The sequence below is a fragment of the Quercus robur genome, chromosome 4 (assembly GCF_932294415.1).
Source record: "Quercus robur chromosome 4, dhQueRobu3.1, whole genome shotgun sequence".
NCBI lineage: Eukaryota > Viridiplantae > Streptophyta > Magnoliopsida > Fagales > Fagaceae > Quercus > Quercus robur.
Genome location: NC_065537.1, coordinates 40,149,047 through 40,293,225, shown reverse-complemented (window position 1 = coordinate 40,293,225; position 144,179 = coordinate 40,149,047). Strand labels below are relative to the sequence as shown.

Sequence of the window (144,179 nt, the reverse complement as noted above, 5' to 3'; positions counted from 1 at the left end):
ATTTTAATTAATTTAAAAAAAAAAACTTTTGATTACCAAAAATTAATTTTTGGTAATCAAAATTTTTTTTGTTGGTGGTCTTGGGCTATAGTGGCGTTTTTTATAGGGTATGGACCTATAGTGGCATTTTAAAACACTGCTATAACCTAATTAAATAAATTTGGCTTATAGCAACATTCTATGAACACCACTACCTATAGTGGCATTTATAAAAACGCTACTATAGCCTTTTTTAATTAAAAAAATGGGGCCTATAGTAGCGTTTCATAAATGCCACCATAGATCTATAGTCACGGTACAATAGTGGCATTTGTAAACACCACTATAGAAAACACTGCTACAGCCCGAATGGGCCTATAGTAGTGTTTTTAGGACCTATAGGTCCAATTTTTTGTAGTGCCTCTTGGTGAGGATAGAATTTGTTGGGCATCTTCAGCTTCATTGAAATAAAGTGATTTTTAAAAATTCTTCTGTTAATTAGGATCGTTTAAGAGAAGTGAACCACCTTGCTAGTGAAGATTTCTATTGTGCTTCTCAATCTTTCATGATCAAGAGCAAGCACTATGTTAGATTGAGATGGAATAAACCTGTGGATGGTTGGCACAAAATTAATACGAATAGTTATTCCTTAGGCAATTAGGCAATCCTAGGCCAGCTAGTGGTGGAACAGTAATCTAGGACAATAGAGGTCAATGGATTATGGGTTTTGCCCGATTTATAGGTGTAGCTATTAGTGTTGATGTGTATATATCTAAATTTATTGGCAATATAAATTGAGATTAATGCAAAGGTAGTCTTTGAATGGGTAACTAACTCTTATAGCAACAATTTACATCATGCAATTCTTATCACGGATTGCAGGAACCTCTTTAGTTAGATGCCGAAGGTGAAGATGAAGCACTACTTCCTTGAGGTTAATCAATGTGCAGATGCTCTAACTAGAAAAGGAACTGAATTATATTGGGATTATGTTCTATTTGATAGTCCTTTGTGGACATTTGTATTTTAATTTATTATGACAACTTGGGCATATATTATGAGATGTTTTGTCCCAACTCTATATTAGCTGTTTAATTTATGATTATACTTTGTTTACCCAAAAAAGAAATCTCTTGTTTTATGACTAGGATTAGTATATTTGATAAAAAGTTTTGAGATTATAAGAAGTCGACCATTTCCAAATATTTTATGTATTTTTCTTTAGTGAAGGGGTTGCCTCATGTCAAAACCAGTCGATCATCTCTCTCTCTGGACCTACCAGCATGTGCATCATGCACGAAGTTGTGGCCCTTGTGGGCTCCAATCTTAAGCCACTCTACTCCTAGGAACATGCGAAATGAAGAGGATTTTTTTTTTTTTTAAGGGAAATGCAAAACAAAAAGGTTTAGCACAATTTATGGATAAACTTAAAACAAAACAAAACCAAAAAAAAAAAAAAAAAAGGTTGAAACATATTAAAATTTAAAAATTGAAATACATAAATAAAAAAATAAAAAGGCTAAATAACAAAACCATGGGAGACGTGGTTGATGACTTAGAGGGTAGGGCATTGTAATATATGTTATATTATGTTGTGAGTTTTAATTAGTTCAATTAGTAAAGTATTTTATCGTCAAATAAAAAATAAAAAATTTAATTCCTACATATACACAAAATCAATTAATGTCTTGCCTTAATAATATATTTGATTCTAAAAAGAAATGGTATGTTATGTAAAAAGTCGTTTGCTAATATTATAGTATAGGTGTTGGGAAATTTAGACCCTGGTTGATAGAATTAACAAATTTTAAACTCAAGTTATTAATTAGATTTATTATGAATAAAGCTTGTTAAAACAAACAAACATCAATATCCTGTCAAAATCATGCACAGCGGAATAGTAAATAAGACAAGATATGATGACTCAGGAAAACCAATGAAAAAAACTAGTTCATAGTAAAAAAAAAAAAAAAAAACTGGGGTGGGGGGGGGGGGGGGGGGGAACCTTCCCGAAAAGCAATTCAATATAGTAAAGATAAATTTCATATCTGGTACAAAACCTTTGTCCCTAGATTTTACAATCCCCATAGATGAACTTATAGCGGAAACCTTCTACCGCTTCAGAATCTCTGAACTCTTCAATATATGAATGCCACCCTTTTGCACGGATCCCAGTACGTGACTAACTCCAGCAACTTAAAGATATTGCTAGCTGCAAAGTTCTTCACTTCATCAACAATGAAGATCAAGAAGTACTTGGTTACAAAACCTTAAGACGCAAAAGATGCAGTAACTTCTTATAAAGAAAATAAGACACTAGGTCACTTTTTGCATGTGTTTTTCATAATAACGGCCTTTAAAATAAGCTTTATATATGTCTAGAGTTGTGATAAAAGAAACCCTACACATACATGTCAGTTAGGGCCAAAAATCAAATTTGAAAATTCTGATTTCGTAGATCTCGACAGATTCAGTTTCTGTCGAGTTTCATTCTTAAATCTCAATAGATGCTATTTTTGTCGAGGTATCTGTCGAGTTTTAATAAACAGCTTTTCTTCACTTATTTCTTGGTCCAAGCTTCATGGCTTTAATACTTGACTTAAACTCTTGTTTCTCAAAGTACTAAACTCATCCTAGATTTAACCAATTACAAGTAAAGTACATTTTGTCAAAGGATTAGCCAATTACATAAAATATGTCCTTAACTATAGGTAATCAACCATACTTTATATTCAATAAAATAATTATAGCAAAATAATATTTCAATGAGGCTTAGACCAAATCAATTAGTCACACAAGGACAACATATGCCTCTTTAGAGTTAACCTACAACTTAAAAACTTGAAAAATATTGGCTAGATTAATTATCTATACTACTATTTAAGGGGCTTTCCCTGTTTGGACTGGATTTTTTTGTTCCAAAATACCCCTACAGCTAGACTAAATTGGAGGACAATCAAGTAAAATTATATTTCTAACTTTTAAACAACCCACTAAAAATTAACTTCACATCTACTAAACCACTACTAAAATTCAAATTTGCTACAAACACTCCTATTAAAATACGGCAACCAACCCTCCTCTTCTTCTTCTCTTTTTCTTCTTAAAAAAAAAAGTAATAATAATAATCTCGTTTGCAAGATCTCCTCTTTTTTTCCCCTCTCCTTCACTTTAAGTTGGTTTTTTAAAAAAACCTTACTTCTTTTTTATGGGGAAAAAACCCTTATTCTTATCTTCTTTTTTAAGTATTATCCTTATCCCATCATTAAAAAAAAAAAAAAATTCTTTTTTGCAAGATCTTTTTTTTTCCCCCTCTCCTTCATGTTAAGTTGGTTAAAAAATTAAAAAAAAAAAAAAAAAAAAAAAAAAAAAAAAAAAAAAACTCCATCAGGAAAACTGATCTCCATGTGCAAAACCAAAACCACCCTCCCTACTTACACAATCAATTGCAATTTCCTTAAAATAACTTCCTACTAAATATTACTAACAGCCCAGTAACTGGACACTGGTTACTAACCACAACAAACTTCTCCTAAACTTAAGCACCAAATATTGCTATCGAAATTTTAATAAAAATATATATTTAGCATGGTAATTTTTTTTTTTTCAAATGAATTCCAACTTCTCATCATCTATACTATTATTTAAGGGGCTTCCTCTATTTGGATTCCTCAATTTTGATACCCAAAATACCCTCAAATTTACCAGTTTATAAAACTTAAATAGTAGGGTTAGACATGTAAAATTACCAATTTAAAAGTCCTAAATTTTAGATAAATTTGAAAAAACATTGCCTATAAAATAGGAACACTTTACACTCCTGCTAACCTATTAATTCTAACACACTTTTCTAATATTTTATTCTTAAAAAAAAAAAAAAAAAAAAAACACAACTAATGAAATACCCTTAATTTAATGTAAACTTATCTTTATCTCTAAATCAAAAGAAATGGTTTAAAATCTTAAATTGATAAAAATTAAAAACAAAAAAGCCTAATGAAAAAAGCCACATTGTATCAAAAAAATTATCTACCATGTTCCTATTTTGGGGAAAAAAAAAATCCTACGTTTTATTAAAAAAATAATAAAATAAAAAAACTACCCCAAACACCCCCTTTTTTTTCTTTTTCTTTTTTCAAATTCAAAGTTTAAAAACAGTACAAGTTTTAGATAACTTCACATTTAAAAACTCAAGTAAAATATGCTAAAATTTCGGATAAAACTACCACTCTCCCATAATCACAAGTTAACAAAAAAATTTAATTGTAGTATAGATTAAAAAAAATTTAATTTTTCAAAATTCTTTCTTATTCCTTAACTAACCACCGATATTGCCAGCAAAAAAAAAGTTAACAATTGGATAAGATAAACTACAATGAACTTTCGCTTTAAAAAAAATCCACCTACAAATTCTCATGAAAACAACTTCAAACTTCCACCCATTATCATTAAGTAGTTATAATGTTCTCCCTCCATCCCTATCCTCCATAGCAACAACTATTTTTGTACGTAGCCTCCATAATGAACGTTGTTTTATGTTTTTAGGATAAAAGTTTGCGATCAACGGGTAGGGGACATGAAGTCCGTGCTACAAATGATATGCCACCATTTTGAAGTCCCTTCATTTTGACAACCCAGCTGCTAAAGTTCATTATGGAGTCTACATTCCTAACAGAGCAACATCATCTCTAGAGGTAATTATTTCATGTTGTCTGGATCTAAATATATGTTAGAATGTATTGTGGGAGTTGGATTTGGGAAGTGTCTTCCTAAGTTTAGTAAGCTCAGAGTCACATATTTAATTTTTTAGTGCATTTTGTGTAAGAGATCAAAAAATTATTAAAATTTACCCAAAAAATAGAAGAGTCTCTGAGCACACGCTCACGCGTGTGCTCAAATGCTAGTTTCTTTTAAATATGTATAGTTTAATTTGGACCTAACATCCCACCTACTCTTTCGGTATTTTATATGGTTACATGGTTTCTTAATCAACATTCAACCCCTTGGGACTTGATTATCTGCTTCACTGAGTTGTACATTATTGCCAACTATCCACTTGCTAACATTATCCAACACTAAATTGTCATGAAATCTTCCAACATTTAATTTGTGATATTATGCTTCCTAGTATGTGTATAGTGGATTGAGATAAGTAAATAGAATAAGATATTTACAAATTACAACCATAATATGGTGGCAATTTGTGTTTGTAGGTCATATTTATGTAGTGTTGAGTTAGAGATATTTGACTATATTGGTCAACTCTAACATCACTCATTTAATAATCATGTCAAAACACCTCAATTGTACCACAATTCTCATTAAAAAATTAAATTAACACAATTTGTTCATTAGGTAGGTTGGCACAATACAACCCACGTAACACACTTAATAAACATTTTATACTGGGTTAACACACACAATCCATTTCAATATATTTAATAAACATATTGTATTGGGTTGACAATTGACATGAACTAAGCCTCTTTCAACTCTGTTTAGAAAAATATGTCCAAAAACGATGAACATTTTTTAATATTTTGTTAACACATAATAGTATGTATAACATAACTAAAAGTTCTTATCTTAACATAATGAAATTTCACCCAATTTTAGAAATATACAATCTAAGAAAAATACATTAAAACGTAAAATTTTCTTTGTTTTAGGGTAAAAGGGTTAGGAACTTTCAAGTTCCAATGAAAAATTTATCATTAAAACCATTATAAACTCTTTCGTTTTTGTTTTTGTTTGTTTTTTTTTTTTTTTTTTTTTTTTTTTTTTTGATTGAATTATAAACTATTTTTATTACTCAATTTCTATATGAGAAATTCAATTTTATACTGGATAAAATTGACATTTACGTGTATGGGTTAAACAGGTTCATGTTAGAATGGGTCAACACACTTTGACATGAATCTATTTACACTAAAACACTAATCCATAAAAAATCATGTTATGTTTGCGGGCCGTGGCAAATTGTGATCCTCAAATATTTATGATCTGTGTCTATATCTAAATATTACGAGTTACAGTTCAACTTGTTTTGTGCAAAGTGCAAACAGATATTAAAGATTATACTAAGAATTTTATAAGTTTGAAATTTTAAGTGTCTAGAATTCTTCTATTGTTTGATAAAACGTGGGGAAAAAAAAAAGTTGATGTTCAATCAGTCATGAAGATGATCAAGTTTAAACTTTAAAGCCAAGTCTCCGATTGAGTCCTATAAGGCTGTCAAGCAATTGTGCCTTAACAGAATGCTATGTAACATGTGAAGAGTGTCAAATAATGTTTTTGTTTCTTAAAACGGCTATTCCTTCTAGGTAAATATCTAGTTTGGCTTGGACTTTGGATTGTCTTAATTGCTAATCTTGATTTGTAGATTTTTGGTGTTAATTACTTGGTTTTTTAGGTATGTCCAATGGCTGTCTTTGTGATACTGTTGGTTTGCTATTAGTTGCCGTTGTTCGGCTAACCGAGCCCTTGGGGCATATGTTAATAGACTATTTTAAGAAAGTTTGTATACCACTTTCATAGGAAATATAAAAAATTGTCAAAAAAATCAATTCTTTTTTTTTCTCTTCTTATAAAAAGTTTCTAAAAATATTTCCTAGATCAATACCCTTAGGACATCTATTAAATTTTTCCTTAATTAAAATTGCTCAATCTTTAAAATAAAAATCATTTTGACTAATTTTAGAATTGGATTTAAGGAACCATCATTCTTTTTTTTTCTTTTCTTTTTTTTGAGAAACAAACATACACACACACAAAAGAGAGAGGGAAAGGGGTTCTAACACAAAAGCACACCACAACTTCACTCAAAAGTTATGGTAATTTTTAAGGGAGGGTAGGGCCAGTTATACTACACACAACGCACTCTCTTTTACAATGTGGGACAATTACCCATTCTTTTTTTTTTTTTAGAAACAAAGACACACACACACAAAAGGGAGAGGGAAAAAGATTCCAACACAAAGTCACACCACAACTCCACTCAAAGTCATGGTAACTTTTAAGGGAGGGTGGGGCAAGTTATACTACACACCACAACACACTCTCTTAAACAATGTGAGACAATTACTCATTCTTCTTTTATTTTAAGAAACAAACATACACACATACACAAGGAAGAGGAAAAGGGGTTCTAACACAAAAGGCACACCACAACTCCGCTTATCATCGTATTTTGTTTAACCAGCTTATTTGTTGGTAATTTATTTTTTTTGGGTGAGAATTTTTTTTTTTTTTTTTTTTTGGAGAAATGTGAGACAAAAATTGACTTCAAACAAATAAACTGATATCTTTTGAAAAAAAAAAATTATTTACTTAAAATTACTTTTTATATAACCTTTAAACAAATAAGTTAACAATAAATAAGTGCTGCTAAATACTATAGCTAGCCGACCAATGTCCCCCTTTTTTTTCAACATTGAGCTTGTCTTCTTGTTTCTCAACAACCAAAAAAAAAATTTTATATATATATATAGAGAGAGAGAGAGAGACAGAGAGAGAAAGCTTGTCTTCTTTAACCCTATGTCGCACGATCACAGTGATTTTGGCCAAATACCCGTGTCTGACACAGGTACTAGTAAGACACCCCTAAAATCCGTATCGACGAGTGTCCTTTTTTTTTTTTTGAAAAAAATCTAGGTACATCACAAACACAGTTGTGACAAGCGGAATCTCCCAAACACGAAAAAACTTAAAAAATAAAAATAAAAGAAAGAAAGAAAGAAAGATAGGATTTGGACCAACACCTCTCTCTTTCTCTCAGTTTTCTGATCTAATCTGTGTGGCTGTGTGGTGTGTCTTCTTGGAGTACATCAGCAACAATCGAACCCCCTCCGACATCCAACGACCCCAAAACTCCTTCTCTCTCTCTCCGCCGTTTTTCTCTCTGCAGGTTTTGGGTTCTTTGTCTTTTGGGCTTTCAACTCTCTCTCTCTCTCTCTCTCTCTCTCTCTCTCTCTCTCTCTCTCTCTCTCTCTCTCTCTCTCTCTCTATATATATATATATATATATATTTTTTTTTTTTAAGTTTGGCAGTTATACGCGTGTTGTACTAGGTTTACTTATTTACTTGTGTTTTATACTTATTTAATAGGTTTTTTTTTTTTTTTTTTGGGTTTTATTTGTCGTATGGGTTTAGTAATGGAACAAAAATTGTATTTTGGACAACATTTTTCTAGTGTTATTGTACTTATTTGCTGTTATTACTTAATTTAAATCCTAAAATAAACATATTTTGTCTAAAAATATTTTATATTAATTAATTAATTTACATACTCTTGACATGTTGTACCCTTGCTTTTCAAGAATTGCCGTACCTCTGTACCCATACCCGTATCGTACCCATACCAACGTCAATGTCCGCGCAACCTAGCTTAAACCCATGTTAAAGTGTTAAATCTTTCTTTTATGAAACCATATGGCTTTTAAAATTTTCTTTTCTTTCTCTACTACAGCTAACTTTTGGAGTCATTTTTTGTCATTTACTAATATCTTTCATCCCTCCGTGAACTTTTATTCCAAAAAATTCCCACCTTCAACATTATCGAAAATATGGAAGAGAAACTCATTTGAGAATATTTTCTATGAAAAAAAAAAGAAAAAGAAAGAATTTTGGCTCAGCTGCAAGGAGTCCAAGTGGAAATTTGCAATTGATCCTCTGCTTTTCTTTTAGATCTAGAACAATAGCTTAATCTATCAATACCATGATATTCTTCCATCAACATCAGTTTTGAGTATTTTGACAACAAAAGTCTTATGTCATTTGGTTAGCAAAGTTTTTATCAACCAAATCGTAAAGGATGCTCGAACTCTTTTTTAAGGGTAATTTCTTTGATTTTTAACTAATCCTTTTTATTATCACTAATTGAATTATAAGACAAAAATTGGGTGAATTGCACCTAACCTAAGGTATTGTACCCAAGTTTTTGCACTAGTTATTCTATATGTAAATCTTTTATGCAACTTGTTTTCTAAGAATATTAGAGTACCTATTGATCATTGCTTTTTCAATGCCCTCATGTGTAAACACAAATTACAAGCTAATGTTCATTACAATTTACGGTATGGATAGGAAAGGCCTTACTTCTCAACAATATATACTGCATTTGCTCAGCCAGAAGAAAAAGGTACAGTTCTCAACACTTGCTTTAACAAATCTATTAAGCAAACTTGGACAAACACTATATGCTAGATAATACCTCTTTCTAAGTAGGTACTACTTTCATGCAGACAGCTAATTAAAGGAGCACAACAAGAGTTGAGACTTTCTAAGAAATAGTATTTGACTATTGCACTCAAGCCTTCTTAAGTTTTAGGTGAAAAAGAAAACTCTATATTCAGTGTAGACTTAGGTGAAAAGAAGACAACTCTATATTTAGTGTAGACTCATTAAAGTTAGGATAAAATTTAACTGTAACTCCACTCAATATCCTTTTTAAGCTTTAGGTGGAAAGAAGACAACTCTATATTTAGTGTAGACTCATTAAAGTTAGGATAAAATTTAACTGTAACTCCACTCAATATCCTTTTTAAGCTTTAGGTGGAAAGAAGACAACTCTATATTTAGTGTAGACTCATTAAAGTTAGGATAAAATTTAACTATCCACTCAATATCCTTTTTAAGCTTTAGGTGGAAAGAAGACAACTCTATATTTAGTGTAGACTCATTAAAGTCAGGATAAAATTTAATTATAATTCCACTCAATATCTTTTTAATAGATGTAAATTTTGAAAAATCTCTAATTCAATTACATTTTCTTCTTATATTCTTCATTTTTACAAAATTTCCAGAAAGATTAAAAACCCATAGATATATTATCAATCAAGTATTTAAATTTTAAATTTTTGTATTATAAAATTATGCATTAAAAGTAAGTTTATGAATCAAACAATAAATAACATATAACTGACACAAAATTTGACATACGTGTTAAGAATATAAAGGACATTCAATTTAACAATTTGATTTTCAAAATATATAGCTATTAAAAAAATATTAGATGGAGTTATAACCATTAGCTACAACCAAGTTTGTAGCCAACTTTGCTCCAAGTTATACTACCTATATTTTTCTCTTGAGAAAATTACAGGTGAGCAACTAAGGCCGGCTGCAATTGAGGCCTTGCCCAAGTAGCAGAAAAGCCAATAACCAAATTGAACTTTCTTTTTTCATGAGACACATTTACATATCTTAATTGGAAAAAAAAAAAAAAAAAAAAAAAAAAAAAAAAAAAAGAGAAATCGCAATCACATAAACAATAGCTGTGACATTTTCACAAGAGAAACAGATTTAAAATATATATATATATATATATATAAAAAATAATAAAAAAAAAAATCATTCAGAACCCATTTAAGGTAATGCTAGAAAGACAAATAGACAATGCTGCAATCTTTCCCCTGTTCAATAATGAAAGTTAAAACCTTGAGCTCAAACCATTACATATGCCTTTAGCCCATATCACTTCCATCTCTTGAACTTATGCTTTCCAAACCCGCCATGCTTCCAGCGCTTGCCAAATTTCCCATGCTTAAACTTGCCATGTTTAAACTTTCCGTGACCAAAGCCATGGTGACCCCCATGTCCGAGATGATGAGCACCGTGTGAGAGCTGGTGAGCACCATAAACAGCAGCTGCAGCTGCAGCACCCCCTGCTAGCAATGTTCCCATGCCAGGTCCATGCCCTGTGAGAATTATCTATCAGCAATAATCACCATGAACAAAGTGAAATGGTAGTTACAACTCTACTACCAAACTTATCTCTTCTGAGGTTTATAAAGCATTTATAAGATATCGTTCCATTTGGCTAATATATTACATATACAAGCCGGTAGAGCAGGAGACTGAAAGCACTCCATTAAATGCTTGTGGCCTATTCAAAAGTCAATTAATTTTTCTTTCAGTGCTAATGTGGGAAAATTGAATGGTAACATACCCAACATCAGGAATCATACTACAATGATGAATTTTTCATCAGATATAATATATTCATAAGATTCTTAAATTACCAATAAGGACACCAACTAAATAAAATCTTTGGGCTTTCATCAGAGGAAGAGAGCACCCTCTGGCCCTTTTCTGCTACATTTGTAACAACAGAAAGAAAGGATGGACCATTAAGGTCCTCTAAGACTGAAATGAGGATTGAGATTCGCATATAAGAAAAATAAGTGAGACAAAATGCATTAACTTTTTCAACAAAATAAATGGCATATTACGGAAGTTATTAAAATGTTTTCATTGACCTTTCTAAGGGGGCAATGTTTGGGAACATCCCAAAATATAATAGCGGACAAAGAAAATGAGATGGATGGAACATTATACAAAGATTTTTTTAGATACAATAGAATTTTAACCTATGGCGTCTATTTCATGATAATCGCTCTTTATCATTAGGCCAAAACAGTAATTGATTTTTGGTGTAGGTAGGATTCGAATCCCAGATATCTTATTTGATGACAAAAGACTTTACCAATTAACTAGACCCATAACATTATTCAAGATTTAGTTAGAAAGATATATGACATATATTGAAAGACCTAAAATAAAATGACGAAACAGATTTAGAAGACATAAACAACAAAAGAACAAATAATCCATGGCCCGTATTTGATATTCAGATATATTTTTGACTTATTAAGGTTTCTAACTTTCTAAAACACTAGATGTTGTTCTTTTAAATATAACCTCCCTTTTTTTAATAAGAAAAATAAGGTTTTATCCCAAACATATCCAATTCTGTATCTCATCCATATACTATCATATCCCACCATATACGTGAGAACAACATTAATTTTCTTATTTAAGGATAAATATTCAATACATATCCCATCATATCCTGATGCATGCATATAAAATATACATATCATATGCATTCATGCTTTGTAGGTGAGAGGAGATTAAATATACCTGAATGATATGGAGGAGCTGATGGAGTAGGATAGCTATATGGTGGAGGGTAACCACCTGGGGGAGGATAGGCTGGTGGAGGGTAACCACCAGGGGGAGGATATCCAGCGGGGGCGTATCCACCTGGGGGAGGATATCCAGCTGGTGGGTAGGCCTGTGGGGGATATCCTTGAGGAGGATATCCTTGTGGAGGATACCCTTGTTGAGGATATCCATGTGAAGAGTGTCCTTGTGGAGGATATCCATGTGAAGAGTGGCCTTGTGGAGGGTAGTATCCTCCAGCATATCCAGCAAGATGTGAAAACATCCCTCTGTCATCAGAGTCATGACCATGCTTATCCTTGCCACCTCCCATTTTTTATTCAACTCAGAATTTATTCTACAAAATTGCAAAAAATAGGCTGTTAAAGCCAATGTGAAATTGAGATATTATCCACACACACAAACGAAAACAAGTACTTCAACTAAAGCAATCAAATGGGAGGAAGTCCATAAATGTTTTAAGAGATCAAGACTATTTTGTTTAGTGAAAGTATAAGAGAAAAGAAAATAGCAAAACGAAGACTTAGGGTATGTTTGGATACCGTTTATTTTGCTGAAAACTAAAAACACGGTAGCAAAATAATTTTTAAATGTGTGAATAGTACCGTGAGACCTATTTTTAATGAGAGTTGTAACGAAAAAAGAGATTTGTGGGTCCCATGCCCGGAAGTGCATTGGCTTTGCTGAAACGCGTTTCTCCCCATAAAAAAAATGCAGACACAGGATAGTGCTTTTCAGCACTATCCAAACACACAATTAGTTGAGCAATTCTGAACATTCTCTCTTCTTCTTGAAGAAATCAAGCAAAGCATAAAAAGGAAAGATAAAATACCGGTGACATCCCAGTCATGCACTTCTTTACTTAAAACATACAAAAAAGGTCATACCCAGCGCATAAAGCTCCCACTTTTGCGAGGCATAGGAGAGGCGATTAATAGGCCACCCTTTTTTTTCTTGGATAGAAACAACCCAAGAAGTTGAATATTACCTCTTTCCTCTTTCTTACTGCAAATAGTATTGATTTATAATTGAAAATTTTTGGGTTCAGACTCTTCCCAAAATTTTGATTTGGGGGGAGCACACGGGCATACTTTCATCAAAAAAAAAATCCAAAAACAGCCGAAGATCACACAAAATAACAACAACTAATGAACAAAATTCACCCATTTACAAAATATACTCATGTCACACAAACAAGAACACACGATCAGGCAAATGGGCTCATCAGTTATTACTATTATTATTATTATTTTATGAAAAATACCAAAAGATTTGACATTTTATGGGGTTTACTCCATAAAGATTGCTATTTGCCGTCAAATTAGTTTCTTTTTTGTGTAAGTGCCTTATTCAACAGATGGGGAAACTGGAACCCATTATATTATGGGAAAAGTCTATCAAAATCACAAAATCCAAATTATGTGGCATCAACTAATGTGTTTATAATGATACGATTCCTTACATAGAAACATACCCAGATCCCCTTTAAAGATAGATAATTCTTGAATTTTTTTTACAGGAATTCTTGAATGTATTTGATCATAGTACAAAAGAAGAAAACATACAATAATAATAATAACATCAACCACAACAAAGGAATGGAAATTTGTGAAACATAAAAAAGAAGGGAGAGAGAAAGGGCTGACCCAGTTGCCTTGGTTGAATGAATAGTGCTTTGATTGCAATTTACAAATCCGAGAGTGATCTCAGATTTTTCATTTTCCAGAGGTTGTTTCAACTGCACCACAAACACCTTCTTTTCCTTACCTTGTACTTTTTCTTTTCTTTTCTTTTCTTTTTTTTGTTTTGTTAAGCTTATCATTCAATTTATATGTACCCGTACGCGTCTTACCAACAAAAATTTATTAGTACGCGTGGGACGCGTTTACTTATTCCTCGCGAATAAAGCTATAGGATCGTGTGTGTCATTTTCAAACATATTATATTTACTGGTCTTATCATGCGCTTATGCTGATACTTTTTTGTTTGTAGTGGTCGTATTTTGTCAAACAAAAATTGTGTTTTTTTTTTTAATTTTATATATATATATATATATATATATAATTTTTCTTTTAAAAATCTAATTTATAAGTAAATAAATCAATTTGAAAAATAACAGGAAAGTTGTCTTATTTTTTAGGAAATGTTTTAGTAGGAGTTAGAGTTGCATTTTTACCGAATTATCATTTAATTTTGTCTCTACTTAAAAATAGGAGTATAGGAGTATTTTTGAACTAAAAAATGAGAAATTCAAACAGAAGAAGTCCCTTAAATAATAGTATAGATGTTTTGTTAAGCATATCATTATCATTCAATTTATTAGTACCTCTACGCATCTTACCATCAAAAATTTATTGGTATGTGTGGGGTTGACGCATCTACTTATTCCTCTCGAATAAAGCTATAGGATCATGTGTGCCATTTTCAAATACATCATATTTACTAGCCTCATTATACGCGCTTGCAATGAGACTTTTCTTTTTAGTGGTCCTATTTTGTAAAACAAAATTTGTGTTTTTTTATTTTTTATATATATAATTTTTCTTTTAAAAATCTAATTTATAAGTGGATAAAACAGTTTAAAAATCAACAGGAGAGTGACCCTATTTTTTAGACAATGTTTTAGTAGGAGTTAAAATTGTATTTTTACCAGATTGTCCTTTAATTTTGTCTCTACTTAAACATAGAGGTGTAGGGGTATTTTTTAACCCAAAAAAATGAGGAATCCAAACAGGGAAAGCCTCTTAAATAATAGTATAGACTAGCCTCATCACACGCGCTGATGAGGCTTTTTTTTTTTAGTGGTCCTATTTTGTAAAATAAAATTGTGTTTTTTTTTATTATATATATAATTTATATTTTAAAAATCTAATTCATAAGTGAATAAATCAATTTGAAAAATAATAAAATAGTGGTCCTATTTTTTAGGCAATGTTTTAGTGGGAGTTAGAGTTGCATTTTTACTGAATTGTACTTTAGTTTTGTCTCTACTTAAACATAGGGGTGCAGGGGCATTTTTGAACTAAAAAATGAGGAATCCAAATAGGGGAAGCCCCTTAAATAATAGTATAGACGTATAGATACAGATAATGATCTCTTTGTATGAAGAAGATTCAAAAAATTAGTTATGATTTCAGAAAATATTAAAAATACTCCTAATTTAATTAGATAATTTTTATTCCTAAAAAAAAAAATAAGGTTAAGAGTGTAATTCAAAAATATTCAAAAACAAAAAAACTACTCGAGAAACTTCCTAAAAATTAGCACACACTCTTTATTTATTTAAATATATCTCACATACGTTTGATACATTTTTTTTTCTAAAAACTAGCTAGCACACGCTAAATCGAGTAATTTACTCATTTTCAAAATTCTAAATTTTAGATTTTTAAAAATTCCTTCTTGTATAACCTCACTAATAATAGATAAATTCAAATTGAAAAATTACATTAAACTCAAAACAAATAATTAAAAGAGCTTCATCACACATGCGGAGTGTGTATGATGAAGCTAGTTTTATTTAAGAGTATTCGCATCAATTTATTTTTTATATAAAAATAAACACGACTGTTATCTGGGTCCTTTTTGGACGGTTCCCAGGCCTAACTAGAAACAAGGACCCTGGACCTTTTACTTGTTGTTTTAAGGGAATGGACTTGGTTCACCACAGCTAAATGGGCTGATTACAAACCAGATGGTGCACAGAACACAAATCTTACAACACATACATGCTAGCAAACAAGAAAAATATGCATTGAACAGCAAGAAACAATAAAGGGGTAATGTGGTAAAGAAAAACACAAAATAAACGTTAGGGGCCCTTAAGACAATGTGAAATATTCCATTACTTTCTTAATTGTGTAATACATTATGCTCACTAGGACGTGTTACAAGGTCCAAATAAGTTCAAAAATCACAGAATTAGATGGATCTTCAAGCCTCTAAGCTTGCAAAATTTGAATCCCTTTGAATCCGAATGTGTTCTCTAGTAGCTATTTGAGGATACCGGGTGATATTTCCCTCTCTTTTTTTTCCTTTTTTGAATTCTAACAGAGTTTTCTCAATAATTCTATTCTAATTTATTGTTGCTAAATGCCCTTCACTGTTGGCTGCTTCCCCTATTTATAGTGTGTAACGGGTCCTTTTTTGGACAGTACCCAAGCCTAAGTAGAAACAAGGATCCTACGCCCTTTACTTGTTGTTTTGGTGGACTGGCCTTGGTTCACCGCAGCTAAATGAGGCTGATTACAAATCAAGTTGTGCGCGAGTCACATAAAACTCCTTAAGGCAAAAATGCGATTCCTCCTAAGCAATAAAATATCATTATTAAGTGTTTTAGTGTCATAAAATGACCCTTTACTCTTACGAAACAAGTAAAATAATTATTCATAATATTCACAATGAGAAAGAGATTGAAATAGAATATTTAAGGCTTATCTTTTATTGTGTAAACATTTAAAAGAGTTTATTCACTTGGTATCCTGAGCGTACTGTCATGGTACCCCGGACGTACTAGGCCTGTAATCTCAGAATGCTAATTCTCTGAACTATATGATCTTTCTCCATGCTTATTATACGATAAAGTTTTGTCCTTTCCCTTTACCTCTATAGGTCCTACATAAAAACACACTATACAATAAATATATCTTCAAATAATTGTTAGTTTCTTAGATTATGATATACATTTTAATACATATACATATATGTAGATGAATTTCATAAGAATGAGTCAGCCACAAGGATCCTGACCCCCATTCTCACAGACTTAGTGCTTTTGCACAAGACTTGTGGGATTTGGAACTCAAGTCTAAGTAGTTTTGCTTGGGTATTGCCTTCCAAGATAGTTAGGTGAGGAGGATTTTGTGGGAGAGTGATATCTGATGTGTGCATGTTTTGCCATATGTTTCTTTGGAGGCTAAGTGATATTTTGAATGATCTCAAGGAAATGGAACAAATTCCTTCACCTTGGCTCTCTTATTTTGTTTCTTTCTTTTTCTTTCTTGCTGGGCTATTAAAGCTCTAAGAATATATCTTTTGAACCTCTGAACTATCCCTCTAAATCCCCATTTTTCTTCCCCTCCTTGCTACTATGTCTTAGTATTCCTTTTATAGTAGACATGGTCTAGTACCCTGGGCGAGGACGTCCCAAATCTGCTAGGTAAAACCATGTCCTCTGGAACCTAAAAATGTGCATTGGGTAGAGATTTAACTTATTTAGGCAATTATAACTCAAAAGGGGCATTTGGTTTTAGTTATAAATGAAAGATTCTTTCTTGGAAAGTTAAAACAGTAGGTGGGCTACTCAATGTACTTGATGACAATTTTAGTTGAAATTGGCAATTGAGAGGAAATTGTGGGGAGATGTCATGCACATGGGGGAACTGAGTTTTCCATTGATTCATGCATTCCAAGCAAATATATGAACCAAGGGAAACCCTCGGGATCCTCCTTTCACCAGAAATCACTCTCCTACTGACCAAACCATTTCCCCTTTACTATCTATTTGGGATCCCACGGGCTTGGACCATGGGTTACAAAGATAATACCTGGTTTTTGCTAGATTTTTAATGGCTTTTTGCATACATCTTGGTTTTTCCATGTGTTAGCCAAGGTCCTCTTCTCAAGGCTTCAAAAGGACACACCAAGGTCCTAAGGCCTTAATGCTCTTCTTGCTGCATATCCTTTGATCGGGATCCTTGCTACATGTCCTCTGACCTGACCGAGATCCTCTTCTTTTTTCTTTATTATTATTATCATTTCTTTCTTTTTTCTTCTTTTTTGGGACTTTGGGCCTTCATGGTTCTTCTTAACTTCATGAATTGTGCATTCTTTTGTTAAGACCCATGGTCTTTCCTTACTTTTCATGGAATGGGCTCTCTTGTGAAATTTTGGCCCTCAACATAGTGTCATCCTAGGGTTCCCAGGGTACCACTGATTCCTTCCATTTACTCCCCTAGGTACCAAAACTAATGTTATGTCAGCAACATTGGTGGCTGGCCCCTTCCTCATTCCTTATTATTTTCTTCTTTTGGAGTTTCTTCCTCAAAAGCCTTCTACTACCTTATTCTGGTATGTCTTAAAGAGCTAACCTTAGGTCTTTCTCCTTTCAAGGTTTCTAGTTCCCACCTTTTCAAACTCAACTTTTGACTGCCTTTTCCTTTGTCATTTTTCCCAAGTGAGCTAATTTCTTCCTGCCAGGTTGAAAGTTTCTCAGCCATTTCCCTTCATGATTCTTCTTTCTGGGTTCCTCGAAGTACCAACCCCTTGTTCATGAATTGTTGGTTCCTAAGCCTTTTAATTCCTTTCTACATCATTGGGTGGCTGATAAGGGCATATCTATTATTGTTTCTTGTGTTTCTTGACACCCCCTTTGAACTATCTTAATCCAACCCTGGCTTTCCTGCACGTCCCGAGAATCCCAAGCTCCTGGCATTCCCCAAGTATTCCAGCCTAGTTCTTACCACTGGACTCTCTAGCGATTTTCTGACCTTGGCGTGCTGGGCTTTTCTTCTTCCCTTCATTCAATGAGTTCTAAGGCTTACCCATTCGTGAGTTTGGGTTCCTCCTCAAAACCCTTAATGGATTTGGGTCTACCATCTTTTTCTTTATTACAGGCTCAAGTATTTTATTTTTATGGAATTCAATTCTCTATGCCACTTTGGGTCTTGGTGCAATATTGTGACTTTTTAGACCTCAACAACTGTAAATACAAAATCTTTCAATTGTAGCAAATCAAACAAATTGAAAAGGGCGTTCCACAAATATAATTTTGTATTAATCAAGTAGTGAATACAATCTCTGTTTTGACTCTTTTACAAAAAGTGCTCCTCTGATTCTATCTTCTTTGTGGTCTTGACTCGAACATGAAATTTTCTTCAATTTGGTTGGAAGATGGATCAAGTGGTCTTCACAACAAATCTTTGGCTTTGAGCTTGTTAGAGATTTGTTGTCTTTCAAGTTCTTCAAGTCCTTCAAATGTTCTTCAAAGATTCTTGAGATAGAATTTCTCCAAAACCTGAGCTTCTTGAAAACTTCATGTCAAAAATGAAAGGGAATGTCATGTATTTATAGTGGTTTCAAAGGATAAGCTCCACTTTGAGTTGATATGCTTGAAAATACATAGATAATTATCTCTATTTATCTATTTTGATAAAGATCATATTTTGATAAAGATAATAATCAACAAAGATAAATAATTATCTCTATCTTATTTATTTATTTTTAATAAAGATAATTATCCATCAATTTTGAGTAGGAAATTTATCTTTTATTTATTTATTTATTTCAATAAAGATAATTATCCATTAATTTTGAATAGGAAATTTATCTTTATCTTGTGAGTTAAATGACACATGTCAAATTTTAATATGCCAATATAATGTCAATTTGGATGACACATGTCACCATTTGATTTAATTAATTTAACGATATATTAATTTAGAATTTATCACTAAATTTTTGATGTGGCATTTTGTAATTGGCTTGACAAATTTTTGCCTCCTACAATGGCATGGAGAGAGGAAAAAAAAAAGTTCTAACATAAAGATTATAATTTTTTTTCTAAGAGATTTCAGGCTGCGTGAAAATTTCAATTTATTTTAGCATAAGAATTTTTTTTTTTTTAATTTTTTCTTTCTCTTCACGTATTACAACACCATTCATCCTCTTTCTTCATTTTTAGAAACACAAAGAATGATTAAAAAAATGCAAAAATACACAATTATAATAGTCGTGTAAATTCGTAATTTTTTAATTGTTTCTTTCTCTTTACACATCACAACACCATTTACTCTCTTTCTTTATCATCGAGAAAAGGTATAGAATGAATAGAAAATGTAAAAACATAATTACAATAGTCATATAAATTTACATAGTTAATGTAGCTAAAATGGAAATTGTAGCATAGATGAATAATTTTACACATACTAATGTGGGTATTTTTAAGGTTGATTGGCCAAAAATTTTTCATTTTAGCCATTTTGCATGGACTTATGCAAGTACTCTTATATTATACTCATAGACAGGAACAAGAGTAATTCTACGTTCAAAATATTTTCACAATAATTTTACAACAAATCCTAAATAATAAATTATTATTGGTTTAAAACTAAGTCCACCATTTATTTCAAAAAAAAAAAAAAAAAACTCACTATTAACATATTTTTTTATTCATTAATAACAAATTTTCACTTAGCCACTTAAGATTTATTGTGAAAATATTACATATTGTCAGCCACAAAGATGAATGCAGCTAATGATAATTGGTTAGATAAATTGTACATGATCCTAAAATGTTGTCAAAATTTACTGCTCAAATACGTGTGATAAATTTGATTTGATTTTTTTTTTTTTTTTTTTGGAGACCTAATTGATTTGATGTTGTGTCAATAATAAAATGTTATCAAAATTTAAAAGCGAGAGTTGGACATAATTGCCATAATAAACACAACTTCAAGAATCATGGTGATGGTAGTAGCTCTCAATATTCTGATTCTCCACTTCCAATGGTCTAAACTCTAAAATGGTATGGACGTTGTTCCTTCTTCCACAAATCTAATTCGGTCATCCACCCATAAGTCCTTTTATTATTATTTTTTTCAACAACCAAAAAAAAAAAAAAAAAAAAACAAGGATAGTTACCATCCGTTTGGTTGAAGGAGTAAAAAAGTGAAATGATTAAAAATAAAAAAAAGATAGAAAAGATTCAATTTCTCCTCATACGTGTTTGGTTGGAATGATGGAAATGTGAAGAAATGAAAAAATATAGAAAATAAAGTTAATATTAATTCACAATTATATTCCTATTAAATAAAGCAAAAGGCAACGCAATTTTTTATACACATTTTTTTTATTAAAAAATTATGTATGGACACTTTCTTCTTCTTTTTTTAATATTTTAAAAGAACAAGCCAAAAGGATCCAAAACAAAAAACAAAAAAACAAAAAAAAAAAAAAAAAAAAAAAAAAAAAAACAACAACAACAACAAACAAGAATGAAGAAAACCAATAAAAACAAAAAGAAAGAAACAGACAAAATGTGAGCTGAGCACCCCAAACAAAAATGAACAGTGGAATAAGTTTAGCAAAAAAATACGAACAGTGGAATAAAAGGAGGAATGGAAAAATAAAAGAAGGAAAAGACAAAAATTTACTTATTGCACACGTCTTCCTCTTTCCATTTTCTTTCTAATTTGGGGGGGGTCAAGTTTTGATGGGTCTGAAAGAAAAAAAGCCATCCCTCACCATTTTTCTCTTTCTCATCTTCTCTCAACCAAACACTCAATATTTTGATTCTCCACTTTCATTTTTTCTCTTATTTTCCTTTCTTTTCTTTCTTTTTATATTTTTTTTCCATCCTCCTCAAAATCATCCCCACCATTTTAAACTTAGATTATTTTTTTTTTTTTGACAAATACCTAAAAATATCAATTGAATTACAAAGTTCTCTATATGACTATATCAGCCCTTAAGCACTAGCTACTAGATACTATTAATTAATTACTTTGCATTAAAAAAAACAGTGCTAATTTATTAATTTAATTATTTTGTATTTGAGATATGTTTTGTAATGTTGTCATAGTTAAAAAGAATACATTCAGGATACTTTAATTTTAATTCTACACAATTCTATTACAACTTATAGAGGTGACCGATTGATATTGAGTTTTAGATTGATCAATCAATGACACCACTTTTTGTATACTATTCACAATTTAACAAATTAAAAAAATATATATCTTCTCAAAAGAAATTTGTATACAAATTATTGAAGCTTATTGGGAGAATTGTATCCAATGTAACCTTTTTTTTTTTTAATAACAAATTTAATTAAGAATTCGGTAGCATAGGAACAATCCTCTATATTTTAATTATTGTTATAGGAAAAATTACAATTTATCTTCATGTGACATGGTTAAATGATATTATTATAATTTAGTCTACAAATTTTTTTAATTGACTAAAATGAAATCGTTTTTGGGACTAAATTTTAAGTGAGTCAAATTAATATCAAAATTTTTGTAACTCAATTTATACTTTTTGGTTTTTTTAATGGGGACACTAAGCATTCAAATCTCCCCTTTTTAACTATCAAATTATCAATAACAAAAAAGGTCAAATCATTATAGTATTTTATTAATCTAAAACAATACAAAATTAGTTAATTTGGATGAAACTCTAACATTTTGATTTTAATCCAAATTTTACAAGTCAAATGTAACAATCAATTGAAAATTAGTGTACTGAATTATGACGGAGTAAAAAAAAAAAAAGATAGGGTAAATTGTTGTGCTACTTATTTATTAAGATAAGAAGGCCCTTTGAAGTTTGAACTTTCGTAATTCATACGTTATTGATGTAGTAGTTCAATGCTTCCACTTTTTGGTTTGATCAGGGAAGTTGATCCATTTGACTTTGCCATACTATTGGTTTTTGGCTGAAACTACCTTGCAAAGTCGTTGACTTTTAATATTTTACTTAATACCCGTTTGGATACAACTGCTAGTTTGGCGTTTTGGCAATTTCCTTTCTTCCTTTTTTTTTTTTTTTTTTTGGAGAAGAGTCTTTCACGTGATTATGCACTGTTCAATGGATCTTGTGCACTGTTCACGAGACCCACAAGTATTTTACTCAAAAAAAACTTTAAAACTGGATCCCACATTACTATTCACATATTTAAAAATTATTTTGCTACAATATTTTCAGTTTTCAGCAAAATAAGCAGTACTCAAACAAATCCTTATTCGACCAATATGTTACTGTGCTATAAATCTTCATAAATATTTAATCAAATCTCATGCCATTTCCTTAACGCGAAGAAACGCATTGGATCAGGCATTTGCTACAAAGTACTAAGTACAAACTATGAGGAAAGTTCCTCTAGTTGTTGTTGAAATTAAAGGAAAAATAATGTAGAGGCGTGGAACATGGGAAAAGAAAGGAAGAATACAAGATGGTTACGTGATTTTGCTTAACTGCCTATGTTCACATTTCACGATATAAAGTCTTGGCAATTACGTCTTTCTCATATGATGAAGTGTAAATTACAATGACTAGAAGCTATAGGGTCTAAGGTCAGATGTTGATGAGTTTTAAACAACAAGTGGCCTCTTGCACCATTACATAAAATAATACAAACTCAAATATGCCTTTAAGAATAAAGTTTCTCTCCAAATTAGAGAATAAAGTTTCTCTCCAAACTAGTTTGGAGAGAAACCCTTCAGACTTATCGTATATTTTTATATTGAGTGTGAAATTTGAAAATTTAACCGTTGAATTGCATGTTCTTATTATATCCTTCATGCTTGTAAAATTTCAAAAAGATCAAAGATCAATTGCTATGTTATCAAATAAATGTTAAAATTTCAAGTTTTTGTAATCTAAAATTGTGTATAAAAAATAAGTGCATTGATCACATAGTAAATAAAATCCAATTTGAACGAAATTTGATAGGCATGTTAAGAATATAAGGAACATGAAATTCAACGGTTAAATTTTCAAAATTCACTCTCGAAAAAAAAGATATATGATAAGTTTGAAGGATTTCTCTCCAAACTAGTTTGGAGAGAAACTTTGTTCTATCTTTAATAGTTTTTTTTCCCCAAATAGAAGATAACTATTTGAAAATTAGGAATCCAACAACTCTATCTGGTACATATTTATATGATAAAAAAATTTGCTGACTTGTCGGATGAAGAAAAGATTAGTATCATCCTCAGTACAATCAAAATAAAAACTACTTTATTCTAAATAAATAAATAAAAACTACTTATTTAAATCATGCGTACAAGAGAAATAAAGAAGAACCATATTAGTCCTATGGATTAGGTAAAGTCTTCAATAAAGATGATATATAAATCCTACTTATTAGAATACAAGTGAGAAGTAAGTCCTAATTCATTTCATAGAAAACTCATGGAAGCTGCCGTTTTGTTTGTTTGGACAATGTGTTCTCAAGAATTAAGAAGATGACCCCGCACATTCACCTTGTCCAATTGGGAACAAAACCCTTTCCATAAACAATACCCCTTTTTTTTAATGTGTTTTTCCATGCTAAAGAAAATTTTCTCTAAAATTTAAGAAAAGGACAAAAGGAAACAAAAATTATCAAAAAATAGATTTTAGTGGATTTTATGTTAAATGTGTGACAAAAAGTCAAAAACTAGCTTATTTTCAAAAAGTCAAGTTTGATTATTTGTAAAAGAGCAAAGACAAAAGGCAAAAAGTTTTTAGCAAATAAGTAAAGAGAAATGATATGTCCACAATATTTTCACAATATTTTTACAACAAATCCTAAGTGGCTGGTTATTACTGGTTATTATTGTTGGGGCAAAAAAATAATCTTAGTGTTAAGTTCAAACTTGAACCAATAACAACTAACCACTTATAATTTGTTGTAAAAATGTTGTGGACGTAAAATCTCTCTTTTTTTGCTTCATTTTTTAATTTCCCCCTTTCCACTTTTTTTTCTGGGGGCGGGGCAGGGCAAGAGGAGTGAAATAGTTAACTTTTACAACACAAAATTGCCTTAGATGAGAACATCTTTCTTGTAATAGTTATACCGAGTCACCCATGTAACAAACCAATGAGCAAATCTTAAGTGGCTGGTTATTACTGGTTGTTATTGTTGGGGTAAAAAAATAATCTTAGTGTTAAGTTCAAACTTGAATCAATAACAACTAACCACTTATAATTTGTTGTAAAAATGTTGTGGACATAACATCTCTCTTTTTTTTGCTTCATTTTTTAATTTCCCCCTTTCCACTTTTTTTTCTGGGGGCGGGGCAGGGCAATAGGAGTGAAATAGTTAACTTTTACAACACAGAATTGCCTTAAATGAGAACATCTTTCTTGTAACAGTTATACCGAGTCACCCATGTAACAAACCAATGAGCAAATGCCCTATGATTCAATTTTATAGTACTCCTTTGTCAAAGTTGGTCTCACTAACCTCTCATATGACATTCACTTATTAGATTGTTACATGCTTGACTTGGTATAACTATTTGTTAGTGTGGATAAGTGTGTTTCAAACACTTTTGTTTTGTGTCCCACATTGGTTAGGAGTGGACACCTTTAGTATTTGTAAGCCATGAGTTATCTTAAAGAATATCTAAAAATAGTGGGCTAGGTGTTAGACTTGGAATCTTATTCGCGTGATTCTCTAGTTTGTGAAATCTTTCTAAACTCTAGCTATATTTTCCAATACCATAGATGCTTTTTCGTTTGTGTGTGTGGCAAGAAGTTTCGAGCATTACAAAATACAGCTTACCATAACCCGCTGGATCCTTGTATGCATGTGATGGTATTTCTCTTCTTTCTCTAACTAGCTCTAGCATGAAAGAACTTTGTATTTCTGTCCCTTCTTACAACCAAGTAACCATTGACCTCTGCTTCCATTAAACTTCATCACATTCCATGAGGTTACTCAACTCATGTTTCACTGTATTAGTTGTTTCAGTAACTTATTCATCTGGAGCCATTTGTGCTGCAATTGTTGATGTTTCTGTTTGATGCCAGAATGGTTGTCAGTTGTCACCAACATGCTGCTTGCCCCTTTCCCAATGTAGGGACTGAATGTTTTAACTTAGCACACAGAGAGAACATTCTTGAACCTATAATTGATGCTCGGATTGGTTCACCTATAAACAATTTGAGGCATTAAATGATGTTCTACAATTTAGAGAGCATGTTATAAAGTTGGCACTTGGCACAACAATCCAATGGAATGCATTTGATTATTTTGCACATTTTGAAAGATCAAAAAGAGATTTTTTTTTTTTTTTTCCACTCTTCTCGTATTTTCTCTATTAATATTGTTTTCATTATAATGAAATTATATATTAATATTCAGGTACAAATTTCAAACATTTTGGAAGAACCCTGAATAATATGATTTTCATTTGCTATGGGGCAAAAATAAAATGCTTATGTATATAAGCATGAAAACATGTGTACTTAATTAGTATAAATTTACAATTCAAAGTAACTCTTACATTAAAAAAAATTATTAAAAAAAAAAAAAAAAAAAAAGAGCCCTAGATTTTACCACTGTTCTATTTTATTATGATACATATCCTCAGTACTCGCTGATTCAGACTAAACTAGGAAAAATCCTCTTATAAAAAATAAAAATAAAACCAGGAAAATTCCTATTCAAATTTCTTAACAAAGTAAATCACTTAAATGCTTACTACAAGCATGCCCACAACAAATTACAACACCAAAATTAGTGACTAGTAAAAGAGGAACAATATATGTATTTAGATATGTATGCATACATGTGCCACATTAAACAGCAATATCACAACTGCAGATGAACTTCAAAAATTAAAGACAAAGCATTGGGTTATTTGAAAATGAATTAGTACCAGAAGCCTTATATTTTCAATCTTTATAGCAATTATCAGTGATCCAACAATGTGAATCATCAACTTTTTTTCCTCACAACAATAGAATCAAGTACGCGTTCACTTTCAAGATAGTTATGGCGAGCTATCCGAATCCCAATCTTCAACAGGTAACCAACCACCTAACATGCAGAAGAGTACATAACTATATAATTGTTAGTATAAAATGAAACAGAAGGTAAATATTGAAATCTGGACAAGTGTTTAACAAAACTCAAAAAGAGATGCAGGCTAAGAATCAGTAAATAAATATGGATGTATAGATGTATATGGTTACACAAAACCTACAAATGTTAATAGGCCAAAGCCACCTGTAAACTGATGTGCTCTACAATTAATCATATTTTTTTTGGCAAACATGGAGGAATTGATCCCTTTCTAAAGTTATGTTCTCCAATACTATGTTTTTTGAAATTTATAATAACATTTCTTTCTAAAGTTAACTCTCTCATAAAGAGTAATTTCTCAGTTAGTACTTTCACATTATAGATGATACTGTTATCAATAAGTTTGAGCTTAGAACTAGGAGTTCTCACGTCATAACTATGGATAAACGCTTAGAAATCACATAATGACAACAGTGTCACTATAAGGTGAAGGCGCTAACTGAGAAATTGCTCTTTATGAGAAAGTCAAGTGTCAATAACTACAGACACCTCCACAAAGCCATTAAATCAGGAGATTGCTCCTTATAAGTGTTAAATCCAGAATCACCACTCATTTTAATGAACTCAATTGTGACACAGCAAAATGAATCAAAATAATTCATCTAATCATATCCATAGATGTGTGCGTGTGTGTACATATAGGCGTATATCAGTCCAAATGGTGACATGTTCTTTACACTGGTTTCCATTATACACATCTAACACAATGACAAAGGAAACATTGTCAACCTCTGTCAATATTCAAAAAAGCATTGAAGACTATTGCCTATTGGATAGAAGACTCATGAGAATCCACCTCTATTTTGATTTTGAATTGACTACAAAGTAACACATCCTCCACTCCCCCAAAAAAAAAGAGCAATGGTCTTTGGACCAAATGGCATCTCTCCTCCCCCAATAAATGAGGGTGGAAAGTAAGATCATAGGTTCAAACATGAAAGTTACTTCTCATCAAGAACTACATTTTTGGGAAAGGCAAGTTTGATAGATCACTTGAACTACCCCTAACTTAGGTAGAAATAAAAGACTAAAATTTACAAAGCTTTACAAGTTAAAAATCAAGCAAACAGATTATGAAGCATTTGTTTCATGGTCTAATTCATTCTCAATGTAATGCATATCTCATTCCAGTCTATTGATAAAAAAATGGAAACAAATGTAAATAAATAAAATGATAGAAGCAAATTAAATTTCCTAGATGGGATAGTAGCAAAATCTGCAATAAGATGACCCTAAAAAATTTCCACTCACCTGCATACAAAAAATAACTAATTCCAAGACATCATAACAGATTTCCCCAAAACATCAAATTCAGTGACCCCTGAGTGCCAAATTGCTCTCAATCATGATACAACATTCATATTTGCTTCTAAACCACGTCCTTGACTTTTGCACAAGACGACCCTAAGAAGTTCAGCAAGAAAACCAGCTTTGAATTATTAATAATTTCCACATTATCTTTAAGTAAATACACTATGTTCAACAATACTGCAAAAGGAAAAATTTGAATCTAGGCAGGCTCTGTGTCATATGAGCACACAATGTTCAAATATGTTGCTTTCATAAATAAATAGAATTCATCATCAAGTTTCCAACCACTAATTTCATGGTGTAACTCCAAACAGATAATATCATAAGATTTGATTTTACAATCCTATTTCAAGGTGTGATATCAAAAAATGCCAAAAAGGAAGTTTTGAACAGATGGTTCTAAAAAATTGAAACCAAAACATCATCGACACCCATTGCATTAGCAGAAACTTGAGATGGAACTTCCATAAGCAACTTATCTTTTGCTTTTTTCCAGGGGAAAAAAATTTTGGAGCAAGTTTTCAAATTATTCCATAATGAAGAATTAGTAAGTGAGCATTAATAAACATCGAGATGGGATCTCAATAACTATTAAATTAAAGAAAGTTGAAGATTATTCTGAAATAACACATTCAAAATCTAATCATTTAAAAATTTATTACATACAGTTGGGGGCCCTTTTTCGGCGCGCAGCCATGTGTTGTCCATTGGGGGTGACCTTGCTAGACCCAAATATGTTTAGGGAGTTGTGTCCGGAACTCAACATTGGGCCACGTAGTCCAATGGCTTCTGGCGTATTCACAGGCCTACAAAATGAGTAAAGCCCAAAATCTAAAAATCATGATAATGGTTGAATAAATAATGTGTTTGATATAATAGCTTTGGTTAACAGTTGTAATAGTAGTTGAAATAAAGTAATATATATTTAAAGGTGAAGTAATCATGTATTCAATAGTGTAAATTCAGAGATATAGAAACAGAGTCACTTATCTTTGTATGGTTTGTAACTCCAGCTGTATAGCATCAATGAATTGATAGTATTCTAGCAGAATGACTCTAGCAGTGGAGAGGCAGTTTGCCATGATAACTTCAAGATTGAAAGGGAAAAATGGGTGCAACTGGAGGGAGAGAGAGTATGTCCAGCTGTGTGTAGAGGCTGGTTAAGTTTGTCCCCTTTATCATGCACTTAAATGAATTTCCCCTTGATAATGCTCTTTTAGTTATTATGAAGTTATGAATAGTATTACCTTCTATGGGAAGGGCTTTTCTAAGAAGTATTTGTGCCTTCTAAGAGAAGGGTTTTAGTATTAGAAGTTGATGTCTTTCATGAAAAGAGTTTTTAGTATGAGTGTTTGATATCTCTTGATAAGTATGGAAATGGAAAAAGACATAAATGTTTTGTGGGATGTTGTATTTGTAATTTGTAAGATACATGGAAGTAAATAGAGATATGGAGGTTAAAGATAGTAAAGATATGAGATTATAGCTGCTGGAGAAGTTATAGTGATGACTTGCGTTGCTTTCCAAGAGGAAAGATTTTGTAAGAGAAGAGGTTTTGTAAGAGAAGTGAAGAGGGAGATGTGTTTAGAAGATATGGGCAGTAAGATAGATGCATTTTCAAAATATGGAGAGTGAGAGAATAAGCATAAGAAAAGTAATAGTGTTGTAGTTTGTTTAGCAATGTTGCGGAGATTTTCTGTTGGAGGATGGATAAAAGCTTATGAGTAGTGATATGAAGGGCATTTGTGAAATAAGGGCTGAAGAGCTTAGTTTCTAATTTGGAAACTAAGAACTCAAAACCTCTTTAAGAGCTTAAGAAGATAATTAGAGGGAAAGAAAATCAAGAAGTTTATGAGAGAGTTGTTCTTCTCTGTTGGTGTGTCTTGAAGTGTTAATGAAAGGCTCTATTTATAGCTGAGTTTAAGGGGGTATTTAGCAAAGAATCTTAGCAAAAATTTGTCCCAATTAGCAATAAATTTTCAGAAAATCTATCCTAGGATTTGGCCGAAAATGGTATGTTCAACTTTAAGGTGTTCTTGCTGTTTTGGGTAATAGTAGCTAAAGGAAAGACCAACAAAAAAGGAAATGATTTTAGCAAGAAAAATATAGTTTCTTTGGTTGGTTTTGGTTTTTAGCCAAATAAGGAAATTTTGTAATTTCAGGGCTGCTAGGTCAACTATCACAGTTGTTCTGAAAAAGCTGTCCCAACTGTCAGAAAAAGCTATCACAGGTTGATGTCAGGCTGCTGGAGAGAATATTCAGCATTTATTTCATAGGTTTAGCTAAAAATGGTAAGATCTCTTTTAAGAGTATCTTGCTGTTTTGAGTATAGTAACTGGTTGCTGGGATTTGAGAATTAAATGGCTGGTGATGTCACTTTCAACCAGGTGTCAAATGCTGAACACACTGCTGGTATTCTACTAGAAAGGTTTCCTCTTTTGGGTATTTATATTTTTGGTCCAAGATTCTATCACAATATATTTTTAGCTAGTAATAGAATGATTGATTGATAGTTAACAAAGTTTCTGAGATCTAGTCAAGGTTTCATTGTGTTATGACTTAATCTTGGTGAGGAAGAAGAGCATTTATTGCTCTTCTCTGGCAGCTGGCAGGGGAATATTTGGTCTAATTATGGCAAATGGCAGCTAGGTATTAAATATATTATGAATGTTTTATATTTGAAAACTGAAGATAGCCAATCAGATTTAGCCATGTGTTTGAGTTGGATTTTAGCTAAAAGTAGTAATAAGTTTATGTAGAATAATATACTTAGGTCTTCAAATTCGTATAGCAACAACTAGAGATTAAATGAATAGTTATTTTGTCAGCATTTAGATGGCAGGAGTTTTTGAATGTTTGTCATATAATGAATATTAAGTTTTAGGAAAAGAGCAATGAGGAGTTTTATCATTTTAAGTACTGTGTGATAAAAGAGGCTTACCATATGTTACCCGCTACACACTAACTCGTCAAAGTTCGCGGAGTTAGAGAAGACACGCCAAGCAACATGTTTCTTTTACCAACTTTAAATCGCTGGAGTTTTACTGAACATACCTCTTGGCCCTCCAAACCACGACTCCCAAAGTTTCCCCAAAGAGACTCATGAGCTTGGATCATGAGCCGAAGATGAGATGACATACCTTGGGCTTGTTGTCATTTTATGTAAATATGGGCTTTTGTTGGAGAAGCCACCTTCCATGAGTATGAGAGAGATAATATGGGCCATGAGCTTTGATTCATTACTTGAACTTGATCCATATATTAATGTTGATAATGCCGTGGGTTATGATCCCAATTGATGAAAAGGAAATATGGACCATGAATCCACCTCTTGAAGTAAGGATCTTGTGGGCCATGTGAGCCCAATCCATATAGTTGAATAAGATATAAGCTTATTTTGGGCTTTAAATGAGATTTACCCAAAAATCTATAATATGTTGATGTGACGCGAGTTGCCAATGAAGTGATGCCATGTGGCGTGAAAAAAGAGTCCTCAACACATACAAAATGCAATTTGGATGGTTTTTTTTTTTTTTTTTTTTTTTTTTTTTTTAAGTCTACCTTTAGATTTAATCATTTTTATTCCCTAAAGACACTAGACTCAATCTCATCATGCTTTTGACATTAAAAAGAATTCTCCAAACACATTTGAGAGAAGAAGAAATTATTCTGCCTTATTTAATTGTATAAACTAACTAAGCCAGTAGTTTCTTTCTAATTAATCTAATTACATTGTGCAAATGAAATGACTGAACAGAATACCCTAATAATAAGTGAATTCCTGCAGTGTTTGTTGATCAGGTAGATACTCCCTTCAAGTGTAAGATTTTCTCTATTTCAGAAAAGCAACCTAAATCACACCTCATCAACTCAGTTTTAGGTACAAAGATTTAAATTGTTAGAATAGAAAGCAAGTTACACTATCCTTTTCTTCTCCATATATGTGAAAAAATCATAAATGCAACAAAAGTCCTTTGAACAAACAGAAAGAATACAAAGTAGAAAGAAATTTCCCAAATACAAAATAAAAAAGAAAAGATGATTACCGCTGAGTTCACAACTTTGCTTAATTTCAAGGCCTGAATGTTTTGAACAATGTCTGAATTTTAAGCAAGATTTGTTCCTTGCCTTCATTCGTTCTGCATGAGAAATCAAACCACTGATAAGTTCTCCAAAATATCAAAACCTCAAAAAACATAATGAAGAACAAACAAGAACAATAATATTGGTGTTCCATTCTACAAAAAAAGTCAAATACCTTAGGTTTAAAGATGGCTTTAGAAGGTAGATAAAGAGGCAAGATATCAACCACTTGGCGAACAAAGTTCTTAAACTTGTTACTTGGGTGCTCCTCTGATAATTAACAATCTATCACATGAAAACAGATAAAAAGAAGATATGTTATTACTTGCCATCCATAAAAATTGTGAAGGGAAAAAAGTTTTCCTTTTTGGCAAGACAACAATGAGGAGTACAAATAATCAAAAGACTAGAATTTTTAACTTTGAAATATTTGGAAAGAAAGGTTGCTAGCAGCTGCAGGAGATAGAGAAATATCAAGAGATCAAGCACAAGGAAAATAAAAATAGTTCGTGGTTGTGTGATGCTCTCTGCATTAGAAACCCAACATATAAAAAGGGATAAAGAACAAAGAAACTGAAGGCACCAAAGGTTTTTTTTGAAATGTTTGAAAAAACTCAAACTATAATTAGAAATTTTCAGTTAGTAGGTAAAAATTGCAATTCAGATGGAGAATCTTGTGATTATTGAATGTTCTGCTTTTAACATAAACCAAAAGAAGAATCTATTTAGGTAGATTATCCCATCAAAGAACTACTTTTTTTATAGGTAAAGATGATGTAATTAAAATAAGACTACTTCACATACAATGGACACAAAGAAGCCTAAAGAATTACAACGAGAATGTATTGTGTACAGAAAGGATCATCAAAGAACAACTTAAGCCATTAGTTATTTTCTGAGTAGTTCAATGGAGAATTTGCAAATTATGTCAAAATTTTAAATATAACACCACTCTCTCCTAATGAAAAAAACAAAAAACAAAAACAAACAAACAAACAAAATACCTCCATAGTTAGCACAATTCTGCAGTGTAGTTGCCTGGTTAAGTTCTGCCCTCAAAGTGCTAAGAAATTTTCTATGATTCTGTAATTATAATAATCAACCATATATGTCAGTCCATGAACACAATCTTATTTTATAAAAGAACAAATGAAAGAATTTATGTTATACTTATTTGTTCTCCTAAAACTTAAAAAATAAATAAATAAATAAATAAAAATCGTGTCTTATTAAAAATTTTAAGGATAGGAGCAAAATACAAAAGAATTTTAAAATAAAAGAAGAAGAAAGAAAGAAAGAAAGAAAGAAAGAAAGAAAATAAGATTACCACTGAGTTCTTGACCTGTTGCACAATTGCAGTTTTTGAATAGGGTCCGAATTTTGAGCCTAGGTTTGTTCTCTGTCTTAGATGGTTCATTTGTTCCTGCATGAGAAGTCAATTAACCAAGAAGTTCTCCAAAATACAACAAGGCTCAAAATGCACCAAGAAGAAGAGCATGTTGAAGAAATATCGAAGGCTATGACAAATTGGGAATAAAAGATAGGTGCATACCTGAAGAAATTATTTCCGGCTGGTCCCAATAATCCACAATTAGGTGTGGGACATGATCAATGTTGGGCCAATCTTCACCTGTTTGTCTCAGGCATCTTTGACGTAAGAGGGGACAATCAATAATTGTCAGATTTTCTAAAGATTTGAGCTCATGAATCTCTCGAGGCAATGATGTTAAGTTGGACCAATTGCGAATGAAAAGACTTTGTAGTGATGTAAGGTTGCCTATCCACTCTGGTAAAGCCATCAAACTAGGACATTCTGAAATTATGAGTTGTTGAGGAGTCATAAAATGTTGAAGCCCATTTGGTAAAGACACTAGCTTTGTAATTCCCATAAGACGTTGAGAACGAAGGCTCTTAAGGCCATGCCATTGCATGGCATCATCTTCATTGTTTAGCAGAGCAAGCTCATTGTAGGGCCATATTTCCATAGATTGAAGCGAGGTGAGATGTTGAATACTTCTACAAGTTGAAGATCCTAGTCCATCACACAATATTATAAAGAGTTTCCAGAGAGAAACAAGGTTCTGCAGCCACTCCTCTGAAAGCAATTCTAAATCTGAAACATCCAGTAAGGACAAAGACTCCAATTCTGAGAGGGGAAAGTTGCATGAGGAGGAGGTTGATTGGTTCTGTTTTGGTACCATATTCATTGTCTGATGCAATACCTTTGAGCTAGCTTTATACAATTGCAGCTCTTCTTTGAGAAATGGAAACTTGGGCATGGAAGTCAAGTTAGGACATTGATAAATTCCTAATTTTAAAAGACGAGGAAATGATGGCAGTAACATATGCTCTGCCTCATTATCATAATCTCTCATCCACCATAATAGGGCAATTCCTTAATTCAAGAGAATATAAGGATGGGAAAAATGTTGCTTTTGAAGAAGAGGAACCAAACAAATTACTAGCAGTGTCTTTCTCCATGTATTTAAGTGCTGCCATATCCAAAAGATTGACAGTCTTGAGAAAAGGGAGTTGATTTAACGGTGGCAGGTGCTGGCATCTACGATTATCCCTTAACCACAAATCAATAAGATTAGTGAGTGAAGAGACCCAACTTGGAATATTTTCACCCATATAACCATAAAACCCCAATGCTTTAAGATTTGGATGTGGCTGGAGCCCTTCCAACGACATTTCATCATAACATTTGATTTCTTCAGTCCATTCTGGGTCCCACAAAAATTCTAGTCGTTGAAGATGCTGTTTCTCAGTCATTTTTGCACCTTTACATTCCAGCACCACCTTGTCATCTTTTCCATGTCTTAAGTTGGTAATTGTCAGGCTTCCTCCCAAATTTCTAAGACATTTCAATTCACTTAGCCCAACAATAGGCCTAGCCTTGAAACCTTCCTTGCTCACTACAAACATTGGTAGTGTCTCAAGAGAAGAAAGATGCCCAAGTCCAAAGGACATATGTGTCAATTTGCTACAATCAGTAATATCAAGATGCTTGAGACTGACCAACTTTTGAATGTCCCTGGGTAATTCTCTAAGCTCCAAACAACTATTCAGTTTTAGTGTAAGCAAATTCAACAAATTAGTAATTGAATGGGGGAGAATTTCAATACTAGAATTTTCAGAAAGATTAAGATATCTTAAATGCTTCAATTCCCCAATTGAATGGGGCACTACACGTAGCCCTACCTTGCTCAAATCCAATGTGCGCAAATACTTGAGATTTGAGACAAGTGCATCGCAAGTTAAGCTATCCAAATTCCCCCCTACACTAGATGCAAGAATTGTTCTTATCTTCCATCCATTACACTTGGGCATTGAAAGATGTATAATAAATCCATAGGACCAAATGATGCATGACAAACATTTTCAATAACATTTTCCCAACTTGAATTTAATATGGTACTTTCTGTCCCAGCCACAAGAATTGCAAGTTCATGCATGAGATCATGCATTTTGCATGATTTTATGTTGCCCAAATCATCCTTTTCTACATTCTGGAAAAACAACCTCCAAAGTAATTGCATAAAATATTCTCTACCAACATCGTCCACACGTTGTCTTTGATCTATTAACTTAATAAAACCTTGTGCAGCCCAAAGTTTAATAAGTTTATCTACATTAATTCTATGATCTTTTGGAAACAATCTACAATAGGCAAAGCATTGCTTCAAGTGCGACGGAAGATGATCATAACTCAAGTTTAGAGTCGATAAAATCTTATTTTCTTGTTGATCTAGTTTTGAGAGTTCATTTTCTAAGAAGGATTGCCATTCAATTTCGGAGGTTTTACCATACAATAAGCTTCCTATTGTTCTTATAGCAAGAGGAACCCCATTACCCTTTCCCACAATCTGTTTTCCCAATGCTACTAAAGCTTTGTTCTCTAGTGCTTTGCCATTTTTAAATGCCATTTTTACAAATAAGGGCCAAGCCTTTTCTTCCGGTAAGCCTTTAAGATCATAAAGTGAAGTTGTGCCTATTATCTCTGCTACCTTAATAGAGCGTGTAGTTACCACTATCCTACTTCCCCTTGCACCACCCATTAATAAATTCTTAAATTGATGCCATTCATCTATGTCCTCATTCCACACATCATCCAAGACAATGAAGTATTTTTTTCCATTAAGTGTTTCTCGAAGCTGATTTTGTAAAATCTCAAGGTTTTCTTCATGCCTCTCAATTTTCATAGATTCTAGAATTTGTTTTACGTCAAAATTATCCAAGACACAAATCCACAACTTTGGCTCAAAATTATTTTTGACATTTTCATCATTGTATATGAGTTGAGCTAGTGTAGTTTTTCCTAATCCTCCGATTCCAACTATTGGAATAATTGAAACATTCTCTACAACATCGGTATCAAAAAGAAGTTTTATAATTTCTTTCTTATCATCATCTCTCCCAGCCACATCTTCTTCAAGTACAAAAGAATAAGTTTCTCTATTCCTAATATTGACTTGTGGCTCAATGGGGTTTTCTATAAACCGGAACTTCATCCTATCAGCAGCAATGGCATTTAGTCTCTCCCTAATTGCCTTTATTCTATGGCCCATCTTAAGACTATAAGCAAGCTGGTTTGAACTTGAAAAGAAAATGCGTACCTCCTTTGTTATCTTACTTCCAGTCATCATTTTCTGTAGCAGAGCTTCAGTTGAGAAATCATCCAGCAGGTCATCTGCATCAAAGAAGAGATCTTTGAGCTTTCTGAGCCAGTCTTTGATCTCGTAATTATGAGAACCTTGATTTTCTGCATCTAGAACCACGGCTTGGATTGTGGAAACTGTGCTCTTTAGAATTCCAAGCTCAGCTTTGACACCACATGCTAACTTTATCTCTTGGAGAAGTAAGGAATGTAGCACTTCAAGTACTTTCCAGGAAAGGTCAAAGAAAACTCCGTCTGTCATTTTTTTTTATCCCTTTCAGGAATGCTTAATAGTTTTGTGGGATGATAAAAGTGATGAGAGGCAGGTTGTAGTGTCAAGCTTAGCATAAACACATCAATATTTATAAGCCATGAAGGTGACATTGTTGAACACTTTTCCTGTTAATTGTCTTTTAATGATGCTTGCACAAAGGATTAATTCTCTAGGTTAAAGAAAGTAATATTAGACAGCAATGATTCTCAGCAAAAGTAACACAAACAACTTTAACAATTGTTCCTTCAGTGATAGCGGATGGCATGAATGGTTCCTCTCTTTTCTTCCTTTGGTGGCTTAATTCCAATTTCAATCCACTCTCCATCTTTTGTGTTCCTTAAGATCATGAAGCATACCAAGTAATACTGATATCTCGCTACATTGGACCCTCTTATAGGTATTTTTATCACCATTTTTATCATATTGTTCTTTCTTAATAATGATATTAGGTTTAACTAATGAAAGGAAAGGATTAATTACGGTTGGAGGGGTATTTGAAAGGGGAAAAGTTTTATTGTGCAACCCAAGATTGTTGGTTGATAAAACCTATAATAATAATAATAACAATAAATAAATAAATGGTGAATGGCGGGTTCTATAAAGTTTTTCATATGGAGTGCAAGTAATTTTATATATACGTGATTAAATATGACAAGAGAATAATTTACTTATGTTTCAGGGAAAAAATAGAAAGAGAAAAGATTACTTAAGGCATTCTAGGCAAAGCAAGTGGAATTAACAAATAGTAAAGAAACAACCTTTTTTTTCTGTGTTATCCATTCATTGAAGCAATCAAGATATTAAAGTTCAATGCTTTTGCTTTATTGCCGGAAAATTTTCATTTTTTTTTTTCACATGCTTCCTTTCTAGAAATAGAATTGCCTATTAAATAATTTTATAAATTCCAATAAAAATGAAGACTTTATAGTAAATATATATTTAAATTGTTCTAACTTCTAAGTAAAAGATTATATGCTGTAGAGATTTGTTTTGGCAGCATATACAAAGTGCAAAAGAGAGGAACATATGAATAGAACAATGCCCTCTGCTTTAATGTTGATATGGCAAGTACATATCTTGAAGGAATTTAGGTATTGCGCATTTGAAGAAAAGATTCTGGAGAGTAATTGCAAAGTAGCTGACTAGCTGCCTTTCTCAAAAGAGAGCAGTATTGGACGTAAAGGTTTTGATGCACTTTATTCTTCACTGGACTCCCTTCTTTTTTTCATCTAGTTTGATGCCAATTGCAATATATGTCTCTCTCTTCTATCAAGTCAACTTTTTTCTTTTAAACTAACCGCAGACCCTTGCGATGCATGAGAATATATAAATATTATGTAATGAGATGTAATATATAAAAAGTAACAATTATTTTTTGTATGTTTGATTAATATATTTTTAAGGTGAACCATATTCTTCTAACTTATGTTGTAGTGTGTTATATTTACCTAATATACAACTAAACTTTATAAATTTCAAATTTATTATTCAAATTTATCATCTCGGAGATTATCATAATAATAAAAACTTATTACAAAATTACAATGTTATCTTAACCAAAATTAAGATAAAACCAAAGGGAAAAAAGATGGAATTTATAATAATTTATTACTCAAACAATTGATAGGTATATATTCAAATTCATACCCATGTAGATTGTATATAAACTCAAATTCCTATTTCCCAAAAAACTAAATATTAACCCAAACCAAAATTCAAGCAAAGTTATAAAATAGAGAGGGAAGACTTAGTGATGAGAAATTAAAAAAACACAATACCAAAACACATATTTATTGTTAAAAAAAATAAATAAATAAATAAAAAAAACCATCAACCTTAATTACAATTATAAGAAAGAACAAAAATCTACCAAAAGAAAGTAGAGAGAGAGAGAGTGTGTGTAAGAACAAAGATATTATATGAATTAAATTTATGCTCCACACTCAAGTATATGAACAGAGATATTATATGAATTGAATTTATTCTCCACACTCTCAACGTTGGGAGTTATTTTCATATATATAATCAGATTAGTTGCATAGGATAAGATGTTTGAATACAAAATGAAACATTTGAAATACAAATGGTAGATGAGATAGAAAAGCATATGAGATATGAAAGTGTTCGTGCTTATCTCGAACTGTTCTTATCTACTGTAATATTTGAGTTTGATCTAATCTGATTTGCTGTCGTGTTTGATTCCTTATCAAATTGGAATGCTTCAATAGAGAGAGAGAGAGAGAGAGAGAGAGAGAATACTCACAATTTTTTTGTGGGAAAAATATAGATTGAATGAGAGAATTTATGGGAAAAATATAGATTGAATGAGAGAATTGGTATCGAATTTATACAAAATAAAATAGGAAAAAGAAGGGTCAAAATATAAAAAAGAAAAAAAGATGAAAAAATTGTAACAATAAAGTAAAGAGTAGTGGGGAGATAAAGAAACAAAGAGAGAGGAGAAATGTTAAAAGAAGTGTAACAGTAAATGTAGACTAATAGGGAGAAGAAGAGTTTTTTTCTTCTTCTTCTTTTTAAAATAGGGAGAATAAGGTTATATTTGGTAATAGTTTTTATTTTCTATTTTCAAAAACTTGTTTTTGGGAATATAAAGAAAAAAAACAATTTTCTGTATTTTTGAAATCAAAAACATATTTGGTTAGTTGAAATTAAAAAACTAGTTTTTTGAAGAAAAAAAAAATAGAAAATATGTTGTTACTAGAATTGAACTTTAATGCTAACTCATTAAATGGGACAAATTCATTAAATTAAATGCATATTTTCATTTACTTTTGAAAATTAGAAACTGAAAACAGTCTTTTGCATGTTTTTAGTTTCCTTCACAAATTTAGTTTTGAAAACAGTTTTTGTTTTCTGTTAATTTTGGGTTGTCAAACAAGTTTTTTAGTTTCAAAAATAGAAAAAAAAAATTTTGAAAATAGAAAATAAGGGGAAAAAACAGTTATCAAACATACCCTAAAAAAATAAATAAATAAAAAAAGAGGTAGAAAATAAGTGAATAATGTAACCGTTGATATGGCTCAACAAGACTGTAACAACAATAAATACTACGCTTCAGCTTTTAAATATATATAAATTTACTATCTTACCGTTAGTCATTTATTGGTAATTTGGTTCTGTAGAAATGCATACTATTATGTTGTTTGTCGAGAATTTCGAGATACATTTTCCTTTTTTTTTCTTTTTTCTTTTTTTTGCTCTTTTTGAAATTTGCTCTCTTATATCATCACACACCCTTGGTGCGATGGTCACTCCATAAGTATAAATGCTTGTAGAGTGTGGGGGATAAGGGTTGGGATTCAAGTCTCTGGGAGAAAATTTCACACATATACACTAAGATTAAGCGAAAGTAGAATTTCTATCTTATATCAAAAAAAGAAATTTGCTCCCTTATCAAATTTTACTCTATCATAGCATTCATAAATGCCCATTATAGATATGCATTACAATTTTAAAGCTGTTTTTATACATATTACCAAATGGTGCAAATGCACATATGATACATGATCATGGTGTATGCATGGAAAGAAGAACGGGTGAGAATATCTGGAGTACAAAAACACAGCAGGTGTAGGAGTTATAATTAGACACTCCAACGAGGAGCTAATTGCAGCAATAAGAAAGAAGAGATGGTCAGTGGAGTGGTAGAGAATGCAGCAATTCGAGCTATATATTTTGCACAGAATATAGGAGTACACAAAGTGATCAATGAAGTAAGTTCATTACAGATGAAGAAGACTGTTATAGAAACAGAACTGGACCTGTCGAGTGTGGGACAATTGATGGTTGAAGCAAGAAATGGATTAAAGGACTTAAGAATGTTTGTTGGACTGTCTGGTGGGTAGGCAGGAAAACAGGGTTGCTAACAGATCAGCATGGCATGTTGTTTGCATTATAGATGCTGTTGCTTGACTGGAGGATGCTCCAGTTTTTTTACCAAGTTATTTACTACTACCTATGTTTTCTTTTTTTTCTTTTTCTTTTTTTGATAGGTGTACTACCTATGTAAGACAATTCAATTAATACAAATGCCTTTTTTTCATTCCCAAAATAAAAGTCCCTACAAGATACCTCACAATAAATTAACCTAGCCACCTTCTTCTTTTGGTGGGGGAAGAAGTGAGTGACCCAATGGGGCGGGGTTTCAAATTTAAATTGATAGCCTTTATTTCAAAAGGCTGCATCTTGACAAGTGAACTGCTCCTTAGGATTAATAACAAAGAGCCTATAGATTATTTACGCCATCTTCTGGTACATCCTACGGAAAATTCTTGCGCCTTCTAATTCTGCATGAATTTCTCTCTCAGTCCTTATTCCCATTGGATTGCTCAACAACCATCCCTCATTGTCACACAAGACACTCTGGCTGAGGGCATCAATGTGATGAAGTACATCCACATCAGCATCAAACTGATTTCTCATATCAAGCGCCACTTCAAGCACATCAGACTGTATGAACACCTGATCAATACATCAAAATGAAATTTAAGACATGCCTAAATCTTGCATGTATGAAGGAAGTTTTGGTAAAATAGTATGTTCAACACAGAAAACTGGGTAGAAAATGAAGATTTATCCCTACATACTTGAAGCAAATTATAGCACCATTTGTTTAGAAAGAGAATTATTTTACTCATTTGCTCCTTTTAATTTTTTTTTTTCTTTCTGATGCACCTGTCTAGAAACAGAGCATACATCATTCTATTAGGTATGAAAAACAACCCACAAAAGCATGTTAAAACATTGCATCTTACCCCAATTATCTAACTGAAAGCAGCTATATTAGCTCACAACACAACAGAATCTAAAAGGAATATTGAAGTCCAGGGTCAGAGTGATGGGGAACTTAAGCAGCAGCCCCTTTTGAATACTAGTAAGAGGAAAGGGAAGTCGATTTGAGTGCTCAAGATTTTTTTAAGAGGGATTCAACCTATGACGTCCACAATAGCTCTTTATCATCAAACTAAGACACCAATCAGTTTTTGGTGTAAGCAAAGATTGAACCCCAGATCTCTTATACAGCCATCAGAAACTTTACCAGTTGAGCTAACTGGAACCCACAACCATCAAGAGTTAATTTGAGATGTTTTGCATAATGAAAATACCTCTTGGGACCTTTCTTAGCTAGTCTGAGTTGTTTTGAATCTTTTTTTACTGCTTTTTTAGAAAAATACTGATCTAGTTTCAAATAAAGTTTCCCTAAGCTTGCGCTTTTCCTTTTGCAGACCCATTTACAACCAATAGGCTTAATACCTTCTGGTTTGTCTACTAAGGTCCAGACTTGGTTGGTATACATTAAGCCCATCTCTGATTCCATGGCCTTTTTCCAATTCTCAACGTCCTTATCATTCATTGCTTCTTAATAAGTAAAAGGATCATTATCATGCTCCTCTGACTCCATTAGATAAATCTCATTTAACAAAGTAAGTCTAACTGGAGGCCTGATAGTCCTTTTACTACACCGAATCTCTTGCATTTTGCTTGGTTCCATAGGCACTATTACTTGCTCTTCATTATTCTCATTCAACTCAGCCGTTGGTTCATCAATTTGTTCATCAAGAGAAACTTTGGCTCTTCTTTCATTTAAGCTATAATCTTCCTAAAAAAAATAGCATTTCTGCTCACAAAAACCTTTTGCTTGCTAGGATTGTAAAAATTGAAACAAGTAGACACCTTGGGATAGCCAACAAATAAGCATCTACCATTCCTTAGTCCTAGCTTATCCACATTAGACTTTCTAACATGTGCTGGACAACCCCATATCTTTAAATGATTTAGACTTGGTTTCTTACCAGTCCATAACTCATATGGGGTGTTAGGAACTGATTTGGTGGGGACCCTATTTAATAAATAAACAACAGTCTCCAAAGCATAACCCCAAAATGAGATTGGGAACTCTGACATGCTCATCATGGAACAAACCATATCTAATAAGGTTCTATTTCTTCTTTCAGCTACACCATTATGTTGAGGTGTGGCAGGGAGAGTCAGTTGAGAAATAATGCAATTTTCTTTTAGATATTCCCCTCCTCTTTCAGAGCGAAGAATTTTTATGCATTTTCCAACTTGTTTCTCAACCTCATTATGGAATTCTTTGAACTTTTCAAAGGATTCAGATTTATATTTCATTATGTACAAATAAACATACCTAAAATAATCATCAATAAAAGTAATGAAGTAAGAGAAACCACCTCTTGCCATGTGATTCATAGGACCTCATACATCAGTGTGTATTAATCCTAATATATCAGTGGCTCTAGCTCCCTTTCCTGTAAAGGGGCTTTTGGTCATTTTCCCTTGAATGGTAATTTGCCAGATTTTTTAGAATGGGTTGTACTAAGGCCCATGAGTCTTATTTGTGGAGGTGAATCAATTTCTATTTGGTTTAGATGCTCTAGTTACTTTTCTTTGTTATCAAGACTCCCTACTCTTTTCTAGGAAAAGGTTATTATAAGTCCTACTCTTTCATTCTTTCAATAGGTGGAATCCTACTCTTTCTAGGAAAGGATTTGAGGTTTTTAAATGTAGTCAATAATGGAGATAGAGAGAATTCAATTTAACAAAATTCTAACAGTTTATTTGGTCTTTGAGGGTATGATTGCCTCTACTTCCTATGTGATTGACTAGGGTTTATCTTTCTTTATTTCTTGCTCTATTCACTGTTTTGACATCAAACCATCAAACTCATTCAAAATCTTCTTTTTTATATAAGTAATTAGAATATTTTATTAGAGGGAAGGAACACTCAAATGTGAGTGCCCTTAGAAGAATTACTAACACACATTCATACCCCCCCAAAAAAAATAAAAGTATATTCAAACAAAGATCTCAAAAAACTATTCTTAATATCTAGCACAGAGTGCTCTTCATTCTCATAAAGTCCAACAATTCCTCTCTCCAAACTGCCCACATAATGCAATGTGGAGTAGCTTGCCACACAACCCTTAAACATCAAAACCTTAAAACCCTTCAAAATCTCATCAAGTACCCTAATTTAATGCTGAGTTTCTAAAGATCCTTCATCAAAATTGGTATCAAAGATCATTAAAGCTTCTGCCCCCCATCAGAAAGTTACTCCACAAAAGCATGTTAAAATTTGCATTGAAGCCAATCACAATGACTAAAAGAAGAGATTCTTAAGCTCTCAATACAAAAGAATCTAAAATTGAGCATTTCACTTGACATAATCAAGAATTTGACATGCCTTTCATGATTAACTAAACAGTTGCTTATAAAATTACAAGAATTACTTAATCACTTAATGCATGATTACATATGCTGAATTGTTGATGTACACCAAGAATTATTCCCTTTGCTCCAACAATCATTATGAATATCGCCACAATGACTATGCCCAAAAAGAAAAAACTTAAAAAAGGGTGTTAGCTATAATGAAAAATGGCTCTATCATAACAACATAATAGTATAAAAATGAAATTAATGACTTCATGGAATCCTAATACGGTTTCCATGGTCAGTTGTGGGGAAAGATTTAAATTTTCCAATGGAACCAATTTGGTTGATGGATGCAACCTTCAGATGTCTTATGGAAAACTGGAACCATTTGATTTACAACTATATTAGTAAGTTTTTAAGTTCCAAATTTACCAATTAAGAAAAGAAAGGAGGAAGGAAAAAAAACAAAGGATGATAAGGGTGGAGCTACTTGATTATGAATGCACTAGAGTTGGACAGCATGCAATGATTTACTGGGTCCATGGTTTACACGATCAAATCAAGAAACTCTCAATTCAAACCTAATCCGACCAATATGAAGCATCAAACAGACCAACTAATGGGCACAAAAGTGGAATCTCAAGCACAAGAATCATCAAAGATGAGCAACCCTAATGCCAGATACCCTCACCATCTCACAGGTCCACTTGAGATTCTCTAAGCTGAATTTCATATATCCTACAGACAACTTGAAAGAAATCTACCTTTTTCATATTTCCAGCCTGAGAAAGATTTCCTTCCATTGCCATATAGGCCCCTAAATAAAATGGAGCACAAAATTCATACCACATTGAATACAATAGTTGCTGATGCTTTCACTCCTTCCAAAATTTGCATGGCATTCAGCTTATTTACAAACCCATCACTAAAATCACCCATCTTGTTTTAACAAACCACATCAGTGACACTAAGTCCTTTTGCATCTCATGAACCATCTAAAGCGCTTTTCTTTTGCTTGGTAGAGGGGAGACCCACCCAGATGGAACTAAATTAACACCACCAAATTTGCTTAGGCTCTTACAACTTCATTTGAAGCGTAATAAACTACTACGGATTATGTAGGCTTTCATAGATGCCTCCAAACAACCCCACATAAATTCATTGATAGACACACCATTTCCATTTTCTTTTTCTTTTTTTAACACACCAAACAATGAATCACACCAGGGAAGGAAAATTCAAATTCACTATTGCATTGTACTGCTAAATATCTTTCCCAAAAGGGAAACCCAACTTAATCCAAGCAGGAGCTGGGGACAAAACTGAAATTTTACCAGTGACATGTTTGCATAAAAAGGGAAGACAGGTTTGATAATAATTTCAACAGGTTTGGACTTTCGAAGACTAAAAAGATCAGGGCAAAACAGTGATTCAAGCATTTGGGTGATCCAGTCAGAGAGTCTATAGTTTAAGCAGAAACACCAATTACTGGGTCACTTTTTTTCTTGTTTGTCCCCCCCTTCTCTCTAGAGGAAAGATAGAACCAGCAAAAACACTACAAGGCAAGAGAAAGTTTCAATCTTGGAAGGTCGAAATGCCCTTCCCAATTGTTTGGCTCAGTTGAGGTCTTTTTAGTTGATAAATTCTAAAATATGAAAATTTTCAAAATCAAATTATTTTTGTTTTATTTAGATTATGTTGGTATTGAGGAGGTTCAGATGGGTGTCTGTGCCTGTGTATTGAATTATATGTTCCATTTCTGTGTATTGAATTATATGTATGCATATGTGTGTATGTACATGAAAATGACTATGTAGTATGTACAACATCATATTTCTGTTTCATCAAGAAATTTAACATAGTATATATTATTTTGAGGATTTTCTTTTTCTTTTTCTAGTTTACTATCGATACAAGGTTGGTACATGAAAAAAAATAGCCTAGCCTTATGCCAAAGCTAAATCAAATGCATCTAGCACTATGTTCTTCAAGTAGCAAAAACTCTTCTCTTTCTTCTTCTTTTTTTTAAGTTCTGAATTAGTCACCTAACTGATCTACTGAGATGGTCCTGCTAAAGTTCCTAATCCTTAAGTTTCAGGATCAGATAGTGAAAGAGTCCCAGTAAACTTTTTAAGAGAGAGAGAGAGAGAGAGAGGGAATGATAGCTTAATATTGGGACAAGGGCTGTATATGAAATAACTTTGAATAAAGAATAGTTTGGGGACTTAGACAACAGAAAAATGAGTACTGCAAATGAATTCTGAATCTATTGTGATATAAACTAAATAGATACCTGTCCCCCACGCATTAAATTCTTTATGATAGAATCTACCAAATGCTTCTGCACAACCCTTCTTTTATGATGCCTTTTCTTGAAATGAGGGTCTGGGCACTGCATATAAATAGGAGCCAAGAATGATTTTAGTTCAAGTCAATGATCATTATATCTCACCATTTGCTAGAATAATAACTTGGAGTAAATCCCTCTAGAATTAAACATGCAAAATAATTCTTCCTGAATGTTCCAGAATAAGAGGTTCACTCACTAGGATTGAGACTAGCATCAAGGGTCCAGGATATGTTGATACTAATTGATTGAAAGAAATTGTGGCATTAGCAAACAAGAAATATCTGCAATTCAGGTCAAGCAATCCATTATTTAATCACCCATGATAAACAGTTGGTTTCTTGTTTTCACTGTGCAAAACAAAGTCTCAGGGCCATACATGTTGCTAAGAGCTAGCTCTTTTACCCAGAAGTTAGCACGCTTTACCAGCTGCACGTGGATAGAAAATGTTACAACATAAATTTAAAGCCCTCATACTCTTTGAAGATGAAAGAGTAATTATAAATTTGAATCAATCACAAAAACTCTAAAGCATATAAAGAGTAATCTAAGGAGTTGGTTCCCATACTTTCTGCCGTATTTCCAGCCCCAAATAATTTTTCTCTTCAGGATTTCTTTTCGCAAGCCATAAGAGAAATCTGCCACTACCTGGGGATATTTGTATCATTAGATCAGTACAACTGATGAGTTCTTAATTCTCCTCTCCAATGACTGAAAATAATGTAAAGCATTTAAAAAGGGTAACAGAACATTAAGTCACTAATACCATATGCATTTATCAAAAAAAAAAAAACATACAACTACCATATGTATCAAATTGCTACAATATCTTACATAGCTTAACCATGCGAGACAAATCTCTCTCTCTCTCTCTCTCCAGTCCAGAGGCATATGAAAGTCAGAAGGTACAATTGAATTATCCTTCTATAGGGAATTCAATCCACGCCCGAACAGAAGTAATAGAAACATAACGATTAAAGAGTTATTAGTTCTTGACTTTTTTGAAAGCTAGGAAGGATAAGTTCATAGTGTTTCATCTTTAGGTTTGTGTAATCTATATTCTATGACAATGACTTAAAAAGAGCACCCCCGTAACCATATGTATTTTCTCTGTTTTATCTGTTTTCTATTCATAAATTTCGAAAAAATTACAGCACTTACGTGCGTTTTTATCTTTTAGCATTTTGTCCCGTCATTGCAAAAGTAATGAAAAATGGTATGCCTTAGGACTGGCAATGACATCTATAGTAGATGCAGAAAATATGAGAAACAGAGTGGATGCCAAAGAAAATAACTTCTGATTGAACTTTTTATTTTTGAACTGTGTTCTAAAAAGGTTAAGACTGGTATCTTTTAATTGACCTTGTATTTTGAAATTTGCACTCAAAGGCTAACAATTGCACTCGTTTAAAACAAAAAACTGATTTTTGACATAAGGTTCTTAGAGATGCACTTGTGCAAGAGCAAGGCACAAGTAACATATGGCCACCTTAAATGAAATTCCATGGATAATCCATTGTAGTGTGATCAAAGCAATATTGAAGCTCGTTAAATGAACTAGGTGCACATTATTAAGAAACAATAGTATACACTTCTCTAGATGAAAAAGATAAGGCATTTACCACTTCCAACATCCACCATGAGAGGCAATGTTGGGTCCTTGAAAACTTCATCCCACTCTGGTGCATCCGCTGGCATCTACCCAGAAACAGAAGATTATTTATCTATTTCTCACTAATTAAAATTTTCTTCAACTAAAAAAAAAAAAAAAGACCCATTTTAGTAGTGAATAACTGTAATATTTGTGAAAGGAAAAGCAGGCCCAATGAACTACATACAGAGAAAGAGGCACTCAGAGGGTTCACATGTTGCCGGATTCTGACATGACCCAACTCCTGCAATCCAATAAATAACCCCACAATTCACTCAAAAATTTAAATTAAAAATAAAAAATCACCCACAAGCCCCAGACAATATAACAAGCTTTTATGGCTAATGAGAAGAAGGGGTCTCATTTCCCATCATATTATCAATATTGGTTCCAAAAATAACGATAATTTTTTAACAACAAGAAGAAGAAGAAGAAGAAGAAAGAAACCTCCGAGACTTTGTGTGTGAGATTAAGGTCAGCATATTCTAAGGCCACCAGGTCTGGGCTTCTGAGAGCAGTAGCACAAGCAGCACCCACTAAGTTACTACTGCAATAGTGTCGACCAAACAAAGATGATGTTCTTAGTAGGACTGAGCAAAGCCCTTCCTTTCTCAAATTCTTGTTCCAGCTATTAAAGTAGCGTAATACGGAGGTATTGTGCAAATCAGATTCGTTCAACCATTCAAATTAGTTAGTTAGGCACGTTTTCAAACAATTTAGAAAACTAACATCTCGAGTTTTTGAAACTCGAGATTCAACTTAAAAACCGAGTCTCATAAACTCGCTTTCCATTAGTTCTGCACTGCTGAGGTGGCAAAAATTGCCACGCGGATCTCGAGTCTTAAAGACTCGAGTTTTGCTTGGCACAAACCGAGTCTATAAGACTCGAGATTTAATTATAAGAATAATAATAATTTCAAGGGATCTCGAGTCTTATAGACTCGAGTTTCTCGTGGCGCAAACCGAGTCTATAAGACTCGAGATTTACTTATGTAAACAGTGTAGTTAACTTTGAACAGAACTCGAGTCTATAAGACTCGAGTTCTGGTGGAACTATTTTACAACTCTATTCCGTCCACAGTCAAAAACAGATAACAGTAGTTTTGAAAGGTATTTCCTGGGAATAGATTATTCAGTCCACACTCAGTATCTTCAAACTCTCACCCAAAAACAAAGCATCCTCAACTCTCACCCATACACTTAGCCTCACTAACTCTCACACCTCTCACTCTCACTCACCACATTGCCTCTCTCACTGCTCTTCCCTCTCAAGAATTTCATATTTCAGGTATGGGTTTTTTGATTTGATTGTTATTGTAGTTGGGTATTAGTTGTGTATGGGTTTTGCCACTAAGAGAACTTCCCAATGACTTTATGGGTTTTCCAATGACTCCATGTTTTTTCCTAATATAAGATGTTCTTCTTGTAGTATCTTTTTGTTGTTGATTTCAATTCCATGTTTTTATTGGCTTGCATGTCATTTGAGCTATATATTATTTGTTATATTTTCTTTGATTTATTACTAATTCACCCAACAATAACGTTTAGTACAATTCATACCACCAAATGAGCACTTGTTGTCACCACATCCACCATTACAACCATTACCACTAGAAGCTATTACAACCTCCAATGCTAGAAACTAAAGCAAAAGACTATGGTTGTCTCAATAGAACCTTGGCCTAAGCATGAGCACAATAATGAGAATTAACATTGGCAGCTGAAGTGAGGGTTTCACTAGAAAGAATCTGCTCTTTAAAACCATGTAGATCAGAATCTAAGGCAGACAGTAATGTAGTAATCATATATTCCTCTCAATATCGCTTATGTTGCTTCAAATCATAGCGTGGGTCCAAACTAAATAATTTAAACCATTTAATTTATTTAAGGTAATTGATGTAGGCATTTATTTAAGGTATTTAAGGTAATTGATGTAGTTAGCACTTTAGCCACAATCTTATAGACGCCACCAATAAGGCTGATCGGCCTATAATCTTTAGCATCTGAAGCCCCGATATTTTTTGGAATAAAAGAAACTTCAACAATCAGGCATCCCTCTTCCTCCATTCATTTAGCACCAATAAATGTTTCTTCCATACTGTCACATCTCCAAAAGTCTCCTTACTCCTATTTCTCATATTGTCTTCCAAGGAGTTGAGTTTCGAAGCCAATATATAACTAAGAGACCCATGGTAGTGATAACTCCCCCACCAATTTCTCACTTTATCCACAAAGCCCTCAGTTCTTAACCGCATATTTTCAAATGTAAATAAGCCCTTGCCCTTGTTGATATCATTACCATCAAGTAACATGGGAAAACAGTTTGAATATGATCTTTGAAGAAATCTCTGATGTTTACGCAATCATACCAAAAAACATGCAAATCGATGATGTTTACGCAATCAAAGAAATTAGAATTGGTAAGTTAGAAAAAAACATAATGAATTTTTTGGAGTTGGAATAATTTTGTAAACTTTTACAATTAAAAGAAATTGAATTCTGCTTTGTGTTGGTTATGAACTTTTAGCATGCTTATTTATCAATTGGTTGAACATATATGGACTGTGTGAGTATCATGTTTCCTGCCACTTATCAATTGGTTGAACAATGGTTCAGAATGATTCTTCCCCTTATTGAATTGTAATAACTAGATTGAAGTCCATAAATGGATATTTAGACGTCTAAAATAGTTGAATTTTGCATATCTATGGTGTTGCCACCACACAAATAAGAATCTGGTTTTTGTAGTACATTTTAGCTTTAGTTGTACGTGGCTTACTGGCTTTTGCCATTGACTGAAAGGAACTTGGTTACTTGATTCCCCCTTGATCTTATGTTCACTAAAGTAGTCAAAACAACAATGAAGGCCCTATCTAAGCCCTATTGCTGTAAAGAGACAGCTTGAGAGTTGGCCGGACTTTCTATGTAATTAGTAAATGACTTTCTTAATTCTACAGGACTCTTCCTCATAGGCGTATGATTGTACTTCTCCCATGTAATGCTTCCTCTTATTAATTAAGGATATCTACTCAGAGTTCCCAGTCTGTGTACTTTTTAAATAATAAATATTGTCATTCAGATTAAATTTGAGTTCAGAATCACTAAATAGAGTGGCTGGGTATATTATTTTGATAAATGAAGGCTCTTTACTGAACTGCATGGTCTACATTCCACTTTCTAAAATTTAATGCACACTTCTTTACTGGTTCTGCTTAACCCTACAACACTGAGAGAAGGCACCTTTGATGAAAATTTGAGTAAAGCTGCTTCGTTATATAAATTATACATCCTGTAAAGGGACTTTGTTTAGGTGTCTGTAGCATCTTATGTCAAACTGAAGCAGTCTTGATACAGAAAATTTCAAGGGGATGGGAGAAATTTTTTGTCGGTGTAATTAGTTCTGGGGGGCTCAGGTACACAAACATTGAAATGGTGCCCCCTTGTATGTCTGTCCTTGAGAGGCTTAACTTCATTTTATTATCTCTAATGTGTTATTTAAAGGAGGAGATTGCACTTATTTAGCTTGCTATGAGATTGGTAAGATTGAAGAGCATGAGAGTTTCAAGTCTTAAGTTTTAGTTATCATTGAATGATATATCAACTTATCATATTGCATAATCTTTGTCATGCAAAATAAATGACCATTGGGCATGGGGCATGGGGGATGAAAACTGCAGTGGTTTTGGCTGATATTTTATTGAATATTTGGGGTGATTTGGTGATATTATTAATTGCCCATATGCAACTTAAAAATCAAGAGGAATCTAATTTGTTATTATTATAATGTTTTCATGAGAAAATCTAATGCCTGTTTTATTTAATCTATTGGTGACAGAGTACTAATTTTATGATTTTTTTTGGGCAGAACATTTGTTAGTGAAGTAGTTACAGGATACCTTCCCAGTCTTATTCTTCAGTTGTTTCTGAAAATAGTGCCTCCTATAATGGAGTTGCTTTCATCTATTCAAGGATATGTTTCTCATAGTGATATAGAAAAGAGTGCATGTAACAAAGTCCTTTGGTTTACAATATGGAACATTTTCTTTGCAACAGTATTTTCTGGATCAGTTTTATATCAGCTTTCCCTCATCCTTGATCCCAAGAATATTCCTGCAAGGCTAGCTGTTGCGGTCCCAGCACAGGTGAGACTAATTTTCCACCTTTGAAAATTCTACCTTAGTGTTTTATATATATATATATAAAATAAAGGCTAGCACAAATAATTCCAGAAAGTGAAACTTACAGAAGAATGATATTTTCTATTTATGGATTTTTTGTTTGACAGATAGTTCTTAATATATTTCCACCCATCTGGCTATGCCTTTTTGGCTAATATATGAAGGGATAATGATAAAACTGGCTGCATGCTTTAGGCAATAATCTGTTGTGTTTTTTTCTTGGATTTTATTGCTTTTTTAAATTTTCAAATGTGATCATTTTATAGGATGTAGAAATTACATGCTATTTGCTGAATTCGTTTCTGTTCTAGACAAATTTCTTAATTTGTCAAGAAAAGAAAAGAGAGATACTTATCAAAGAAAGAGAAAAAGAAAGGATAGTGGTAACATTTTACAACTCTGGTTACTTTACGGGTAATCCGACTACCCTACCTTTTGAATCTTGCCAAGTTTTTGTCCCCTATGCCCATTTTGATAGATACTTATAGTGTGTGTGTGTGTCCAATATAGTTTTAATTCTGAAAAGAATGAAGTAGTGAGTTATAGCATTGTATTTAAAATATGTGGAGTAGGGGGCGGAATAAAGAGTTTCAGATGAAGGGTTGGAGCATAATGGACTTTAAATATTTATATAGATCAAGAAAATGTTTTCAGTGATTATGTAGGCCAGTGAAAATGTATTTCAGTTATTTCTTTTCTTTGCAGATACAATGATGTTAGAAAAATCTTGACAATCATCTCCTAGTTCAGGTGGTTAAAACTTCCTACTTATTTTAGCATTTTCCTATTGCAGGAGCATGCTGCTATGGCTCTGCAGTATTTCCTTGGAAATCAAGCTGAAACAGCTCTACATTCTCTTCTGGTACCATCTCTTTGAGTTTATTGGGCTAATTATATTGTCTACTATTATTTTTTTGTACAATCTTATCATACATATTTAAGATTTATAACTTTCTGCTTTTGTTTTTGTAGCATTGGATCTGTAGTTATCAAACTTTATTTTCAAAAGTCTGCAGGTGTGACTCTGTTTCCCACTTTTTAAGATTTCTTTGATGGTGTTTGACTTCTAAATTTTATGTTGTTGGTGGTGCAGTAAGTGTGGACAGCTAACTTCTAACTTCTAACTTCTAACTTCTAATTTCAGCTTAGTGTTACCTCTGCACAATCACCCGAATGCATCAACTTCTTAATGTTTAGTTACACATGAGGTTCCTAACCTTTGGGTGGTTAAGAATTGAAAAAGACTTTTTTATAATCCTCGTCCTCTTCTTATTTTTTTCCCTCCCTTCCCCCAGATAAGTAAATATAAATTAAAATTAAAAATGTAATTGCAGAAAACAGATTTGTGGACCAATGTTATATAAGATCCATAGGTTCCGGTTCATCCTGAGATGCAAAACACAGAATCGCTCTTGGTCCAAACACTCCAAACACAGGTATAATCCTCTTCTTCAACTAATATTTTTTTATCTTTCGTTCCTTGGCTTGATTTGAGTATTTTTAACCCAATAAAAAAAAATTCTTAGATGTATTGTTTTGTTGACTCCATTTCCTTCCATTATTTTTCAGGTGTAAGTTCTCATTTTTTTCAAATGAATATTCTCACTTATTACTTCACAACTCATACACCGTTCATAGAACCATTTCATCAAACCCATAATTTGCTTTACAAACCCACAAACGAAAATACAATCAGAAAATTAAAACAAACCCAAAACAAATCAGTGAAAATACCATGAAACAAGATACACAAACAAATCAAACAAAACCCACAAACAAATCAAACAAAACCCACAAACAAATCAAATGAAACCCCAACAAACTAGATTAAATATCAATGTAATCCAGATATTAACACTTTTTAAACTAATGAAACCCAATCAAATGCTCAATCAGTTTTGCTAACATTAATTTCCCAAACAACCAAACAGAATAATATACATGCATTCACTGAAATGACATGAACAACCAAAACCCAGAAAGATCCGAAATTGAAAAACGAAATAGGAAACATCATGAAACTCCAAAACCTAAGATTGGAGTTCGAGAAAGAGAGAGTACCTTAGGCGCACGGTGGTTCAATGGGAGCAGTACTGACTTTGAGTGCCTCACTGTCAATGGGAGCAGAACTCAGTTTCGGTGGCTGAGTCTCAATGGGAGAACCACCTTCGGCACGGCGAGTTTGACAGAGTTTGAGAGAGTTTGAGAGAGTGAGTTGATTTTGAAATTTCCACAGTGAGGGGAAGAGTTTGAGAGAGTTTGAGAGAGTTTGAGAGAGCGGTGTCTGAGATTGAGAGATTTTGAACGGGTCTCTGTAGATTGTTTTAAGTGGGAAGGGAAAAAAGCGTTAAAGCGAAAGCGAGTTTATAAAACTCGATTTCCAAAATCGAGTTTTATAAACTCGCTATCCAAGTGGAAACTTTCGCCATGTCAGCAACTGAAAAACAACAAAAACGAGTCTTAAAAGCTCGATTTTTAAATTGGATCTCGAGTTTAAGAAACTCGAGATGCTATTATTACAAATTGTTTCGTAACAGGACAACTAACGAAATACTTAGAATTTTAGGGTTATTTAGCAACGAAAATCGCGTAATACGCACAAGGAAGGAGCAGCCGCCATTTCATCCTCTCCCCTATACTATCTACTGTCCTTTCTTGGAAAACAAAATGTTGGGCTACTCTTATTTTAGTTCCCCCCGTCACAAATCCTGGTAAAAAAAAAAAAAAATTTTTTTTTTTTAAAATGAGTTTCAAGTGTCAACAGTAGGCCTGTCCACGGGTCGGTTCGGGTCGGGTTTGTGCCCAACTCGAAACCGACCCGACCAGATCAGATGGTCGGAATTTCAACCCGCTGCTGACCACGTGGTTGATTGGATCGGGCGGATCAAACGTTCAACAAAGGGCGGTCGGTTTGGTCGGAGTTGGAAATCTGAAAATCGGCCAAATTCTGGCACTTTAACGGCGAAATTTCGGTGATATTTTCGCCGGATTTTCACTGGATTTTCGCTGGATTTTCTTCGGATTTGTCGAAATCTCATCAGGTTCGGCGAAATCTTGCTAGATCTAGTGAGATCTCGCCAAATCCGGTGAAGATTCCATGGATCTAGCTGGGATCTCGTCGGAAATGGCTAAGATCTCGCCGGATCTAAAAAACTTCTTCCGGAAATGCTTAGATCTCGGTTCGGTCGGGTTTCTTCGGGTTTTGGAGAGAAAACCCGCCAACCGACCCGCCGTTTTCGGGTTCTAGAGGCCGAGATCCGCCGCCGACCGTCACCAACGTCGGGTCGGACGATTGTCGGGCCGGATCAGACGGGTTTGGGCGGGTTGGTCGGATCACGGTTTTGTTGGACACCCCTAGTCAACAGGGACGGGAATGAGGTGGGTTTTCTATTCTTCGCTCTCGCACCCATTTTCGCTTCTGAGTGGTTTTTTTTTTTTTTTTTCGTCCCATTTCGGCAAGTACCCATAAGTTGGACAAAGTTTGGTACAAAATTAATTTTAAACTATAATTTTATTTAATATTTTTTTATTAGAGTTTAATTTTGTCAAATTCACTATTAGATTATATCTTCTTTTTCTTATATCCTCTATATTTGCAAAATTTCAAAAAAAATTAAAGATTAATAGCTATATCATCAATAAATTTTTTAAATTGCATGTTTTTGTAGTTTAAAATTATGCATAAAATATTAATGTAGTTGCACGATTTTCCTGGCCCAACTTATGTTGATTAGGCCTTGGCCCAAAGCGCAACCCACAATAAATATTTGTAGAGGATGGGTCAAAGAACTTAGCCTCAGTGAACTTGTTCGGCCTAATGCATGGACAATATTGTTTGCAAAAAGAAAATAAAAACACCAGAATGGATATTTCTCAAGTATGATTTTATTTCTCTTTGTTCCTGATACAGTTCTCGCCTTTCCTTCTTTGAGGGACTCCACTACATTATATATTTCTCTTCTTTTCATCTCAACCTTACACCTGTTAATCATCCAAGCATCCACTTGAGCACCTGTCCCATCAGACGCCCTCATCAGTCCCTTTGTGAGTTGCAGAGGCCAAGGCGGTACTGTTCAGGAGTCTTTTCCTCATTAATGCGGCCAAGAGGGTGGTTGGGGCGTAATTAATGTGGTGGTAGCCTTCCATGAGATATTTTGGATTTAATTCATTTTATATGTTGGGAAGATGAGCTGAAAGGGCTGGGGAAAGTTCCTCGTCTGGGCTTCGTGATGTCCGAGGAGGAGTTACTCCTCGGATAGGTTTCCTTGGCGCTATTGGGATTGAGTAACGCTTCATATGAGGCTTCTCTTCGGACAGGACGCTCCTCGGACGGGCCTGAGTTTGGAATAGCCCATCATTTTTGGGCCGGGCCCCACAATTAACTTATAGATCATATAGTAAATAATATCTGATTGACACTAAATTTGACATTAGTATTAAAAGCGTAAAGAATATGTAATTCAACGATTAGATTTTCAAAATATGTAGTAATGTCTATTTTATTGAATAAAGTTGTAACTTAAGGTTACAACTAATTTCGTAGCTAAATTTTGTTCTTTAAAGTTTATTTTGAATGCATTAAATTAAAACTCATAAAACATTTTTTTTTTTAAAACAAGATCTAACATTACAAACATTCTCAAAGCATAACAATACAATAATTCAAGTAAAAATAAATATAAAAACAATTCAAACATAATAATAAAACAATTAAAAAATATGAACAACGTAAATATTAAAACATAAAAATATAAATTCAATAATACAAAATAATAATATTAAATCATATATTTATAAGTTTTTTTTTTTTGAAGAAATCATATATTTATAAGTTAGAATACTAAAAACACATAGGTATATCTTATGAAAAAAACTATAAAATTATTTTTTTAAATTATTTAAATATAAACAGGCCGATGCGAGAGAAAATATTAATCCTCATCCCCACCCCATTTGTTATGCGAGGCGGGTAAAACCTGTCCATTAAGAGAGAAATTATAAGATCCTCATGATATACAAGTGATGTGATCCACCATTCCAATAAAAGACTCTCATTTGTTTAAAATTGTGGAGTTTTAAATAAAAAACCAAATACTGACTCAACAATTTTAAATAGGTGGGAGTCTTTTACTAGAACGGTGGACAAATGACGTGGTCTACTATGAGGACTGTATAATTTCTCCTAATAATGACGGAATTTTTTATCATTTGACCAAGACATCAATTAGTTTTGGTGTAGGTGATGAATGAAACCTAAATCTCTTATTCAAACTTTATCGATTAAACTAACTAGAACCCACAATTACGTAAACTTTCATATCTCAACCAAAAAATCACACAAAACTTTAACATGAACATGGTATCACACCCAAAATTCGACTCTGGTTCCTAAACAAAATTTGGTTTTGTCTTTTTAATCCGTTCAAAAATACTAATAATAATAATAATACATCACCAAAACGTCGTCGTTTTTCTATTCTTCAAATGAGAAATTCACAAAGAATATCTCCTTCTCTCCTTCCTGAAATGTCAAACTCTGGCTTCAAGATGAAAATCACAAAGATGAACCGAGCTCCACTAGCTTTGTCTTTTCTTCTCACTTGTTCAAATTCAACTGTAAATTCCAGAACTATGACTCATTCCTTCTACTCCTCACTACCACAACACCCCCACCAAAACCAAAAGCAACAACAAAAACAACATTTAAACTCCAATACCCCAATTGGGTTGTCTCCATCTAGAGTCCAGAAGCTCATAGCCTCACAAACAGACCCACTCCTCGCCAAAGAAATCTTCGACTACGCATCAAACCAACCCAACTTTCGTCACTCTTACTCTTCCTACCTCACTCTAATCCTCAAACTTGGTCGCTCCAATTACTTCTCTCTCATTGACAACCTTCTCATTAGCCTCAAAATCCATCACTACTCTCTCCCCCCTTCTCTCTTCTCCCACCTCATCAAACTCTATGGCAATGCCAATTTACCAAACAAGGCCCTCAAGACTTTCTACACTATCATGGAATTCAACTGTAGGCCTTCGGTCAAACACTTGAACTGCATTCTTGAAATTCTCGTTTCTCACCGGAACTATGTCCGGCCGGCTTTTCAACTTTTCAGGAATGCCCACTGCTATGGTGTTGAACCCAACACCAAGTCTTATAACACTTTGATGCGCGCGTTTTGTTTTTGTGGGGATCTTAGTATTGCTTACCAACTGTTCAACGAAATGTTTAAGAGAGATGTTGTTCCGGATGTCGAGTCGTATCGGATTCTAATGCAGGGTTTGTGTAGGAAGAGTCAGGTTAATAAGGCGGTGGACTTGTTGGAGGACATGTTGAATAAAGGGTTTGTGCCGGATACGTTGAGTTATACTACTTTGTTGAATAGTTTGTGTAGGAAGAAGCAGCTTAGGGAGGCTTACAAGCTTCTTTGTAGGATGAAAGTTAAAGGGTGCAATCCTGATATTGTTCACTATAACACGGTTATCTTAGGATTTTGTAGAGAAGGACGATCAGTTGATGCTTGTAAGGTTCTTGAGGATATGGCATCAAATGGGTGCTTGCCTAACTTGGTCTCGTATCGAACTTTGGTTAATGGTTTGTGCGATCAGGGAATGTTTGATGAGGCAAAAAATTATACAGAGGAAATGATATCAAAAGGGTTTTCTCCGCATTTCTCAGCTGTTCATGCTTTGGTCAAGGGTTTTTGTAATGTTGGTAGGATTGAGGAAGCTTGTGGAGTACTAGGCGAAGTCTTAAAGCATGGGGAAGCTCCTCATGTAGATACCTGGATGATGATAATTCCTAGGATTTGTGAAATGGATGAGACAGTAAGAACAAAGGAAGTTTTGGAAGAGGTTTTGAAGATAGAAGTAAAGCATGACACTAGAATAGTGGAGGCGGGTGTTGGTTTGGAGGACTATTTGATTAGAAAGATACGAGCTAAACAATGGAGAGGTTAACTTTTCCATGATATACAGCTGACTGGTTTTTTACCCTTTATAATGTGAGAGATCCATGGGATTCTTGTTCCAGGTATGAACTTGTCATTCCCATTGGTTTTATTTGTTTTATAGTTGTACTTGTTGTAGCTCACCCTATGATCTAGGCAACAGAGAGCTTGATAAGAAAACAAGACCAAATACCAAAATTTCTAGAATTTTGGTCTAGTTATTAGCTTGTTGCTCTTTTCTTTGAGTTAAGCTTTTGAAAGTGGACATGTGAGTGTTATTGTAATTTTCAGTTTCCTCATTCAAGCGTGATTTGGAACTGGACGGTTATGGGAGCCAAATGGGTTTTGGACTTTGGTCTTGTGACTGATATTATGTGAGTTTGCTAGTTTAGTTTTCCTGTTAATTTAGTTTAGTGCCACTTCTTTTTCTTTTTTTTTTTCATTTCTAAGGGATATTAGAATGTGGGCTTGAGCAGGTGTAGTTTTGATATTCAGTGAATATTTCTATATTTTCGGTAATCATATAGTCTTCACCCTTTGTTTTTTGATTCAAGGCTTAGGAACAAAGTTTTAATGTTGGAGTATCTTTTTGCCAATGCTATTTCTGATTAAGTATAAGATCCTGGGGATGCTAACTTTAATTGAAATGGGTTATTGTTGTGGTTTGGCATTACTGCAGGGTAAAGATATGGCTACAGGGGGTTTTGCAAATTCACTTGGTGATGTAGATGCACAAGAACCAATGGCGAACTCAACCCAAATGGATTTTGACATTGATCTTGAGGAGCTATCCAAGAGGAAACAAGTTGATTATTCAAGTGCAATGTCAACTCAATGAATATCACACCCAAAAAAAAAGAAAAAGAGCTCTGCTGCTTTGAAGGAAGATACCATTTATAAGGATTTGTCTTTGCAAATTGGAAAAGTTGCAGTAGCATTGGAAAAAAATTTACCAAAATCAACTTAATATGATTTATGATGATAAAAGGTTTTGATGAGGCTATGCTTGATTCTACATTTGACCATCTTACACAGAATGAATAACTAGCTAATTCATTCTTGTTGGCATGACAACCTATTTTGGATTTTTCAGGAGATGTTTGTATTTTGGACTACTTAAGATACTTATGTAGATGATTATATTTTGAACTATTTTAGATTATACACACACACACACACATCTTCTTTGGATGATTTCTTTTTGTATAGGTTTTTTTTTTAATGTGTGAGAACTATTTTAGGTTGATTTTGTACTTGGTCAACATTATTCAAGTTATGAATGAAAGCTTCGGTTCATGCAACCCATTTGGAATATAGAGGAAATATTACTAATTTTCTGTGCATGCCAGAAACTGGATTAATGTTTTTTTTTTTTTTTTGGGTTGCAAATAAACACTTGAAAAGTTTTTTAAACCATAAAATATTTTCCGTAAAACAAGTCATTTTCCAAAAAAAAAAAGTTTTCCATCAAAACAAATTAAGCAACAGTGTTGAGTAGTTTCAAGTTTTCAACATTAGCAGCAAGTGATGAATAATGATGTGTTGACTGGGTTTTACATTTCTTGATGGTGAATTGTTTTCTTTTAGATAGAAAAATTGGCAGCAAATCTTGAACCAAGCTTATGCATGTTCGTTATTTTTGGTCATGTCTGCTCTTTTTGGGCGTTCGACTTGAGTTGGTGTTTTTTTATGGAGATGTAGAGGTTGCCGGCAGTGAGGTCATTTGTGTTGTCAATGATTATGATGATGGCATTGGGTATGGATCGTATGGTTGGAAAGAGATAGAGGGATAGAAAAAACCCAAAGAAAAATACTCATTTACACTTTTTAAAATGGTAATATATAATGAAAGCTAATGACATTGACCAGAAGTGAATTCACTCCAAACCATAAAAGATTTACTGTTTTATCAAAGTCTCACATTACAATTTTAGCAAAGTGAACTCGTCCCCCAAAGTGTAACATTAGCAAAGTATAAAAGTTATTATCAATTTTACTATTAAAAAAAAAAAAAAAACTTACAAATGTGAAAATGAATCATAAATGTGATTATATATATATATATATATATTAGGTTCCAGTTAGCTTAACTGGTAAAGTTTTAAAGATTGAATAAAAGATTTGGGATTCAATCTCTGTCCATACCATAAATCAATTGATGTTTTAGTCTAATGAGATTTAGGGTTAAATCAGTAAATGTGTAAAGGGTTGTCCACAAGTCAATTTAGTAAGGTTTGTACCCAACCTGATCCAATCGACCAAGACATATCAAATAAGTTCAAATCAGGCTTTACACGAGTTAAGTTGGTTTCGACCGAAATTAAGAAGGCAGAGGTGATCAGTGGATCCTGTCAGAGATCCTTCAATTTCCTCTAGGTCTTGTTTGGGATCTTTGGGCAAAATCTTGGACAACAATGCAATTTAGGTCGGATTCTTGGCAGAGATGGAGGATTCCTGCGAGATTTTGAGATATTTGGGGTGAAGGGTTGGTTGAGTATGTTTATATTGGGTTTCAAAGGGGAGACCCACTACTAGGTCTTGTTGGAGATCCTTGGGCAAAATCTTGGACAACAATGCGATTTAGGTCAGATTCTTGGCAAAGAGGGAGGATTCCTACGAGATTTCGAGATATTTAGGGTGAAGGGTTGGTCGAGTATGTTTATATAGGTTTCAAAGGGGAGACTAGGGGTGTCTAGGCAAACCGACAACCCGTCCGACCGGTCGCCACTCGATCCGACAACTCTAGTGGTCGGACGTGATTTCCGACTTTGCTAACCTGACACCCAGCGGATCGGTTATTGATTTTTTAGTTCAAAACTCATGAAACCCGACTCGAACCAAAGTCCATTCAATATCTGGCCATTTTTTCCAGATTCTGATCATTTTTCCAGATTCCAGCCACTTTTTACAAATTCCGGCCCCTTTTTTCTAGATTCCGGCCCCTTTTTCACTTAAATCTGTCTATTTTTGGCACAATAAATACCAGATCTAGTCAAACCAGTGATTTCTCATCACGATTTGGCAGAAATCTCACCGAATCCAACAGGATCTCACCGGATCTTAGATGGATCTAGCAAGATCTCGCTGGATTTGGCGAGATCTCTCCACATTTCGAAGGATTCTGGTGAGATCGGTTTCACCCGAAACCGACCACCACCCGCCGGCAACCCGAACCAACGATCTGTTACTGTTACAGGTCAGTTGCGGGTTGAAAAACCACCCACCTGAACTGTTACGGTTCGGTTGCGGGTTGGGCAAAAATCTGACCCGCCCAACCCATGGACAGCCCTAGCGGAGACCCACTACTAAACTCACTTATAACGGACTCGTTGTCAATTGCCATAGGCGTTAGTTTGTTCTACGTTGGGCTTAGGTTTGGTCAATTAGGGTGGGTGGATCGGGTTGTTGGGTCTAGTGGACAGCCCTAAATGTGTAAAAAATAAAATAATAAAATAATAATAAAATAAAATTTTAAAAAAAAAAAAAAAAAAAAAACTATAAGCATTATTTGTAGAAATAAATCTGTGGGGGGAAAAATCCTAAAAGCCCGGCCAGTTTATCTTTCGATATTTGTATGTTCTTTTTCTATCAAAGGGGTAGAAAAACAAACAATTCAACTTGCAATGCCACATGACAATTTGACATGTTTGTGGTGGTAGTTTCTTCCACACGTCCACTGACTCGCAGTTAGCAGCTAGCAGCGACACACTGACCCTCCTCCACTTCAGTTTTATTGTTTGTGTGGTGGGTAATAACTTAATAAAAGTTATGGCCTTAGCTTTGTCATCTTCATTGAAACCACTGTGCTCCTTTTCCTCCTCCGCCACCACTTCACCATCTTCAACCCAGCAAGACTCCTTCAGCTACCGTCCTGCTGTTATTCTTCCAGCTAAGTCTCCATTTCTTTCTGTCTTCTCTTTACACTCACTTCATGCAAATGCGCTGCACTCCATTGCATGCATTTTGCACCAAAACTAGTTAACTTAACTGTGTGTATGTGTAATGTGTATTATTCTCAATTCTATACAGGGCTTAGGGAACAATTCAAGTGACTACCTTAAGTTAGAGGCCACTTTGAAAGAGAACTATGGTGTCCCCACCGTTATTGCTAAGGTTTCAAGGCTTGATTGGCTTAGAAATGCTGCTGGTTTGGTGGACCCCAATTACTGGCGTGGCACTCTCCGTCCTCGCCCTGTTCTTGATTGGTTTTTCCTTTTTTACTCTATTGGGTCTCTTTTTTTTTTTCTTGATTAAGCAAAGGCTTATATGTCTATGGTAGCAGGTATTTGAAGAGGGTAGATGAGGCTGTTCAAGAGGCTAAGGAACTAGCTCAAGGTATTCTCATCTCTTTGCTTATAACTTTTTAATTGAACTTACAAAAGTTTGTTTCATTTTTTTTTTTCTTGTTTTAATTAGTGTTTAGTTGTGTAATGTCAATATGTTTCTTTTAATTGTGCATGAATTGTTCATTTCATTCTACATTATTTTTCTCTTTTATGGTAGTTTGTTGTTGAATTTTAAGACAATGAGTTGGTCCCTTGAGAGAGTCATAGTGAAGGATCAGTTGCATTTTTTTTCCCCATGTGGTTGGACTCAAATACTTGAAATGGACAACTCTTAAACTTCATGCACTAATTCTCTAGATCGAGAAAATAGTACTAAAAAAGAAGAGGTTAGGAGAATCCAAACATTTGAGGACCATGTGATTTGTTGCTTAATGGGATGACTGATTTCATCTTCTTCCTCTTTTTTTTTAAATCTTCCCAGCCATTGTGCTTGCTACTTTAATTAATCATCCTTATTTCTATTTGCCTCTTGTTCTCTCTTGGATTGAAGCTTTTCGCTTTCTTGGTCTTTCATTTGCTCTTCTTTTTTTCTTTTTTTTGTAAGTTGGTCTTTCGTTTGCTTTTAAGCTATAGATGGTTTGGTTTGTTGATTATTTACTTCTAGTTGCTGTTTCTGCCAGTGAATCAAGTTGCTGTATAAAAGAGTCCATCTTATACCTCATAGAAAAAGTGTTTGCTGGGGAGAAAGAAAAATTCCAATTACATAGACTGCTACTACCCTTTTATGTCTTTTATTTGTGTAGATAGAAGTCTGTCAGATTAGTGAGTATTTCCTATGACTATGGAGAAATAGTAATAACAATTCTAAAATAACCTATGCATTTTGAAAGAATTATAGCTAATTATCTGTTGTAAATAAATGAAGGGCAGAGAGATGTGGACCAAAAAGGCATTTCAAAGCATTATCTAGCCTTTAGAATTGTTTCATCCTTGAAATCACTGTCATAAGTTATTCCCATGCAATTAGCAATTCATGCAGCTTCCTTTCTCTGCCAGCCTGTGTCTTAGTATTTTAATTCTCCATCAAGGGCATAATTATGTGCTTACAATGGCAGTTTCTAAAGTTGTGGAAAATATCTTATTCTAGGGGGTACTTTATCCTTGATTGGACACTCAGCTGGAGGATGGCTTGCACGTGTTTACTTGGAAGAATTTGGACTGTCCCACATCTCCTTGTTATTGACTCTTGGAACCCCCCACCTGTAGGTTATCGAACCTTAATTATTATTACTTGCTAATGAGTAGTCTTGAATCCTGGCAGTTGCACTAATACATAATTTGTTTTTTTACATTGTTATAAACAGGGTTAATGGGATATACTAGTAACATTTATTGTGCTATCTGCAAGAGCTTAATTTGAATTTCATCATGAGAATTACCATCAGCTCTTTTTATTTTCTTTTCATTCTTCCAGGCCACCTCCAAAAGGTCTGTCAGGGGTTATTGATCAAACAAGGGGTCTCCTGTATTATGTTGAAAAACATTGCTCAAAAGCTGTGTATACTCCTCATCTGAAATATGTATGTATTGCTGGGAGGTAAACTCAATATCAAATTCTGTTATTGGTCTTGCTTCTAGAATCACTTTTTGTATTGCTCTCCTTATTCAATTGCAATGGCTTTTGCTACTTCGCACCAAAATTTTAGGTTCTTTGGTGCCAGTTCATTTGGCCTAAGGGAGTCTTTGGTATAGACTAGTAGTAGTTTGACTCTTATCTTGCTGCTTTTCTTTTTTTTTTGGTGATTTCCCATATTTGAAGAGCAACAAATCAGTATTATCAAGATAAATAACTAGTATGGCTGCCTTGGAATATTTATTTTGTTGTATATATAGGTATATACAAGGATAGATTGTAATAATGATGATGTTTGAGTTTAAAAATATTGTTTCATAAAGTTGTTAAAGTGAAAATTCAAGTTTTAGAATTTTCTAAGTGAAAATTCGAAGTTAAGCATTTTCGATCGGTCAAAGCTTTGGCTCGATTGATCGAAATGGTAAAGAAAAAATCTTGGAGTTTCTAGATGGTTCGATCGCTATTCGATTCTTGTTCGATCGATCGAAAAGAGCATTCGATCGATTGAAAGAACCTCTCAATCAATCGAAACTCGAAAACTGAATTTTTTGCAGAATTTTTCTGATGACTATTCGGAAAGGTTGAAGAGGTTTCAAGCCTTGTGAACGGTTTTATGAAACATTTTAACTCTCTATGCGTACCTTTTGATGAAATATAACCCTATGGGTATAAATAGAAGTCTATGTTCACTTGAAAAATAACTAACTCTACAAAATAGTAATTTAGAGAGAAACACAAGAAATCCTGTGGTTATTTTCTAGAATTGCTATCTATAGAACCCAACATCTTGGTATTATCCTGGAGACAAATTTGCGATAATCCTTTTGCAACAATAGTGTGGGAGGCAAATATTATCTAAGGAAAACGATATTGTACCTCCAAGTTATCTATTTTCTGTTTGTCTTTTGTGTTAACCTTGTTCTTCCATTATTACTTTGTATAATATCCCCAACATATTTCATACAACCAAATAGGAAAACTTCTGGAACGGTATAATTCAGCAGAATGATGTTGGAAAGCATGAGAGAATTGGGCTGTATGGCTACATGGAGTCACGCAGCCCAACATAACATGTGCATGATTGATTTTGTAGGAAGTTTGACATGCTGCAAGTTGTATTACAATTACTTGTTGCCTTAGAATTAACTTGGCTAGAGTTCATGAGCCATGAATTTGTAGATATGATGGTCTTAAAGCATTTTGGTGCTTTACTACCATATCCAAGGAACTGAATATAAGCAAAATTTCTTTTGCACTGTCGGTGAGCTGCAGTTCCAATTCACTGGAGGTTGGTGTGATGAATTAAGGAACGTGCTGGTACTGCATCTATGCATTTTAGTGACTCTGGAGTAGCATTCACTGGCAAGAATCATCAGTTAACCTGTTTGATTCCATACCCAAAAGCCATAGAAAAGAACCACACAGCAAAAATTTGGAGTGACACAATTGAATGATGGAAAGGCTTAGTGGGGAAGTGGTAGGTGAGAAGGGGGAAGCTTTTACATTTAGTAGCTTTTTCTGTTCTTTTTTTTTTTTTTTTTTTTCATTTTCCTTCCCTCACCCCTCCCTCCCCCTCTGCAAATAAGGCACTGATGAGTTATGGCAGCAAAATGGTGCATGGATGATGCTAACAGGATTAATAATCCTATTGATGTGAATCAAGTCTGAATTAGCATGATGTTTGCCAGGTCTAGTAAAATTCATTTGCATAAAATGGAACAAAGTTAAACAGGACAAGTATAGTGTATTTATGGATGAGTGAGGCACACTTTTATTTTGTAAATGGCAACAAGAACAAGAGTTTATCATGCAAAAGGCATCATAAAATTCTATAGTTGTTATCTTTATAATTATTGCTTTAGAATTTGATTTATTGCTTAAAAGCTGTGCGTAAATCTAGAATCTACCCTTAAACTGCAGGTATATCCAAGGGGCTCAGCTCTTTCGCAATTCAACTGTAAAAGTTGAGTCCACAGCTCCTGTTGGCAGTGCCCAATCAATTTCTGAGGATGCTATCATGAATGATTTGAGCACTTCAACATCAAATACAGCAACTTTACGCGCTCGCTTTGTTGGCCAAGGGTATAAGCAGGTAAAGTCAATTATTTTAGCAATTCATTTCATGCTATAAACTATATTAACGAAATATTGTCATCGAGGAGTTGAAATTCTCTCTTAATACTTCTTCAGTGAGTTATGCTATCTTCCTCTCGTGTAGCATGCAAATGATGGTTTTGGTACTGACTTGAGTATGGTATTTTGCCAGGTTTGTGGACAGGCCGATGTATGGGGTGATGGGGTTGTGCCAGAAGTATCAGCCCATCTAGAGGGTGCTCTTAACATTAGCTTGGATGGAGTTTACCACTCGCCAGTTGGTTCAGATGATGTGTTGAGACCATGGTATGGTTCTCCTGCTGTTGTAGAGAAATGGATACACCACCTCCTCAGTTAATGGATGTGGAATATCAATTCATTATGTAATACTATTAGTTAACCGAGCAAATCAAACAATATTCTTTTGACGTTCAGAGAATCTATCACGTATTCCATTCATCATAAATTCCTTGTTTGCATCTTTTTCGTATTACCAGTCATTCTGTTAGGGAAGCAGAAATGCCCTTAACATTTTGTGATCTTACTATTTATGTAATTAATGTACACTCAAACACCTTTTCCCCTTCTTTGATTAATCTCACGTTGAAAGCCAATTGGACAAACTCTTGTCCTGCATCTCACAATCAAATCCTTGCACTTACTGCTGATCTACAACCAGCTACTTTTTATTAGCACAAAAGCATCAAATCTTTTTTCAAACACCCCCCCCCCCCCACCTTTTTTTCCTCTCGTGAATGTTGTCCACAGTTGAATTTGGTACTACAAATCCTGCAAAACCAGATTTTAAATCTGATTATGAACATCAGAATCTGCATTTGAGTTCAGATTAACTTCATAAAAATAGCAACTGAATTTTAATCTAAATAAATCCATGAAATTTGCATACACCATGGATCCAACTATTTACAATGTTTATTCATATGATGCAGCTGTAGTTGTAAAGGTTTGTTTAGCTTATTTGATAAACCAATTAGAATGAACCTTATAGCAGGCCAAGCTAGAATTTCTTCCAAGAGAGTTATGGTAGAATACTGTGGTTAACTCTTCTCCCCTGATAAATGAAAAGGCATAACCACGTTTTCACTTTTGTTTCGCAGTCAGCTACTCAGCTATAATTCCATTGATTTGTCAGGTTTGGATCTAGCTGAGTCATGAGTTCAGAAATTTGAACTAGGAATGAATTTCCTAGGCCATTCTCACCCTCTTGTTAATTGTTATTGAAATTGTTAGAGCAAGCAATACTCATACTTGCCATGGTAACAGATCCAAAGACAATTAAATGATAAACTGCAATCCAGAAAATATTTACTAGCAGGAAATCACTTTGAAAGAATACAAGGCGCCAATTAAGATGTACTCCTATAGAAAGTTGGACAACACGGAACTTAAATGGATCTAAGAAAATTTGATCACCGCAATCTGGCAACCAGTTTTGTGGATTTGTGTATTGCATAACTCAAATATGTAACATCTTGGCTTCCTCCTGTCTTGTCTTGGTATGTGGGAAAAAAGAGGGGAGCAATAAAACAAAAACAAAGAGGACAGATAGCATCATCAGAATTCGGAAGTAATGCAAGTGAGGTGGTGCCCAATAGAATGAGCTCAATGAGAACCATATGAACAGGAGCATATGCAAAAAAAAAAAATGCTTATATACATCCAGATAATTCTCCATAATCCAAGCCACCAAAGGTTTGAACAACCTGCTGGTAATATAAGCTAACATTTAGCACAAATAACAGTAAACTTGATATCAGAGAGCTGCATAAATACCATCTGATAAATTTTCCTAAATGCTTTTTACAACATGTCCAGCTAAACACTTTTTTTAGTTGCAAACCCAGCCCAGAGAGTTCACTCTTAAACAGAAGTTAAAGAAACATAATAACATTCGAAAGGATTAACGAGAAACGTCACAAGAGATTGCTCTGTAAAGGGTGGGAGCATCAATCCTGAGGGAAACACCTGAGTCAGCAGTTACTCGGTCTTAATAAAGTGGCGGAACAGCAATTTTCCAATTTCCAGGAACCCAACCTTATCCTTTCCATCAAATAAGCCCTTGAGCTTCTCATCACAATAGATCTCCCTCTTATCTGCCGGATTCTGCAGTCAAAAGGCACGCACATATTTCATCAAAAACATTGTCAAAATCCAAAGCAACAAAAGATGAAGGCATCAAGGTCTACCCTGTCACATTAGAAGTAGATAAAGCAGTAACAACTACAATGTATGCAACACAAAACAGGTTCCCTATAATAAAGGCATCTACATGTTCCAGTTACAAGAGTACCAGTAATTATCAAAGACAACTTCGGGAGAAAAGAACTAGTTCATTCTAATCTGGACTGGGGAAGGTAGAGAAACAATTATATTTTATTACATATATACCAAACCCCAATCTGGCAACTTTAAAGACAAAACTAATTAATCAATGAACAGTAATAGCAGGCACTTAAGTTTTCACAGAAAACAGCAGCATATCCAGGAAGGGAGGAAGCCGTCCATTTACTGACTAAGAAGCACATTAAGTATTACCAAAGAATTTGAGTTTTATATATTTTAATTCCTTCTATTTTTTTAAGTATGCGTTTCTCAGGGTGAAGCCTATGTTACAGGGGAAAAGAGTGAAGAAAAGGTCTAACATCCTCAAGAAGTGGCAACTAGCAAACAAATATTTAACTGCAGAGAGGTCCCAATGCAGAATAAACTATAACTCTGGATTATATGGACATAAGACCACCAATTCAATTGGCCATGAATTGCATTCCCTAATCCATGACAGATCCTACATTCCTATATTCTGTTTATCATGAGACAAGAATCCTCAAATTACACCATTCACACACAATTGCAGCTTATCTAAACAAGTGACCTGCAACTGAAGCATTAATTTCAAAAACAACTCAAGTATCATATTAACAATAAAAAAATATAAATATAAAAAAACTAGAAAAACCAGTGATACATGAAATTCCTCTGGTTAAATAGTCAATATTTCACAAGGATAAGTGCCTAGGGTTGGAATATTGACTAATAAACTAGATCAATAAAATCCAATGTATATTCTCAACATATCCTATCTTTAGAATTCCATATAGACTTGTGAACTTTCAAAAATAAATATGAAAGGGAAAAAAGGTGAAACTATCAAGGCCAGAGGCCTTATTAGCATTGGCCCAAACATTACTGCTCTATGTTGACATTTGACAAAGGGAAATGAAATCAAATCAGGTCTGGCAGTTCTGGACAGCTATGATTTTGAAGAATTAGTTAGGCTTTGGTGGGGAGAAACGGCTGGAAAATAGTAAGGAATAATAGAAACCTAAGGTTTGGATCGCTGTTCCACAACTGTAAAGAGTAACCCATGAACAGTAGCTAGTTGTTTGCTGATTATTAGGGCCTATTTGACAGATGGGTGGTTTAGAGTTTTGAAGTATTGCATTTTAGGGTTTTAAAGGTGACAAATCAATGTGGCCAAGAGCTGCGTAGCTCAACTGGCATCTTTTGGAGTTTTCAACAAAGAAAACTAGGTTCAAATTCCCCCTCCCAACTTGTAATTATCAAATTTATCAAAAAGGTGACAAATCAATGTATGGTTGCAAAGTTTCAACTTTGTTGAAACCCTAAAATGAGACCAGTAACCTATTTCTAGTGGAAACTCTGACTTCTTGAAACCCTAATAAGAGTTGGACTCCTTGTCCTTGAGCTTTTACTAGTGAGTCCAAACTAAACAACAAAACTCAAATAAAACCAAAGTAAAACCTAAATGGACTACCAATCTAGCCCTCGGGTCCACTTTCATTGTCAATCCTCTATATGCTATTAGGGCATTTCAGTTTCAGTTTGGCTTCTTTTGCCTTGCATTCTTAAGAAGAGCCCTTTAGACTCGCCTCTAACCATTAAAAACCTAAAAGCAACTGACCCAAACCTAAAAGCAATTTATGCTAAGGTAGCAAGTACCAATCTTGTTCATCTTACTCCCATTCTTTCTTTCTTTTTTCTTTCTTTTTTGAGAAGAACATCCATTCATATATAATATAATATAATACAAAAAGGTCATTACTTTCAATATTCATTGTTACAATGCAACCCACTTTCACCTCTAATCCAGCGGTACTAACCCGTGATGGGCTAAACAGTTTATGCTCATGCAGCATTCTTGGAAAAAAAAAATTGCAACCCATAAAACAAGAAGAGTAAAAAACAAAAAAAAAGAAGGGGAAATGGACCTGGAGATTGTGGAGCTTGATGTAGGACCAGATTTGCTTGACGGCGTCGGAACGAGAGGCCTCAGGAGCACCCAGGAAGGTCTGGAGTTGTGGAGAGATTGGACTCACTTTCTGTATCCCAGAGGCTCTTTTGGGCACTGTTGTAGATGTAGAAGGAGTCGCCTTTGCTGTCTTTGTTGGTTTTGGCTTCGCTGTTGCCTTTGGCTTTGGCTGCTTTGAGGTGGTGGTCTTGATAACCTCAGCGGCAGAAGCAGAAGAAGCAGAGGACTTGGCTGGGGCTAAGAGTGCCCTGCAACCTCTCAATGCCCTAATTCCAGAAGACGCCATTCTCACTCACTGTCTCAGTAGAGTCTCACTGTCAGGTCCTGAAGTAGAGGAAATAGACGAGGGTTTTTCTTCTTTTTTTCTCCTCTTGTGTTTGTACTCTGTACTCTGTAACACCGCCTATTTGAGTCTAGTTTTCAACACGCCTGAGGCCGAGAAGGGGTGGATTCAAGCACTAAAACGGCAAAAACACCTTGTCGTTGAATGGTAACGGCCCTTTTTCTTTCCATTTTTTCTTTTTTGAAGGAAGGAAAAGATTATTTTTATAGGTAAAAAATTGGTTTTTTTTTTTAAATAACTATAAAAGCCAAATAATTTTGTTAGTTAGCAATGTTTTTAAACTATTTAGAAAACTAGCAACTCGAGTCTTTGAGACTCGCTTTCACTATAGCAAATCGAGTTCAAGAGACTCGATTTCTGTGTACTGGCAAAACTGAGGTGGATTAAAAGATCTACGTAAAAATCGAGTCTTTAAGACTCGATTTTCTATTCACCATCTTCTTCCTTCGTTCTTGTTCTCTCTTTTTTTGTTTTTTTTTTTTTTTTTTTTTTTTTTTCTCTATCTACCATCCCACTCCCTTCTTCCAAGCCCCTAAAATCCTAAGACAATCATAGATCACCAGCCTCTCTCCCATGGCCTGAAAGTAAACTCTGATCGGAACCAAATTTGGGTGTCGTAGCCTACCCACAGCGGCCATATGGTGGTCAAAAACTTGGCTACTCGTAATTGCAGTCTTATTCGCATCCATTCTTTTCACCATCAAAATCAATTGGTCGAGCACAGCCTTGTACGTTGTCCCAACAGTACCTCTCCCAAGCAACTCCGCCAAGGCTCTCATCAACATTTCCAAATTGTACACTTGTGCCTCTCCTCCACAGAACACCAAGTTCCCACTCTTTTGTACCCTTTGTAGCTCGTTGCTTTTGTGTAGCTGTAACACTATTTCATTTTCCTCCACTTGTTGAGCTTAGGCTATTGAATTCAGACGAGGAATGGCGTTTGAGTTTGTGGCCTCGAACGATGTCGTTGTTGAGGTTTTCAAGTTTTGATCTGGGCTATTGGTGTTGGTGTCAGAGGTAGTTCTTTTTTTGTTGAACAGGAAATCGAGTCTTAAAGACTTGAGTTCTACATGGATCTTTTAGTCCACCTCAGCTTTGCCAACACACAGAAATCAAGTCTCTTAAACTCGATTTGCTACAGTAAAATCAAGTCTATCAGACTCAAGTTGTTACTTTCCTAAATAGTTTGGAAATGTTGCTAACTGACAAAATTGTTTGGCTTTTATAGTTTTTTTTTTTTTTTTTTTTAATCAACTTTTAAGTCTTAAGAGTATGTTTGGCATTAGCTTAAAAAATCTTTTTTTTTTTTAACTATTTAGTTTATTTTTGCTATTATTCATGGGTCCAATTGCACTTTTTGATATTACTCATAAATTCCACTATACTATTTCAGCTACTTTTTAGTTTTACCTACAGTACTTTCAACAAAAAAAAAAATTCAATTTTAGCTAAATAAACTATTCCCAAACGGACTCACACGTTTGGGATGAGCTGAATTTTTCTACTTATTTCTACTTTTAACTTATTTTTGCTACTATTCATGGGTCTCATAGCACTTTTTGATACTATTCATGAGTCCCATTGTACTATACAACTTATTTTTTAAACATTTTTTCTACACTTTCAGCAAAAAAATTTCAATTTCAACTAAATAAACTGTTTCAAATAGACAATAAAGTTAGCAAAATGTTAGGTCTACACTAATTTTACAATGAATCTCAATCTTATGTGGTAGATTGTTATTGATTCTAATCTAAACCAACCATTGAAATTGTAATGTGGACATTAGGGATGCACACTTCGAATGTGTCTCAATGCTAGTCTCCAATGCAGTTAGAGGATTGAGCCGTCCACAAGTGTCCATTAGCAACATAATCTCTAGTATTTGTAATAAATTGTAGGGGCCTTTTTTGTGTATTGTGTGTTGGGCTGGGCTGCCTCCTACGGTAATGGGCCCGAATGTTTCTGAATAAGGGAGTTGGGGCCGGTCCAATTGTAACTCAACTTGGGCCGGTTTGTGCACAAACTTATGCCTTGTCTACCAGGAGTAAGCTTACGGCAAGCAGAACTGTTTCAGACGAGTTACAACAGGCAGATATACTAATAATAACTAAAACAGAGTATTCTGACTATTTAAATAAATGGCTATGTAATCCCTACTTATAAAGCATGATTACAGTCATGATAATGTCATTCACAGAGAAAGTAAAGGAGAAAGAAAATAATACGAACTAATCAAATGGGCATAAATCAAGTTTTAAGTTTAGTCTACCAAAGCAAAGCCAAAGAGGGGAGAACGCCTCTTCTCAATGCAAATAATCTCCTAGGAAAAAGATCCTGCCGTGGGGATTAATGGCTTTGAGGAAGTCGGACCTGAATGGTTATTACCCAAAAGAGGTCCTTGTTACGTTTTGGAAGAGAGCAGGATTTGAAGGGGGAAAGAAGGAGACCGATCTACTGGTGCATGCCCATTGTATTACCTCTCATTTTTCCTTAATTTTCTCTCTTTTCTTCTCTGTTTTCTTTCTTATCTTTTTTTCTCTTCTTTTTACTCTGTTTTTCTTTTTACTCCCAGAATGCTCTGTTTTTCGGTCCTCCTCTCAGGGCACGGCAAGGGCCCTTTTATAGTGCTTGTCGTGACCAATCTTTTACCATTTTTCCCCTTAACCGCCTTTGTCTGGTCTGGGCATACTTGCCGACCACCAAGTCTGTGCGACATTCACCCTTGCCAGACAAAGGCAGGTTTGTTTCGTTTCTCAGTCTACCGTAGCACTTCTTTCCTGCTACGGTATAAATGCTCTCTCTCTCTCTACTCTCAAGGCATGCACCCAACGGTTCCCCCTTAAACTTGCCTCTTTTGGGTAGTCTGTCATCCCAACAAGACGTACCTCCCAAAAGGGTTTGGGCAGGAGTCGTAAAATATATCTTTTCCTGTCTCCGCACCACCAAACCATACCCCCTTTACCTCTTACCTCTGACCCATGGCCCCACCACGTCCTATATTGGCTGGGTACAGGCTGGTGGTGCCTAGACCTTGCGCGTGCTTCCCTTTCAGATATATCCAAGAGTCTGCCTGCTGCTCACACGTTTGCCGTGATCTGGAGACTCTCCGTCTGTGTTTTCTGACCTTTCATGTGGGCTTTTCTTTGGTTTCCCGCTCCATTCAGGAGCTGGGCTTTGTCTGATGATGGACCTTACATTTCTTTGGTCCACTCTTAATTTTCTTTATTTCCTGCAACGTTGAACTGTTATTCCTGCCGTAATAACTTAATCCTGCTGGACCTCTTTTGGGCCAGCCGCTTATTCCTTTTCTCAGTGGCTTGTCACGAGCACTGTTTTGCTTTTACATATGGGCTCCTATGTCCCTTTGGGCTTTCCTTTGGGCATCCACGGTCCGATTGCTTTCTTTGGGCTTCCTCGACCCGTTTGCTAATTCCACACTCCCATAGGCTTTTTACTAACTTCATTGGGCTTCCCCGACCCAATAACCTTATTCTTATCCTTGGGGTTCATGGGCCTGCCATAAACCCCTTACTCTCTTAGTTTGCATTGCCTTGGGCCTGCGGTGGCCCTTTCTCACTTTTCTACCTCATACACTGCCCATGGGATGCTATTTCTTTCTTTCCTGACTTCTTTGAGCCCGCTTGTCTCTTCAAGACCCATTTATTTATTTGTTGGGCCTGTGATCCATTATTCCTGCCGCTTGGGCCTAATGGGTTTTTGCTATCTATTTTGTCAATTCTTTGTTGCCCTCATTATTGGGCTTTCTTTCTGTCTGCCTAGGCTTCCACAAATGGCCCTCAACATAGATTACAGGCTTTTCACTCCATGCAAGTTTCACATGCTAAGCGGGAGGTTAACAAACTTGCACATATTTTAAATTGAAATGTCAAGGGGATTGATGATTATGAAAGTTGGGTAGATGAAAACCAGGGTATCATTGAATCGGCTTTTGCTCAAAATGTTTTGAATTTATCTTTATCTTAATAATGTTACTATTCTTTTCATAAAAAATAAAAAGAAACCATGAAATTATTTTTTGGCGCACCAGTCATAGCCTATCCCATAAAATTTATTATGAAATTATTGTGTTATATAGCATTTCTCTTAAAGTAATATACTAAAACCTACAACTTCAAAAGTAATAACTTAAACTTTGAAGTTTCAAAGAGTATTAAATTAAACTCGTGGAATATAGAATGACATTAGAGCATCCACAGCAGTAGAGCTAAATATTTAGCTATTTAGCTCCACTAAAACGTACTTTATCTATTTTACCTATACATATGCATACATATGCTGCAGTAGTGGATCTATTTTAGCTTTCAACACAATAAAATAATATAAACATCACAATAAAATATTATAACCACTACAATAAAATAATATATCCCACTACCCAAAAAAACTTTCACAGCACCAACCATAACCATCTCTACCATCAGCCACAACCACCATCACCACCACCACTACCACCACCACCACCACCACCAGTCCACAGCAGGAAAAAAATAAATAAATAAATAAACCCAAATCTCCAATCTTTTTCTTCAGCCACCGCCACAACCACAACCACAACCACAACCACCACCAACACCACCACCACCACCAGGAAAAAAAAAAAAAAAAAACCCCAAATCTCCAATCTTTTTCCTCAGCCACAGCCACAACCACAACCACAACCACCACCAACAGCACCAGCACCAGCACCAGCAGTCCACAGCAAAAAAAAAAAACCCAAATCTCTGTATTAGGCGATTGCCGGCATGGGTCTGAGGCGATTGGCGGCTTGGGACAGCTGGGTTGGGCCAGTGACGAGGAATGAGGGAGCTTGAGAGAGTGATGGTGAGAGAGGAGAGTGACGGTGAGTTTTGAGAGCGGCTTGGGACGGCTGGTCGAGCCGGAGTGAGAAAGAGGATGAGAGCTTGAGGACGGCTGGTCAGGCCAGAGTAAGAAAGAGGATGAGAGCTTGAGGACGGCTGGTCGGGACGGTAAGATTGCATAGTGATAGAGAGGATGAGAGCTTGAGAGAGTTCTGGGGAGAGGATGAGACTTCCAACGGAGTGAGAGAGAGGCACAAAGTGAGAAATAGATAAAAGAATGAAAAAAAAAATGAAGCGGTATTATTTTAATCCCCTGGCCAGAATTAAGTATTATTATTTTTGTTTAGCTCTCATAAACAGTACACATCTATCTATAGATGTGTACTGTTCATGTGGAGCTAAAAAAAAATGGATATAGCTCCACTGCTGGAGCGTAATTTTGGTATCAATGGAGCTAAATTATAGCATTATAGCAATATAGCACCACTGCTGTGAGCGCTCTTATGTTTGCAGTTTAGAATTTTGTTTCTATTTTTGGGCTCCAATTCCTTAGAACAATTTTGGTTGATTGGTAATTATCTTATTAGATTTTAGATAATTATTTTAATTTTGAAAATTTTTAGGTTATTTAGTTACATGTAATAATAAAATTGACGTGGCATGATTTAATTGGACCTACTAGCACATGTGACAGGATTTTTTTTTATTTATTTATGAGAAGCTCGTAACTCTATTAAGAAAAAGATAAAAACATTACATCTTAAATCAAAGTTGACTCAATCATGGTGGGATTTTCCTCTATCTAAACTATATAGTCATCAATGCTCTTAGCATGCCAAGCCAAGACTGGACATAAACATACAGAGCCTTTTTACAAGTGGTATTTAATGATATGGGTCAAAATAAAATTTACCCCAAACTTTAAGGGTGCAATTTGTAAATAAGTCTTAGATTGAAACTATCGAATTTAATTACTTACATAGGACCTAGCAACCAGTCCTCTTCCTCACTCCCTTTTTTTTTCCCCCATTTTTCTCCTTTTTTTTATTCTCTTCCTTACTCTATTTTTGTTCCATACCCTTTGTTGATGCCCATTTTTGCAAATCCGTACCTAAAAGCCCATAAGGAAGAAAGCCCAATAAGAAGCAAGACTCAAAAGCCCATATGAAGGAAAGCCTAATGAAAAGCAAGGCCCAAAGGCCCACCAAGAAGACCAAAGAGGAAGAAAGGTCCAAAGAAAGAAATGCAAGAGAAAGCGATCTGCAGCAGAATGCAAATTTGCAGCAAAATACAAATCTACCATAGAATACAGTTCTTTAGCAGAATGGCTTCGGCAAATCAAGGCAAATTGGGCCCAAAACCCTTTTGATCCAATCAACATTATTTGGCACACAAATGCCCAAATCCTTTTGTATAAAATAATATGTGTGAAAACTAATATGAAGAAACACAATAAAAAAAAAAAAAAAAACAAGGAACAGCAGGAAGTGTCAGCAGTAGGAATTGCGTTGAGGAAAGAAAATCCAAAACAACGGAAATGACAAACAAAACAAGAAACGCGTGAAGAAATAAGACAAGGACACACAACAAAATGAAACAATGCTATTCTGCTACGGCAAAAACAGCGTGGGAATGAAATAAGACAAAAGTAGAAAATAGCGGAGCAAGCACACAATAGCCAAAGCACCACCAACTTGTACCTAGCCAATACAAGGGAGATGGGTCCATGGTCAAGGGGATTCAGAGGGTGTGGTTTGGTGATGGGAGGAAAAAGGGTCTATATTTAGTTTCTAGCCGTGAGTCCGTGACTTCTTTTAGGAATATACCTTACTGGGATGGTATCTTATCCAAAAGAGGTAGTAGATGGCTAGGATCATTTGATGTATGCCATAGAGGTAGGTGGTAAAGTAGTTCAATCCTTATCTATTTGAACCCAAAGGTGGAGGTATACAGTAAGAACAAACAAAATAGAATTTTGTCATGAAATGAGTAATGGTGAAGTGAAAACGTACTAAGTAGTGGTAGTGGCTGGCAACCAATAGGTTGGTGGGTAGTCCTGAAGGAATGCCCACAACAAACCAAAAACAGTTGGTGAAACCCCAGGGGTAAAAGGGAGAAATTCTATTGAATTAACTCACTATAAAAATGGGAGGTAGCAATAAATGAAAATAAGGAACCCATGGTAAAAGAGAGCAGTAAACACCTAGGAGGCACTTAGAGGAGAGGCACCCAAGGAGAGGGGGATCCAAAAGGGAAAAGACCCAAGGGAGAAAAACAATCCACGGCAAGATAGTAGTCAGAAATTAAGAGTAAAAATAACAAAGAGAAAGAAAGAAAGTGGTAAAAAGGAGAGAAAACACAGTAGAAATAGGAGCATGCATCAATAGACCATCTTTTCCATCTCTCTTAGCAAACTCACTCTTTGAAGTCTCCTAAAAGTGATAGCTAGTAATCATTTAGGCCTATTCTCCAAAATGCACAACTTTGATGGCAAAAATAACAAAGAGAAAGAAAGAAAGTGGTAAAAAGGAGAGAAAACACGGCAGAAATTAGAGCATTCATCAATAGACCATCTTTTCCCTCTCTCTTAGCAAACTCACTCTTTGAAGTCTCCTAAAAGTAATAGCTAGTAATCATTTAGGCCTATTCTCCAAAATGCACAACTTTGATGGCAAAAGCCTATGACAAGATTGTTCAAGTTGGGATTTGGGTTCCTTCTTGGTTTACTTATTCTATGAGAAGATTCAATACTTTATTTCGATTGCAAATATATTTGATTTCACTCATTAGAACATATATCTGATGTATTTAGTCGTTGTACTATAGTACTTTTTTTATCACATTCACTACATCAATTGTCCTGCTGCGGTATCTTTATTTGTTGTACTAGTTATTCTGTTGTAGCACCTTGTTATTATATTTACCTTGTTAGCTATTATACTAGCTAAACCTTTTTTGCTAAAGCTTTCTTATTTCTTTGTTATTACGTGTTTTACTTTTGACACGAACTAATCATTATACTGCCATAAGTATATATACATATACCTTTTATCTCATGTTCTATAAAATATATTTTACATATATGTGTGTGTGTGTGTGTGTGTGTGTGTGTGTGTAAGTGTATTTACGAATATATGTGTGTATATATTTAAGAATATGCTAAGCCATGTAAACTGACGTTTGCTTGATGAGTATTTTCTTTCGGTTTTAGATTTGTTTATGTGCAAGAAAAGAAAAGTATTTCTGCAATAAAAAATGAAGAGTAGTCATTCACGTTGTAGAAAAGTGCAGAAAATTTTACTGCACAGTAGAAGGTTTTACTGCACAGCAGAACGCTTTAGTGCATAGCAGAAAGCTTTAGTGCACAAGAAAAAGCTTTACTGCGCAGCAGAATGTTTTATTGCACAAAAGAATAGTTAGTCCTATGGTAGAAACTAGAGAAAAGTTCCTTCTGCGTTAGAAACTGAGGATAAATCCACTTTGTAGCGTCTTCCCTTGGACTTAACTCAATGTTTGCGCACAAACTGGTAGCGGCAGAATGGTACTTTGGAGCCCATTTCGCGAAGTGCCAAGTCCAACTTCCTACTTAGAAAAAGCCTAGACTAAGCGTTGTCCAACAACATCAAGACGCATGTCTAAGGTATAAGAAACGTAAAAAGAACCCTCAACACCCTTTCCATCCATCTCCTTTAGGAACCATCGAGTTCTAATACCCCTCAAGTTCAATGCCTAAAATAGCCTATCTCATGGGTGGATCACTTAATTTTTCAAGTCCTCAATTTATGTGAGAAAAACTTTTGGGTCTTAATCAAAGGACAAAATGAGCTTTAAGCTTGATCCATAAGATAGAGAAATTTCGTGCATTTTGTTCCATTTTCCTCCTTTTTTTTTTTCCTCTTCCTTACTCTCTTTTTGTTCCATACCATTTCTATCCATCTCATTTTGGAACTACCGATTATAATACCCCTCAAGTTCAATGCCTAAAATAGCCTATCTCATGATCACTTAATTTTTCAAGTCCCCATTTTATGTGAGAAATTTTTAGATCTTAATCAAAGGACATAATGAACTTTAAGCCTAGTCCATAAGATAAGGAAATTTCGAGCTTTTTGGACACATCTTGTGACATTATAGACTTTTTGGGTTTAAGCCCAATTAATGTAGAAAAAGATTAGGGCTTTTTATGCCCAAATGGTATCGTGATGGCATTTGGGTTGTTAAGTCCGATCTATGTCATGGAGAATTTTGGGCTCAATATTTTGAGAAAATATATGAATCTTTCTTGGATAAAGGATCATCTTGTGTAGGCTTAAAGGTTTTTTTTTTTGGGTCCAATATTTTGAGAGAATTTTATGAATCTTTCTTGAATAGAGGATCATCTCATGTAGGCTTAAGGTTCTTTTTTGGGCCTTTTTTGAGCCTACAACATATTTAGTGCACAACCCTAAGTCTTTTATGCTTATTAATGATGCGATATGGTTTGTCCAATGAACCTATGTCATGTGACACGTGGAAATAGAAATGACATTGAACAATAGTTACTTTTCATTTTAAAGAATAAATACGATCAACAAACACAATTCCATTCCTATGTATCAAACGAGTCATAATTAAAAAAATATTGTGAAGGTGGGTCCCATGTCCACACATCCAAAATCTTATTAGAGTTATCAATAAGGTCTGAAACTTGGGTGGTGGAGATGTGAAGTTGTAAATTGTTACTTTTCATTTGTGATCAAAAGTAAAAATACCAAAATAAGATCTAACATTATACAGAATTTCACAACATTTAAATTTTTAAATAAGATGTTGGCTACACCTTTGAATTTGTAAGATTTAATATAAATTATGAAATAAATTCATTTTAAATATGGATGATTCTTTTTCATGAACCCCAATGTCAAGCCCATTTTAAAAATCCACAATCACACAATATTTTTTTTTTTTTTGAAACTATCACACAATATTATTTTCGATGTGTTTTCAATTACCAAATTGAATCCCAAACTCAGTGACAAGTCTATAATGCAAAACTTTTTCTCAAAAAAAAAAAAAGAAGAAGAAGAAAAAAGTCCACAATACAAAACAAATTTTTTTTAAAAAGAATAATTGTATTTGGCTTTTTTCTTTTTCTTTTATTTTATTTTATAATTTTTATTTACAACTCACAAGTCATTAGTGCTGCTCAAAAGGTCCAAAATTGAAAGGAAATGGTAAAGTGGGCTGGCTCGTTATAACGTGGGCTGGCCTGGCTAAGCTAGACATTAGACTTTCTCTCTCTTCCTCACTCACTCCTAGTCCTCAGGCGGACATGAGACATCCCCCACCTCCTTATCCGTTCTTTTATCGTCAAAACATCAAATTTCCAACACAACTCCTCTTCTCTTCTCTCCTGTTCCTCTTCTCCTCTCCTCTCCTGTGCCACTAAAAATGCTCTCTCTTTCTCTCTCTCATCCATCTATGTGGGAACAGATTTTTCTTTCAAATTTTGAATAACAGAAAAAACCAACATCATAATCAACAACAACAAATACTAGGATGTCTTGTTTGCTGCCACAGTTCAAGTGTTATCCAGACCCCTTCTCTACCCAATTCAGAACTCTACACTCTTACACTATTACTACCACTCACTCTCACTCTCAAGCCAGTGAGTTTTTCTCTCTCACCCATTATAATGTGTTTTTCACTCTTGCCAATTCTGCTTATTTTAATGTATTAGCATTAGCGTGGATTGTATTTATATCTGTTTATTTGTTAAGTAGCTCAAAACTGATGTTGTTTTCCACTTTGCTTATGGAAGTCTGTTATTGGGTTTCTGGGAATTTCACAAATGGGATTTGTTTCACCTCATGAGATACCCATTTTGACTTTGTTGCCAATAGGCTCTCATTGGGTAATCTTGTGGGAATGCCTGAATTGTTACCTTTTACATTAAGTTTTATATGTGAAACAAAATGCATTAGAAACTAACTTGTATACTAGTTTGAATCCATTTGAGTAGGAGCATAGTTCTTAGGCAGTTCATGTCAAACAACAATAAATCTAATATAATGATATTTTAGTCATCATTTCTTCTAAGTATATTACCTTTCATCCTATGGGCATTTGATAATGTGGGTTGATTTTTCATGAATGAGAAAAAAAAAATTAATCAAAGCAAGTTATTGCTAGATTGACTTGGTCCTCAGGACAGATATATTTTGCTTTGGTGGACTGAGGAACTCATTCGGCAAGTTTGTGCAAATGCATAAATAAGTGTGATATGTTTTAAGCTTTGTAAGTAGAACCAAATGTTTTCACAAGTTCAATTCCATTTGATAACAATTTTCTGGAGCATAGTTCTGACAGAATTCATATCCTGCATTGTAGTGTCATCCACTAATATTTTAACCATAATTTTAATTGGAATTTTAAAAATGAAAAGAGAAAGGGACGTCTTCCTCATTAGATCCAGCATCTGAATTTATGAATTGGCATCTCTTGATGGAAACAAAAAGAGACTCACAACAGTTATTTTCTTCTCTTCCTCCCTTTTGTTGTTGTTGTTGGTGATCTTGTGCTCTAGGGCTTTACCCTATGTTGTCCCTTTCTTTTTTCTTTTTCCTTAATGGTCCGTTTGGATTGAGGGGGAGGGAGGGGGAGTAGAGTAGATTTGGCTTTACCCTCCACTCCCCCTTCTTTCTCCCTTAATCCAAACGGTCCCTTAGTTTTTTTTTTCCCCTTAATACAACTTTTTGGGATGGCCTGTGAACTTATTATATGTATTATTACTTTTGTAACTGAAGATTTTAGTAAGTTGTGCAAAGCTGTACTAAGTAAGTTGTACAATGTTACTATTGAGCTAAACCATATTGAAGTATGACAATTTGTTATAAACAAATAGTTAAGATGGTTAACAATACCAGATAATATTTTATAAAAAATGTTTTAATCTGTATAAAATATATTTATTACACTTGAAAATAATTGATCTATCACTATACTGACAGAAGCGAGCATCCAGCAAAATAGCATTTGGTGGCTAGTCTACTGTTGCTAAGGCGATTACCTTATTATTTCTCATATTGTCAATCTATTCTCTCACTTTGGATTACTACATAGATGCCAGCAATCTTGTTTGTAATTACAGTCAACTGCTCTTTATCAATGATTCAAAAGCACAGTGCATTACCAGGAGTAGTTATTAAATAAATTGTGTCTATATCAAGTAGTGGACTTTCTGTAAAGTTCCTTATCCTAGTTATCTAGCTCCTTTGCTTCCCAATATCTAGCTTGATGGGCCATGTACCGTTTACAAAGTTTGATCTGGGTTCAACCCTCAATTATATTATGCTTTCAGTTTTAGCTGGGAATAAGAGATATATAAATATGTACAGTACCTTTTTAAAAAAAAAAAATTTGAGTGCCCAATGTTTCTGTTCTCAAACATATTGATTTGGAATATAGCCTCTATATCATGTAGGCTTTCTGTTAAATGATTTTCCTTCAAGATTCTTCAACATAGTTTGCTGAGTTGCGTTTAAATGTAATTCTTTATATTCATCAATCATATTTAATAGCATAAAATGTCTTAAAGCTGTTGGCAAAGGGTCAGACTTACTGGACAGAATACAGCAAAGGTTTTATTGGCTTCTGATGTTTTTAGCTGGCATATTGAGTCATAGATCTTATTGTCATTATTTTGGTCATGATCAATTGGTTGGAACATGCAGCAAAAACTAGAGAGCCTATTTTTTCGGGAGCAAAATGTATTTTATCCACTGCAGCACCTTCAACATCCACAGGAACTACTACATTACTTAATATGGAGAAGCTGAGATTACCTTCTTTAGAAACTAATTCTGACTCAGTCACTGAAAACAGACCATGGACATACACGGGGGCAACCCGTCCACCTGCAGAGGTCAGAGTTGTTCATTTTGGTATAAGTTATTATTGAAGATTGGGAATTTGGACTATGTTGGAAATTTTCTGGATTGCACATTGAAAGAATATTTTTATATTTAATTTTACTTTATCTGGGTATAAACTTACATGAGTTACTTCTTATATATGATGATGATTTTGAAATGCAGTTGTTCAAACATTGGTGCATATTTTGTTTTTGGTTTTAAGATGTGCATTTGGTCTTAACCTTTAACCAAGTTGACATTTTTCAGTCATATTGTAATGGTATTTGTAGCAAATAGCCCACCATCTCTCAGCCTGGTTTTGGAGAAATACTGTTCCCAAAACACTTGTTTTGAATGAATTTCATTCATTGCTATGTGGCTAGATTTTCTTACCATTTTGATATAATTTTTTAGTTGCCCATTAACTAGCATCCTTCTGTAGTTAATCTTGAACTCAAAAATTAACTAATCTGATTCTGATAGAAATTTTAAACAACACTTTCAAAATAGTCACTACATATATCATGTAGCTTTGTTGTTTTATCTTCAGGTGAAATTTGAAGCAACATTAGCAACAGAAACGCTTCTTACAAGTGAAGAGGCTGTGATAGCTGCTGCTGCCGCTGAAGCTGTTACTCTTGCAAAAGCAGCTCTCAAGGTTGCAAAGGATGCGGCCCTAATAGTTAAAAATAGTAACTCTGCAAAAGCAGATAGTGTGTCGCCGATTTCTCCTGAAGCTGATGCTTTACATTTCCAATGGGTTCAGCTCATGAAAACTGATCGAGCTGGTACAGTAGATCTGGTGGAAGCTGAAGCTGGAGTTTTGGGAGACCATTCTGAGCAATATGTTGCAGAAGAGTCTGATGATGTGGAGCCAACCCATGAAGAACTTGAAGCTCTGCAAGAGCAACTATCCAAGAGTAAAGCTGTAAGATCTAGACGCCAAACAGAACGAAAGGCTAGAAGAGCCAGAGCGGCAGATAAGGCTGCTGCCAATGTTGTGTCTGTGAAGCCTGGTTCTACCAGCCGGAAAAAGCGTGCTTCTTTACAAGATGTAGACTATTATGATCCATTGCGTTACTTGAGAGCAACAACCAGCAGTTCTAAGCTTCTTACTGCAACCGAAGAACTAGAGTTGTCTGAAGGAATACAGGTGTGATTCCAATTAGTTTGAGAATTACTTTTCAGCTCAGGATATATGTTTCACCCTTATCTATAAAAGATCCACCCTTATTTTGATTGGTATCTATTCAAATGATTGTTACTAGAAACAGGGTCATATGAAGTGATCTGAAGAGTGCAGGCTTAAAATTTTTATTGAAAAAATATAGTGTTGGCAATGTTATACAACTAGAAGTAAAACTTGAAAGCATACTAATTGAGTTCCCATTTCATCTTATTTCCAATACATTTAAAAGCAACCAACAAAGCAATATCGTTTGGATGTTTGTCCTGAATTTTGGATATTTTTCCCACTTCATTTCCTTGATTTCTGATTCTCTTCTGATGTCTCTGCCACCCCCTATATAATGTAGGACATGCTGAAACTGGAAAAGCTCCAAGAGGAGCTTACTGAGCGATGTGGTGGTCAGCCCACCTTTGCACAATGGGCCGCAGCTGCAGGAGTTGATTCAAAAACCCTGAGGGAGCGCTTAAACTATGGTATTCAATGCAAAGACAGAATGATTAAAAGCAACATACGGCTTGTTATATCAATTGCAAAAAATTATCAGGGAGTTGGGATGAATCTCCAAGATCTTGTTCAGGTATTTTTCTTTCTTTTATATGCAGCCAAAGGAATTAATTGCATAATCTAATGTAAAAATCCTCATAAAGGAAAAAATATGAATATTTTGTATAATCTGCCAGCCTTGATGCCTTTAAATTTTAACAGTCAAATCTCGCTCATTGACTTGCAGGAAGGATGTCGAGGTCTTGTAAGAGGTGCAGAGAAGTTTGATGCTTCAAAGGGTTTTAAGTTCTCAACCTATGCTCACTGGTGGATTAAACAGTCAGTTCGGAAGTCTCTTTCTGATCAGTCCAGGACAATTCGGTTACCTGTGAGATTTCCTTTCATGTTTCAATTATTCTTACTTTTACAAACTAATAGTGTTAGTTTTAGATGTGTGAGCATAATATTTGCATTCTTTCAATTGTTATTTTTGTATAAACAGTTTCACATGGTGGAAGCAACATACAGAGTGAAGGAGGCTAGAAAACAATTGTATAGTGAAAATGGAAGATATCCTGATGATAAAGAAGTTGCAGAGGCAACAGGGCTGACAATGAAGAGGCTTACATCTGTATTACTGACTCCAAAAGCTCCTAGATCTCTGGATCAGAAGATTGGCATCAACCAGAATCTTAAACCTTCGGTCTGTCCTATTCTTCCTCCCCTTCACCCTTAGGCCAGCACCTTTTGTCCAAAATTTTGTCGCCTTCTAGATTTTTGCATATTTTTTGCTAAGAAATTGCATCACATATTTTTAGTTTTCTAATGGGTTCATATGCCTTTCGCCCCAGGAAATAATATCAGACCCCGAAGCAGAGACAGCAGAAGAACTGCTGTTAAAGCAGTTCATGAAGCAGGACCTGGAAAAAGTACTAGACAGTCTTAATCCAAGAGAGAAGCAGGTCATCAGATGGAGGTTTGGAATGGATGACGGAAGGATGAAGACGTTGCAAGAGATAGGGGAGTCTATGGGTGTAAGTAGAGAGAGAATTAGGCAGATTGAGTCGTGTGCATTCCGTAAACTGAAGAACAAAAAGAGAACCAAAAATTTGCGGCAGTATTTGCTTCCATAAGCCCTCATCAGATACAGGAATTAGATTACTAAAAAACGGTGCTAGCTTACCTGAGGTTTAGAAAGGCTTGTGTTGCTTTTATCTATGTTTATAATTTATTTCTCCACTTTGCAGGACAGAAATGTGTATAGAAACAAAAGCTTTTGAAATTATGCATTTTTCCCCATTCTTTGAAGTAGTTCAGGACACTTACAACTGAAGTTTCAAAATCATTGCTGAAGGCGCGTTCATAGAGAAAATTAAAGCTTTCTTTTCCAATTTTTGATGTATCATAAACTTCCAGGATGGGATAGATGAGCATAAAGTGGACTATTTACCCTTGAGGTCTTGTCTAGCTATCTACCATGCTTTTCACTCTAGACTACGTGTGTGTATATCAAATGGGCCATGTGAGGGTGACATTTTATTTTTCACCAATTTTGAGTAAAACGTGGCAAAACAGGTTGAAATTTGTTAGCCCGGCCTGAACCTATCCGTCTTGGCTTGGCCCAAACCTGATTTTTTGGGCCTAAATTAAGTATGGGCCAACCCACAATCTGCCCCTTTTTTTTGCAGGCCAACACAACCTGTCCTGCGGCCTGCCCGTTTGTTAACATTTTTTTTTCCCTAAAAAATATTTAAATACCATATGTGTGCTAGACTGCTTCTAGGTGCATAACATTATCATCAAATGCACAATCAACTTGTGTGTTGTGCCCCCTAGTTATTAAAAAAAAAATAAAGGATTAAATTAATGGGAAAAAAAATACAAAAGAAAAGCAAAGCCTAAGGCCTTGTTTGGATTTTGGTATACTGAGTTAACATATCTCAGTTTTATTATAACTCATAACCCAAAATCGGTGGCCCCGCGGATACAAAGTTTGTTCAGATGATTTATCAAACACTTAACGCAGTCTCAGTTTTTTGAGATATGAGCGAACAAATTCGGAAACAAGTGAAATATGAGTTTTGTGGCAATATTGTAATTTCATTCTCTAAATGGGACCCACTGCTTAGGGTCCGTTTGGATTGAACTTATTGTTGCTGAAACTAAAACCTGAAAACTGAAAACTGAAAACACTGTAGCAAAATTATTTTTAAATATGTGAATAATATCGTGAGATCCATTTTTAATATTTTTTAACCTGTAAACAGTGCCAAACAGTGTATAAACAGTGCTTAATAGTACGTGAACAGTACTCTTGTCCCCCTAAAGCAGAAATGGTACAGAAAAAAAAAAAAAAAAAAAAAAAAAAAAAAAAAAAGTAAATCGCAAAACGTAAAACGCAGACTTGACTTTTAGCTCGATCCAAACCGGCACTTAATGTCTTGTCTAATCACCAGCTCTATTTCTTTTCTTTTTTGTTCTTATTCGTTCTTTCTTTCTTCTTCTCTTCACGTTTGCTTATCTGTTTCTTCTTTTCTTTTCTTTTTTCTTTCTTTCTTTCTTCTCTTCAAGCCTGATTCACTCTTTCTTTCTTCTTCTCTTCACGCCAACTGCTCTCTTTCTTCCTCGCCTAACTTCTTCTAACCCGTCCCTCTCCTCATCCTCTCTAAATCAAAACCTCAAGGTTGAAGCCTTCAAGTTCCTCTCTCCACTATCTCTATTTCTTTTCTTTTTTTCTTGTTTTTTCTTTACCTATGGCCGAAAATCCCTCTCCCTATTGCTGGTCGTTTATGGGCTTCGAGATTTGGTTGATTTAGATTTGAGGATTTATAAAATGAAACTTTGATTTGGGTATTTGCGGGTTTATGTATGTATGTTTATGAGATTTGTATCCGTGGGTTCTGATTTGGCTATTTGTGGGTTTATGTTTGTTGTTTTTATCCTTCATTTGTGTTTGGGTTAGGATTGTTTTTGTTACCTAAAATCTCTATGTTTATGAGCTGGGTTCGTGGGTTTGGGTTAGCTTCTTTCTTCTGATGCATGGGGTAGAGAGAAATGAAAGAAGAAGAAGTTTCAGAGAAAAATGAGAGAAGAGGGTGCCAAGAGAAAATTTTCGCAGGTTGTACTGTTATCGTTCTAAACAGACAGGCATGTGGGCTCCACAATTTTTGAGTTAAAGTTGGGTTTTAAGCTGAAAATGAAACTCAAATATTTGAGCCAAACACATTATTGAATGAGTTAAGAAAAAAAAAAAGTAGAGAATATGAGATATGAAAATGTGTTTTGTGTAATGAAAATTGAGATATGAAAAGAGAGATATGAGTGATGTGAGAACCAAATAGGGCCTAAAGCATCTAGTGTCTAGTGTCTACACAGACTACATTAGTAAGTAAGCAGCACTAACTACTAACTACTAAGCTCTACTTTTAGCGGTAACATTCATTAACTAATACTACTAACTACTTGTTGATACCCACTTTTTGACAAAGGGCCCAATAGTAGAAGAAGCGCAACAATATGAAGAAAATGGGAGAAGAAAATGGGAAAAGAAAATAGTAAAGCAAGCCCAACAAGGCATAATGGCAGGAATAATGGTCAGCAAGCCCACAAGAATAATAAGAGGTAAAGAGGAAATAAATGGCCGAGGAAACCCAAGCAATGAAGTAGTGAATCCATGGGAACAATAAGAGGTAAAGAAGAAGTAAATGGGCCAGGTAAGCCTAAGAAATGAGTTAGTAAATTCATCGGGTTGGCTTAAAGGCCAATAAGCCCGAAAAGTAATAAGAGGTAAAGATATGGTAATTGGGCCGAGAATCCCAAAGGATTTAGTAAAAGCCCATGGGAGTAAAAGAGGTAAAGAAGAAGTAAATAAACCAAGAAAACCTGAGGAATGAGATGGGTTGGCACAGTATGAATGTTGGCCAATAAAGCCCAAAAGAGGTAAGGTTATGGAAAGTGGACTGGCACGGTAGAAACATTAGCCCATAAGCTCATAGGTAACAAGGAAATAAAAGAGAGGTAATAATATAGCAAGAGCAACGCAATGGCATGGAAGGATCCTCAGCCAAAAAGCCCACAATTATAGGAAAGAAGATAGGCTAAGGAAGAAGGAAAGGGCTTGCACCCAAGCAATGCCTAGTCTAAAGAAAATATGGAAGGCAAAGAACGTGAGCCCAAAGGCCCATATGTCTTTCACGGTGCAAGAGTTAAACACCTACCAAAATGTACAACAGAACCACACAAACACGAAGGCGATAGCAAAGGCATGAAGGCTAGAAAAGTAATAGATTTTGACGGAAATGGAGCATGCACACAAGGCCCAAGCACCACCTACTTGTACCCAGCTAATACATGGGAGGTGGGCCACGGGTCAAGGGTATGAGAGGGCATGGTCTGGCGGTGGGTGTAGACACTGCATTTTGTACCCCTTACAACTCGGGCCCTCGTTCCCCAATAATGCCCAAATTCCAAGGCCTAAGGTTGGTTTAGGGCCCAATCAAATGTTAAATTGACTTGAGATGTGTTAAAATGGAAAATATAACTTTTAATGAGGAGCAAAAATCTATTATTGAAAAATAAAGGCCAAAGAAAACCCATAGTTTGCGTACGCAAGTTTGTGCCTATGTACGCAGGCCACACGCCGCGTACGTAGGCATAAGTCTACATATGCAACTAGGGTTTTAGAGAAATAAAAAAAGACAAGTTTTCTGTATTAAATACTGAGATTTAGAATGAATCCCACATCGTCTAGGAGCCATTCCATTTTTCAACTATATAAAGCCTTACATGGTACTTTTTCAAAACACACAAAAAATCCTAAGGGAAAACCTAAGATTCACTAGAAATAGTGAATCAAAGAGGGAGTTTTTCACAAACACCTTCAAGTCATTTTTTATTTGATTAGGGCATTTTCTAGCCTTGATTCTTTGAGTTTAAGATTACTAATCACGTTTCTATTGACTTGTGAATAGATTGACTAAGGGGAACGATTAAAATCAAGCTTGAAAAGCTTCTTGTTTGAGGTATTGAGCTAAACTCTTTCTTTTTCTTTTCCTTTTCTTTTCTACCTTCTTGTTATATTTTAATATGTTTCTTTGCTTAGTTTATATTTATATATGTTTGTTTAGGTTAGTTTTATGCTTTCTTTATTTTTTAAGCATGTTAGGCGGTTAGATTTAAGCTTTCAAGTCTTGCTCTGTTTTTCTGCTTGTCTGTTTTTTGGATTAGGGCTTAGGCATGTTTGCGTACGCATACTTTTGTATGCGCACGCAGGCTTGAAGTATGCGTACGCATACAACTAGCCTACGTATGCAAGCTTATGTATATGCACACATACTCGTGCCTAGAAACCCTAATTTTGATTTTCCGATTTCTTTTGCTTTGTTTGTTTTACCTAATATGCCTCTGTTTTAACCTTCTTATATGTTTTTGAGTTTCTTTTTCTTTGTTCACATGTTTGTTTGTCATTGTATGCTAGATTAGGGTTTATCTTTTTGTTCCTTAGTTTTAATGCCATGCCATTCATTCACATGTCCATTCATTGATGTCATAGGTGCTGTGATGCAATGAGATAAGCAAAGGTAAGTCATACATTCACATGTACATGCATATTGTTTGATAACATGGTTTGATGATGAGCATGAATGTGTTTGGTCAAACAATGTGTTCTTAATGATCTTCACATTCCCAATGTGATCCTTTGATGTTTACATGTTGCTACCTTAGATGAGATATATGATATGATGCTAGATGAATGTTAGTGGATGATATGTATGATGATAACCAAGGTTTTCAGACCCAGACCGTTCATTGAACCGTAAAGGGGAGAGGTTCAAGGTTTTTAAGGTCGAACCGAGGTCGAACTAGGATTAAACCGTGATGACGTCATAATTAATTTAATAATTATTTTAAATATATATAAAAACATTAAATGAATAAAAAAATAAAAAAAATCCCAATATTTCTCTACAATTCTTTTATTTCTCTATCTTCTCTTTCTTACATATTCCCTTATCTTCCTTTTTATCCTATCTCTACCAAATCCCATCTCAGCCATTCCCTTCTTCCTTTTTGTCCTATCTCTACCAAATCCCAATTCCCAAATCCCATCTCAGCCGCTCCCTTCTTCCTTTTCCAAATCCCAATTCCCAAATCCCATCTCAGCCCTCCTAATTCCCAAATCCCATCTCAACCGTTCCCTTCTTCCTTTTTGTCCTATCTCTACCAAATCCCAAATCCCATCTCAGCCGTTCCCTTCTTCCTTTTTTTCTTATCTCTACCAAATCTCAATTTTCCCATACCCCAATTTCCAAATCCTATCTCAGCCGTGTATTCAAAATTTTCTTTCAAGTTCCCTTCTTCTTTTTAGCTTTTTAGTTCTCTAAATAGTCTAAATTCTCTCTTCTTAGCTCTCCCGTTATAGTCAGCTCCAAAGAGTGCCTCTGCTTGTGCTGCAGAATTCTCTTCAAGAAACGCTTAAGCTAAACTCTTTTCCATAAACTTTCAGAGACAAGGATAAAGCTAAAGGAGAGACAGTGGATTTGAGGATCAAAAAAAAAAAAAAAAAGGCGAGTCGGCACGTAGGAGAAGCGTTCGCCGCGAGTCCGGTGCAGGTGCGGCGGCCCTGGAGCTGCACCCGTGCTTTCTAGACTCCCTGCAGTTGTGTTTCTTTTTCTTTTGTTTTTCTATGTGTGTGTGTGTGTGTTTTTTTTTCCTCAAGGTTCAGAATCAAAGGAAGCAGGGAACCGTGAGAAGCGGTCTGATCACGGTTCTCAAAACCGTGAGGTCCGACCGCGGTTCGCACGGGCCCTTGCTTTTTTTCTATATAGCGGTTCTTGAGGCTAAAAGAACCGCAAAAATAAACGGTTCGAGGTTTTCCCGGTCGAACCGTACGGTCCGGTCCGGGTTTCAAAACCATGATGATAACATGTTAGGGTTTATGATGTGATGATATGCATGATTAGATGAATGCTAGGGTTTATGCTTCGATAAGAGATGCCATGATAGATGTATGCTAGGTTGATGAGATGCCTCGATAGATGTATGCTAGGTTAATGAGATGCCATTATAGATGTATGCTAGTTTAATGAGATACTATGATAGATTGTATGCTAGTTTGATGAGATGCCATGATAGATGTATGCTAGAGTTTGTGATGAGATGATTGACATAATAGATGTATGTTAGGTTTACTTGATGAGCATGATTAGATGTATGGTTGGGGTTTAGGATAAATGATGTCATATTGTATGCTAGTGTGTGTGTGAGTTAGAATACAAGTATTGAACATGCTTTTAATAAGGTTAAGATATAAGACACAATGATGGAAGGCCAACCTTAGGGTTGGACGGTCTTGGGTGCCTAACATCTTTCCAAGAATGTACCTAAACTCCGAACTCATACTCTGGTAATAAGATCAATAGTCATTTCTCGAAAGGACGCTATATTCATGGTTCCTATACCATATAACTAGGAGTTGACTTTGACATTTTCCGTTGTGTCCACAATGGGGAGAAAGAGAAAGTCTATTTTGGGGATTCCACTCAAACTTTTTTGGGAAAAAATGTCCTATTGGGATGACATCTCACCCAAAAGAAGTAAATATGAGCTAGAACCACTGGATGCATGCCATAAAGGTAGGTGAGGGAGAAGATTAACCCTTATCCAAATGAGAGTAGTGAAAACAAAGAGAGGTAAGAGACAAGACAAGCCATTTTTGTTTGGGAATGAGGTGTGGTGCAGCCAATACAATGTAATGGTAGTGGCTGGGCAATCGGCAAGCCAGTGGGCAATCTTGGAAGGACGCCCACAACGAGCCAAAAGCGGTTGAGGGGTAAAAATGATAAATCCTACCATGGTAGACAATATAAAAGGCAATAGTTGTGAATAGTGAAAGAGGGGGGAGGAACAATCATAGCAAGAAATAGAGATAGAACAAGGAAGAAAAGGAGGGAAAAGAAAAAGAACACAAAATTTAGGGAAAAGCATGAGTGATAGAAATAGAGGCATGCATCAATAGGCCACCTATTTCTCTCCCTCTTTACAGACCCACCCTTTAAGCAGTTAAGAATCAGAGTTTAAGCCATCTAGGTCATTTTTCCAAAGTGTGTAATCTCTATGGCAGAAGCCTTCTCTGAGGTTACCCACATTGAAGATCAACTTGCTTTTTGGACTTGTGTTTGCTGAAAAACTAAGCCCATTTCTTTGGCAGACGAGTTTTGCCTTTTTTAATTTATGAATGATTAATTTGTTATCTTATCGTTTACTGCAATCTTGCTGTTCGTGGTTGTATTATTCTACCATAATCGATTAGATTCCTCAGTGTTGTTATTTAGGTGTTAGTATTATTTAAAATGTTATAGTTATCCTGCCGTGTTGTATTTTCTATTGTAATGTCTGTAACAGTTATTCCTGTCGTGAACACGCTGTACACTTAAGACTCATGCCAAGAAGTGTCTATACTGGGATGGCCCAACTTGTGCACAAGTTGGCCTAAGGTGTATTGCACTTAGGCCAGTCCCAACTCTCCTACCTCAGAATCATGGGTCGTGGTACAACAAGAGAGATCAAAGCCCAGTAATACAAAAGGCCCACCACACTACTAAGTAAGTTCAACTCCAAAGACTTCTAACTATTACTAACAACGCATCCAAGTCTGTCTAACTAGCACAAACTCGGCCACAAAGTGACAAAACAGTAAACAAAACAAAATTTTAAAAATTTAATAGTGACTCAAAAGGCCAAAAAGCAAAACAAAACATAACTCTATAACTACTGAGCACAGGATCTCATGAGCATTCCTATAATTACTGTTGCATCTGAATCAAGTTTTAGAACAGAGAAAAATATTATTTCTCCGTATCAATCACGTCTTTTGCTTGAGATCGTGGAAACTACATTGTACACTAAAAGTTGGTTATATGGATTTGAAGGTATTTTAATTTATTAGTAGTCATAGAAATTATACATTTTTAACTCTTCATTGATAAGCTTTGATTTGCTTTCATGGTACACTTAAGTTATATTAAAATATTGTATTGTAGATGAAGATATTAATGAAATTGGCCAACTTGAGCTACAATTCACAAGTATGAATATTTGTAGTATTGAATCTACTACCAACGTTGAGTAGATTGAGGTATACTTATTATAAAATATTTACCTGTTTTTCTTTACTTAAATTGTTATGTTTATTTTTAAAGGTTTTTTTATTATTATTTAGTTTATCTTTCTATATAATCTAACTTTATTATTATTTTAAATGCAACTAGAATTTGTGCACTTAATAAGACTGATAACTTGACATGGTCTATGACATTTAGTTTTGTAATTATTTTTTGGGTTTTTTAATGAGAATGATATCATTAGTGAACTTTGAATTTGAAGTAAGTAAAGAATTTTAGTCATGCTCAAAAGGCAAAACTGTTTGAATTGCAAGGATATGAAAATCTTTATGTTTTTTGGTTTGTTCGTTTTTTCCTCTTCACATGTATAATAGTAAATTAATAACAAATAGTCTAACTATTTGAATTGATTCATTCTCTCTAAAAAGTTGACATTTATTTGTTTTTATTTTTTTAAATGTGAAATATATGGGCCAACCTAACCCGAAACTCAATTGGCCCGACCCGTTTTCAACTCGTTTAAAATGACCTGTTTTTGGCCTAGAACTTGAATGACTTGACTTAACCGTTTTAAAAAAATAATAAATAAATAAACCTCAAGCTTTGACATGAACGTGAAGTTGGTTAATTACCGGTGACAATTTTGTCTGTGGTGTTAATTTTCTTGGATGAATAGAGATACATGAAAACATAAGAATATCATTTTTTATAGGGATGGCAAAAATTTCTTACCTAATTTCTCCTGTCCCACTATGCTCTGTACGAGTTTTCCCCTCCTTGGAGAGGTGACAGGTGGACGGGTTTTGCTTGTCCAGTCCTACTCCAAATGTTTGTATATATGTTTTTATTTAATTTAATATTTTTGTACATATTTTATAATTTTTTTATATATTCATTTACCATCACCAAAAACGCTTGATTACTATCTCTTTTAACAGTTTCACGAGAAATAGGATCTTCTCCACCTCATTTGAATAGAGTGAGTTTATTTCACAGTTAACATTTTATTTACTAGATCTATCAATATAAAAAGTCGCATGTCATTTTAAATTTTGACATGACACTATATACGCCTTTAGATTTGACACAATTTAATTTAACCCATGAAATTTATCCATTTCAAAAGGAGTCATTTTCCCTCTTACGAGTTACGAGTACTTCTTATTCTCTTTCATCTCTATCTCATTAATATTGAAACTACCACATTAGGGATGACAACATACCTCCAAGTGGCGGACTAGGGTTTTGGTTTGGGGGGCAAGGTTAAAATAAAATACTGAAGCCAAAATTAATTCCAAAAATATTTATGAATATAAGAAAAAAAAATCTTAATTTATAATATCCTATGTATGCCTTGACTTTTTAGAGAGGCTATATGATATTTTTTAATTTTAAATTAATTTAAAAGTATCAATGTTTATTCATTCTATCACATATTTCGGGGGTGTTTGGTACATGTTTTCAAATAACAATTTTCAGTTTTTAAGTGCATGTACCGAACACCCTCTGCATTTCCAACTATTAAAAGGTGAGTTCTTTCTTAAATATATATTAAAAGGTGAGTTGATTGCAAATAACCTTAACAAGTATATAGCACTATAAAAGATTCTTTTATAAAAACGACATATAAAATCCGGCACATTGGTTAGGGAATATTGTGAAAATATACCATCTTATAATTTGAAGGCTACATATAAGATTTTTTTCCCTTCCCTATATTATTAAGAGAGTTAGAAGTTTTTTTTTTTTTTTTTTTTTCAAAAAAGTTTTGAAATATTATTAAAAAATTGAAATATAATATTTTTAAGAGAACCTTAGGAATCCTCTTTGTCTTTGCCTCCAACTTGTCCCACCCTGCTAGGTTGCTACCACTCAAAAATGGAGACATGATGGGGATAAGACACTCTTTGTTCGATCCCATCCCGTCTTGTTGCAAACCCTATTTTTAACGTTTTCTCAAAACAAATTGTCTTATGAAATAACTTTTAACTAAGTGCAAATTACAATTTACTCACATGTGGTTTGACTGAAATTTAAGTAGCCTACCTGAAATTTGAAATTTGACACTTTACCCACTTGAGTTTTGACTGAAATTTAAATCATCTACCTGTAGTTTGAAATCTCATGGCGCAAGTGTTATGCTGGACTCTTTTTGATTTTATTTGATCTTGTATTTTTATGTTTTTTGTATTTTTGGAGGAGATGGACATAAAAATAGAGCAAAATTACATATTTAGCCATATTTTTAATAAATATAAGTTATGAAACTCTGGCTGAGCTAACATAAGGTGGATAAAGTATTAAAATTTAAATCACAAGTTGGCAACTTAAATTTCAACTAGACCATAGATGAGTAAGTTGTAATTGGCGCGTTAACTAATAATTACCCTATGGGTATAATGATATTTACAACAATTTGGAGTAGAGGTCGTGCTAAATTGTATTAAAGGGAAAAAAAACTGGGTTGTTCTATCAATGCAAACGAATTAATTTATTTATTCTTTATTATTAAACTTATCATTAATTAAAGTATAGACTATTGAAAGCTTTAACATGTTCCAAAGATCTAACGGCTATTTTTTTAATGTATTTTCAAAATAATTCAATTTTCTTAATTTATTTAAAAAATACAATAAATGTTAACAAAATTCATTATAAAAAATAGAGTAAAAACTATGTATATGAATAGGTCAATAGCTTCTATATTTGTCTAACTAGCTAGAATAGAAAAAATTGCATACTATATCAAATGATATCTTCACAATGTTTTTCAAGAGTTGCCAAAATTTTCAAAACGAACATTAGTAGTATTAAGCTTAGGTACAATGTATCCCAAAAAAAAAAAGCTTAGGTACGAACGATTCATATGTATTAAAATGTTATTATTATTATTATTTTTTTTTGGGGAGAGAATTGTTATTATTCTTGAATGCATTCGTGAACATTCAAGGGCTTTCAAATGAGTTTTGTCTTTTTTTACTTGTAAACTAAAGAATATTTTTAGATTTTAATTTGATAATTGATCGCTTTCATTTCTTTAAAAAAAAAATTATAATTTTGATGATTCATGATTTTTAACCACACAAATTTATTTTATTTTTCAAAATTTTTATAAATAACCTTACAATATTTACTTTATTAAAAAAAAAAAAACTGGATTACTTTGATATATATCATATATAAACATAAAAAAACTACTATAATGTTTATTGCTTTCAGCTTCTGGTGTAAATAATATATCTATTTAAATTTTTTTTAACTTTTCTTACCTCGTGCCTCTCTATCTTCTTGATTACATCCAGGTCATTTTGATGAATTGTTTCTAACAATTAATATTTCTTTTAAAGTAACTTTCATACATTATCTTAAAATTTTTTTATACCCTTTAACTTCTCTAGAAATAAAAAATTATATTATAAATCAAATAATTTTCTTAAATTTGAAAGGAAACTCTCAACTAACAATATGAAGTCCAACCTATTAAATTTGTTGACATCTTCATCAATGTATTCTTTCATTGTTGTAGAGATGCATTTATTTTCCTACTCGTAGATCTATGTGGAATAAACAAGGGTCGCCTCGAATGAATGATCAAGCAAGTAATGGTGTTTAGAAACTTTTAAAATCCCGTTGAAACTTATAAATCATCATTAAGAGGTCACCACTATATATATATATATATATATATATATATATATTTTTTTTTTTTTTTTTTGAGAAGGTCACCACTAGAATTGGAGTTCTATTTTGCGTTCAAACTTGGGGGGTGCACTTGCAAAAATGAAAGAAAATTTCCCTTCCCACCAAGAAAAGTACAAAGTTTTACTAAATGGCTCCATTTCTAAATATTCTAAAATTTTAACATTAAATGGTAAAAGTAAATCATGAAATTAAAAAAAAAAAAAATTGTTTTGATAATAATTATTATTATTATTATCAATTATAACAATACATTCTGCCACAGTAAACAAATATATATAGTCTTAAAAGGGCTAAAATGGAGATATACCCCTTTCGTCCAAAAGTTCTAGCAAAATGCCCCATTTCTAAAACTATGTAGTGATATGCCTCTGTTTTAAAACTTGATTTGTTTAAAATTGAATTTCAGAACTCAAATTCCATACAAATATATAGGGCTGTCCAAACATATCTGGTGACTCGACCCACCCGGAGGCCCGACCGGAACCGATTTGAAACCGGCCGACCCGAGCTACTCCGGCGGTCGGCAACGGATTTTCTCCACCAGAAACCGACTTCGGCGGGTCGGTTTCGGTTTCTCTCTCCAAAAACCCGAAAAACCCGAACCGACCGGCAAAAACCCATAATCTGCCGATAAAAACCCAGATCTCGGCCAAAAAACCCAGATTCAGGCGCTATTTCACATAAATCTGACGAAATTTTGAGCGAATCTAGCGAAATCTCATCGAATCCGGTGAGATTACCGCCGGATCTGGTGAAATCTCATAGATTTCGATGAGATTTTCGCCGGATCTGGGTTTTTTTGACATTTTCTCGCAGTTTCCTCGTCGTTTTTTTGTTGTTTTCTCAGATCTTTGACTCCGACCGACCTGTCCGCGCACCCATTGAAGTCTGATCCGCCCGACCCGTTTACTCCAGCGGTCGGCGGCGGGTGAGTTTTTCCAAAACCCGATTCCATCAGGTCGGTTCTGAGTTGGGCATAAACTTGACCCGTGGACAGCCCTACAAATATAATTCGATAAATATTTATTATGTGTGTTTTACTTTCAAATACAAGGCTCATACATATTGATAGGGAGCATTTTAACATGACTTGTCCGAAACCCATCATTAATTAAGCAATTGAAGCACTATAAGCACTCTTGAGTCATCCATCTAGACTACTTGTACATCTTAAAACTCATTCGTCACCTACATGGATGGACAAGTAAAAACATTTAGCCCCTTAAAAGAAAAGTCATACTTTATGTCTATTTATCATAGGCTTGTTTGATAATGTTGTTTAAATAACACAACACGTATTTTTATAATATTTTTTTTTACTCACACGTATTTTCACAATACTTAAATAATGTTACCAAAACAAAATTATCAAACTGGCCTGTAAAAAGTAAAAATCTACTTCACATTACACCAAAGGGTCCTCCTATAATCCATCATCCACTAAGTATGGGGACATTGAATTCAATGGTCTCAGTGCTACTAACCTACTATCCCCATTACACTGATATCTATATTCCAGCGAACATGGTCATTTTAGAGTCTAGACTCCTATATAAATACCAAGGTATCACAATTTCAAAGTATGTGAAAAAAATGGTCACTCATCACTCATCACTCAGTTTTCATCACTTATCACTCATCACTCCTCACTCATCACTATCACTTAAAAATACCCCAATTTCTGATGACTCTATTTGTGGCTTGTTTGGGTGAAATATCTGAGTAAGTTTTGAAACTCCATTACTCATCTTTATGTCAACTCACTGGGTCCCACAAATATCAATTAAAAATCTCTATACAGAACGGTCATAACTCTTACCCACAAATAGTTTTTTTCCTCCAGCCGCCCCCTTCCCAAATTCTTTTCTCTTCCTCCAGAGCCGTCGCCCTCCCCAAATATTTTTATTATATTTCCTCTTCCCCGGCGCCATCCTCCCTCTACAGATCTTCGAGTTCCGCTACCGCATCATGATGCACACTCTCCTCCAGACCGATCTCCGCTTCGGCGTCATTTTATCCGACTCCGTCACCGGCGCCGCTGAGAGAGCAGCAAGCTTTGCCTGAGCTCGAAGACACGGCATTTGACGCGCCGCGGAGAGAGCGTGGTCCTGGGAGACGAACTGGACGAAAGCGACTCTGCGGCTTTGGCAGGTGACACAGTCTTTGAGGACGGTGACGTGGGCGATTTTGCCGAAGGTGGAGAAGAGAGTGTGGAGGTCGGAGTTGGTGAGGGTGTAGTCTAGGTTTGATTGGTAGAGCGTTGATTTTGATGGGGCTAGCCCTTTAGACCTACCTTTGGTTTTGGCGGCTCTGTTATCGTTGGCGTTGGGGTTTTGTTGGGGTTTTGAGGTTGTGGTAGATGCTGGGTTTGAAGAAGAGGAAGAAGGGTAGCGATAATAGAAGGTTTCGTCTTCATCTTCACTGCTATCGGTTTGGTTCTTCCGATATGATAAATGGAGAGGGAGAGAGATTTACTGCACCTGGGAGATAATATCGCACCTGGGAAAGGGAGAGTAACAGGGAAGAAGCTCCAACGGTCGGATAGATGGGACAAGTCACTGGTTGAATGGGCCCCACCGAGACAGCTTATTACAAAACTGCCACTGAGTAATGGGTGATGAGTCTTGAAAACAAGGAAATTGTGTTTTCATTTTTGCTTTTCATCACTCAGTTTTTTGAGTGATTGGATGACCAAAACCGGGTGACCAAATATGAGTGATGGTATCCAAACAAAAAATTTTCTATGGGTCCCACAAATTTTGGATGATGAGTGATGAAAACAAAATCATATCACTCATAACTCACTCATCCAAACAACACCTTAGGGTTCTTGGAAATTATTGTGAGTTTCTAATTTAACCTTCAAAGGGTTTGGTCTTTAGTCAGCACCACACTGTGCACTTTGTAGGCATCTCACTCTTTAGGTTTTTTGATGTCGCAAGTTCGAATAATTGATTTACTAATGATTTTGTTCATAGTTACATATTTTTGAATTCTTCAAAGGTTTTTTTTTTTTTTTTTTCTTCCAAAATACATACATGTATTATTTGATAGGGTATGACTTTTTTTATTTATTTATTTTTTAATTGAGAATATGATAGGATATAACTTGTTTTGTACTCTTGTATACTGACTGAGTAGACATTGGAGAGATACATTACCTTTTTAAAACATGCGTTACGTTTGTGTCACGTTTAAAACACAGAGCATTTAATGCGATCTAATCCTTATCGAATATACTTCGCATCTTTTACTTAAAATGCACCAAAATATCCAACTCCAAGAGAATGAGATGCTTCTTTAATTACATACTTTTTTTTTTTTTTCATTTTTGTAAACATGAAAATTTCTTTTTGAAAAAAAAAAAATTGCTGGGTTAAAGATTTTGGAAAGCAAAAAAGGCGGGATAAGGAGGGAAAACGAATGTAGATAATCACAAAAAGAACCCCACATCGCCCAAAATAAACATTTTTTTTAATATAAAAATAAAAAATAAAAAACAGTATATAAAAAAAAGGTAGAAAAAGAAAAACCTTGCAGCCTGAAAAGTAACATTGTCATTTGGTTGGCGTGGGGTTGTGGCTTTGGGTTTTGAGAGTTGAGAACTCCGTAAGTAAAAAACACACACAAACAAAACCAAATCCTTTGCAAAAACCCAAACACCAATCCATTCATAAAAACACGCATAAAACTTTTTGACAGTTCTTCTTTTTCCTAGTACCTTGTCTTAAATTGTATGTTTATGTTTGGTTATTTTGTTGCTTACAAAAGAAAATGAAAGGAGGAGGGAAGAAGAGGAACAATGGAGGAGTTGTAGGGTCTGAGCCAGCATTGGCTTCTCCAAATGATGCTGTTGTTGCTGCCAATGGTGGTGAGTCATTGGTGGCAGATTTGGGTGAAAAGGATCAGACCCAGAAAGCAAAAGAGGTTGGAGAACAAGAAAAAATACAACAACTGCAACAACAGCAACAACTTGAGGCTGAGGCTGAGGCTAAGGCTACTGAAGATGGTGCAGCAGCAGAAGAACAAGAGGATGAACAAGATGATGATGAAGAAGAAGATGGAGATGATGATGAAGATGAGGCTGCAACTGAGCGTCCAAAGCTCGACGAGGGCTTCTATGAAATCGAGGCCATTCGCCGCAAAAGGGTTCGGAAGGTAACAAAAACAAAAGGGTTTTGAGAAATATGTCAGATAAACCCAAATGCTTGTTAAAAATGTTAACTTTTTGAACTTTGTTTTGTGGTTATGTTGTTTTGATTGGTTTTTGGAGTTAATATAAATGATGGGTGTTTGTGTATTTCTTTTTTGTTTGTTTTGTTGGTGCTGGTGGATACTGAAATGTTGGGGGGGAAAATAGGGTCAGCTTCAGTATCTAATCAAATGGTGAGTCTCCCTCTAACCCCTTTTTATGATTGATTCTTACCTTGTGTTATTTTGTATGTTCGTTGGATGAAAAATCAAATAATTGTTGATTATGGATTATGGGAAAGTGTTGTTGTGTTTTTTTGTTGTTGTATGTTGAAGGCGTGGATGGCCGGAGGCGGCAAACACCTGGGAGCCGTTAGAGAATCTCCAGTCGTGCTCTGATGTAATTGATGCATTTGAAGATAGGTACTTTCTTCTCTTTTGTTTCCATGATTTATGCGTATTATCATTTGGTTACTGAGAAAATGAGAGCTGAAAGGAAAGCATTTGCAAACGTTTTTTGCCGGTTAATTCACCAAAGTAAAGTGCTTATTTTGTTTACTTCTAGGCTGTTGTTTGGTTGAGCTTTTTTTATATATTTGGTGAGTTACACACACGTCTAGTAGATTTTAAACCATGAACCCACCATCATTGGCAGTGAAGTTTATATATGAGAAGAAAGTTCCATATGAATCAGTGCTCATTGGTCAGTTGTATAGCTAAGCTTAGCAGGGTATATTTATTTACTTAACTAACAAACAGCGGGGAATCCGAAGCTTTAAATCTGTTTTGCTTTCTTTTTCCTCACTTTTCTTATCAATTGAAGGATGTCAGGTACAGTCTATCTATTGAACTTTTTGTATTTATGAATGTATAATTTTTTTCTTCTGCTTTTGAAGCTTGCGATCAGGAAAGCATCGGAAACGCAAGCGTAAGCATGGGACCCCGCATACTCAACCCAAGAAGAAGCAGCAGCGATCCACCTTTCCTGCTGATGTGACAGGTGTAGAAATAAACGTTGTTAATGAAACTGTGAAATCTATCCCTCCCAACAAATCAATCATAACTGATCTTTCTGCCTTCCCTCAATCTATGTATGAAGGAGATCGTAATGGGGATATCAAAGAAATTACCAAGCAAACTGGTGTTGAGAATGGTTGTGGGAATGTTTCTCAACAAAATGATAACAGCAAAGATGGAAATGAATATGATCCAAAGCTTAGTGAGCTTAAAACAATAATGTCTACCAATGAGGTCAACATGGATAAGCTTGCAATACATTTTGAAGAAGCCAAAGCTTCAGAGGGTGATGTGCCTGCGGATGGGGGCCTCAAGACTGACTGTATAGAACCAGCTCAGAGCAATCGCCGCATAGGAGCTAAGAGAAGGAAGTCTAGTTCTGTGAAGAGGTTTAAACAAGACTCTGGCTCACGTGAACCAGTTTCACAAAATGCAACAACCAGAAGTGGTGGCTCTTTTGGTAGAGTTCAACAACCATTTACTGGTAATCCTGGTTTCAGAGGGGAGAATTCAATTTGCAGGAATGGGACTGATAATTGCAAAGATGCATCTAATATCACCAGGATTATCAAGCCAATTGGCTATTCAGCTTCTGTGTCAAACAACATCCAGGATGTGTCGGTGACCTTTACTGCCATGAGGTTTGTAATCCAACTTCAATTTTAAATTCGCTGGACTGTTAAAAATAATTGTTTGTCATTTCTTTTTCTTTCTGCTCTTGCTAATGGGTAAAAATTGCGCCCCCCCTCCCCCCCATCTGCAACATATGCCATAAAAACTTATGGGTCTACAACAGGGTTCTGCATAGTCTGTGTGGTTTTTTTTTTTTAAATTTAATTTTAAATTATTATTTTTAACTACTTTAGCATTTGATTGAGCTTATCTTTAAATCCCCTTCTTTTATCTAATAGTAAATGTCATGCGGACAATTTGTAGAGGATTTAGGTGTAGTCATGGATTACTTTACACATTGCATCAAATCTTGTAGAATTAGATGTAGATCTATCTTCTTCTATATATGGATGGCTTATCAACGGCATACCTTGAAGTTTTTACTTTCTAGTTGCTCAAATACCTTGGATAACACAAATGCAGTGTCCAAAAATGTCAATTAATCAGGGACATGTTAATAATCATTTTCTTTTTCAATTTTTTGATATTATTTGAAATATTGTGTTCTCATCATAGGATTTATAATATGCTAGTAACAACTTGAATCAGAAACTGTTTCTATAAGGTTTTTGATGCGGTAAATTTTGATGCTTGCTAGATTTTTAATCTGGAGTTAGGTGAGTTGGAAAAATAAAAACTCCCTTTTGATGCTTGTTAGAATTTTTGTTGGAACCATGTTGGGCAAGGAAAAAAAACTACTTTGTTGGGTTGATTAGAAAGAAAAAAAAAAACTGCAAAGATTTACTATGTGGGATGCTTTGTGGCCAAGTATAATCAGGATTAGAGAAGAGTTTCAAGTCAAAGGCCTCTGCAGGGAACAAACTTAGTCGAAAAAAGTAGAAGTATAGACTTGAAATTAAACTTTTCTTAGGCAAGAGTTTGGGCACAATGGTTATGTATCTTAAAATTTAAAGATACAGGGAATGATGGTTAGAACCACGGACCAACACAGGGAACAAACTTATGCAAACTGGATATTGAGGAAGTTTATGACCGTGTTAAGTGGGCAACATTGTAGTCAAAGGTGAGATGGGCGCTTGCCTAGGCGCCTGGGCAAGGTGAGGCTCCACTAAGGTGCCTTTTTAGTGAGGTGCTCACCTTTAGAGCCTAGGCTTGTAAGGCGATGCCTTAAGCCATGAAAAAGGCGCTAACGCGAGAGCTTATTTTACTTTAATAATAATTTTAATTTTTTTTTAATAAAAGGTTGTTGTAATTGTAAAACTTATTATTAGATTATTAATTTAAAAAGACACGTTATAAAACCTATTGTTAGTCAAATTAATTTACAAAAGTCTGTTGTAAAACTTATTGTTAGATTAATTATTATTATTTTTTGATAAGTATTATTGTTAGATTAATTAATTTTATATTGAAGCTTGTTGTAAAACCTTTTTTTTTTTTTTTTTTTTTGGCGAGAAATAATGACAATATGTTGCTAATCCCGCTGCTTAAACCCTTTCCCTCCCTAGATCCCCAAGCACTTTGTGCATGGGGAGGTGCCAATTCAGCTATTGTTAGAATAACTAATGGAGCATAAACCATGTTAAACCTATTTTGAAATAATTTGATAGACCTAATTTCTTCATGCAACACATTGAAAAACACTTCATTATAATATTTCAATACACTGGGTACATATGATTTAAATTCTTTATGTATAATAAATATATTAAGAATTTGGTGCCTTGCTTTACTTGGGCTAGCGCCTTTTTGTTGCCTTGCTTTACTCGGGCTAGTACCTTTTTGTTGCCTCACACCTCGGGTGATACTTGGCCTTGGCGCCTTAAAGTCGCCTTTCGCCTTTGACTACGTTGGTGGGCAACTTTAATTTATCTTACGGAAATGATGGGGTTTGGTCAAAGATGGAGATGTTGGATTTGTACTTGCATTTCTACTGTTTGCTTAGTTTTAGTAAATGGTTGCCCTTTTAGTTTCTTCAGTAGTTTGAGGGGTCTAGGATAGGGTAAATTGTTCTCCCAAACAAAGTGGAGAGATATAGAGAAACTTTTTGTGCGGTGATTTGGGAGATGAGTTCAAATACCATTTGGTGGGTTGGGATACAGTTTGCACTTCCAATGCTAATGGTGGATTAGGTGTAAGGAGATAGGGACCTTTAATCAAGGGCTATTGGGGAATTCTTCTAAAAAAAAGTTCTATTGGGGAAATGGTATGGTGGTTTGGGATGGAAGATACACATTTATGGAGGCATATAATTGCTATTATGGGGAGGAATGGGGTGGATGAAATTTAAAATTGTGGCGTATGGAAAACTATTAGGGCGTGGTGGGAAAGACTTCTACATTATGTACACTTTGATGTAGGAGATGGCCGTTGAGTATGATTTTGGCTAGATAGCTGGTGTGGGGATCATGCTTTGAAGGTGTTGTTTCCTGACCTACAGCCAAGTTGGAATGCAAGATGCCAAAGAGATTTTCATGATTAGGAGTTGCATAACCACTGAAGATGGTCCTTTGGAATCTTGGATCATTGGCATGCATGGAGGGCTCACGGAGAGTATATGACTCAACAGTGGATTTCAAATAAGATACCCTATAGACAGTTATTGAGTGGTGCAGGCATAATTTGATCCTGTCTTAAAAAAAAGGAGGGGACATGTTTTGGGCATTTTGTGGTGCATATGAGTAGTCAAGGTTTCTGTGCTGTGGGAAACTACAGGAAAGGAATATTGTTGAGGGAAGTTGAAATTTTTTGATGATCAGGAATGCTGTAACCTTAGTGCACACAGCAATGATGGTAGACAATGTGCATGCTTATAAAAGTTGATTGATGGTGGGAAGAAAACTAAAATGATTGACGGCGTATGGTTTACTACATTGCTTCAGTCAAATGCAGGCTCAGGTTACATACAGTAGTTGACAAGTATATTAAGGTTGAAGTTTCAGATATTAAGCTGAAGAAATGGTCATAAGTTTCTAATTTTAGTCTTACAATATATTTATGGGGAACTTCTCTTGTGAGAATGAAAAATGTTATCTCATTAAATTGGGACTTTGGTGTCCTTGTTTCCAGGAGCCATGGCTGTAGAATCTTTTCATGCCTAAGTTGAGAGCAGGATATCAATAAGGTATCCCCTTCATTTAAAGATCAGCAACTAATGTCTTGTGTCTTTGAAGAAAGATTGAGACCCCTTAGACTCTGAATGCCATCCCCTAGAGCTGCTCCAGCCTAAGAATTGCTCCATGTGCACTTATGCATCTCTTCTCTAGATGGGGCTGAATGGGTCAGACGTCAGAGAAAATGTAGGACAAATTGAGGGAATTTCTGTCTTTTTGTGGTGGGTTTAGGGTTAGGAAAGAAGAAGAATTAGAGAGAAATTAGTGCTGTATAACAGTACCAGTGAACAGTAACTTTAGAAAGTGAAGACAAGGAAAAGAAAAAGAACAGAGGAGAAAGAGCCAACAAAGGCCAAGGTGCCTATTGTTCAAACCCAATAATTTTATTAATCAACACTCTCCTTTGAATACATTGAGCACCATATATATGGAGACTCCTTCTTGTACTAGTAGTAATAGAACTCCTAGTAGCATTAGGACTACTAGTTTGACTAGTGAAATAAAACCTAATAAATATTAACTTGGATCTGTAGAAAATAAACTTAAGGTACTTAGGATCCCCTAGAAGATTCTAAGACTCAATCAAATTACCAAAATACCCCTAATTCACAAGAATCGCAGAAATTACAGATTTGCCCCTGAATATAAAATTGACCATAACTAATAAAATGAAAACCTAAATTAAAAGATTTTTTTAATCCTAAAAGACTCTGACCATTAAATCACACGATTTTCACTTAATTGGACTTCACATGTGGACCCCATAAAATTATTCTTGAATAGGTGAATTTGCAAAACAAGAGCAAATTGTTCTTTCATGGTTGCATCAGAAAAACTAAGGGCATGTTTAATACACTCATAATGATTACTTAGGAATAGGAATAAGTATTGCAAGGAATATAAGAAGTTGTAACCCCCTTTGTAGTAGTTTTTTCTTTCAATGAAGTATTTTACTGATCAAAAAAAAAAAAAAAAAGAATTTGTAATGGAATTACTATTCCTATGCGTATGTTTTGGTGGTAAACATGAATAGAACCTTGAATCTGTAATTCACAATATGGTATAACATGATTTGATGATATAATGGAGTTATATTCCAATCAAATGTCCTAAAATACCCTTATATATTATATTTATACTCATTTTGGGTCTTGTTTATTGTGTATACTTTAATTAAAATCGTTGACCTTTGTTCAAAATTCCTGTCTCCATAACTGCTAAAAATAAAAACTGACAGCTTCTCCCCTTGATATTAAATTCTAATGAACGATAAATTTACATGCTTGAATAAAATGATGAAATATAAAAAAGCTCAACTTTTTTTTCTTTCTTTTCTTCTTTCTTTAAAGAAATAATACTTGTTTCATAAGTTAATACATAGCTATTTTTGAATTCCGTTGCTGTCTCCATCTTTGTGCATCTTGCATAATCAGTTTGGGCATGTCTTGCATATATAGGCTAGAATCTGATATTCCTGCTAGATCTTCATTGCTCTACTATTGAGAAGGGAAGCGGGAATTGTGCAAGTTGGTTAACAATTTGTTTATGTTATTGCACACGAATCAATTGACTGAATGAGTCCATTAGTGGTAATTTAATATTGACTTATTTCCAACGTATATTCCAGATGTACTCTTGAGATTTTAGAGTTTGTTTAACCTGTAATTTACTCTCTCTCTCTCTCATGCACCCCCACACAATCAATTTGAGACTAGGAAATGATCAATTCGAGTCCAGGTGGGATTTTCCTGATTATAGGTTCTGGAATAGGTCATCAAACCTAATTAATTGCAGCCAGGTGGAATAAAGATGCATTTGATGCTTGATGTAAGCATTGAGTAATTCATTACACATGCATATGCTCAGGGTAATGGGTTCTGGATATACTTTTCAAATTTCTCCTACCATTTTGTCGAGACTAGGAAATGATCAATTTGAGACCAGGAGGAATTTTCCTGATTATTTGACCAGATAAAATTTCCACCCCCAAAGGAAGGTCAATTAGATATGTCTCATCTATGAATTCTAAAAATTCGTCCATTTCTGGAGTAGGTCTTTCTACTCCTGTCCTTTCACTAGGAAGATGAGCAAACAACATTTATTCCCTAGCAACGCAACACAGAGCATTCTATCACCTATGACCTATGACCTATGCCCCTTAGCTCCTTGATTTAGCCATGGAAGATTAATTTGTTAATACTTTGCAAATTTGCGTATTCATGACATTTGAAGGGGCCCATGTATGAAGTCCAATTAAAGTAATAGCCGTGTGGTTTTGAAGGTCTAGTTATGTGTGTTCCAGGGTCAAAACAACTTTTTATCTGGCTTTATATTTAGCAAGTTTTGGTCAATTTTGCATTCATAGGCTAAACTGTAATTTCTACAATTTCTTCGAATTAAGGGTCTTTTGGCTTTAGTTGAATCTAGAATTTTCTAGGAGTTTTAAGCATTTTAGGTTTTATTTTCTTTGTCCTGGTTAGTCTTTTATTAGGTTTTTAGTTCACTGATCAAACTAAAGAGTCCTAATGCTAGTACAAGAAAGAGTCCTTATATATATAGATGGAATTTTTTCTTTTTGATAAAATATATAGATGGAATTTATTAATAAAAATATTGAGTGTTTTGAGCATTTAGGCATGTTGGCCTTTGTGTGTTCTTTTCTTCCATTCGTTCTTACGATACTGTTCGCATCCCCTGAAAGCCATAAAGTTCCTACCTTTTCTTTCTTCTCTACAACCCCAAATCAATTTATTTCTTTTTATCTATCAAAATCCCCAAAACCTCACATGCTTCCTTTTATTGAATAGCCATCAAATAACTCACCAAACCACCTTTTAATTCGTAAAACAACACCCTAACCCTTTCTCCAACAATTATAAACTCTAGTTCCACAAAGCTTCATAAATTCTTAACCCACCACAAGCACAAAGGACAAATTCTGCCACCCCCATAAATAGACCTCATCCTATTATGATTCGGCCCATAAAACCCTTGTGAACACCTATTGAAAGCCATCTTCAACATAGCAAAACAAGATTGAAATGGTGAAGGTACCTGACCAGCTATCACTTTTTTCAACCACTCTTTCATCCTACATCAACAGTAGCCCTCTGAATGCCCACCACTCAGAGCCTCCCATTCCACAAAAGGATCACCCCACAAGCTTCTAATGACCCAATCAATCAAATCTACAATCTTTGTTTTGTGGAGGCACATAATATCATCTCTCTACTCTAAAGACAATGCCTGATAACTTCCCTCTTCATTGGGTCATTTAGGCAAATGATATTCCAATAGATTAACTTCATTAATGATCAGTAGGGCCACAGATTTCCTTCAATATGCTCTTCTATTAATCCTGGACCTCCCAGCATCATAACTGATTGAAGTTTCTAGATTTCTAGAAAAAAAACCCCACCCTACAGTCCCAAAGCGCCTCACCATCTCTCACGCTTAAAGGAATTTACTAACAGATGAAGTCTTGATTGCATTGGCTCTTGCTGGTTCCCGGTCTCCCGAGCACTCCGATCTACTATTGATTTTTAAGAAAAGGTTCAATGCTTCGATTTCAAAGCCCTCAATTTGAACAACCATGTTTACACCTTGAATTGGATTGCACACCTATTTTTAGATGTCCAGATTGCCAGGGTCTCCCATGCAATCAAAGTGATTTTCCGCACCTACTCTTGGGTCTAATTTAGTAAGTGGCTCTAAATTCAGGTGGCTACTGGGGCTTGTATTCTCGTAGTCTCCCCCAACCAATGAGTCTGTCGCAGGCAACAGTGCTAACTGTTTATCCTCGGCCTCCTCTTCAGATAAAAATGGGCTACATCTTTGAAAAGAAAAGCCTTTGGATATTTAGATTATTAGTTGTAAAGAAAATTTCTTATCAAAAAAAATTTATTAAAAGATTAAAACTGGGAGAATGAAACAGGTTTTGTGATTGATGCTTAATAATATGGACCATTATATTGTTTACCGATATATGCTCAAAAGGGTTCTCTTTGTAGGTCACTAGACTTCTCAGTTGAATTTTTCTTCACTAGGACAATTGGTTTGGCTCAAATTTAAGGCTGGTTGAAGCTGGTTATTCATTTGAACTTTGCAAAATCACAGCGACTGTAATATGCAGGATTTTGGTTTTGGTAGAATTAATAAATAGTCTTGGTGAATTCTGATCATGTAGCATGCCTCTGAAGCTTTGTATTTTCTTCTCTTAATAAAGAAATCTAGAAGTATTTAAGCTCCTTTGTTGAACTCAAATTGGTTTGTTCGTATGGATTCATGTTTCTCTGTAACATTTCTTCATCGCCTGATTATTATGTGGTTGCTTTGATAAAGGTCTGATGGAACAGAAGTGATGGTAGATAACAAGTTTCTCAAGGCTAACAATCCACTTCTGGTAACTCTCATTCCATGTTGTGATTATATTCTTCCTTATCAACATTGCATTTAATTAATGAATGTCATTACTAGTCTGCCGTCACTATTGCTCTTATGTATACTATTTTCTCTTTCCAGTTGATCAACTTTTATGAGCAACATCTGCGGTACAGTCCTACATCATCCTTGGACAGAGGTATAGATGGAGAGTGAGTTTAACCAGATCTGCAGCACCTTTGCAGTTAGCTGTATACAGTGATGTACTTTTGTAGTTGCAGGAGATAGTGCAGGATAACAAATGCAGTCTTTGGTAATAATAGTGTAAAACTTAGTTATATACTAGCAGCCTCTCTGTATCTCTTTTTGATTACATGTGTATGATCTGGATAGTTAACATGAAGATGATTAGATAATCAAGTTTACTTTTGACATTCTGTATTTTGTGATTAAAAATACACATCGATGAGAGAGGTTGCCAGGGGTCGTCTGAGTGGTGGTTGAGGTTGCAGTTGGGTTGGGGGTGAGGGAGAGAGAGGGGTTGGGTTGTGAGGCAAAATCTTATGATCAAACTGAATATTTTCAGGTTGACACCAAACACCTAAAATTGGAGAAAATTTTTAGTTTGAAACAAACACAACCTAAGTCATTTCTATTTGGTGACTCTGCTTCTGCTTCTGCTTCTGCTCTGTTCGATCTCTATTCCTTGTATATATGTTATTTGTTAATGTGTAAATGGTATTTGTGTGCATGTATGTATGGAATTGCTAACAAAAATTTGTAAGAAATGAAGTACTCAGAATTAAAGAAAAAGGTGTTCTACGACAGACTTAACTACCATGCTGTCAAGGTGTTCCTTCTCTCTATGGATCAGGAAAAAAGAAAAAGAAAAATTAGAAACAAATTTTGCCATAATTATGTAGTCAATTGTGAGTGTTGGAGAAAAATTGGTGGATATTTGGGAAAGTTTTGTTTATTACTCAACTATCTCATTAGGTTCTAACAATAGTGGGGCTAGAGCGACGTTAACAAGACGCTTTGCCTTTAAATTCTCTGAATATAATATGATATATGCTTTTTCCTTACAGTGTGAGGGGATTTGACCTTGAAATCTGAACTCTACTGAAGAGGATAGATGTTAATTGGTCATATGGGTGTCACTTGATCATACTTAATGTTGAATTAATCTTTGAATACTATCAGTATTAGAGATACAAGCTTTCTAAGAGTTTATTTATTTATTCTGATAATTTGATAGTTGGGTGGGTAAAGATTTGAACTTTAGATGTTTTTATTCAAAACACCTCACAGGAGGTGTTAATTAAATTACAAAACTTTTGCCAGAGAATCAAACTTCTTGAAAGCATTTAAAAATAGTTTTCCTTTTCCATCCGACTATTATGCTTGTCATCTAGTAAATATACAGTTATGAGGAAAACAAATTCTTCTAAAGATGTGTCAATTGAATTATAAAACTCTTGCAAGAAAATCAAACTTTTTGAAAACATTTAAACCTTTTTCATTGGACCTTTATTCTTGTCTAGTAAATTCAAAGTTACGAGGAAAACAAATTCTTCTAAGCAAATGGTTCCCAACATTCCTTTCTTCATCGAAAATAACTTAAAGTAAATTAAAAGTTATAAGGTAAAAAGGAAAAAATAATCATCTAATCCTAACATTCCTTTCTTCATGGAAAGTAACTCTATCTTATATAGGGTTTCCATTGTTTCAATGTATAATATTTTCCTCATAGATGTGTTTGATAACATATATATTTAGGAAACATGATTTATTTATTTATTTATATTTATTGTTTAGTGGGAACCTTCAAAATTTTCTAATGTTTGGTTGTGAAAATTTCAATGTCTTTATCTCAAGTGAAAATTTCAACCCAATCAACACAAACACACCTAATTTTTTATGAGTTAATAATTTCCGTCTCAATTCATCTTAGACAAAATAAGCCTGTTCCGGTTAGCCTCTAAACTAAGCCCTAAGCAATTATTATACAATATAAATACTTATTTGTGGAGAAAATTATAGATACTGATGTAGAGACGTTGGCATAGCTCAACTAATCATACACTAACCAAATAAAAGAATCAAGATTTTGTCTAGAAGTCATCTCCACCTGCAACTACCCAAATTCTTTTTGTATCTTATCCATGGAATTACATCATGTCACACTTTTTTAACCCTCAAGATGGTTGTGCATGCGCACCTACTAGAAAAATCATAGAGCTAGTTAGAGAGCAATGGGGGAGAAAGGGCCATCTCCATTGGTACCTTGTCTTGTGGTTGCAGCCTTAGGATGGTTCATCTGTGGACCAACCATAGCAGACCTTCTGGAAAGTCTGGTTTCTGTATTGAGGATTGGAGAAGAAATAGAAGGCAGGGTGGCCTTCTCTGTTTTGATGCTGATGCTTCTTTTTCTTTTAGCGTTTGTATACTTGCTCTCCTCATATTTTCCCACTCTTGGTATGTCATCTTTTGCTAGTACTCAACAAGCCAGTGGCTCTGATTCTGATGGCATTGGTTTTGGGTTTGGAACATTACTTTTGTTTGTGCTTTTCTGTATTTTGTATAATCTGTTCTGAGCTCTTACCATGCTTGTATTGCCCATCTGTACAAAGAAAGAAAAAGAAAAAGGCTATGCAATTACACAGGTTGTGCGGACCATTAACTGCATGCTTCCCAATTTTTGCATTTTTCCGTTACTTCTTGAAGTTGATGGCATGCTATATCAGATATCCCAAGTGTGCATGCGTGCACCGGTCACTGGTGAGAGTGCAATGATTATTTTTCACTAATATTTATTTTACAAAAGCTCAAAAAAATATAAATAATCATTTTATTGTATTGCATAGTGGGGCATTAAATCACAAAAAAAAAAAAAAGTTTCCATTTCATAATAAAGATTTATTGGTAAATTGCATTGACCTCGACTAAGGTTTTTTTTTATTATACTCATATCTCCTCTAGTTTGAAATAAGACAGTCACATCTCTTAAAATGCAAACCATTTACATTAAATTCCTTCAGATGATTGAAAAAATGCTTTAAAAAAATCTTGAATTAACTATCCCACACTCTATTTAAGCTGTCATCCACAACCCATAGGTAATTAGGGATTTGTTTTTGTTTTTGTTTTTGTTTTTGTTTTTTTGTTTTTTTTTTCAGCCATCCAAGAGAGGTTAGTGTAAATATAAGGGAGTAAGTGTATTATTTCAAATTAGAGGGGAGAGGAGGTAAGTGTGATAGCAAAAAATCTTAGAGGAGGCTAGTGCAATTTTCCCAAAGTTTTACCCATTCATGTAGCTATATCAAATCATTTAAAATTTCTTGTTTTTGCATATTTCAATCATCAGGCTTACCTATATGTATAACTTGACGTAGCTTGTGAGAGTTTTGAGGTCTAATAGTAATGGCAATTTGCAATTTAAGGGTTGTTATAGAATATTTCAAGAGTATACTCTCTTCCTCTGACATAGGGGTGGACCCCACTTAAGGAGTATGTAATAATTTTACGCAATTTAGAATAGTTTATTTTTGAACTTTAATATAATTCTTATTTCCTGTTTAAATTTCCTAAGATAGCTGAGCTTTAGCGAAAACAAGAAATACTGGAAAGTACAAATAAGCACTTATGGAGAAACGAAGCGAGGAATATAACTTCAATCCAGAAAGACCACAAATAAAAGCAAGTTGCAACACTGCAACAAGAGGGAAAGCTTACACATAATTAGCTTGATTATCTTTCTAAAAAAAAAAGAAAAAAAAGAAGCAAGATTAGGTACAAAGGATAATAAACTAATATTAAATGGCGGCAAAGTTTATCCAACTTTGAAAGTAACAATTATAATGAATAACTAAGAAACAGTTCCTAAATCAGTAAAAGGGATGGCAAACTCAATACAAACCCATTTACCCACTCAAACTTAAATATTAATTGGATTAAATGGGTATTAACCCTATTAACATAGGTATTAATTGGCTTTTGACTAGGTACCCAATTTAGATTTAACTATCATTTACCCAAATCACTCAATTCTAAAATCCCCAAAACCACTAAAAAGACCAAAATATCCTTGGCACCACAAAAAAAAAAAAAAATCAAAATACACCTCAAATGATCAAATATACCTAGAAACTTCTAAATGACTAAAATACTCCCAAAATTTCTAAAATGATAAAAAATACCTAAAAACCTCTAAAACAAACAAAATACCTATGAAACATTTAAAATGACCAAAATACACCTGAAAATCTCTAAAATGACCAAAAATACCTATTACATTTGAAATGACCAAAATACCTCCAAAATCTCTAAAATGACCAAAATACACCTGAGATATCTAGAATGACAAATAAAAATTCCCAAAAATCTCTAAAATGAGCCAAGATACCTAGAAACCTCTAAAATGACCATAATACCTTCGAAACCTCTAAAATGACCAAAATACCCTTAAATCTTTAAAATGAGCCAAAATACTTAAAAATATCTAAAATGACCAAAATTCCCTCGAAACGTCTAAAATGACCAAAAATATTTTGAAATCTCTAAAATTACCAAAATACCCTCAAAACTTCCAAAACGACCAAAATACCCTAAAACCTCTAAAACAACCAAAAATACCTTGAAACCTCCAAAAGGATAAAAAATACACTAAAACCTTCAAAATGACCAAAATAACCTCATACCTCTAAAATGACCAAAGTACCCCTGAAATATCTAAAAACACAAAAATAACCTCGAAACCTTTAAAATGACCAAAATCATTTTTTTTATATGCATTGTTTTGAACCTTTTGAAACTGCACATTTTTTTTTGAGGTTTGTGTCTATGGTTTATTTCCATTGAACCAATACTCTCCTCTCCCCTTTGAACTAATGTTTTGGTTCATTGTGTTTGTGCATGAGAATGAGAATTTGAAGAATAAAGTGCTAATAGGTGACTCCGTTCCTCTCATCATCTTTATTTTTATTTTTTATTTTAAAATTTTAAATATTTTTAAAATTATATATTTTTTATGTGCATATTTTCATGATAGATATGTAGTAAATATTATACTCACATGCTAGTTATACATATTTAATTTATTTTTCATGTGCTACTTACATATGTATTTCACATGTCTTGATTGTATATTCACTTTACAATAATACTCACATGATATGTTATATGTAAATAAAATACTCACACAATTTTTATATATATATATATTTATATATATTGTACAAAATATTTTAAAAAAATCAAATGCCAAGTATTTAATTTGTTTTCCCTAAAATGTTAACGTTTGAATTAAATTAAATTAAGGTATTATCTTTTGGATAGGCGGTGTAAGGAGATGCCTAATATCTTCCCACCCGTTACCAAATTTCTAAGTCTAAGAATCTTTGGTTCGAATATGTTGGTTTGCCTTAATTAATTTAAAGACCCTTGAATTGGTTTTGAGTTAACTACTCGTAGACCCATGTGATGCATGAGAATATATAAATATTATGTAATGAGATGTAATATATTAAAAGCAACAATTACTTTAAGTATTTTTTTTAATCTTTACAAATATATAAGTCTATTATTTTTGGTGTGTTTCATTAATATTTTTTAAGGTGAACCATATTCTTCTAACTTTTGTTATAGTCGGTTGTATTTGCCTAATATATAACTATACATTATAAGTTTCAAATTTACTATTCAAATTTCTCATCCCTTAACTCTTAGGAATAAGGAGAGTATCATGATAATCAAAACTTATCACAAAACTATAATGCTATCTTAAACCTAATTAAAATGAAACCATAAGAATAAAAGATAGACTTTATAATGATTTGCAACTCAAACAATTGGTAGGCATATTCGAATTCGTAGCCATGTAGATTTTATTTTTATATAAACTCAAATTCCTATTTCCAAAAAAAAAAAGAAAACTAAGTATTAACCCAAACCAAAATTCAACTAAAGCTATTAGAGGGATTAATTTGTGATGCGAAATTTAAAAAATGCAATACCAAAACACATATAAAAAAAAAATCAACCTAATTAGAGTTATAAGAAAGAAAAAAAATCCACCGAGAGAGAGAGAGAGAGAGAGAGAGAGAGAGAGAGAGAGAGAGAGAGAGAGAGAGAGAGAGAGAGAGAGAGAGTACTTACAGTTTTTTTGTGAAAAAAAAAATATGGATTGAATAGAAGAAATGATATCAAATTTATACAAAATAAGATGGGGAGAAGAAAAATCAAAATAAAAGAAAAAGGAAAGGAGGAAAGAAGTTTAATGGTAAAGTAAAGAGTAATTGGGAGATAAAGAAGTAATGAGGGAGGAGAAAAGTTTGAGGAAGTGTAACAGTAGATGTGGACTAATAGAGATAAGATGAGGGATTTTTTTTTTTTTAAATAGGGAGAAGAAAAGTTCAAAAAGAGGTTGAAAATAAGTCAATAATGTGGCACAATGATAGAGTGAAAAATTTATTGCATATATATATTATAAAAAGGATGGAAAAAAAATAATGACATAGCTGCTAATGTAGCTTAACAGAAGCGTAGCAATAATAAATGCTACGCTACAACTTTTAGATATATAGGTGACCAATTACACCTTAAATTAATGGTTGGTGGCGATAAGAAAAGAGACTTACATACACCTCACCCTAGAAATACAATATTAAAACACTAAATATAAAATTTAATACAGACAATTTCAAACCAGCAATGCAATCTTCTTTATTTATTTATTTTGAATGAGCTAGATTTTATTCAACAAAAACAACATTACAAACCAGCTGCAAATTATACTGTCATCAAAACAAAACCAAACTAAGTAACTAACTACATTCAGCCAGCTGTAGAACAAGAAGATAAAAAAAGCAGCACCTAACTCGAATAAAAAACTGAAGGAATTCTGCAATGGCTACACATAATCCTATTTTGGATAGAATTCCTTATATGCACAAGAATGACCTGTATCTGACGTCCTGCATAACAACTGGAACAATATCAGCATATAATCCTTTATAATTCCTTCAAAGTTGCAGTTGCTTAATTTTTTCATCATGAATAGCTTAATGTTTGATGTGTATAACTTCGTTCAGAACTCTATGTTATGCTGGGCCTGCACTATGATATGCTCCTAGCAGATGATTATTTTGGCTCCAGCATCTTCACTTTTGAATTTTTTCCTGCAAACATTTTGAAGTGACCTCCCTTTCAACATGAATCTCTCTCTCTCTCTCTCTCTCTCTCTCTCTCACATACATACATAAGCACAAAATTATATATCCAACTTGGTCTGATGTCAGTAATACAGATTATTGTAAATTTACCCTTTTGGCTTTAGCATTAATCGAAGTGAATTAATTTGGTTGTTCTTCAGCCTGGCCTATATTATTCATGTTGATTCCTGCAACAAATGAAAGTTGTCACTAATCTATTAATGAAGCATTCTTGTTAATATCAAAAAAAAAAAACCCTCTGACATCCTCTTTGTTTTTTTACTTGTACATTGATTTTCACTGAAGCTGCAGGTTCACATTAAAAGAAACTAGTAGAAGTTCATATGAATAGTCAGAAGAGTTCATGATTTGCATACAAGAATTTTTGAGTTGATGAAATAGTAATTACTAAAACAGAAAATTCTAACCTCCATTGCATGTCAAGTTCTCAAACTGTTTGTTGTAGTCCGACCACTTTTCTTCAATCTCCCTCTTTATCCTCTCAGCTTCCTTCTTCTCCTCCTCTGCATTAGCTGCCGCATCCCACTTTTCCTTCAGCTTCTTTCCATCAGAATAGATTGTTTTCTTTTCTTGCTTTGCTTTTTCCTTTTGTTTTGTCAAAGAATCTATTTTTTGTTTTAGCTCATTTATCTGTCCTTCAGCTCCAGAGATACTCCTTCCAACTTTGTCGTGCATGTGCTCATTGATCTGTGTTTCAGCCTCAATAATACTCCTTTGAATTGTTGCCTCAACTGAATTGAGTTTCAAGAACTTTTGTTTATTCTCATCTAGTTGAGATGCTATCTCAGCCATAGGCTTGATCAGATTGGTGCACCTTTGGATGGTGTCACTGGCTTGGTAGAAACGGATTTTCAGAACTGTGAAGTCCTTTGAGATTTGAAGCAAATAGGTCTTTCATTTTAACCGAGATGCCATCATTTTCATCTATGTAACACAAGAATTCTAATGCTGAATTCAAAGAAATGGAACAACCAGGATGACATGCAGAAGAGAAGTCGGTTGCTAATACATTTTTTACCATGTCCAAAGCCTTGTCTATGTTGAATTGACCTGGCCTGGTTTTCTGGGACTGGACATTTGTAATGAAACTGTTGGATGCAGACTGAGAATCCGCTCCCAAGGAAGTGTAAAAGGACTTCATATCATCGTCCTCACTGTCAATAGACTCAGTAGAACCCTCTTCATGCCTAATCCTGTCCATAGACTCAGAAGAACCCCGACCTGATGCTTGTCTGGTGAATTCATTGGAGGAATCCTTCATAATAGATACAATACAATGAGAACTGACTGTTAGTAGCAAAAGGGATTTTAAGATGTAAACTTTGTGGAGCTTGATTAGCCTTGAGTTACTGAAAAAGATAGTTTGAACCCGGTCTCTTCCCATTCTGCTTTTGGTTCATTTAGTACCTCATCAACAGCTTCGTCTTCGTCTGCATCAATATGATCACTCCAATAGACCTCTGTGGCAATGGCCCCTATAAAAAATGTGAATCAATACTGACTTGACCAAGATCATTATTTACAAAATGAGACCTGTTCCCTATACCAATTTTTTTCAAGTGAACACCTCCAAGAGAAGGTAACCAATTTATGAAACAGGGTGGAACAAGGTAAACGGATACAAGAAGATGTAACATATAGGTAATTAGATGTGGCGTGTGGTATTCTCTCTCTCTCTCTCTCTTAATTGAGTGAAGTTTACCCTACTGAAGGGTTGGGAGAGAGATTTGAACCAGTAACCTTCATTTCATGGTATGTGATCTGCAGTCAATTATGCTACCCCTTAGGATTAAGGAATATCAAATTAACTTGTTAGAAACATTTAATTCTATCAATCAGGTTAAAATTTTTCAGTCAAAGAAGTTTTATTTATGGTGCAAAAAGTTGGACAACGAAGAGTTGGTTCTTTCTCAGCAGTTGTAACACATCATTAAACAACACAACAGTATTGTGAAGCAAGCCATGTTTTTAAGGATGGAACAAGATACATGAGAGAGAACCATATTATGTTGTGGTTAGCTCATAAGGTGGAGTTGAATAAAAGAGAGAGTTTTGCCTTTTACCTTTGTGACTTTGCTTTAAGCGAGATGAATTTGGTTGTTTTTTATTTGGTTGTGCATCAATTATTTCTATCCCTGAAACAAAATTAAATATACTAATAACTATAAGGAGCACTTACAATGAAAACATAAATTTAGAGATTCACAGATATATATATATATATATATTTGTTTCTTCAATTGTGATTTAAACTGCACTGCAATTTATCATATGGAGAAACTGATAGAAAAATCCATCATTAATACTAAAAACTGTTACTATAGCATGTTTGCATGTGAGGGAGAACAGAAAAAGGAAAAAAGAAGCAGCGAAACAATGCTACAAGTGAATAAAGCAAAAATTAACTTGAATGTGTGGAAGTGAAGAGGTTGCAGCTTGAGCCTTTAAATCTTGGTTTCATGCAGGGAGCAGCTCATGATTCCATGTCATATATAATGGAAAATTTTCTGTAGAAATAAATTACTAATATTTTAAGTTTGCCAGGTCTAAAGAAACATAAATTGCATCCAAACACATTAAAAAGAGTAAGCTTCATATATAAAATGTTAAATATTTCAAGGACTTGGCATATTTGAATTTATGAGAGTTGATGTTCTAGCTTATTTTGTGTTAAATAGTTGACATTTTATGATACTATTAGTCAGTAAAACAATGTATGGTATATAGAGTACTAACCTCCAGGGAGTGGAAGAAGACGATAGCAAGCTGGTTCTGATGGTTTCTTCTAGGGCAAAGCTGATGTTGAAGAATCTTTAGGGAAATCAATCTCCAGGTCAGGAATGTGCATAACCTTTGGCCTATCTGGACCTCCTCCGCTTCCTCCCTCCTTTTGACATCGCTTTGTCAATAGTGGACACTTTTGTATTTGCAAATGTTGAAGCGAGCTGGGAAGCCGATCCTCAGGCAAGGACTGGAGCATAGGGCAGTCCTCAATGTAAAGGTCCTTGAGTGAATGGAGGTTTTTCAGTATCCCCTTGGAGCCTAGATGCTGCAGAAAGGGTCATGAGCCAATACTCAAACACTCCAGCGTAGCAGGTAGCTCCTCAGTTAATGTCACAAGCATTGGACAGTTTCGGATGGAAAGTAGTGTGAGAGATATCAAAGTTAGCAGAGACCCTTCTTTGCTCTCGGACAAAGACATCAAATCTTTGCAATCATGAATGTACAACACCTTGAGGCCAGGAAGTTGGGGCCATTTTGGAAGTAAGATGAGGTTTGAGATGCCGGATATAACCAGTGAGCATAGAGAGCTGGTATTTGGTATTGCCCTCACTAAGGTTCCATCACGACAGGCATATAGTGCTAAATGCCGAAGACGTTGGGCAAAATGTTGTTCTGGGAGAGCAACTAACAACTCACACCCGCTGATCTCCAACTTTTCTGGATCAAAGTATTTTGGCAGTGCCTTCAGCTTAGGGCAGCTTATAACATTCAGTTCCAACAAATTTTCGAAGGACCATTGTTCCCCACTTGACCATTGGCCTTGATCATCTATAGCCTCCCAAGTAATCCATGTTCCATGCCAATCCTCCAGAATAGGATTGTCAATAAGCTTTAGAGTCTTCAAACTTAGAACCACTGGAAGCGCCCTTAAGGATTTGCACCTTTTGATCTTCAGGAAACTCAACATAGGAAAGACGTTGGGCAGCTCCCTTAGCTTGGGGCAGTTGCTAAACTTTAGCCACTCGAGGGAAGGGCATTCAACGTCAGGCCATTTCTCCAACTCCAGCATACCTTTGATGTAGAGCACTTCAAGATTGGGTAGCTCACCTAGAGTGAGAGTTCTGCATTTTGTGCAATCATTCAAGGTAACTCTGACCAAATTTTGGAGCTGCCCTTCTCTCATCCAAGCTGGAAATTCATTGCCCCTGTAATGACATATTTGGAGCTCTTTGAGGTTTAAGTGAGGTTGTAGGTCTTCAAGGAAACTCTTTTCAGTTGCTTCATCATGTGTATTGACAATCCTGTCACTCCATTCAAACACCAACTTCTGAAGGTATTTCTTCTGGTTCAACTTAGCCTCTCCTGCATTAACTGCATTTTCTAGCTTTGAGATATGCAATGTTCCTGAAAGATATGTCATGTTCTTTAGTTCTTCAATTCTATATCCAGTCTTGTGGCTGACCTGAAACACATGCCAATCATGCAGAGAGGTTATGTCCCCCACGTTTGGTGGCAGGATGGAGAACTTGACCCAGAATAAATCATCAAGCTCCAAATGTCGCAAATTAACCAACTTCCTTAGGTCCTTGGGCAATTCGAAAAGATAAGGGCACCCCAACAGTTTCAATGTTTCCAAATAGTAGAGTTTGCAAATTGAGTTGGGGAGAACTTTGATTTCTGTTCTAGAGAGGTCAAGGTAGCGTAGCAACTTCAACTTTTCAATTGAGCTAGGCAATTCCAAGATTGCACTTGAACTAAGATCCAAGGTCCGTATGCATTCCATTGTACGAAATACTTTGTCCAGGGCCTGACCAAAGTTTTTCAAGTGGTGACTAGGAAATAGAAGTGACCGCAACTTTGTAGCCTTCTCAACAATCTTCAACATAGGCTGCTCAACATCATTACCAACCAAGCTCATATGACGATGTTGTTCACAGAAATTGTATGGCTCATTATCATTAATTAGACAACAACTGGGGCTTGAAATTGATAGTGCCAAGTCATGGATAAGATCATGCATGTTGAATATCTCCTTGTTGTCAATGACTGAAACTTGAAAGAAGGACCTTACAAAGAGCTCATCAAAATATTTGATTCCAGTCTCCTCTTCCTTCTCGTTCTTGAGCTTGTATAAACCTTTGCGCAAGCCAGAGCTTGACCAACTCTTCCTTGTGGAAAATGTATGCCTTAGGAAATAAGGAGCAGTAAGAAAAACAGCGCTTTAGATGAGAAGGTAGATGGTCATAGCTCAATTTCAGAATAGCCAAAATTTTGGGCTTGTCATATCCGGAGTTCTCTTCCTCTATCTCCCATATTTCACTGCTTTGAATTTTCCTCCACTTGTTTACATCATCAGCGCAACCACGTAAGAGACCTCCGATTGCCTTGACTGCCAATGGGAGACCTTTGCACTTTCTGACGATTTCTCTACCAATGTCTTCCAAGACTTCCTGCCTTTGGCTGGACAAACTGACACCCTGAAATGCAGTTTTTGCAAACAAAGACCAGCATTCCTCTTCGGGCAAATACCCCAAAAGATGGGGAGGCTGTGTACCCATGATATCCTTAACCTTGGTAATCCGACTGGTGACCAAGACTCTGCTTCCCTTTGCCCCTTGTTTCAAGAGATCCTTTAGGGGCTCCCATTTTAGGTAATCCTCAGTCCAGACATCATCTAGAACAAGTAAGAAACATTGTCCAACCATGTATTCTAGAAGCCGGGATTGTAGGTCGCTTGTGGAGCTGTCATCCAATTTCATCTTAGAATGAAATTGTATCATTTCTTTGAGAATCCTGGTCAGATCAAATTGGACTGTGACGCAGACCCACATTTTGGCTTCAAAATGCTCATTTACCCTTTCGTCATTGAAGAGAAGTTGAGCAAGAGTTGTTTTTCCCAAGCCCCCCATCCCTATGATGGGAATCACAGAAACGTCTCCTTCTTTATCGAATTCATTCGATAGCAGCATATGCATTATCCTTTCTTTATCATCCTCCCTGCCAACTACGCCTGACTTGTCCACAAAATAGCCTGTGTAATTTGGGCTCACAATATCACCGCCATTAACTTTGATGTTGAGATGGAAAGCTTCTTTTTCTTTGGCAATCCTATCGAATCTTTCTAAATTTTTTTTGATTTTATGCGCTGCATCCCTTTTATAGGATGTTCTGCTTATACTCAGAGTAGTCGGGAATTTATGTTCCTTCTGCCTTTGTTTCCAAAGATAGGCTTCTGTAGTAAAAGCATCCAATATGTCTTCAGCATCAGAAGCTGCATCCTGGAGCTTTCTGAGCCAATCTTTCAGATGTGGCTCATTCACTTGCTTGTTCTCAGCATCTTCAACCACACTTTGAATACTAGTGAGCTTACTTTCCAGGTCCTTTATAACTTTCTTGATTCCATGGACCCTAGAAAACTCCTCCCGGATCGACTTGGTAGTACTCTTAAGGATGATATCCACAACTGGTTTTATTACATATGAAGTTGGGTCTGCCATATATGGTTTGTTGATGGCCTGAAAGACTTAAGAAGATTGAAAATATTTCTATTGGGTCAGTCTCCGGATTGATTAAAGGATAGGCTTTTGTTGTGTAAGTGAACCAAATAATCAAAGGATGAATATCTATACTATTATGAATGTATAGTGTCTCTAGAAGATTGACAAAATGGAAGAAAGACAAGGAAATGAAACAAAAAATTAATGAACTTTCGATTCTCAAAAAAAGAAAAAAGAAAAAAAAAAGAACTTTCTTGTGAAATTTCCATGTCCCTGAAGAAAAGTATCTAACACGTTTACTTACAAACCAAGTTACACGCTAGCTATTCATATCATAGTAGAATTAAAACCAGGGACAACCACTTGAAAAGTAAAAGTATAGAAGAGTGGATGAATAAGACCTGGGTTTGCTTTACACATTCATTTAACAAAGGGAATGGTTACTCATACTGGTGAGAAAGAAATAGAAACATTTGTGGTTCCAACTTCCATACATAATTAATGCGGTGAGAAAGAAATAGAAAAATTTGTGGTTCCTACTTCCATGCATTATTAATGTCTGTAAAGTCAAGTGAGCGCAACCGGCACTTTTTTGTGTTTCAAAAAAATCCTAGTTCAAGTACTCATTTCCATTGTAATTATCAAATTATATTAAAAGGAAAAAAAATTACAAAAAATGTTACGAAAAATCTAGAGACACACTCTTGCACATGCTTTGCCACAACTTATCAAGTCATGATTAAATTAATTTCCACAAATAGCAGTGGTAGTCCCACGTATAAGTTAGGTGTTGTAATCTAATCATACGTTAACAAATGTGATTGTGTCCATAGAACTCTGGTGACTCGGGCCAAACTTGACCAGACTTTTCAACTTCACTTTTTGTGATATTTTGTTGTTAAAGAAAGGTCATTTGTGATTTGTTCCAGGACACTCACCAGTCACCCATAAACGCCACTAACTAAGCTAACAAAGAAAGCACAGGAGGCTATACATAATCCAGTAATCCCCAATATAATAAAAACAATAAAATCTCTAAAACAAATAATAAATGAAAATAAAAGGCATAAGAATAGAGTTGAGAAAGTATTACTATTAATATCCCCACTGACTGAGCATTGCACTTTGGAGCGTACGAATACGGCATTGATGTCGGCGTAAATATGGGAACTGGGAAGGACAAAACATATATGTTCTTTTGCGAGTTGTTTGTTGTGGCCATGGCGATTTTGAACTGCTGTTGGTTCCAGCTTCCAGGGCCGAAGTGAACTGAGAAGAGTTTTAGGCTCAGCTTTTAAAGTGGCATTTAGTGGTAGTTATTGTGTGTGTGTGTGTGTGTGTTTTTAACATAAATATTTTTTAAAGTTATTTGTCATAATTTTAAACAAACTAAACGAGCCCTGACAAGTTTATATAATATTTAACCGAAAATATGGAAATATGGATGAAGGGGTTATTAAATTTAGGGGTGTCAATTCGGGTTAGCGTGTCGGATTCGTGTCATATTGAGATAGGGGCATTTGACTAAATGGCTCAATCCTAACCTGACCCATTTAATAATCGTGTCATGATTCTTCAACCCTAACCCGACCTGTTAAGGTGGGTTGACCTAATTCAACCTATTTGTTACGCTTAATAAACGAGTCGTGTTGGGTTTATACGAATGTAATACAACCCATTTCAACCTACATATTATTAAATATAACATTTATCTAAAAATAATTTTTTTTTACATTCCAAAAGCAGTGCATACACTTCAAGTCTTCAACCCACATTCAAAATAATATAGTTCAGCCAAAATAATATAGTTCAGCAAAAATATAACATTTATCTAGAAATAAGTTCTTTACACTCCAAAAGAAGTGCATACACTTCAACCCAATTTTTTTTTTTTTTTTTGAGAAGCTAGATAATTTAAAATAACATAGTTTATAGATTTAACAAAACTAATATAGTTTAACAAAAATAAAATAATATAGTTCAACAAAAATATAATATCCTTGGAACTTGCCAAATGCTAAGTATCAATATTGAAAGAATTGGAGCAAACAGTAAACTAAACCTTATAGAACAAAAACATTATGTAGAAAAAATTACCGCAGAATTTTGAAACACCAATAAAACGGTTTTCTTTAATCCTAAAACTCACTAAACACATGAGAGAGAGAGAGAGAGAGAGAGAGAGAGAGAGAGAGAGAGAGAGAGAGAGAGAGAGAGCAATAACTAGTTTGAGACTTTGAGTTTGAGAATTGGGCGTGAGACTATAAGATAATAGAGTGAGTAGTATAGCTGAAATAAAAAAATAAAACTAGATATTTATAAGAAGGTTTAGAGATTTAGGGTTTCTAGAGTTTAGAGATCTAGGGTTTGTAAAGTTTCAATTTTCAATTATATCCCTTATAAGTTTTTGTAATTACTCACTTTTCTTTTTAAGTTTAAAATATATGTTGGATATAAAAGATATTTGACAAATCTAAAATAAAATGAATGTTTATTTGTTATACGAGTTAAATGGGTTGTGTTAAATGGGTCCTTTTGGGTTGACACAAATAAATTGGCCTATTAAACGTCTATTACGAGTTATGCGGGTTGACTCGTTTATGACCCAAACCCATTAAGGCCCAACCTTAACCCGCAAAAACCTGTGTCGGGTTTGTGTCGTGTTGGTCGAACATTGACACTCTTACTATTAATACAAACAGAATAGAACTTCAGAAAGTAAAATCCAAATTCTGAAATTTCAGGGTGTAAAATTCGAACACCTCCAAACTTTAGGAGTATAGTTTATAATTTAGCCTAATAATCTATATCTATATATCTATATATTACTAAAAGCCGAAACGTAGCATTTAATGTTGCTACGCTCAGATTGAGCTACATTAGCTGTCATGTTATTACCATTCTTTTTCCTAAAGTTGTCCTACAATTTAAAATTAGTTTTCTTAAATTTAAAAATACTAATAAAAAGAAAATAATTCCCAACCCTTTGTGTTTCACAATTATGATTTTAGATGGCAACTCTTTGTGTTCCACGATTACAATTTTAAACAGCAACCCTTTGTATTTCATGGTTACAATCTCAAACAGAAATTGTTCAACTTCCTAACGCCAGACTTTGGCTTTCTAACTCTTTCATCTCTTCCTTTCCTCACACTATATTAATACTGAAAAGCTGGATGATTCAGTTTAGATATCTCCAAATCCCAGTTGCTCTTGATCTCTATTCTTGTGGCTGCCTGCATAATAGTTCAATGTAAGAATTAGATTAATAGTGTTGTTCCTTTTTATTGCTCTTTTTTTTTTTTTTTTTTTTTTTTTTTTTAATTTTTTACTACCTCTTTCGTGTTGTGGGTCATATATGAGTTTTTATGTATTTAGGTTGGGTATTTGTACTGATATATGATTGTTTGTTTCTATGTTTAAAATTGATTTGTTTTTTTTTTCTTTTAATGTTTGAGACGTTTACATTATTGGTTTATATTGTGTAATCCGTGTGATAGAGTTTTAGTAGTTAAAAAAATTGAGTGATAGAGTTTTAAAGTATCCGTGCTTGCAGAAATTCAATTGAATGATGTAATTTGTGCCTGTAGCAATTCAATTTGCTAAGGCATTTTAGTAGTTAGCAAATTGAATTATAGAATTTAAAATTCAATACTATACTCAAAACATGATACTTCTTCTTTTTTCTTGGTCTCCTCATTTAAGTAAATCCCTCCTTCATCATTGAAATCGATTTAAAATTCCTTCTATTAGCTTTGATTATACTTTTGGCTATATCATAAAAGACTGTTTTTTGATATAATATTTTTATGGTAATTGATGGGATTGACGAAATCAACTACCGACGAACCCAGTATTACAGATGAGATCATCCTCACGGACAAACCCAAACAAGTGCCTCCATCACTGACGAAGGCATCAGGACCATTCAATACTGCTAGTAACACCTCGGATGGTTACAACAATAGCTACGCAAACCGTTGAAAGCACATTAAAGCCCCATTACTAAGCAGGAGGCGTTACCAAGAAAGGCATTAACATCCTATTATTAACCACAATGATCAGAATCCAAGGCAACATATATAAAGCTCTCACATTACCAACACAAGGTACATAGACATACTTAGCTATATTTCTTACTCTGTCATATTATATTATTCTTTTTGAACGAACTTCTTGATATTGACTTTGGCATCGGAGACTTTGTGGCAGGCACCACAGCAGTGACCATCTTGAGGATACAATCACCCGGGTGGAAGATTGGTTCCATCTGCCTTCTCTGACTGACGAACTTACGCTTCATCAGTTTGGCGCTGTCTGTGGGAACGACATTTTCAGATTCATATTTGAAAATGTAATTTCCATCAACTTCTACATTCAGATGGAATCCAATCTAGATGCCGCAGTCTTGGCCTAGCAAGTTCAAGCTCTTGCGGCCACCATTGAAGAACTCACCAAACAAAATCAGGAAATGAAGCTACGGCTTCAACAGGTTCAATAGGCTCAATAGGAAGAGAATTGGTCCAAGGATAACATGGAGGGAGAAGGGGATAGCCATAGGAGGAGTATTTATCAAAGACCTACTACTCCAGACGAGCATAATTCAGATCTCCTTCGAGAGATGAGGAAGGAGATGGACGAATTGAGGATTGATATTAAGGAGAAGACAGACCGAAGCATAGACAGAATGGTAAGGGCCACTGATTTGCCTTTCATTGCAGCAATCCTTGAATGCCCTGTGCCGTCAAGGTTTCGTTTACCTCAACTTGAGCCGTTCGACGGGTTCAAAGACCCTCAGGATCACCTTAATACCTTCAAAACGACGTTGGGCCTTCAACAACCACCCGAAGAGATACTGTGTCGTTCCTTTCCCACCACTCTCAAAGGGGCTGCAAGGGAATGGTTCACAAAGTTGCCCACATCTTCCATCGACAACTTCGAGCAGTTAAGTAGCGCTTTCTTGCGTCACTTCTTTAGGGGGTAGCGTCCCAAGAGGCCAGCGGACCACTTACTCACCATTAGGCAGGGGAAAAAGGAAACCTTGAGGTCATACATGAAATATTTTACTCGGGAGACCCTCGAGGTAGACGAAGCTGATGACAAAGTACAGCTAACGACCTTCAAAGCAGGATTGAGATCCAGAGATCTCATGGCTTCACTCGCAAAGAACCCTTCAAAGGCGATGGCAGAAATGCTCCTAAAAGCACAGAAGTACATAAATGCCGAAGACGCTTTGGCAGCCATAAAGGATGTAGAGAAGCCAGGAGACAAAGGAAGAAGGGATGACGAGCGTAGGGGTCAAAAAAGGGAACGCCCAAATCGTCGGAATAATGACGGGAACAGAAGAAAAGAAGACAAAGGCCCTCGAACGGTAAAATTTACCCCTCTAGTTATGCCTGTTGACAAAATTTTAATGCAGATTAAGGACAAACACTATCTCAAATGGCCAAGACCATTACACTCATCTCCTAATGTCCGTGATAAGAACAAGTATTGCCGATTCCACAAGGATCATGGCCACAACACGGAAGATTGTAGGGACCTAAAGGAACATATAGAAGATTTGATACAGAAAGGCAAATTACAGAAATACGTGAAGAAGGGAGAATATAATAAGTTCAGGGACGGCAATAAGAGTCAGCATGAGTCCTCTTCCAGGAGTGATGATCAGCCATTCCAACCTACATAGGACGTGATCGGAGAGATAAAGATGATTACAGGAAGGCCCTTCACAGGAGGGTCATTTAAATCCCTCAAGAAAGCATACCAGAGATCGGTGAATAGCATCCACATGATACCTCTGTTCAAGCAGCAACGGACGGACCGAGACATGTCCTTCAATGAAGTGGACGCCAGGGGAGTGAAGCAGCCCCACAATGACCCTTTGGTTATAATGCTAAATATAGAGGGATTTAACACCAAAAGGATCCTCGTGGACAACGGTAGCTCCGCAGATATCATCTACCTTCCTGCCTTTCAACAGCTGAGGCTAGATCCAAGGAAGTTGCGTTCATTTGACTCCCCCCTCATCAGTTTCAGTGGAGACAGGGTATATCCCAGGGGCATAGTGACATTGACAGTAACAGTGGGGACCTACCCGACGCAGTTGACCCGTTAATTAGACTTCCTGGTAGTAGATTGCCCCTCTTCTTATAATGTGATCATTGAGAGGCCCATGCTTAACAAATGGAAAGCGGCCATATCAACCTATTGCTTGAAGGTAAAATTTCCAACGGATAACAGTGTCGGCGAAGTAAAAGGAGATCAAGTCTTAGCCAGGGAGTGTTATCAAGCTGTCTTGGACGCAAAGGAGAATCACACATGGATGATCGAAGGAAATGATGAGGACAAAATGGAAGCCTTGGAAACAGTAGAACTGGTCGAAGGAGAGGCAACCAAGACCACGAAGATAGGGACGACGTTAAGCCCTGAGATGAGAGCAAGGCTCATCCAATTCCTTAAAGAAAACCGAGACGCATTTGCATGGAGCCATGAGGATATGCTAGGCATAGCTCCAGAAGTCATTCAGCATAAGTTGAATGTGAACCCGGAAAGAAAACCCTTCCAGCAAAGACGAAGAGTTTTCGCCCAAGAACGAGACTAAGCAGTTATAGACGAAGTTACCAAACTATTGGCAGCAGGTTTCATCCGAGAAGTACACTATCCTGAATGGCTCGTAAACGTTGTCCTACTAAAGAAAGCAAATGGGAAATGGAGAATGTGTGTGGATTTCACAGACTTGAACAAGGCATGCCCGAAGGACAGCTTCCCCTTACCAAGGATAGATCAGCTTGTGGATTCTACGGCCGGACACAAGTTACTGTCGTTCATGGACACTTTCTCGGGATATAACCAGATAAAGATGGCTGAAAAAGATCAGGAAAAGACTGCTTTCATCACGAGTCAAGGACTCTATTGTTACAAGGTAATGCCTTTTGGATTGTAGAATGCTGGAGCTACGTATCAGAGCCTAGTGAACAAAATGTTCAGCAAACAGATTGGCAAGAACATGGAAGTATACGTGGATGATATGCTCATCAAGAGTAAAGAAGAGCTTGTGCATCTGGACAACCTAAGGGAGACGTTTGCTACCCTCAAACAATACCAGATGAAGTTGAATCCAAGTAAGTGCGTTTTTGATGTAGCGTTTGGGAAGTTCTTAGGCTTCATGGTGTCCCAAAGAGGAATAGAAGCAAACCCGAGAAAGTGCAAGCCATAATCAATATTGCATCGCCCAGAACCGTCAAGGAAGTCCAGAAACTCACAGGAAGGATCACAGCCTTAAACAGGTTCATCTCTAGAGTGACGGACAAGTATCTACCCTTTTTCAAGACTTTGAAGCAGGCTTTCGCCTGGATCGACGAATGCGAAGCAGCGTTCCAAGAACTCAAATGTTACTTGAGTAACCCACCCCTCTTAAGTTCGTCCAAGCAGGAGGAAAACCTATATTTGTACTTGGCAGTATCAGCTATAGTAGTGAGTGCAGCGTTGATTAGAGAAGAAGACAAGACACAGCTCCTAGTTTACTACGTCAGCCAAGCTTTCCAAGGGGCTGAGTCCAAGTATCCTCGAATTGAAAAGATTGTGTTCGCGTTAATACTAGCCTCACGAAAACTAAGACAATATTTTTAGGAAAATCCTATCTAGTGATGACGGACCAACCCATTAAAAAATCCATGAACAAATCTGAAGCAGCCGGAAGAATGGTCCAGTGGGCAATTGAACTCAGCCAATTTAACATTGAGTATCATCCTAGAACAGCCATCAAGGCATAAGCTTTGGCAGACTTCATCACCGAGTTCACCTTTCTCGGCGAAGACGGTCTCACCAAAGAAGTCGAACGATGGACGATACAGACTGATGGTTCGTCAGCCCAAAAGCAGGGGGGAGTAGGGGTCATCATAACCGCCCCAGACGGAGAAGTGCTCAAATACGGAGTTCAACTGAAATTTTCGGCTACCAACAATGAAGCTGAATACAAAGGAATATTGATGGGGTTGAGGCTCGGAAAGGCGCTTGGAGCTAAGAACCTGTTAGCCCAAAGTGATTCAAAGCTGGTGATTGAGCAAATCAAGGGAGAGTACGAAGCAAAAGAGGAGAGAATGCAGAATTACCTCAGGTTGACGAAAGATCTTACTCAGGAGTTCGATAAGGTGGAGTTTGTTCAGATCCCCAGAAGCTAGAACATGGCGGTAGACAAAATCTCGAAGCTAGCATCGTCAGAAGAAGGGGGGATAAGCATGGGCTTGGTAATGGAAGACCAGAAACATCCCAGCATTGAAGAAGTCCTAACTTTCACAATCTAGAGCACAAACAGCTAGATGACACCAATAGTTTTCTTCCTCCAGAACGAGCACCTCCCTCAGAATACAGAAGAGGCCAAAAAGATCAAGAAAAGGGCGGCCAGATTTACGATCCTTAATGATGCCTTATACAAGAGAGGCTTCTCCATGCCTTACTTAAAATGTGTTGACGAAGAAGAAGCTAAGTACATATTGGAAGAAATCCACGGAGGAGTTTGCGGCAACTACGCCGGCCCCAGGTCCCTAGTAAACAAGGTAAAACGAACAGGTTATTTCTGGCCTACTATGCAGGTAGACGCAGTGGAGATCGTCAAGAAGTGTGACAAGTGCCAACGATACGGGAATGTATAACGGCTTCCAACAGAGAAACTGACGATAGTAGCCTCCCTGTGGCCATTCACATGATGGGGAATCAACATCGTCGGTCCACTACCCTAAGGTAAAGGTCAGGTAAGATTCCTATTAGTTGCTATTGACTACTTCACAAAGTGGGTTGAAGCAGAGGCTCTAACAGCAATCACCGAGGCAAGAATTCGGAGCTTTGTGTGGAAGAATATAATTTGCAGGTTCGGGATTCCACTGACGATTATATCAGATAATGGGAGGCAGTTCGACAGCCAAGGCTTTATAGACTTCTGTTCAAACCTAGGAATCAAGAACCAGTTTTCATCCCCAGGGCATCCCCAGGCAAATGGACAGATGAAAGTAACAAATTGGACGTTGCTCAAGATTATCAAAGCCAAGCTGGACGATGCGAAGGGTGCTTGGCTAGAAGAATTACCCAATGTACTGTGGGCTTACAGAACCACAGCGAGAACCCCAATGGGAGAAACCCCCTTCAGGCTTACCTATGGCACTGAAGCAGTAATCTCGGTCGAAGTAGGAGTAACAAGCATCAGGTGAGAGACATTCAACGAAGAGGTCAATGACGATGAACTACGACTCAACTTGGATTGTTTGGACGAAGTAAGAGACAAAGCTTCCAGCAAAATGACAAAGTACCAGCAGAAGATGGCCGAATACTGCAATAAGAGGGTGAAACTCAGACGACTTGACATAGGCGACCTTGTCCTGCGCAAGATCACCACAGCAACTAAAGACCCTGCCCAAGGAAAGCTTGGCCCCACATGAGAAGGACCTTACTGAGTTGTCCATTACTCTAGGCAAGGCAGTTATCACCTGGAAACCATAGATGGACAGAGACTCCCTTGGCCATGGAACATTGAGCACTTAAAGAAGTACCACCAATAGATGTAACAAATGAATATATTCATTCTTGAAGTTAATAAAATAATTATTCATCTAATGTCTTTATGTAAGCAGGTCTAGTCAATCGTACAAAATAAAATGGCCAAGTAACAAGATTCCGCCTTGACGGATGTAAGTTACTGATGAATCCAAAATCCCTTAAATGAGTGTAACTCATAAAATGGCCAAGTAAGAAGATTCCGCCTTGATGGATGTAAGTTACAGACGAAGCCAAACAAACACGACAAGATCCCTTAAATGGGTGTAAGTCATAAAATGGCCAAGTAACAAGATTCCGCCTTGACGGATGTAAGTTACCGACGAAGCCAAACAAATACGACAAGATCCCTTAAATGGGTGTAAGTCGTAAAATAGCCAAGTAACAAGATTCCACCTTGACGGATGTAAGTTACTAACGAACCCAAACAAAAAAAAATCCAGAGGGAAGGGGACAAAGAACCTTGCAACAAATTGGAATAAAGCTAAGGCTGGATCTGGGCTCCCAACTAGTTCACTAGAACCCTCGATGAGACCCCTTAAAGGGGTTCGGGTTAGAGGAAAACAACTAAGTAACGAGAAGCAAAATCATTGATGAAGAAGAAAGGCACAACTGAAAACTTTTGCTAAGTATGGATGAATCCCACAAACATATCATGAACCAACAAGTGCGCAACCACAAATACAAGTAACAAGTAAGTATGCAACAAATTCAATTAAAGCCCAAAAATCAAGGGCAATTACCATTGTTGTTATATCCAAAAAGACCCGTAAACACTAGGCCACAAATATTGTTCTCAAGGCAGGATAACAAGCAATTGTTCTGAAATTAGATTTACAACAAAAAGGGGCCCAAAACATGATGGGCATCCACAAAAATGAAAAGAAATTTTCTTAAGTAACAAGATCAAGCATCAACAGCAGAATTTTCACCAGTCGGAACGTCAGTAGCATTCTTAGGGACATCACCTTCAGGAGCTGAGGATTGAGCAGCTTCGTCCATCGCCATCTCTTTGTAAACCTCCTCCAGATCCAAGCTCTCCATGTCAACTCCAGTAGAATGCTTAACTAGATACCTCCTGAGAAGCTCGAAGCCTTTAAAGTACCAACTAAAGAGTACTGTGTTGCACTCATCAGTTGTTTGGAAGGCCTCAACAGATCTGGCAGCAATAGTTTTAAGTTTTTCCTTTGCATTAAGAAGCTGCTCGTCCTTCTCTAGAGTCAACTTATGCTCGACTCTGAGGTCGTCATCCAGGGTCTTGACCTTGGCCTTTAAAGTGGTGGCCTCGTTCATGGAAACAATAAGATTCTTCTTCAGCTCAGAATTCTCCTTTTCCAAGGTCTCCATTCTAGATGTTAAGGATGCCACTTTAGCCTCTTAAGTAAAATACTCAGAGGTGATGTGAATACTTTCCCCCAACACCTGGAAAGAAGTATTAAGTCGTCAGTCCCCCCCCAAAAAAAATAAGGGAGTACGTGAACGCCCTACCTGAACGAGCCTATGGACATGACGAGATGCAACCTCGTTGAGAGGCACCTTTGAAAGGGCCTTCAAGTCTGCTGTAGTTACGACCTCATAAGCCCTGTCCACCGCCAATCTCTCGTCATCCCATATAGTGGACAATCGAGAATCAACCTTCTCCTTCTCCTTACCATATACGCGCGGCCTTTTGGAACCTGGGGTAGGGATCTCTTCTACCGACGTGGTAGGAGAAGCCGTCTTCGTCGTCTCGGTAACAGAAACTATGGGATTGACGGAGACAAGGGGAGCGACGGAAGGACCCTTCCTGATAACATGCACTGTCTTCTTCCCAATGTTTGACAGCGGCTCATCCTTCTTGGACCTCATCTTCGCTTACATATCCTTATTGAACTTGGTCTTCATTTATGCAAGAGAAAAGCACTTAAAAGAAAATGCAAGTGTACATAAGAAGAATCGATATTGACGAGGTAAATACTCACTCTTTTTTCCTTCAATACCAATACTGCGTAGAACGTAAGGAGACGGGTTAGGTCCCAGGTTGTAAAAGGCCAGGGTTTGTGGATCAACCTGATAGTCCCAACTTTCGATCGTCTGTGCGTATCCTATCGTGGTTTCAACATGCTTCTTATGCCTGCTTTTAAGCTTAGGCCGTCTCTTAACTGTGCAAAACAAAAGATAAAGGAGTTAGCAGCGATAAGCAGCAAATACAACAAAACTAAAACGACAGGGAGAAATACTGACGCATCTAAAGTCGGGGTTCCCCGTCGACGAAGCAACCTTAGGATATCGCCCCTATCCCTGCTGGATTGAGTTTCAAAATCATCCCTGGACACAAAGAAAAATCTTGATTTCCAATACCTGAAGGGCGAAGGTGTTTGACAATCCTTGTTCTTCTCTCCCAAGGGACTAACTCATAGTATCCATACTCTTTAGACTCTTTCAAACGGTATAGATAGGTGAGTTCACCTACCTTAATCATGTCTCCGTTAGCAGCCAACCATATTTGCATACAGTTGACTGCAATTCTCGATGAGTTGGGTATAAACTGCCTAGGAGCAATACTAAAATGGGCCAAAAGTTCCATCAGGAACGGGTAGACGGGGACCTAAGCCCACAAGTGAAGGCCGCCTCATAAAAGCACACCTCACCAGGGAAAAAATGACAAGCCCTATCCTCGTCGTTAGGCCGACGAACACGAACCCGCTCCGGAAACTGAAACCTATCCTTAAATCTACTCACAGTATCGGCATCTAGCCTGCACACCTCCTCGAGGGCATGAAAAGCCCTAACTACTCGAGGGGATGAAAAGCCCTAACCACTCGAGGGGCAGAGACGACTGTATCTCCCTCCACTGGGTCACCGTTGGATGATAACCCAATCTCGAGATCACTAGACCTAACCTCAGACATCGCCTTTCTATCTCTCACTAGACCCTCGAACCAGTTAAGCGATTGGCGAAGCAAAGGCAAAAGGTCGGCCAGTACAACACTCAGACGATTACCCTAAAAAACAAAATCCTCTAAATGTGGGAAAACACCCAAAGACCCCCCTAGGCGTGCAAAAAGAAAAGAAATTGATGGGCAAACTATCCTAACCTCAGAGTTGCTAACCATGGAAATACAGAAAAAGTGCAAAGGGAAACAGCACAAGCTAAATCCCCAAGAAATCAAAGACAAACAAAAGGAAAAAGAAGAAGAGAATCAGAGGCTATATCGCAATAAGATGAAAAGGAAAGGTAAAAACATAAAAGAAAGAAGAAACGTACCTTAACAAACGGCGAGAAAAAGAAGCACCAATGCGTAACACACTAGTTTGAAGAAGAGTTGTAGAATGAAAGTTCGAAAAAATCGCTTGGAACAATGATTGAAAGTTTTTTTTTGTTGTTGAGAAAAGTGAAAGAAATAGGAAGGGGAGAAGTTTTAAAAATCAAGACTCAAAATGATTCAAAACCAGCGGGAAGCCCAATAGTCCCACGAAGCGGAGCATTAACTCCACCAGACAAAAAGCGCCACGTGGCCACTCCCTATGGAGAGCCGCCACTACGCATTTAATACGGTGCGAAATCCCAAAGAGTTGCTTACAGTTCCCAAAAAAAAAAAAAAAAAAAACCTTTTCACCTTCCATGGTCGTCATGACATGTCAAGACGACCACAAAATCCGGGGGCAGCTGATGGGATTGACGAAATCAACTACCGACAAACCCAGTATTACAGAAGAGATCATCCTCATGGACGAACCCAAACAAGTGCCTCCATCATTGATGAAGGCATCAGGACCATTCAATACTGCCAGTAACACCTCGGACGGTTACAACAACAGCTACGCAGACCGTTGAAAGCACATTAAAGCCCCATTACTAAGCAGGAGGCGTTACCAAGAAAAGCATTAACATCCCATTATTAACCACAACGGTCAGAATCCAAGGCAACATATATAAAGCTCTCACATTACCAACACAAGGTACATAGACATACTTAGCTATATTTCTTGCTCTTTCATATTACATTATTCTTTCTGAACGAACTTCTTGATATTGACTTTGGCATCGGATACTTTGTGGTAGGCACCACATCGGTGACCATCTTGAGGATACAATCATCTGGGCAGAAGATTGGTTCCATCTGCCTTCTCTGACTGACGAACTTACGCTTCATCAGTAATTATCGTCATTTTTGTTGTAGTTGAATCAAAATAAAGATTATGCTAGATCTGAATAATTAGTAATTGTTGCATCTTCATCATTATCACAAGTTTAAGATAGAGATTACCCTCATCAATAGTTGCTGCGTCTTCTTCATTGCCAAACTTGGTCATCTTGACAAACCTTTTATTTATCTAATTGTACGACATGTATTTATTTACTTATGGATTCTATTTGATTGTAAGATTTTTATGTCTTTTGATATAAATTAACTAGCTGGTATGCTAGCCAAACTGCTTGTTTCTTCAGTTTTTTTTAATCTTTTACTTTGCCTCTAACACTATCGTAATTGGTTGTCTTTTTGATGGCATGTTATGTCTCCATCTCTCTCTCTCTCTCTCTCTCTATATATATATATATTGTTTTGTAGGATCCAAGCAAGAAAGAGTTTAAGATGCTTGCTATGTTATTCTCTCAAATTTTTTACAACATGAACAACTTGCGGTATTGAAGTAATTACTAAATATTTTATATCAATAGTTATTTGTTAATAGGTGTTTGACAACTTTAGAATATGAAAAGTTTTTAGTTAAATGGGTAACAACTTTAATTTTGTTAATTTTTGCTTTCCAAATTACTAATAGTGATTTATCATGTTAAATTGGTAGTTTATTTGTATATGAATCAACTACAATGTTGTAATGTTATTTATTTTTTCTTTCTAATTTGTGAGGTTTAATTCAAATAATTTTGAATAAGTCCTCTGAAATAAAATTCAATATAAAAGAAATTTTGTTAGGAACTTTGTAAGGCTAAGGGGAGTTTGAAGATAATATAAGTTTTGGCCTCATATAATATACTTATATTGTGAGATTCAATTGCTACAAGTAGTATTGTAGTAACTTAGATATGAAACTTTAGATGTAACACAAACAGTTAAGGATAACGACATTCACTAATATTTGTCTTTTAATTTAAATGGCATTTTGCATAAATGCTTTGCATTTATTAGATTTCATTTCAATAATTTTCCCGTGCATCACATGGATTAGGGACTAGTATTAGTAATTCTGGAGACATCTATTCTCATACCTAAATTTACATTTTGCTTGTGTCAACATTTGATGGATTTCAACATCTTCATGTACATGTGTAGTGGATCTATTAAAAAATGTTGAAATCAAATCAAGAGTTTATAAATAAATAAGATGTGCATTTTGCTTCGCTTATAAGCAAATACAAGCTCCTGAGGACGAACACGGTTTCTACGCAATAAACATATGCAACGACGAATGAGTAGGAAAGAGACATGCAATGACATATTTGATGACACCATCCTCTAGGACAACTCAATTTGTTTTTTCAATTTCCAAGCGGTGGCTTAAGAAATTTATTAACGACGAATGAGAAGGAAAGAGAGACATGCAATGACATATTTGATGGCACCATCCTCTAGGACAACCCAATTTGTTTTTTTAAGAAATTTAAATTATATAAAATTTAATAAAGAAACAATTTGAATATGTCATAAAAAAAATTTGAGAGAGTTTCAACCTATATCGTTTGCTCCTGATAATAGCTCTTTATCATCAAATCAAGATACCAATCAATTTTTGGTGTAGATGATAGCTCTTTATCATCAGACCAAGATACCAATCAATTTTTGGTGTAGGCAGGGATTGAAGCCTAGATTTTTTTATTCAACCATTAGAGACTTTACCAATTGCACTAATTGGAACCCACAAAAATAAAAAACACTTAAATACATGAAATATTACAATTTCTTTATACTAACAAAAAGAGAAAAAAAAAAGACTAATAAGAGATAAAGTGAAAATTGAAATTGCTTACATGAGAATAATAAATTGAGAGAGAGAGAGAGAGAGATGATATTTTCTATAACTGAGAGCCAAACTGCTAAGGAAAGAAAAATTATTCTGATTGTAAAGCCAAAAAAATTATTACTACTGGCATCACCAAGGAGAACTCACGATTAGGGAATAGGCTTTTTTATTGTTGAATGATTAAGGATTTTTATTTTTTGTATTTGAATAGGCTTTTTATTGAATAATTTGTTCACTTGTTGTTATTTGAGTTATTTTTGTTGTTATTTGAACTATTTTTTATTGTTGTTATTTAAGGGGTTAAGAATTATGTTTGGGGGGGCAAATTAATTTTGGAATAATGCTACGTCCACAACATTTTCACAACAAATCTTATGCGATAAGTTGTTATTGCTGGGTAAAAGATGTTAGTATTAAGCCTATATTAGAATTAGTAACAACTTACCAAATAAAATTTGTTGTAAAATTTGTTGTGAAATTATTGTAAAAATATTGTGAATGTAACATTACTTTTATTTTTGTTAAATTCAAATTCTCGTGATTCTCAATTTGGGTGTTCAACATTTTTATTAGGATGATTAAAATAGGTTAATTTGGTATATAATATAAATATATTTACATATATATATATATATATATACATTTTTTTGTAAGTATATATATCCATTTTTTTTTCAAGGTTACAAGATAAATTAATTTAAACTAGTTATATATAGGAGTATAATTGTTTTTTGGAAGTATAATTTTTTTTGGGCCAGGACCACCCTCACTTAGTAGTGGAGGACTATCCTCACTTACTAGCGGAGCCACCACCGCAGTTTCCCAAGGAGTGTGTCAAAACTCAAAAGGTGAAATGCGAAAAAGGGTTAGATATAAATATTTGATGCTTATTTTATTACACAAGTTTTATAAATAATTGGTCACCAATTACAATAAGTAATTCAAATACTCATTTATTATTATTTTGTAGTTGTTGAAGTGTCACCAATCACATTCTTTTCCACATAAGTTTGTAAGTTTTTTAGCATTTTCCCAAAAACATTTATAAATTAATAGTAATTGAACCAAATTATCATTAAGTGAATGAAAAATGCTAAAGTTACAAAAAATTTTACTACAAAAAATCTTATCAACTGATATGACAAGAATATGATAGGTGTCACTTAAATAATATATGAATGTTTGAATCAATTTTTTTAATTGATGGCACTTCAGTTTGTAAGACCTATGTAGTTAAATTTATAGTATCCTTAACATTGCTCAAGTGAATTAGTCATGTTAAAAAAAGAAGAAGAATTAGTTATATTCAATTGTGAAAATAATGGATAAAAAAACAATATAGAATATTAACTAAATTAATGGTTAGTAAATTAAATATTATTTAAGTAATATCTAATATAAAAAGATCCATTTGAAGTTTTTGCTTTAGGTCTCAAATTGTATTGGACTGGCCTTGTAATTTTTTTCTCCAATAAGAGATTTGGGGTTTAATCCCTACTTTTGCCAAAACTGATTGGTGTTTTGGTCTGATGATAAAAAACTATTATCAAGAACAGACACCATAGATTGAAACTTTCTCTAATAAAAAAAATCTATTTTTTTGTTTTGTTTTGTTTTGTTTCCTTGAAATTCAAACAAGTTTATTTCAACTATTAATTCATCCGTTTCCTTTTCCTCCCCTACGTTGTTTATGTAGCATCTAAGAATCTTAGAAGGTTCCAATAAGATTCTTGGATTCTTGCTCCTTAAGTCTTTATTTTATTTTAATTCAGATTTTTATTATCTACCAACTAGTTATTTTTTCTCTTTCTGAAAAAGATAGTTAGACCACTTAATTATTATTTTTATTTAATTTTAAAAAGAAGACGAATTAATTACTTGAATGAGGTCTCTCTAATTATCATTGTCTTCCACGGTGAAGGCAAAGTTTTATAAAGATCTTTCAATGTCACTTGAACTCGGTTGATACCCACTTTCGTAACACATTTTCTACAAGCCCGATTCAACCAAACCCAACTTCTTTGTAAGTCCAATTCATGTATTATATTATATTTTATTCTTTTAAGCAAGATCCAACCCCATGAGACATATTGGGGAAATTGAGGAAGTGTTGTTTGGAGGGTATGGGTCGGTTTCTTTTGAACCTTTTGCATTAGCCTAATCCGTGCGTGCTACCAAGCGGGCAAGGGACATTAATAGCACCTCAAGCTCATGGAGGAGGTCTTATATCCGAAATTTTCACTCCAAAAGAGCTTTTATACTTTGGCTAACTGTGGCCCAAAGTTTCTGCCCTTACCCATTTTTTCCTTTAAATCATAGTTGGCTTTAATTGGCAATTAAAGTAAATATGAACCAAACACCAATTTAGCACCTTAGAGGTCTATAGTCTCATCTTTTAGCCTAAAAACTGGTCATTAAGGACACCTAAAGGCTGTTATAAAACTCTCCCTTAAGCTCAAAACAAAACCAACCCTATTTTGCCCTTAGAGTTGAAACTTTAAAGTAAAGTTCAGCTAGCTAACATTCTCTTAATTCTGAACCTTGGGGGTGGAAATATAGGTATAGGAGAACCTTCCCTCTCTTCCTCATGTTGAAGATGATCAAGTAAACGACACAGTTAAGAGATAACACATGCTGTTAAATGCACATGTATCAATTAATTCAAATGGTGTGTTTCATAAGAAGCAGTCCTAACTTAGGCACACAATGCGTTTCATCTCATGCCAGCAAAGCAGCAATTAGCTAGTTTTTCAAGAAGTTAGTTATGGCATGGGTTTGAGTGGGAAATTTTGTTTTGGTTGTTAAAGGATATTTATAGAAGATATTTATAAGTGATCCAAGATTT

At 35.0% G+C, this 144,179-nt stretch overlaps 10 protein-coding genes across 17 annotated transcripts; 4 read left to right on the top strand and 6 right to left on the bottom strand.

The window, feature by feature from the left end:
- Positions 1-10,235: 10,235 nt before the first annotated feature.
- LOC126721701 (glycine-rich protein A3) lies at positions 10,236-13,762 on the bottom strand. The gene is made up of 3 exons (XM_050424761.1): positions 13,591-13,762; positions 11,903-12,281; positions 10,236-10,677 (listed from the first exon to the last, which is right to left on the bottom strand). The coding sequence occupies exons 2-3, from the start codon at positions 12,255-12,257 to the stop codon at positions 10,454-10,456; spliced, it is 579 nt and encodes a 192-aa protein (XP_050280718.1). The 5' UTR covers positions 12,258-12,281; positions 13,591-13,762; the 3' UTR covers positions 10,236-10,453.
- Positions 13,763-31,483: 17,721 nt separating this feature from the next.
- On the bottom strand, positions 31,484-37,693 carry LOC126721700 (putative disease resistance protein RGA4). 2 transcript variants are annotated; one of them, XM_050424760.1, is made up of 7 exons: positions 36,533-37,663; positions 33,466-34,977; positions 33,241-33,336; positions 32,918-32,996; positions 32,089-32,198; positions 31,877-31,969; positions 31,484-31,680 (listed from the first exon to the last, which is right to left on the bottom strand). In XM_050424760.1, the coding sequence occupies exons 2-4, from the start codon at positions 34,286-34,288 to the stop codon at positions 32,989-32,991; spliced, it is 927 nt and encodes a 308-aa protein (XP_050280717.1). In that variant the 5' UTR covers positions 34,289-34,977; positions 36,533-37,663; the 3' UTR covers positions 31,484-31,680; positions 31,877-31,969; positions 32,089-32,198; positions 32,918-32,988. The 2 variants fall into 2 exon arrangements, with proteins under 2 accessions (XP_050280717.1, XP_050280715.1); XM_050424758.1 differs by having other exon boundaries at positions 33,466-37,693.
- Positions 37,694-40,887: 3,194 nt separating this feature from the next.
- LOC126721698 (uncharacterized) lies at positions 40,888-54,894 on the bottom strand. Its single transcript, XM_050424756.1, has 9 exons — positions 54,818-54,894; positions 48,490-48,691; positions 48,230-48,286; positions 48,014-48,089; positions 46,960-47,039; positions 46,771-46,820; positions 46,591-46,675; positions 46,338-46,436; positions 40,888-41,329 (listed from the first exon to the last, which is right to left on the bottom strand). The coding sequence occupies exons 1-9, from the start codon at positions 54,838-54,840 to the stop codon at positions 41,105-41,107; spliced, it is 897 nt and encodes a 298-aa protein (XP_050280713.1). The 5' UTR covers positions 54,841-54,894; the 3' UTR covers positions 40,888-41,104.
- A 2,818-nt stretch (positions 54,895-57,712) lies between these two features.
- Positions 57,713-60,474, top strand: LOC126721696 (pentatricopeptide repeat-containing protein At4g01400, mitochondrial). 2 transcript variants are annotated; one of them, XM_050424754.1, is made up of 3 exons: positions 57,713-59,256; positions 59,465-59,547; positions 59,853-60,474. In XM_050424754.1, the coding sequence occupies exon 1, from the start codon at positions 57,747-57,749 to the stop codon at positions 59,181-59,183; it is 1,437 nt and encodes a 478-aa protein (XP_050280711.1). In that variant the 5' UTR covers positions 57,713-57,746; the 3' UTR covers positions 59,184-59,256; positions 59,465-59,547; positions 59,853-60,474. The 2 variants fall into 2 exon arrangements, with proteins under 2 accessions (XP_050280711.1, XP_050280710.1); XM_050424753.1 differs by lacking the exon at positions 59,465-59,547.
- Positions 60,475-62,746: 2,272 nt separating this feature from the next.
- On the top strand, positions 62,747-67,652 carry LOC126721697 (uncharacterized). Its single transcript, XM_050424755.1, has 7 exons — positions 62,747-63,061; positions 63,203-63,378; positions 63,456-63,508; positions 64,607-64,721; positions 64,934-65,056; positions 67,013-67,184; positions 67,359-67,652. The coding sequence occupies exons 1-7, from the start codon at positions 62,942-62,944 to the stop codon at positions 67,542-67,544; spliced, it is 945 nt and encodes a 314-aa protein (XP_050280712.1). The 5' UTR covers positions 62,747-62,941; the 3' UTR covers positions 67,545-67,652.
- Positions 67,653-68,853: 1,201 nt separating this feature from the next.
- On the bottom strand, positions 68,854-71,906 carry LOC126721699 (protein TRI1). The gene is made up of 2 exons (XM_050424757.1): positions 71,437-71,906; positions 68,854-69,310 (listed from the first exon to the last, which is right to left on the bottom strand). The coding sequence occupies exons 1-2, from the start codon at positions 71,761-71,763 to the stop codon at positions 69,185-69,187; spliced, it is 453 nt and encodes a 150-aa protein (XP_050280714.1). The 5' UTR covers positions 71,764-71,906; the 3' UTR covers positions 68,854-69,184.
- Positions 71,907-81,903: 9,997 nt separating this feature from the next.
- Positions 81,904-87,518, top strand: LOC126721694 (RNA polymerase sigma factor sigB). The gene is made up of 7 exons (XM_050424750.1): positions 81,904-82,290; positions 84,356-84,546; positions 85,086-85,688; positions 86,071-86,301; positions 86,455-86,595; positions 86,710-86,910; positions 87,059-87,518. The coding sequence occupies exons 1-7, from the start codon at positions 82,182-82,184 to the stop codon at positions 87,338-87,340; spliced, it is 1,758 nt and encodes a 585-aa protein (XP_050280707.1). The 5' UTR covers positions 81,904-82,181; the 3' UTR covers positions 87,341-87,518.
- A 15,043-nt stretch (positions 87,519-102,561) lies between these two features.
- LOC126721690 (chromo domain-containing protein LHP1) lies at positions 102,562-112,802 on the top strand. Of its 2 annotated transcripts, XM_050424748.1 has the most exons (7): positions 102,563-103,189; positions 103,392-103,417; positions 103,559-103,645; positions 104,119-104,222; positions 104,322-104,880; positions 112,327-112,387; positions 112,507-112,802. In XM_050424748.1, the coding sequence occupies exons 1-7, from the start codon at positions 102,806-102,808 to the stop codon at positions 112,579-112,581; spliced, it is 1,296 nt and encodes a 431-aa protein (XP_050280705.1). In that variant the 5' UTR covers positions 102,563-102,805; the 3' UTR covers positions 112,582-112,802. The 2 variants fall into 2 exon arrangements, with proteins under 2 accessions (XP_050280704.1, XP_050280705.1); XM_050424747.1 differs by having other exon boundaries at positions 102,562-103,189; positions 104,119-104,880.
- A 6,261-nt stretch (positions 112,803-119,063) lies between these two features.
- LOC126721687 (putative disease resistance RPP13-like protein 1) lies at positions 119,064-126,014 on the bottom strand. Of its 5 annotated transcripts, none has more exons than XM_050424746.1 (5): positions 122,334-126,014; positions 121,661-121,732; positions 120,005-121,072; positions 119,688-119,764; positions 119,064-119,543 (listed from the first exon to the last, which is right to left on the bottom strand). In XM_050424746.1, exon 1 carries the CDS (start codon positions 124,339-124,341, stop codon positions 122,659-122,661), a length of 1,683 nt encoding a protein of 560 aa, XP_050280703.1. In that variant the 5' UTR covers positions 124,342-126,014; the 3' UTR covers positions 119,064-119,543; positions 119,688-119,764; positions 120,005-121,072; positions 121,661-121,732; positions 122,334-122,658. The 5 variants fall into 5 exon arrangements, with proteins under 5 accessions (XP_050280703.1, XP_050280701.1, XP_050280699.1 ...); XM_050424744.1 differs by having other exon boundaries at positions 119,064-119,764; positions 120,005-120,852; positions 121,005-121,072; XM_050424742.1 differs by having other exon boundaries at positions 119,064-119,764.
- LOC126721860 (putative disease resistance protein RGA3) lies at positions 124,403-125,818 on the bottom strand. The gene has a single exon (XM_050424936.1). It carries the CDS (start codon positions 125,816-125,818, stop codon positions 124,403-124,405), a length of 1,416 nt encoding a protein of 471 aa, XP_050280893.1.
- Positions 126,015-144,179: the final 18,165 nt, after the last annotated feature.

What these genes read in the sequence shown, in the direction of transcription:
- LOC126721701 (XM_050424761.1), bottom strand. Translation starts at nt 12,257, where the DNA reads ATGGGAGGTGGCAAGGATAAGCATGGTCATGACTCTGATGACAGAGGG. An exon ending in AGCTCCTCCATATCATTCAG is followed by an intron (nt 10,678 to 11,902) that starts GTATATTTAATC and finishes TAATTCTCACAG; the next exon opens with GGCATGGACCTGGCATGGGA.
- LOC126721700 (XM_050424758.1), bottom strand. Translation starts at nt 36,835, where the DNA reads ATGACAGACGGAGTTTTCTTTGACCTTTCCTGGAAAGTACTTGAAGTG.
- LOC126721698 (XM_050424756.1), bottom strand. Translation starts at nt 54,840, where the DNA reads ATGGCGGCTGCTCCTTCCTTGTG. An exon ending in CATGGTGGATGTTGGAAGTG is followed by an intron (nt 47,040 to 48,013) that starts GTAAATGCCTTA and finishes AAATATCCCCAG; the next exon opens with GTAGTGGCAGATTTCTCTTA. An exon ending in ATTTAATGCGTGGGGGACAG is followed by an intron (nt 41,330 to 46,337) that starts GTATCTATTTAG and finishes TGTATTGATCAG; the next exon opens with GTGTTCATACAGTCTGATGT.
- LOC126721696 (XM_050424753.1), top strand. Translation starts at nt 57,747, where the DNA reads ATGTCAAACTCTGGCTTCAAGATGAAAATCACAAAGATGAACCGAGCT.
- LOC126721697 (XM_050424755.1), top strand. Translation starts at nt 62,942, where the DNA reads ATGGCCTTAGCTTTGTCATCTTCATTGAAACCACTGTGCTCCTTTTCC. An exon ending in GTCCTGCTGTTATTCTTCCA is followed by an intron (nt 63,062 to 63,202) that starts GCTAAGTCTCCA and finishes AATTCTATACAG; the next exon opens with GGCTTAGGGAACAATTCAAG. An exon ending in GGCTAAGGAACTAGCTCAAG is followed by an intron (nt 63,509 to 64,606) that starts GTATTCTCATCT and finishes ATCTTATTCTAG; the next exon opens with GGGGTACTTTATCCTTGATT.
- LOC126721699 (XM_050424757.1), bottom strand. Translation starts at nt 71,763, where the DNA reads ATGGCGTCTTCTGGAATTAGGGCATTGAGAGGTTGCAGGGCACTCTTA. An exon ending in TCAAGCTCCACAATCTCCAG is followed by an intron (nt 69,311 to 71,436) that starts GTCCATTTCCCC and finishes TTTTGACTGCAG; the next exon opens with AATCCGGCAGATAAGAGGGA.
- LOC126721694 (XM_050424750.1), top strand. Translation starts at nt 82,182, where the DNA reads ATGTCTTGTTTGCTGCCACAGTTCAAGTGTTATCCAGACCCCTTCTCT. An exon ending in TCACTCTCACTCTCAAGCCA is followed by an intron (nt 82,291 to 84,355) that starts GTGAGTTTTTCT and finishes TGGAACATGCAG; the next exon opens with CAAAAACTAGAGAGCCTATT. An exon ending in CAACCCGTCCACCTGCAGAG is followed by an intron (nt 84,547 to 85,085) that starts GTCAGAGTTGTT and finishes TTTTATCTTCAG; the next exon opens with GTGAAATTTGAAGCAACATT.
- LOC126721690 (XM_050424747.1), top strand. Translation starts at nt 102,806, where the DNA reads ATGAAAGGAGGAGGGAAGAAGAGGAACAATGGAGGAGTTGTAGGGTCT. An exon ending in ATTGATGCATTTGAAGATAG is followed by an intron (nt 103,646 to 104,118) that starts GTACTTTCTTCT and finishes CTGCTTTTGAAG; the next exon opens with CTTGCGATCAGGAAAGCATC. An exon ending in AGGCTAACAATCCACTTCTG is followed by an intron (nt 112,388 to 112,506) that starts GTAACTCTCATT and finishes TTCTCTTTCCAG; the next exon opens with TTGATCAACTTTTATGAGCA.
- LOC126721687 (XM_050424742.1), bottom strand. Translation starts at nt 124,341, where the DNA reads ATGCATGATCTTATCCATGACTTGGCACTATCAATTTCAAGCCCCAGT.
- LOC126721860 (XM_050424936.1), bottom strand. Translation starts at nt 125,818, where the DNA reads ATGGCAGACCCAACTTCATATGTAATAAAACCAGTTGTGGATATCATC.